The sequence below is a fragment of the Artibeus jamaicensis genome, unplaced genomic scaffold (assembly GCF_021234435.1).
Source record: "Artibeus jamaicensis isolate MK-2021 breed Jamaican fruit bat unplaced genomic scaffold, CSHL_Jam_final contig_465, whole genome shotgun sequence".
NCBI classification, from domain to species: Eukaryota; Metazoa; Chordata; class Mammalia; order Chiroptera; family Phyllostomidae; genus Artibeus; species Artibeus jamaicensis.
Genome location: NW_026521843.1, coordinates 26789822 through 26915162, shown reverse-complemented (window position 1 = coordinate 26915162; position 125341 = coordinate 26789822). Strand labels below are relative to the sequence as shown.

Sequence of the window (125341 nt, the reverse complement as noted above, 5' to 3'; positions counted from 1 at the left end):
CATAAACAGGACTGTGCCCTAGGATCTGCCCAATCACTCTGCAGCAATTTCCCAGCCATTTAAACTCTTTAATGTGCTAGTGATACTGTTGTCTCAGGTCACTCTGGGAAAAAGCCAAATTCACAATGCTCTTGCCAGGATCAGATCCCTATCTCTCTCTTAGGTTTGAACCTAGAAAATCCTAACAAGACTATACGGTATCAAAGAAAAATTTGAGAAACAGGCTAAAATTGGGCCTCAAAGAAAGTTGAAGTTGAATTGGCCCCAGATGAAGGAAGTTCTATTAAATCCCTTTAATGTAAAAAGTCTACTGTGAGGAAACTGTTGAACTCTTCTTTTTTTTTTAAAATTTTTTTTTTTCGAGAGAGAGGGGAAGGGAAGGAGAAAGAGTGGGAGAGAAATATCAATGTATGGTTGCCTCTCGTGTGTCCCCTGCCGGGAACTGGCCTGCAACCCAGGCATGTGCCCTGACTGGGGAATCGAACCACGATACTCTAGTTCGCAGGCCCGTGCTCAATCCACTGAGCTATGCCAGCCAGGGCTGAACTCTTCTTTGACATCCTATTGAAACAAACAAGGTAGAAGCAGGAAGGACTTTGACTAGGACTTACTCAAGTTCACTGAAACCTTTAGAGAGGTCAGAATACTATGCATTTATGTGTGTACTTTACTGTTTTCTTTTTAGGGTAGCTTTTAAAATATTTTGTTTTATGACTATGTGATGTATTTATAGGACTTCAAAGTCAAATCTACAAAACAGTACTCGTTCAGAGAAGTCTAACTATCTCTGGTCCTCTCATTCTATTCCCTTCCTCTCCTATATGAAGCATTTTTATGTTTTTACTTTGTTTTGGCTTACATTCCTTTTAAAAATCTTTCTTCCTTTTTACTCTCTATTTCTCTTCAGTCATTCATTTATCTATTGTGCTTTTCCCTTTTGTGTTTTCCTAATGTAGTCTTCATTTCTGAAATAAATCTGTCCCTTTATTTCTAATTCTTTCCTGGATATATCACCTCATTTGACAGTGACCAGAGGGGAGAGGGGAGGGAATTTCAGAGGAAAAGGGGGAGGGTCTACAGGAACAAGTATAAAAGACACATGGACAACAACTAGGGAGTGGGGTGGAAATGGGAGTGAGGTAGGGAGGGCTGGGCAGGTTGGCTGGGGTGGGAGTAAAATACAGAAAACTGTACTTGAACAACAATTAAAATAAATAAAAATAATAAAAAATCTAAGTTGTCATTCTTTTACACCTTCTACTATTTTCTCAATTTTTTAGCTTGCTTGAAGTATTAGGATACAGTTTTTGTCTATTTTGTGAGCCTATCTTCTCCCTGGTTTTAATGGGGGGAGGGGTGAACACCTTTCCCTGGGGTCCCAGCTTCACTGACCCTCATCTTTGCTCCTCTCTGTGCACCTGCACCCATGACCACGATTAGGAACTGATCGTCTGATTCGCCCCCTTCACTCCTCCAGCAGTTTGCTCTGCTGATTGCTGTCTCTTCTTTTCTCTGTACTTTGAACCTCCCCCCTCTACTGGAACTTTTCCTTCAGCCTGCAAACATGTTTGTATCTATTCCAACTTTAAACATTAAGACAAACCACACCCCTCCCCATTTTATGTCCCCCTTTCACCTCTAATTTTTTTCTCAGCTAAGTTTTGTGAGGTCTGTCTCCGATATTTCACTTCCCATTCCCTTGTCAATCCATGCCATGCAGCCTGTGCCACATACCTTTGCTGAAATGCTCTTGCTAAGGTCCCCACTAAATTTCCTGTTGTTAATAAACCCAATGGCTATTTTCAATTTTCACCCGTGTGACTTTCTCCTCTGGGGCACCATTGAGCACTTCCTCTTTTTGAAATGTTCTCCTTTGCTAGTTTTCTTTCTCCAGTTTTCCCCTCCTCAGCCAGCCACATAAATTTGCTGTTCTTGGGCTTCCATCCTTGGCCCTTGTCTCTTCCCATGTTGCCCACTTTCCCTGGGTGATCTCAATTACTGCTTCAACTTCCATTACTAACAATTGTCTGTTTACTTAATTATTTATTTATACCTCACCTTATTAAAAAACAAACTTTAGAAATCTCACTAAAATATACATTAAAAATTTGAGAAAATCTATACCAAATTGGGGAGAGGGGATACAAATAAGGTAGAACACATAATTTGGTTCTACGAGTTCTTAATTTTCAGCTCTGGCTGGTGTGGCTCAGTGGATTGTGTGCTGGACTGTGAACCAGGGGGTCACCAGTTCCATTCCAAGTCAGTGCACATGCCTGGGTTGTGTGGGCCAGGTCCCAGGTCGGGGACGCATGAGAGGCAGCCACACATTGATGTTTTTCTCCCTGTCCTTCTCCCTCCATTTCCCTCTCTAAAAATACATAAAATCTCTAGAAAAAAATTTAAAGAGCGTTCTTAGTTTTCAAACTCTCTTTAACATCAGACTTCTTTGTTAAAAATGAAATCTCATCTGGCATCCCAACGCTTAAACTGATCCAGTTGAAACAGCTCTGGTTGAAAGGGGAAGAGCCCTCTTCTCCCACCTCCTGTCTATCCCCACCTGCCTAGCAGCCTCTGAGATTCAACAGAACAACTCTGGGGAGCCACTGTCCTAACGTAGATTCAAGGGTATATTCAGAGAATAAAGTCTTGAATGAAGTGCTTTAGATAATTCTTCATAAAAATTAGGGGCATAGGGAAACAGTTTTTCAACAATACACTAAGCAAATTAGTACAACTATTTTGGAAGACACTTTGGTAATATGTATAAATATAAGGACTGGACTTTAATTTCTCCTGCTTGTTCAATAACTATTTGTTGAATGAATTAAAGAGTGAATTCCCTCCCATGACACCTAAGGAAACAGAGCAAATAAATATTTAGCCTACTCTACACAGAAGTCTTTTGGTAGAATTCCCAAAGCAGGACATTTCTAAATAGAAAGATTTCTAGGAGGAATTCCCATAACAATCTGTGAGAATCAGAAGAACCAACTTTGACTTTACCTTTTCTCTATTCTTCCAGTCCCTGCCTCTCTCTACCCTTTAATATCATAGAAATATCCCAGGCAAATTTAATGTAAAGATAAGAAACATGAAAATACACTGGAAATATCTAAAAACAAATTGAATTTCAAGAAGAATGGGGTTTGGGGGAAAAGAGAAGACCAAGTGTGAGAAATGTCCTCTACCTTAAGGCAGACCTGTGAGGAGTGAGCCCTTCCCTCCTCAACCCTGGACCTACCAGGTACAAACTTCTCAGAATTAGGAAGAGTGAGGGGGCAGTAAACCTGGGTCTTCAAAGGCTGAGGTAAAACCAGAGGAAAGAAAGTAAGACTGAATCCTGGGGAGAGGATCAGAGAGCCTCCAGTTCTCTGAGGATCCACCACTAGTCTAGGTCAGCAGGTAACAGGAAGCCAGACATCCTGGCTGGGAAGTATCTCAAGTTCCCTTTGTTTTCATCACCTTGTGAGTGATAAACTCTCCAAGTGACTCCTGTTCCCAAGAGCTACTGGGTCACTCGTGTTCAGGTGTGATAACCAATCCACAGGATGGCTCCCGGGGAACCCTAAGCAGTACCGCAGCTGTGACCATCAGAGTTGCTCCAGGAAGGTAAAATGTGATATAATATGAATACCCAGTGTTGATACAAGTGTTCAGGTGAATAACCGAGTCTGCTTTCCTGCAGAGAAACACAGTAGTCCACACACATAATGGCTACATTGATTAAAATGTTATGTTTTGAGGCACAAAAAGATTCCCTACATAATAGTCAGACTGAGAACTTGCATGTCAGGCTGAAGGTTAAAATAAATTAAACAGATGAGTAACAAACCCTTCTGGAGAGGAGCTTATAGTGGAAACACTGACGGGATATAATTATGATCTGGATTTTGATCGCTACATTCTATTGAAGATACCTCCAGTGTACAGTAGTTATGTAAAATACCTGTACAGTGTTGTCAAGTGGCATTTTAGAAAAGCATTAGGGTAATTTTTAAGAGCTTCAAAACCACAGTGATGGTTAAATGTGAAGACCAACACTGCGTTCTCTTTCCTACAAAAGAATTCAAGACAGGCGAGGGAAGAGGAGTGACTGGTGGCAATCCACTCAGGTCCCCTGTTTTCCTTCACTTCTAACTGGTTCATAGTCTATGTTGAAGGTCTTCTTTAAGGATTGGTACACAAGTTTAGCATGATAGACAGAATTTTCCTACCTAATTAAACTCAGCAAAAGCTCATGAAATGTCCTGTGACACATACAACATAAGTCACGATTTACTGCTGTCAAGAAATTTACAATCTATTGGAAGAGAGATAACCCAAATGCACAAAGTACCAATATGCAAAGCTATGCACTGTAGATAATACCAGGTCTTAAGGCTCCTTATATAGTTGTGGGATTAGGGAAAACCTATGAAAACAAAGGGCTTAAAAGATGGGTAGCCCCAGCTGGTGTGGCTCAGTTGGTTGGGCATCATCCTGCAAACCAAAAGGTTGTGGGTTCAATTTCTGGTCAGGGAACATGCCTGAGTTGTGGATTTGGTCTGGGTTGGTGCACTTATGGAAGGCGACTGATAGATGTGTGTCTCTCGCATCAATGGTTCTCTCCCTCTCTTTCTCCCTTCATCCCCCTCTCTCTAAATCAAAGATAAAATTTTTAAAAAAATTTAAAAGATGGGTAAAATATTCAGGAAGAGACAGCATGGGGCCGCAGTACTGCTGTCCATGGTGCTGACACGGCAGTGTGGGCTAAGAGGACGTGGTTGTCTCTCTCAAGTCCCAGACACTGGTGAATTGAAAGGCCCTCATGAGCTCGTGCCAAAATGCTCAGAGGTGTATGCACTTTATTTTCTATTTTTGGATGTCAATACCTTTTCATGGTTCACACTTTGTTTTTGTTTTTTTTCCCCCTTAGGGATTCATAACAATTAAAAACACATGAAACTTAATATGAGTTTAAATACATTGGACAATTACAAAAACCTAAATAAGACAAGTCCATAAATTATGATTCTTTCTGTGGGGACAGAACCTTCCACTCCACTAAGCACAGAGAACTACACTGACCTATTTTTCTAATTACAGAGACTGGCATACTTGGAGACAAAACAAATGAAAACAAACAAGCTCAACTAGGTCAATTGCCTCAACCCCTTCCCCTGTTTCCTTTTCTCATCCCCATCATAGAACCAGATGGGGTGAGGGCATGAGGCGGAGGCGGAGGCAGAGCTCTGTGGGTCAGGGTTAGGGGCTCTGCTGACGGGATACCTAGCAGACACATACGTTTCCTGAGGTGACCAATAAAGGTACTTGGAGTCAACTGCTTGGTGTTGTAGTTGAGAAATACGAGCCGAGGGGAAGCGATAAAAAAGGAGCTACAAGGACTTCTGGGGGGGAGCTGATATCCACAGCACATGTTTAAAATTCCCAACTTACATAGTGAGAAGATGGCCTCAATATAATCCTTAGTGAGTACATTCACATAGACACAAAACTGTAGAGTTATTACCTGTTTGTAATAACATATATTGGAATGCCAACAAAGTATAAACATTTCTGACCAAATCCCACCTCGGCCGAAATCCTACCACATACATTCATTCCTTCAACAGAAGTCAAAGCCACTTGGTTCTTAAACAAAACCCCTTCACATCCACTTGTGTTCAATAATAACTTAACTTCTTCCTTTAAAGAGCAATGATCACAAGAGTCAAGTTATAAATATGGAAAGATCTATTTTCCTATAAATGTAGTGCTTAGGAAAGGATAGATATATGTATAACACACATGAAAAGTAAAGGCATGATATTTTGTTCTTAGCTTAAAGCTAAGGCTACCAAAAATGTTTTAAACAAGTGTTAAGTATTTCTGCTCACTTAAATCAGCATGCAGTAAACTAAGGGCATTTATTGTTTTCCCCCATTTAAGGTCCACATCTGCCCCCAAAATGAATAATGGTAGAAATCATAATAAACTACAAGTTCCATGCAGTGGATTATTATCTCAAATAATCTGGCCAAGCAGCTAGTTTCTTTCCTAAACAAAAGTAAAATAATAATAGTAATGTGATATAGCACACAGGGGCAAATTTTGCCAGAGTCAGTGGTAAATTTGCTTGCTTTGAACATGTATCTTGTTAAGGGAGACCCAGCTGAACAGGTCAGCCAAGAAGAATAGTGCATTTGAGCCCCAGGGTAGTTCTCGTTCATGGGACAAGCCTATTAGCCTCCAAGGGAGCCCAATCTTGCCTTCCAAGCAAGAAGCAAACTTACCTGCACACTCGAGACATGAACCTGCTTTCAGATAAAAATTGACAGCTAAGTTTTAAAAATTTATAGTATCACTAACACCTTCTTATTATATTTGGCTGACTTCTTAGCAGCTGTCAATTCTCTCAAGCCCCTCCAATACTGATGAGGTGATAGTCATAGGATTCAGAAAGATCCCTGGAACTCATCTAAAATTTAAAAAAAATTTTATTGACTTGAGAGAGAGAGATTGAAAGATTTGTTGTTCCACTTATGCATTCATTGGTTGATTCTTGTATGAGCCCTGCCTGACTGGGGATAGAATAGGTAACCTTGGTGTATTGGGTGGGACAAAGCTCTAATCAACTAAGCTACCCAGCCAGAGCCAGAGCCTTTAATTTTTAGAGGTTTTGAAGTCTGCCCTCCTGATAAGCCTCCAGGGTTGGAACATGGCCATGTATTTGGAAACACAATGGGTACATCAATTTCCAAGATGAGTTCTGACAATGCTCCCTTGAGGCCCATCCCATCCTTTGAACACAAACTCTAGGACACCAGGCTCTTCTTTAGAAGTCTCACCACGTTATGCTCCCACGCAATGCGAAACCAAACTATATTTTATTTTCTGGATGAAGAGGAACTTTAATTTTTACTGTATTGCAGAACTAAATTATGATTTATATATCCCAATGTATGTAGAGAATTTGCATACACTGAGAGTTCTATCAGGTTTCAGTTAACTACAAGATTTCCCCCTCTGGAAAGTGCATGAACTATCCACTCTTCCCCATCTCTCTTACTTATAACTTGACCAGGCTTTGAAAACACTCTACGAGTTTGTCATAATGCCTGCGTTGCCCTATCTTCTACTTTCAGCACACACTCTTAGCAACAGTGAGAGCAATCACCTCTTCACCTCTCACAGACCACTGTCATTGCCCTCTATTTTTAGCTCATTCCGGTTCCCAGACTGCAACTCCCCAAACCTCGTGTGGCTCCCTTTCTGCTCATAAAAAGCCCAACCAGAATCCAAGGCCCAGCACCAACCCTGCCTCTACCCAGCCTCTATCCTCCTCTCTTGATAATCCAAGTATTTTGGTTCTTCCTCTTCTCTTAGTTCCTTCAGAATTTATTATTTGGTATTTCATCTTGGACTGTAGCATATTTGGATGGGAATCTCAACTTTAATTCTGTGCCAACATAGTACAACAAACAGGGTACACATTTTAGCATTAAACAGTTCTTGATTTCAATTCTAGCTCCCCCATTTCCTAGTTTGAGTAAGGTGTTTAACCTTTTAGTGTCTCACTTCTCTAACCATGAAAAATTATATTAACCTATATGTTATGAAATTATAAACTCAGTACAAATTACTCGGCACACCACAGTGTCTCAGTAAGCTTTTGCTCTCTTCTCTTGCTCACTGGAACGTTCCAACCACACAGCACAATGCTGAACACATGGGGTCTGTGGCTTTCCTGAAATGCATCCACAGTCCAGCTTGTCCACTCAACCTTTCCATGTGACCCACTTGCAAGAAACTGGACATATCTGATCAAGCACATTCTGCGGAGAGAAGTTTCCACAAAACCTGAGGGAACAAACATTAGACCATTTGGAGAAAAAGTTGGCTCTTGAAGTGCTTACTGTGATGGTTAATTTTATGTGTCAACTTGAATGGGCTAAGGGATGTCCAGAAAGCTGGTAAAACATTATTTCCGGGTGTATCTATGAGGATGTTTCCTGAAGAGCTTAGCATTCGAATAGGTAGACTAAGTAAAGAAGATCGAGCTCACCAACATGGGCTTCATCCAATCTTCTGAGGGTCTGAACAAAACAAAAAGGTGAAGGGAGAATGTCCTCTCCACCTCAGCCAACACATCCATCTTCTCCTGCCCTTGGACATCATGGAGCTCCTGGTTCTCAAGCCTTTGGATTCAGACCAGGATGTTTTTACACCATTAATCCCCTAGTCCCAGCCCCAGCCCCAATTCTTGGGTCTTTGGATTTGGACTAGGGCTCCTCCCCACATATTGCAGCTCTTCAGAGTTGGACTAAATTATACCACCAGTTTTTCTGGTTCTCCATCTTGTAGACAGCGGTTTGTGGTACTTCTTGACTTCCATAGCCCTGTGAACTAATTCCTATAATGAATCTCCTCATCTATCTAATTCTCTATAAAACCCTGACTAATACAGTCATATTCTCAGTCAAGGTCTGAGTGCAAATACTCTAAAGGCATTTGTGGACGAGGGCATTGACCAAAACACAACGTGGATGTAGAAATCCGACTCCGAGAAACCTGTGTCCCAAAATCTTTAAAATGCAAAGCAGCATTGGAGGAAATTTCCACTTGCTACAGCATGCCAAATTTGGACATTTTTCCCCTGACATTTTTTATTTTCTATTATCAGACAGGGCAGAATTTCTTCTGAAAAAGAGAAGAGAAAGAGATACACAGAATATCGGTTTTAAGTGTTATTTTTGTTCTTGAAAAGGCTTCTCATAGACTTTAAAAGAAAGCTTTTTTATTTCCTTCAGAGATTTATTTTGATAGAATTATCCAAGCCTTGTCAGGGGGAACAAAATTTTGTGAGCCTACCATACCAGTAAAATGCCAAATTATAGGCTGTAAGTTTTTTGTTTTATTATCTCTGGGCCCAAAGAGAGAAAAGAGTTTGAATCCAGAACTATTAGCATTTGGAGACAAAAGGGAGCCTTCACTGCAGCCTCCCCCCAGCTTCGCTTCCCCAGCTCTACGGGCTCCATCACTCAGGTGGGAAGATGCTGTACCCACCCTCCCCACAGCTGTGCCCCTGACGTACACTTCTTTGGTGGAGATTCAAGGAGTTTACTAATAGGATTAATAGGATTAATTTCCTCAGTAACCTCTTTCAAAACCTTCAAGCCAGCTTCATAATAAGCACTAGGACACCAGCACTTTCTCTTTCTCTCTCATGAAACCAAAAAAAAAAAAAAAAAGGAAAAGAAGTAGTAGTAGCAATTCATTTTACTGAGGGCATTATGTCTGCACTGGTCTGTGCTGGTCACAAAGAAGCAGCATAATGCAGTGGAGAAAGTTTAGACTTTAATAGCAGACACACGTGGATGTGAATCGCAGCTCTATTGCTGTCTGGCTCTGCACTTGGGGCAAATTACCTAACTTCTCCGAGCCTTTGTTTCTTTATTTATAAAGAGGAGATAATAAGATCTATGTTGAGGGGTCCTGGTTAGGACGAAGAATATATGTAAAATGCCTAATGTAGACTTGCCTGCAGTAGCTCAATAAATGCTATGCTGTTACTGTACGTGAAACCTGGGACTATGAAATCTGAGAGACAAACTTCAGGTTTTGGAGATACCACAGAAAGGCTACTGTGGGTGGAAAGAGGTACCAAGAGGGAGCAAGCGAGTAGAGCTAAAGAAATGGGCAGCGATCACATCATATAGGATCTCGCACAAACACTGGAAGACCTTCGGACTTCTGAGTGTGATGGAAAAGGTGTAAGTTTTGACTAGGAGAATAAGTGATTAGATTTAAGTGTTAAAATATGACTTGGGTTGCTCTGTGGAAAACAGACTGTAGGTGAGCAGTGAGGAGGCTGATCCAGGTGTCCAGGTTAAGGGCCGACAGTGGTGGGAGGTGATGGTGCAGGTGGCAAGAAGTGCTATGAAGTGCAACAGGTCTTGATGGTGGAGCTGACGGGACTTGCTGATGGACTGGATGCATCATGTGAGACAGAAAAGAGGAATAAACATGATCTTCAGGTTTTTGCGCTGAGGGATTCAGAGAATGAATGAGTTATTGAGAGGGAAGACTGTTAGAGAAGCAGTTTGGGTCACAGATATTTATTAAATATCCAGGTAGGAACTGGAGGCTGGACCTCAGAGGACAAGTAAGATGGGAATTTGGGCGCCATCATCATAGAAATGGTATATAAAAAGCCACAAGACTAGAAGAGTTTGCCAAAGTAGACAGAGAGGAAATCCAAACACCGCAGCCCAGGGCACTGCAATGCTGAGAGGTTGGAGAAAAGAGAAAATCCAGAAAAACAGACACAGGAGGAATTTCTCCTCTGGATTTGGCAACACAAAGGAATTGGTAAGTGAAATGGCGGGGACGAAAGCTTGATCTGAGTAAGTTCAAGAGTGAATAAAAACTGATGAAGCAGGGGAAAACAGCACAGACAACTCTTTTTAGGAATTTTATTGTAAAAGAAAAAGTAGGGGTGGCTTCTGGAAGGAGAAGTAGAGTCTAGAGGTTTTTCCTTTTTTTTTTTTAAAGATGAAATGCAGCCCTGACTGGTGTAGCTCAGTGGATTGAGCGTGGGCCTGTGAACCAAAGGATCGCAGTTCGATTCCCAGTCAGGGCACATGCCTGGGTTGCAGGCCAGGTCCCAGTAGGGGACCCACGATAGGCAACCATACATTGATGTTTCTCTCCTTCTCTCCTTCCCTTTCCCTTTAAAGATAAATAAATAAAATCTTTTTTAAAAAGATGAAATGCATACTCATTTAAGCCGACAGAGGAACTTGACGGTGCAGGAGAAAGAAGAGAGAATTTCATGAGTGGAGTCCTCAAGCAGGAAAGAGGAGATGAGATCTGAAATGAGTGGGAAGACTGGCCAGAGACACAATGGGTTGTTAAGAGGAAAGAAGGCCATGTTTATGGGCACAGATGCAGGAAGCTGGTAGAATAACTGTCTTGCATATTCCAGAACAGGGCCTGGTCCAGGGCAAATTATTGGAGAGCACTCTATTTTGGGAGAAGGTGCATTCTACCAGTATGAGATTTTGCAGCACAATATAGGGAAAGTTAATTTTATCCCCCCCCCCCCCCCCCCCGTTTCCCTCTCACCGACTCCTCCCGCAGTCTCTGCAGCCTTTACCCAGACTCCAGCATGGACACTGCATGCTAATGAGGCGACACTTGGTCTAATCCCAGGCACTTGTTTCTGAATAATTAATCTGGCACTTTACCAGCACCTACAAGCCATGGGTTTTCTGATGATTAAATAAAAGGCCAAGGCTCTTAACAACCATCAACTAGGTTTTCAGTATGGTTTGGCTCCACGTCTTAGGAACACACTGGGAAGTCTGGACGGATCTGATGAAAAGAGAACACCTTCCCGGCCCCCCCACCCCTTGGCTCTCCACCAAACCATAGCTCAGACAGCAGGGGATTCAGCTCAGTCATTCAGGAAGATGAAGGAAGATAGGATGTCCTGACAGTTCTGACCCTTCACACCTATTTCAAGCATCACCTGAAGCCTCTAGCTTTCCTGAGTCGTCCCCAGCCGTTCAAGTGTCTTGTTTGTGTTGCTTCCCAGAAATTCTCTCACCTCCCTCTTCCAGTCTCATATGTCTCCTGAACACGATCAACATCAGCTTAAGTTCCCCAGACCGCATGACTCTAGCCCTAAATTCAAAATAAAAGCAAGCCTCCTTTCTACTGAGAATTAAAAAAACAAAAACATAACCCAGGTTGCTCTCAGCTCAAATTTGAAAATGCCGAACAGAAGGCCCACCTTTTAAACAAGCTTTGAGACTTTCTTTAAAGATGACTGAAAGAGAGAGAGGATGGCTTAGTGACCAGTTTTGAGAAGTCCTGCCGGCACCGCGGAGAGCTTGCTGAATTCACAAGGGTCATCAGAAGCACTGACATGGCAGAGATCGCTGTGGCAGTAACAACTGGAAAATGTCCTGAGACTGAAAGGCAGACAGATTAGCATCACCCCGTGGACACTGGTGACTTGCACTTTGAAATGCCAGAGGCTCATACTGTCAGTTGAGACAAGGAAAAAAAACAACAACACATTTCTAGTCTCTGAAGACTTTAGATCTTCCCAAACTCTGCAGGCAAAGGCAGCCATCATGAGTTTCTGTCACTGGGCAGCCCCTCTAGGTGCCACTAGGGGAATCGTTGCCAGAGTTGCTGTGGGCAGTGCGGGCAGTAAAGCTGAATCAAACAATTGCGAAAGCCTCTGAGAGGCTGTTAGTAATGATTCAACTTATAATTCAATGCAATCAAGCCTACAGCATTTCCAAATACTGACCTTATTTTAGCAGTACTTAGTAAACCACTCTTTACTCTGAGCATTTTTACAAGCTCAACAAATGGGTTTCCAAACAAGTTTTATGATTCGACATCGACAGATAATTAGAAAGACTTTCAATCACCGGCATCTGGATAAAGTAATTTTGTCTCAGCGTGGCATGTGTAGGAAGTAAACAAAAGCCAAGGAGGACAGGCTTGCTGGATGCTTTCTCAAAAGGAAAATCCTTCAAGAAGGGAGTGTTCCCACACAAATTTGATTAGCGAAATAAGCTCAGGCTTTGTGCAGTGCAGAGCAACAAAAGAAGGATATCTGATGTGACGGGAGGAAGGAGTATCTGGTTAAGCATCTGAAAGTGCAAAGGGGTAGGAACCGATACAATGTAATGATGAGCTCATGAATTCAGTCCTTGAATGAATCTAAATTCCCACCTAACAGGTTTCTAAAGTCAATTCAGCACTTTCAAATTTGGTCAACAAATAGCAGTGCAGTGCACCAGGTTCTACATGCAGGGGGGAGGTAAACCAAACGTGACTTCTCAGTTCATTTCTGATAAAGTTGAGAAGACTAACAGAATCAAAGGGGCTGTCATTCAATGTCAAATTGTGTGATTCTGATTTTAAGTTAATACAGGAAGTTCAAAAATGAGAGAAATTAGTGTTGGTGTGTTACAGAATAGGGCCAAGGGGGTACAATATACTATTACCAAGAGGACCCCCCACTAGGTTTGCTTGTCCCCACTAGATAGGACAGATGTCTCTCAATGCCAGAGATTTCTGAAAAGGAAGGGAAATGTTTATTTGAAGCTATACAGACTTAAAGCAGTGACCTAATGTCTTCATTAAAATACCAAAGTCCTTTAGGACACCCACAGCCGCGCACACAGTCCTTCCTTCTCCCCCTGCCCTAATTTGGGGTACTGTATCTCAGTAAAAGAAGTAGATTCAGGTTCCCAACACATCAGCTGTGTCGTCGGCCAGGATCAAGCTGCCTGGTTCTCCACTGCAAAGCTGTGGGGGCCTGCACTCTGGCAAAACCACGTGATTCTCCTTAGCAAAGCTGCAAGGGGGTCTCCATTCTGCCCAGAGCACATGGTTCTCCCCAACGGCTGCCATGTCTAGGTTTAAATCCCCGAGCCAACCTTCCTCTGCCGCCAGATTTCCAACTCCTCCCACAATCAGCTATAGTTGCCAGCACTCCCATATCCTTCCAGCTTTACTGGGCTGCCATAATGGGTCTGGGCAGGCACGGCCTCATAGCGTGGAGCCAATCATCTCCAAGTTCTCATGCAGGCACTGTAACCAGGGGAAGTTGCCTCCCAGTTACATCTTGGGTGGAAGTCACTTCCATCCCCCTGGCCCAAAGCAAGGCCACAGCTATTTAATATATCTACGCAAGATATGTTAAATGATTATGTCAGAGGTTAGCTGCAAAGCTGTTGCTATGCAAAACAGCTCTCAATGGCTCTGCTCCGTGTATTCCTTCCCCCAACTCACAACTGTGGGGGGAAGGGGTGAGCACATCCTATATATCTTTCTAACATATCTTGGAGGCCTTGAGTTCTGGACCCCATTCCAAATCCCTATTTGAGGCCCCCCTCTTGGCTGCACCCTGTTACAGGCTGGGGTGGAAGAGTTCCTGGGAGGAGGAAAAGATCCCAAATAAACCTAAATATGTCTTCTACTGACCTGCCTGCAATGGTCATCTTCGTTACTGTGCCTTTGCATCAAGGCTGTTATTTTAAAACACGACCGGGTAGTGGTTAAATACCCTGGCTCTGGAACCAGCCTGTCTGGGTTTCAAACCTGGCTCCACACTTACTGGCTGTGTGTTCTTGATCAACTTAGCCTTTCTATGCCCAAGTTTCTTCATTTATAAAATGTAGTTAGCAACAGAATCCACCTCACAGAACCATTGTGAGAGTTAAATGAGTTAATTTATGTAATTCACTCAGTAAGTTTATCCTTAGGTGTGAATCAGAATAACCTGGGAATCTGCACAAGTTGAAGGAACGAAGCCCCCTAGAGCAGCGGATGACATTGGGGAGACCGGGGGAGTGCGCAGCGCAGCCCCGGATTTCCAGGTGGTTTTCATCCCTCCCAGTCAGGCCCGGAAAGCTAGATGGGTGGCCGAGAACAGCCACCACCAGGGTCTTTGCAACTTAATGGAATGGAAAATTCATGTATTCTTTCCTAAGCCCAAGGAAAGTCTATTAGTCTTCCTCTCAAAATTAAACTGAAATTATCAAAAGGTAAGTTATATAAAAGTTTTCAACTTTTATATAAGGGTTGAAAAGACAAATTTTCAACCCTTAGAGAGACACAAGCTAAAACTGAAACCCACATTATCTATTGCTCGGAGACATTAAATATATTTTCTAGTTCCTTAAAAAAAAAACAACCAAAAAAATCAACCAGGAAATTTAAGAGATTTGTGTCACATTTTAGGAATTAACAATGACTATTAATAACACTTCCTAAAGTTTATGTTCAGCTATTACAAGAATTATAACTATTTTCTGCCTTGAAAGGACTCAGTTGTATAGTACATTGAAATGCCAATTATGTTTGACTACTATTCTATATTGATTTATTTTGACACTATCTGCCCTGTGGGAAACACATAAACTTCCAGCCTTCGCACATGGTAACACTGGGAAAATATCAGCAACAGCCCCTCGTTGCCAGTGCTGGTTACTTTCTTACAGTAAATGACCCTGCATCTGTCTTCCTGGTTTGTGTGCTTATGAAAGAATTATTGTTTGACAGAGTGTTGCTGAAGGGTGTAACCATAACAAATTGGACCTGCACTTATAATGAGAATCTTGGCACTGTGTGCAAATAAAGGTCTAAGCGGGATACTTTTTTGAATAATTGGGAATTACATACATGAATAAATTTGGATATGAAAGATGTAGTCACAGATGGAAGAAGTCCTTGATGCATGACAAGTTGCCTTAAGAGAAAATACAATCATAGCTAAACATTAAATCTTCTGCTTAAAATGTTAAGACTTTAGCAATATAGGCTTTTAAACTCAAGGCAATCACGTGGTTCTTTTGCTCACACTATTTTGAATGTATTTGTGTGAAAATTGGAGGAGATTCCAAAGGGGCTGATAGACAATTGTGAGTGATCAGCTATTTTTCTAATCCTTTCTGATTCATTGTAAACTGTTATGATGACCAAAAAAAAAAAAGGTTAATTAGCCAAAGTGAAGTGAAATTAATGTCCACTGCCTGGCAAATTTCCCATTCAAGGTGTTGAGTGCCATAATTTCAGCTCAGGATTTTGAAGATATAATACTTGCAATGTCTGACTATTTAGTCAGGGTCACCAACTCTTTTCCCTTAGATCGTCAAATAAAAAAACAACAACACCCAACACAACAATAGCTGCCTGGTGTGAGTGAATCCAAATTATACCTATTCTTGTCAGATTGGAAAAAAATATAATTTCTGGTGGGCCACAGATTTTTAGTAATTAGTTACTGTGTGTTATGAGATGAAAAAGGTTGAAAATCACTCTCTTAGGCTGTAATGGCTACAAGCACAGACATTTTATGTTTTATGTAAGATGATTTAGCAACAACAGTAAGTTTTGATGTTTGGGCAACTATTTGCCTGAGACGTGAACCAGCCATGTTGTTCCCATGAACAGGCCCGCAGCTCTCACAGGTACGGACTGGTATGTCTGTCTGCCTGGTGGGCATGTTTGAGTACAGTGTTTTTCAAACTCCAAGTCATGCTGTATTAATGAGTAGTAAAATCAAAGTACAACCAGCAATTAAGACTGTTTCTTTATAAACATTCAAAAATATACACTAAGTGGAGGGAAGAGTAAAGTGAATTCCTACACAGCCATCAGCCCAATTCAATGATTATCAAGATATTGTCACAGTTGCCTCTCCCCTCCCCCACCCAGAGCCACAGAGCTGGCAGGAGTGTGCCTTCGCTGAGATTCTATTAAACTGGCTCACACTGTTTGCCCCACCCTGGTGATTCCTGGAGGCTCTGCCCCACCAAACTTTTGGGCCCACCAAGCTGTTTCCAGCGGTTTTTCCATACAAATGGTTTGTCTTGGCCCATGCTTCAGATTTTCTTAAATTCTCTCACATAAACAGCATCTGACTTCAGCGAGCCCCATACCTCTTGATTAGTAGTCCAAGCCCGGCATTAGCAGCAGCTGGCCTTGGTTCACAGCTTGGCCTCGTTTGGGCACCTCCAAGCCCAGGACAAGTAACAGCCATTTGCAGATCCCTTTGCAGCTTATGCTGTGTGATCCTGGACAGGACACAGATGGTGACTGACCTTGAACATGCTAACATCAGTCAAGGCTCAACTACAACTGGAGGGTGTACATAGTCCACACAGTGGGCACATCTTGAGCACCCAGCTTGGGTAATAGAGGAGCCTGTACCACTAGACCCTACAGGACACCTACTATGTCAGGCCACTTTACCACCCCTGGGAGACACAGCAGCTCTATCTAATACACAGAAACAAACACAGGGAGGCCACCAAAATGAGGAAACAAACAAACAAACAAACAAACAAAACATGGCCCAAAGGAAAGAACAGAACAAAACCCCAGGAAAAACACTAAAAAAAAAATGGAGACAAGCAATCTACTAGAGGTAGAGTTCAAAACATTGGTTACAAGGATGCTCAATGAACTTAGTGAGAACCTCAACAGCTTAAAAATGATCCAGACAGAAATGAAGGTAACACTAATTGAAATAAAGAACAGTTTATAGGGTATCAACAATAGAGTGGCTGAAACCAAGAATCAAACCAGTGATTTGCAATATAAGGAAGCAAAAAACAACCAATCAGAACAAGAAGATAAAAGAATCCAAAAAATGTGGATAGTCTACGGAACCTCCGGGACAACTCCAAGTGTACCAACATTTGCATCATGGTGGTGCTGGAAAGAGGAGAGAGAACAAGAAATTGAACACCTAATTGAAAAAAATGACAGAAAATTTCCCTAACTTGGTGAAGGAAATACACATACAAGTCCAGGAAGCACAAAGAGTCCCAAACAAGATGAACCCAAAGAGGCCCCCATTAAGACACACCATAATTAAAATGCCAAAGGTTAAATACAAAGAGAGAATCTTAAAAGCAACAAGAAAAAACTACCTACAAAAAAAGTTATGTACAAGGGAGCTCCCATAAGAATGTCAGCCGATTTCTCGGCTTCACAGGCTAAAACGGATTGACAAGAAATATTCAGTGATGAAAAACAAGAACCAACAGCCAGGATTATTCTACCCAGCAAAGCTATCATTTGGAATTGGAGGACAGATAAAGAGCTTCCCAGACAAAAAAAAAAAGCTGAAAGAGTTCATCACCACCAAACCACTATTACATGAAATGTTAAAGGGTCTTCTTTAAGATAAAAAATATGAACAATAAAATGAAAATAAATATGTGTCTATAAACAATTGAGTCTAAAAAACAAAAAAACAGACAAGCAGAAAAGAAATAGAATCATAGATACAGAGAATGTTTTCATGGTTGCCTGATGGAACGGGGGTTGGGGAGGTGGGCAAAAAGTGAAGGATTAAGAAGAGCAAATAGGTAGTTACAGAATAGCCATGAGGGTGTAAAGTACAGTGGAGGGAACAAAGTACCCAAAGAATATATATGCATGACCCATGGACATGGACAATGGTGTGGAGATTGCCTGAGGGAATAGGGGTGGGTGGGTGAAGGGGGCTAAAGGGAAAAAAATGGGACAATTGTAATAGCCTAAACAAAAAATATAATTTAAGAAAATAAAAAACATTTTTTTGATCATTTAAAAAAAACCCTAATATTCCCCCAAAAATCCTAGGAGGAAAGGCTAGGTATTGCTTTACATATATGGAAATCAAGCCATTAAGTTCTTTTGCAAAATTTAGCTCCTAAACTGTCCTTCTAAGATTTTGTTCAGAAGTGGTACCATTCACTGGGACAGGCAGATCTTAGTTTCCTAGCCAATGTTTGGATCCATTTCATAATCAGAATAAGCTAAGGGAAAAAACAAGGATGATCAGCTTAAACTTCTCTTCCACTTTGTCACAGCTTCTGCATTTTAAAGAGATCTGAGAACTTGTGAAGTCTGCACTGAAAAACAAGCAAACACCACTTTTTCTCTTACACACACATGTGAAACATACAGACACATATGCGCCTTGCATGTGCTAACAACTATTCATCCTTCTAATTCCAACCTAAGGATCCTTTCTCTGGGAACCTTTTGGCTCCCAGATGAGGCATATTCTCATGGAAACATGTTTCTTTTTCAGACCTGTTTCAATGTATACTTCATTTAGTGTGATTGACTAACATCTGCCTTGCCCTCTGGAATGTAAACTCCGTAATGGTAAGGATTGCTCCTGCTTTTGCCCATAATATTTTTTCTAGCACTTAACTTTCTGCTTGAAATATCTCCTACTTCTCTGGCTATTCCCTCTTAGTGTCTAGTGCTGGATTTTCATTTTCACATCCTCTAACTATTGAAATATGACAAGCCAAGCCTCAGTCCTTGGATCTCATCTTGTGTCTATTTATATTTTCTTTCTAGATGTTCCACAGCTTCATTATTAGGTATAGTATCTCTAACTCTGAACTCCAGAGTTTTATGTCATTTAGTCAATTCCCTACTCAAACTTGACCTCTGGATGTCTATCAGGTACCTCAAGCTTAATATCCCAGATCACTTTTGATTTCAACTTTTACATGTTTTCCCTCAGTCTTCCCAATTTTAATTAGTGCCATCTCCCTCGTTCTCAGGCCAAATATTTTGGAGTCATTCTTGATTTACATCCCACAGCCAGTGCACCAGTAAATCCAGGTTCTACTACTTAAATAAGAATGAAAACTGACCCGGACTTCCGCCAAGATGGAGGCATAGGTGGAGATGCTGTGCCTTCTCTCACAACCAAGTTTAGAGACAACTAAATATTAGCAACAGAAAACACAGCCAGAACACAGAAAATTGAACTTTTCGGAAGTCTGATAACAACAAATTCTTCAGTCTGACCGGTAAGAGGGGCGAAACCAGCAGCTGTCGGAGCGGGGTTGCACAGAAAAACTCGGTCAGACCAACTCGGGCGCACGGAACCCAGGCGCAGGGTTGGACCTAGTAAGCGACTCAGCAAGCAATCGTGGGGAAACAGCCAGGGAGCAGGGCTGCAGGTTGACTGTGGTCGCACTTTCCTGCGCAGACAAGCGAGGGAGTGGGCGGTGAGACTACAGGATTGAGCAGGCCCCACAGCAAGCGGTAGCACAGGGCACCGCCATTTCCCCGCTCTGACCCCGCCTCCACATGCAGCATCATAACTCAGCGACCTGAGTGGCCCCACCCTGGTGAACCACCTAAGGCTCTGCTTCTCACCCAGAGGCGTGAAACAGCAGAGGAGGTCGCCATTTCCCCGCTCTGACCACGCCCCCACATATAGCGTCACAACCCAGCGACCTGAGAGTCCAAGGCTCCGCTCCTCATACTTAACTGGTGAGAACAGACCAAAAATGGCTCAAGAAAACCTCAAAGCCCCAGAGACTAGAAATCTAAGCGATAAAGAAATAGCAAAACTCTCAGACGCACAGTTTAAAACACTGGTGATCAGGATCCTCACAGAACTGGTTGATTAAAGCCACAAATTAGACAAACATATGAAGGCAAAACTAATTGAAATGAATGGAATTGCACAGGAAACCAATAGCGATGAAAAGGAAACTGGGACTCAAATCAATGGAGTGGACCAGAAGAAAGCAAATAATGGCCAAACAGAAAAGAGTCAAGAAGCAAGAATTCAAAAAAATGAGGAGAGTCTTAGGATCCTCCAGGACATCTTTAAATGCTCCAACATCCAAATTATAGGGGTACCAGAAGGGAAAAAGGAACAGCCACCAGTGGAAAACTTATTTGAACAAATAATAAAGGAGAATTTCCCCAATCTGGCAAAGGAGATAGACTTCCAGGAAATCCAGGAAGCTCAGAGAGTCCCAAAGAAGTTAGACCCAAGAAGAAACACACCAAGGCACATCATCATTACATTAGCCAAGATTAAAATGAAGGAGAGAATCCTAGAAGCAGCAAGAGATAAGGGGACAGTCACCTACAAAGGAGTCCCCATCAGACTGTCAGCAGATTTCTCAAAAGGGAAATTCTTGCCGCTTCTTACAGGCAAGAAGGAACTGGCAAGATGTATTCCAAGTCATGAAATCCAAAGACCTACAACCAAGATTGCTCTATCCAGCAAAACTTTCATTTAAAATGGAAGGACAGATAAGGTGCTTCTCAGATAAGATCAAATTCAAGGAGTTCATCATCACCAAGCCCTTATTATATGAAATGTTAAAGGGACTTATCTAAGAAAAAGAAGTTAAAAAAATATGAACAGTGAAAGGACAGCAAACTCACAGTTATTAACAACCACAACTAAAACAAAAGCAAACTAAAAGGACAGCTAGATCAGGAGCGGAAACCTAGAAATGAAGATCTCAAGGAACGTTAGCAATAGGGGAGTGGGAGGAGGAGAAGGGGAAAGAAGGTGCAGAAAATAAATAGCATAGACAGTAGATAGAAAATTGATGGGGGGGGCAAGAATAGTATGGGAAATATAGAACCTAAAGAACTTGAGACACATGGTTATAAACTAAAGGGGGGGGGTAATGGTGGGGCCGGGGTAGGGTGGAGGGGAATGGAGGGGGGAATAGAACAACTGTAATGGCATAGTCAATTAAAAAAAAAAAAAAAAAAAAGAATGAAAACTGACCCTTTCTCATTATCTCACCCCCCCACAGCCCAACTGGGCAGGGGCCGTCCAAGTTATTTTCATCTGTGTCGTTTGTTGCAAGGGCTTCCTCACTGATCTCTCTTTTATGTATGTTTATTCCCTTAAGTGATCCTTTAAAACTACAAGTGGATTTATATCATGACTACACACCAAATTTTACAATGGTTTCGTATCTTGTTCTGAATGAAAGTCAGAGTTTTTGCAGCGGTGTATTAACACCCTGCATGGTCTGGCCTCCAACTATGCTCACCATCCCTCTCCTCCCTGCCTTGCTCTTTTCTCACATCCACCCTGTCCTCCTTTCTCCTCTTCGAAGGGGTCACACATGTCCTCTTCAATTCCTACACGCTGATTTACCTTACAACACAGTTCTTATTTCTTCCCCCAAATAAACTTCGGAATGCTTAATCAGAGACCAGACTTGGTCTGTGTTGGTCTCTGCTGTATCCCTATCTCAAGTAGAGCCCGGGACTGAGTATGTGTTCCACTCTCAAAAGTGTTGAGTGAATGAATAAATTATATTCCTAATGCTTAATAGCATATTCCAGAGTGAACCACTGAACCTTTTTTTGGATCTCATTTTCCTCATCTTTCAAAGGAGGGACGAGCTAGATAATCTCAAAATACACTTATTCAGTAAACAATGCAAGACTGGGCCGGGCACTAAGTATGTGATTGGGCTACAAGAAAAGGTCACACAGTCTTTGCTCTCTAAGAGCTGTCCGGAATGATAAACAGTCAAATGGGCAATTACGGTGGAGGGCTTCCAGAGGAAACTTCTGAGCGCTCACCCGCCAATGGGTAGGATACAGCTAGGTAAAGAGGGAGTGGAAGCCTGCTCCGGACTTCCCACGTGTGCAGAGGGAACACTTCCAGACTGTACACCATGGGAAAGCAAGAGCCTCCTGTTTAATCCCCAGATTTGGCTCCAGACTCTTAATCATACTGCTCTTACCTCTGATGCTGGTGCATTTACTGACGGAAGGAGCAGGGTGGGATTTGGGGAAGATAATGAGTTTAGTTCCAGGTTTAAAACTATATGATCTTTGTCAGACTCCGTCTATTTTTTAAAGCGACGCAGTGCTTAAGGACCTCCCTTGGGTGCACCAGTGTATTCCTTTACACCGCTCCCCTGGCCCTGATGATACTAATCACGTTACAGGTAACTTTGGAGGCCCCTAGCACAGTGCAAAGGTCCTTAACGATTTTTCTCCCCCACATTTCTGAAAGCGCATGGAACGCTCCCGTGAGTTAGTGCGGCAATATCAGCGCGCAGCAGCAACCACTGAATGCCAGCAGGAACACCAGCCTCCGTAGAGAACCGCTCCACTCCCAGGGATCTTCCCAGTCGGCTGTTTCTGAGAGTTCTCGAGCTTTCGGTTAGTTGGCCCCGCGCAAGCCACTGCGCTAACCTGGGAGGAGTCGACCTCTTCCGACTCTACCAACTGAATAGCGTAGGGGTGGAGCGACTGCACAGGCTAAGATGATAAACAGAAGGCCAAGAGAGAAACTCCATTAAATAACAGATCAAGCCACATTGTCATTTAAGTGTAGCACGGGGCTCATATCTCCTTGGAGACTTAGGTGTTTACATCTTCTGAGCTAAAGCGACACTTGCCTCCCCATACGTCTAGCACGCTCGGCCTTTGGTCTCTACCGCGCCAGGCGACCCTGAGGTCACGTGCTTCCCCTGTCCTTCCAGCAGAACGTGCAACCTACGGGGGACAGCTGAGCCATGGCAGCCCTTCTGAGACCCGCATGCTGGCTTCTCCGTGCCGGAGTGGCTCCGCGCCTCCCGCTGTCCATGCGCCTCCTCGCAGGCTGCCCCGGCCGGCCGCACGCCGCCGTGTGTCAGCCCGCAGCTCGCGCCGCGCCTGCCGCCCGGTGAGTGCCTCTGTCCACCTGCAGCTCAGACGTTTCCTGGGGTCGTTGATGCTGGCTGGGGACGGGGGGCTCCGGTGTTCTCTACGTGCCCTTTTCTCCGCTCCAGGGATAAGCATCCCGGGGCCTCAGACCGTGCTCCCCACCAGGGATTTTCGGGTGATTGGGTTGGTCGCCTTAGAAGGTCATGGCCGCGGGCAAGGCTTCTTTCCTGCTTTGAGCCTGTTCTTCGGCTACCTTCTGCTCTTGCAGTTGAGAGGGGCTTCGAAGGGCCGCTGCGAGGGTTGGGTGCTACTCCTTTGCTTAGGGTTGACCAGCTTGTGATCTCTCTCATGTGCAAGCATTATTGGTGACCAGTAGTAAGCAGCGGGGACTCAGTTTTCGAGTGTTACTTATTTCACTTTTGTGGTAGGGGGAGAATAGGTTGGGAATTTGGGGTGAGCTAGGAATAGCTTAGAAATAGATGTTTAGTAATGATCATTTTGGGCTTTTGCCTGACTCTTCTTGGAGTTTCCTTTCAGTACTTACGAGGGTGTAATTTGGATTGGGAATTGTCACTGTAGGCTCAGTAAGTGGCAATGAATGAATAAATGAACACATGCAAGACACTTCTTGGGGGGCCTGGGGAATGCAAAGGCAAGTTAAATTCTCAGTGAGTGTCACAAGTTTGAGTAAATTGCCCTCATGGGCTGAGGTTTATTAGGAGATAGATATGATAATAAACTTTTTGGGTGTGGGGTGGGGAACAGGAAGCTTGAGTAGTATTCTGACCAGTTGAGAAGGGAAGCTGGGCACTAAGATTTTAGGTTTGGGGGAAAGCTGATTTTGGAATGACTGGTGTTTAAAGTAAAGGTATTTTGGGAGACAGCATAAGGTTTAAGAGCTAAGGAGCTGGAATAGGGCAGGGCGGGACTGCTGACCTCTCATTTTATTTGCATAATGCCATTGGACAAGTTACTTAACATCTCCAGGCCTATTCTTTAGTTATAAGGTGGGAGTAGTAATAGTGTTGGTAGAACTTTGTGTAAAGCACTTAACATGGGACCTGGTACCTGGTACCTAATAATTGCTTTATTAGTTACTATAATAATAACTGTGAATACATGGATCTTTGTGGACCATCCTAGAAACCTACTCTCTGTAAAATTATATGGAGGAAATGTTTTATGACTTCTTAACAACTTAGTTACAAATTTTGGAATGTAGCCTACTTGTAACATGGAGTCTGCCTAGATTTCCTCATTAGGCCTCAATAGTTAATCTTCATGCCTCTGCTTTTGCGGATCTACATCTGTGGCTTTCAAAGAGTTTCTTTTGACAAAGAAGGCATTGCCATTTACTCTTATTGTTATTGTTCATTTTCTCTGTTGCCTGTGAGGGAATCCAGTCTAGTAGGAAGGGTATTCTGAAAGGTCTGGGTGTTCATCAGACCCAGATTCCTTTAACTTGCTGCAAAATCTTTTATCTTCAGTTTCATTATCTGTAAAGTAAAGGTAACAGGCCTGCTTCTATGTAAAGTTGATTTCTTATCTTTTAGGACTGAAATGCCCTCCCATCCCTCCCTGCCCCCCATACAAGGACATGCTTGCTGATTTTACAGAGAGGGGAAGGGAGGGAGAGAATCATCAATGTGAGAGAGAGAGACACTGACAGATTGCCTCTAGCATGCACCCAAACCCGGGGGGGGGGGGGGTGCCCTGACTAGGAATCAACCCTCAGCCTTTTGGTTTATGGGGCAATGCTCCAAGCCACTGAGCTACACTGGCCAGGGAATATGCTCTTTCTCCAGGCAAGCCTTATCTCAACACTCACTCTAAAAAACTACCTTCTTTTAATTTTATCAAGGTGTGTCTGATTTGTCTGATACTCATCTTTTCTCTGTTTTCTTAGTAGAAAATGAGTTGCATGAGAGCAGAACTTTGACTCATTCACCCCTGTGATGCTCAGCTCATCAGCTCATAGCAAGTAAAGAAGTGTTCCCTTTTTCCCCTGGGCACTGAAAACTTTTTCTGTGCAATCTTTTATCCCTCAGCCTCTAATCACGCCTAGATCTTTCCCACTTGAAAGACAGAACCTTTCCTGGGAATCTCGACTTACTCTAGATGCTTCCCAGTCTCTCTTCCCTATCTACTACTCCCATCCTTCATTAGATTCTTATTCACTCTTCTACCTATTGCAGTCACCACTGCAAAAGCCATCGTCTTGTTTATTAATGTTTATTGCATATTTTTAAATTATAAGACTCATGTGCCTTGAGAAACAATTGCAAAATACAAGGGGAAAGCAATGAACTGAAAATCACCCTTAAGTCTATCATTGATAATATAACTTCTTTTAATCACTTATATATGTGTGAGATGATCCACGTTCAAGGCCTTGATCTCTGGTGTATTACTCTGTCTCCCATTCCCCCTTCATGAGACCCTTTTCTTGGCATCAGTGACACCAGTCTTTCTTGATTTTCTTCTCTTTAGGATTTTTCTCACTCATTTTGCTGCATCCCTTTTCCTCTGTTTATCTCTTGGGTGCTGGTGTGGGGCGTTTTCCTTAGTCACTTTTTTTACTTTTAATCCTTCCATTTTTAGGGTGTAAGTTCCTACCTACCTCTCTATGATGGCATTATTTCTCCTCCTGTACACAGACTGTCTGTTAGACATGAGTTGAACTACAGGTACTTCAGACCCATTGCATCTCACATTGGACTCACCTTTCCTCCCCAAACTGTTGCTCATGTGTTTCCTTTTTCATGAGTATTGCTGTTTCTGTAGCTTTGAGATTTCTCATTCATACATTATTGACACCTTCCCCCCATTTTTTAAAAAAGATTTTCTTTATTTATCTTTAGAGGGGAAGGGAAGGAGAGAGGGAAAGAAATATTAACGTATGGTTGCCTCTCATGCGTCCCCTGCTGGGAACTGGCCTGCAACCCAGGCATGTGCCCTGACTGGGAATCCAACTGTGGTTTTTTGGTTCGCAGGCCCGTGCTCAGTCCACTGAGCTACACCAGCCAGGGCACCCCCCCATGTGTTGATTGCACAACTGATTAAGTCCCGTTATGTCTTCTTTATCCAGAATGAATCCCTTCTTTCTCCAGCCCCCACATTAATCCCTGGTCTCCCTGATAATTTGATTGTGTCATTTCCTTACAGTCAGATACTGGTGGCTTCCATTAAGTTCAGTATCTGGAGGTGCTTCATGATCGGGAGAGGCCTCTGGAGCCTCACCTCTTGAGAGTTTTTTCCATGGCATTCTATTGGGCCAGCCAAAAAGTCTGTTCAATTTTTTTTCCATAAAATAAAAGACACATTTTTCATTTTCACCAATAACTGTTGATTTGGATATTTTGAGTATGTCAGCTGTCTCCCATGTGGTACAACATTGATTGTTCTCAGTGTGTCGATCACTGTCAATTTCAGTGGTTTACCTGACTGTAGACCGTCGTCCAGTGAGAAATCTCCAGCATAAATCTTCGCGAACTACTTTTGACACGTTCAGTCATCCCCAGCACCTCCTCCATACACTGCACAAGTTTTTTTTGTGTTTCAGTTGTTTTTACCTTTCTTGAGCTAATAAAGCATAATATACCAAAAATGTTACATATTTTCTCCCATTTTCTATATTAAAATAGTCACACAAAAATTCACCAATATTGATCAGTTTTTTTTTATTACATGCCAGTATGACAGCTGTCATAATACAATCCACCAAAATTGTTTCGATTGAGGTTAAAAACAACTAAGTGCTACTAGAGCCAGCTTACGGAAAAAGCCAAATGAACTTGCTGGTCAACCCAGTATATTCTGGTCATACCAAATTACTGTTTTGGGTCAGCAGGGCTTCTGAAACTGTAATGAGCATTAGAATTCCCCGGGGATCTTATTTAGAAACGTGTGTTCTGATCATGTAGGTCTAGGCAGGGGACTGAGATTCTGCATGTCTAACAAGCCCCCAGATGATAAGGTGCTGCTGGCGTGTGGACTAGCAAGGCTCCGGTGGCCTGTGCTGGGGACCTGCTTGCCTTTGAACGTAATGCTCACTTTTGGAGTTCGTCTCCCCGTCCTTCTGCTCAAGTTAAATCTGTCTTGACTGCTTCTCTCATTCGACTGCTCCTCTCGTGCTTTCTTTCACAGCCTGAGTCACTAAAGCATCTGTTAACATGATTACACGTGTACCCACCAGCACCCCGGACCTGGCTGTAAGCTCCTTGAAGGCAGGAACTTGGTCTTGTTCTTTTTGCCTTGAGTTGACTATATCAGTGAAAACCCTAGACCCTGAGGAAGGAATATTGTGAAATGCAAAGACGTTTGAAGGGGTACTTAACCCATTCTTGTAGTGTGGCCGATTTCCCCACGCTCACCCTGAGCTTTATTTCCAGGAATGTGCTGTCTGAGAAGGAAAGATGAGTGTTACAATGTTAAGGGAAATTGGAACTTATTGATCTTTTTTCAAAATTGGAGCATCAAAAAATATGTATTTTTATATTCTTTAGTCTTACTCCTCATTTTTCTATCTCAGCACTTTCTCTCTCTTTTTTTTTTAAACAAATGTTTTTTTAAAAAAACCAGCTCTTACCCTATCCCCTGTGGGGAGGTGGAGGAGCAACATTTTTTTTTCACTTCTCACCTGAGGATGATAAAAATCAATGTTTATTGGTTTTTAGAGAGAGGAAAGGGGGAGGGGGGAAAGAGAAACATTGATCAGTTGCACTCACCTATGTGCACCCCCACTGGGAATCGAACACACAACCTAGATATGTGCCCTGACTGGGGATTGAACCCCCAACTTTTGGGTGTACAGGATGATGTTCCAACCCACTGAGCCACCCAGCCAGAGTGCGGATCAATACATCTGTTTTCTCACACTCTTTTTTTTTCCCCCCCTCACACTTCTGGATCAGAAGCTTCTCATATATTTCTTGTGAGAGTTTTTAGAATAGTACTTGTGTGTTTCAGAGGAAAAGATTAGCTTCGAGATAAATCAGTTTGCAAGTCAGTCCAGATCGATGGTTGGCTCAAAGGTGAAGACTACATGTTGCCTAGGACAGAATTATGTAAATTATTCTAACAGTGGAAGGAGAAAAAACTTTCCCTAGTTTACCTCTCATCAAAAAAGATCTCAACAAATATTAAGAGGATGTCTGGATCCTTCGGGTTGGTGGTCCAGCCCCTGCTCCTTGTGTGTGTAAGTTTATCACTTGCAGAGGGCTGTGATAGGCACAGCACAACTGTTACGTATGTGCTAACCGTAGGAGGCGAGTTCACTGTGGCATTTCAGAGAGAAGAGCAATTTACTGTGTTATTTCAGAAGAGCAGTCACATTTGTTCGTGGTAGAGGATCACTTGAGTTTGAGAGAGTGCATGGTAATAACTAGACAGTGTCGCAGCGGAAGAGAAGAGCGTGAAGGCACTGTGTGGTGGAAGTTGGTATGGCAGAGGCCATTTGATTCCTTGAAGCTACCAAGATTGATCAGAAAGTCAGTCATTGGATGGTTGGAAGCCTTTGGATGGTTTTGAGAGATGTAAGTGTTGACAAAGTTTACATAGACTGATGGAGACAGAGAGGCAGGAGATGGGCAGACCAGCAGGGAACAACATTGGTACTACAGGTCAGGGCTGATAGGGCATCAACTAGTGGGTGCAGAACTGAGGAAAGATACTTCCTTCCTTCTTGAGAGACCGAGAACAAGAGATTAGTAAGGATGTTAGCAGAATTAGGAAGACCAAAGTTGGAGATTAATACGAACAGTAGTACCTTTAGTTTGGATCTTTACCATTTCAAAGTGTATTTGTATGACTATGTCTATGTTTTGTAAGTTGGTATTAAACAGTGGGAGATTGAGACTTAGAAGTGTGAACTGATTTATCCAGTGTCTCTGGTTGGGGTCCAGCTACTGTGATTCCCAGCTCTGAAGTGTCTTTGAGTATGTTGTAGTTTAGGTGCTTGAATGTATTTAAGGACAAAAATATTTTTAAAAAAAGACAGTATGGGATATAGTATACATTTAGGAATTACAGACTGTCACAGGTAAGGAAGCACATGATAAGATTGCAGAATGTGAACTCAGGAAGGGAACTTCAGGACAGTCTACTTCATCCCACTCTCACTTTGCAGACTCAGAAGAGTATCCACATCCATTACAGGCCCCAGCCTGGTTAACGGACTCACCACTTCCTGTCATAGCTGAGACATCTCTAGGAACTGGAGGAGGCTGAGGTGGACGGGACATCTGGATGGCGGGAGGAACGCATTGGTGTTTCAAGCCAGGAGACTGTTATCAAAGTGTGGAAGTGCTGCACACCTTTTTTAGGCTGAAATTCTGTGATTTACCATAAAGCCTAAAGCTGTGTTTGCAGGACAGCTAAACTGAGCCAGGTGTCTTGCAAAATAATTTAGGGAGAAAGTTGATTGTGACAGCTCTACAAAAGATTGGGGAAAAGGCTGATCGACACATGTGTTGTGAGTATCTCCTGTAGTAAGAGCTTTACTGAGCGCTGTTTTGTTGGGACACAAATATATATTTGTTTTGAATGTGATCCTTACAAGTCAGTGTTTTTTCTCAAAGAAACTAAGGCTTAGACCAAATACCTTTTCCAGAGCCATGTGGTTGTTAAATAGTATAGCTTAGATTTAAATAGGCCTTTAAAATAAATCTTATGCTTTCTGCTAATACATTTTAAAAGGAAGAACATGCTGTAGTAAGTATTTCGTTAATATTACACTTACCTTGCCAGGTTCTTTATATACTCTTTTCCAGTGTTGCCCAAACTTTGGGCATTTATGGTACTGCCAAATCTGAGAACTACCTAAACTATTATCATTTATATTTAACATTTTTCTTGACATTGGTTTTAGGGTTAAACTGACATTTTTATAACTTAATTTTGTCTTAAGGGAGAATGCTAGTAAAATAAAGAGCTTGCTGTGATAGTTATTTTAAAGTATTTATTAAAATAAATGAACTACTACAGTGGAAAAGCCTTGTCTGTGTGCAATCTAAAACCATCTTCTCTAGCAGAAGTGTGATGTTTGGGAAATACCACATGTCTCAGCCATCTTTGTGATATTCTTGTGAGGCAGATTCTGTTATTTCTCAGATGATAACAAGCTTAGGGAGAGTTGTAGTAACTTGGCCAAAGTCACACATTTTGTGAGTGGCAGAGCTTGAACTCAGGCTGGGCTGTAGGGTTGAGCGGACACTATTAAAGCTCATGTATTTCCACCAGGCCGTAGAGCCTGCTCCAAGATTCTGCTTATCAAGTGTTTATGAAAATCATACATAAGGGATAAGATATATACAGAGGATTAAGTAAGCACTTCTAGGTGAAATTTTCATCGCCACGTGCAAGTGACAAACCGTGTGCTGTGATTTGTTGCCTGGAACTCGTGGTTTAATCAGGCGGTGGCTTTGGTGAGATGTGTTGCTTCCCTGTCTACAGTGCCCACTGTGGTCTAAGCTTCCGTCAGTCTCTCACCTGGGCTGCACTGCAGCAGCTTCCTGAACGGCATCTCGCTCTTCATTCTCGCTGCCCTCCAGTTCTCCACCCACTGCTCCACCTTGCTTGGAAGGGTTTGGCACATGGGGTGCGAAGGGTGAGAGGGATTGAGCAATGAAATAATTATCCTAAGATTTTGAGCTTCAGAGAACAATGTGGTGGTGGTCGAGTGGGTGGCAACATGAACTATGAAAGGAGTACCAACCACTTTTAGGAGGAATCATTATTGGATATATTATTTAACATATTAGGACTTAAATGAAATCAGTGAGTGTGTGTGTGTGTGTGTGTGTGTGTGTGTATATATATATATATATATATATATATATAAAACGTATATAAAAAGAATTATATACAGTGACCAAGTTGGGTCTATTCCATGTATGCAAGGCTGGCTCAACACTTGAAAACAAGTTGATATAATCAGTCATATCAACAGGCTAAAGAAAATGTGAGTGGGATAGTTAAGGGATTGGTAAGAATCTAAGTGATATTTGAGGTCCCCATGACCTACAGAATGGAACTACGAGATTCGCTGAGAGAGCCGATTTATAAGCATATCATATAACCCAAATCGCTTATCAGCCGCTGGAGGCTTTCCATTATCTAGACTCACCTTCCCTGTCCAGGCTTAATTTTTGCCCCTTTCCAGTGTGAAACCCTTTTGCAGCCAGATCAGTTTCTTTAATGCCCTTCCACTGTGTTTAATTCATTTCAGAATGAGACTACACGAGTCCAAATTTTGGCCCTGTCAACCTGTCATTAACTAGCTTTTACTGTGACTTTGGGTAAAGTGCTTCAGTTTTCCCATCTGTAAAAGCAGGATTATAGTCATAATTTACCTGGAGGTATAATGAAATGCCTATCCTATCATATTTGCATCCTTCTTTAAACTCTGATAGCTTAAAAGTGATGCCGAATTGACTGATAACAGCAGTGAGGATGAGGAGAAGAGGGAAGCAAGAACGGGTGTGATTAGCTTGGTGGAGATTCCAAGTTAAAAAGGAATGAAGAAGACTTTAATAAAAAGTTCACTTGAAAAGATAAACACTGAGACTAAAATGTACAAAAACTCTTAAAACTCAACAGTGGAACATACAGAAGGTAAATACGCATATGAAAAGCTCAACATCATATGTCATTAGGGAATTGCAAATTAAAACAATTGAATAACCACTACATACCTGTTAGAATGGCTAAAATCCGAAACATCTGTGGCCCAAAATGCTGGGGGTGTAGGGCAGTCCGGATCTGTCTTTCGTTCCTGCTGGGAATGCGGAACGGTACAGTCATTTGGAAGATAGTTTGGCAGTTTCTCATAAAGCAAAATAAATCTGAGCATACATTATGATCCAGCCCAGATATTTACCCAAAAGAGGTGAAAATTTATATCCACACAAAAACCTGAACACATGTTTCTAGTAGCTTTATTTATAATTGCCCAGAATTGGGAGTAACCAATGACTTCGGTAGGTGAACAGATAAACAAATTGTGGTACTTCCATACAATGGAATGTTACCGAGCACTAATCAAGAAATGAGCTATGGAGCCACAAAAAGACATGGAGGAAACTTAAATGCATGCTCAATGAAAGAAGCCCCAGTCTGAAAAAGGCTACATACTGCATAGGCCAACTCTAATATTCCGGAAAAGGCAGAACTATAGAGACAAGTAAAAAGTTTTTGCAGGGGTTGAGGTAGAGGGGATAAGAGGTGAGTAGGTGGAACACGGCATTTCTAGGACAGGGGAACTGTTTTGTGTGGTATTTATGCATTGTAATGCATCTCCTATATTTATCAAAACCTATAGATGTGTACACATACACACACGCACGCTCACACACACACACACACACACACGAGTGAACTCTATTGTATAACTGTAGACCTTAGTTAATAATGTGTCAATATTGGTCACTGGTAACAAACTTTATCACACTAATACTAGATGCTAATAGAGGAAACTGGGTGTAGGAGGAAGAGGGTATAGGGGAACTCCTACATTCTGGACAATTTTTTGTAAACCTAAACCTAAACCTAAACCTAAACATGCCTTGAAAAGCAAAGCATTCATTTTTAAAAAGCAGAACCTTTTGACATTGGAGATCTGCTTATAATAATCTGGTTCTTATACCTTTTTGAAATACACTCAACTACAAAATTATTATTATTTTTGTACTAGTCAAAATCAGAATCACCATCATCGATTTAAAAAGAATGAGAAATATACCTTTAGAAATGCCATGTTTTGCCAGAGAAAATTTGTGGGTGACCTGAATATTAGGGGTGTGTGCCGGAGTCTTAGGAGGGAACTCTTGAGCCATTTAAGGTGGAGTTACATCAATTTTGGTCATTGGCATTTGAAGGCAATGCATTCTAGCTTGTACCAGCCAGTGGGTAGGTGCCACTTGCATGGACCTGCTGTAACCCCTGAACTTGTTTCTTTCTATCACAACATATCTGTTGCTCCAGGCTATGAAGTTCTTGTTTGCTTCGGAATGTGTTCAGTGAATTTGAAAATAATTTCTGGGCCCAATAATAAATGCGGAAAGCACTGCCATTGGGGAAGTGCTGGAGAACCCTTTTGAAGACTGAGGAGTCATTTGCTTTAAAATATCTAATCCTTCTACCCCAGTTTATTTTGTAGCAGGTTCATACTTCAAGTAATGAAAGCCAAGCTAATCTTTACACACTTATGTTTAATGGCTGCATTAAAGGTTTATAAGAAGAATTAGCGTTCGAATGTTCAGAATGCTGTATTGATTTAGTAATATCTCTGTCTTCTGCCTGAATTTTGTTTTGCGTTTGATGGTAACATGTTAAAACCTCATTTTAGCAAAGTTTTATTTTTATTTTGTATATATTTTACTCTCACAGTTTATCAGATTTGCATTGTATAAAAAACTCTGGCAAATATACTTCATTTCAATTTTGAAATCTTTGTATTAATCAGCTTTTGTTGCTACTGTGCACTCACTTGAACTTGACACATTATTCTGGGTGATTTAAAATAATGTCATTTTGTGTTTGCTTGACTAACAAAGGCGGCATAGGTTAGTAACAGCTGACCTAGTTAGTAGCCAGATAAATGGGCAGAGAAACCCTTTGAAAAATAAGGAATAAATATATGTAGGAATGTGTCTTCTGTGGTTTGTAGGTAATAATCTAGTATTTAGTTAATGTTGCTCATTTAACAGACTGTAATCAACTAAATGTGACATTGTCTTAGTGTCCTGAGTTTCTCCACTTTATTTTCATTTCATTCTATGTATTTACGTGGGTGGAATCCTTGATGGCCAGAGTGGTTGCGATGTGCCCCAGACAACAGTGATAGCATTTCCAGTCTCGTATCAGTTACTGTCTCTGCATTTTATATCACCTTGTGGTGAAACTACTGGTATAGCTTTTCTTTATTGTAACATCACATATTTAATCATTTAATTTATGATCAGCTTTCCAGGGTAATGACATAAGGTAAAAATTCAACAGTTTTGTTATTAAAATTATTATTGTATAAATATTTACTTTGATAATTGTGGTAAAAAATGTATACATTCCAGAACACGTGTTTATAATTCAGAAAGCATTCTTGGATTAATAAGTAGAGTATCTTTACATCATACTTAGTTCATATGTACTTAAATGTATATTATTAGTTTATACTTACTGACTGCTATTGGAAAGTTTAAAATATTTTGGAATAAATATATAAATGTCTGAACTAGAAATTTTATGTTAATGATGTTCAAACGTAGAGGAAGAGTTTAGATTCAATTGAAAGATTTACGATGGTTTCTTTCACACATAGGATTATTTTTAAGTTTGATATTTGCAAATCAGGGACAGCTTATATTTCTACAGAATGGACTACCTCTGATTTCATGTTTCAGAGCATTTGGCTGACATGTTAGACATGTACTATCAAGATACTGGGTGGTTTAAAGGTTGTTTATTCTTAATAAACACACATGTACTAGTCTGACCTTTCCTAACTTACGCACATTTTTCCCTTTTTGATTTCCCAATGTTAAATGTTAAACCAGAAATCTAGTTTTCTTTTTGATGGCTGCAGTAGTCAAAAAATGAGAAAAGGATACAATGACCATTTTGACAGATGGAATGCAGGTTTAAATTGAGAGATGAAATAGTATCACTAGATACATGGGAATTCTTTTTTCCTGCATGATCTTTTTTAAAAATAACATAATTCTAATTTGGACATTGGTCTTCTTTTAATAAGCTTAACCTTGAAAGCATTTGAAGGTGGTTATATTTTAGATCCCTTTTCTCCTTTGTACGGGTGAGAAGGGCACTGTAGCATAAACTGCTTCATCTCTCCTTTATTAAACTGCTTTTGGTTAAGGGGGATTAAAAAAAACACTTAAACCATATTATTGTCTTAGTTTTAAATGATTCCATAGGAAAGGTTTTCAGTGCACTGTCAAATAATTATTCAGGAGCTTTACTTTGCATACAGTTGGTGTGTGTGCCTGTGATTTTATTTAAAGCAGCAGTCCAAATTCTTTCCTACCAGTTTATACTTCTCTGAGCAAAATGCGGGTACACTATGAATGTTGGTATTTAGTAACTAATAAAAAAGGTTTGTATAGATATTGCTCAAAAAGATGACCTATATGGATAGTAGTTCACATGGTTTAATATTCATTGTGTTTCATTTTATAGAGGGCCACCGAGCCAGGCCAGGCTGTATGCCATTGCTGCTGAGAAAAAGAATTACCTTGCAGAGGAGTCCACTTCTTCCCCGAGAAGGAATGCCAGTCAGTTTGATTGGGCTCTGATGAGACTGGATAATTCTGTCCGCAGAACTGGCCGCATCCCAAAGACTCTCCTGCAGAAAGTCTTTGATAACGCCTGCCACTCAGGTACCTCAAACTTCTCTGGTCAATAGTTTGAACTTTTACTAAGTAGTCATTTGGGGCAGGCTCTTTGATACTTTCAGTGTTGTCTAGTGATCATGATTCAATGTTATGATTGTAATATTTCCATCTCATCAGGGCAAAGTTTTGAGTAAGATATTTTGTCTCGGATATTTATTTCAAAACCAAACAAAAATTGCCTTTTTACTTTGCACAGTTCATAAAGGAGTCACTTTCAGTGGTAGATTTTCTTGGAAGATACTAGTTTTTCTTATTTGCCCTTATAATGTCAGCTTTCCCTAAGATCACAAATGCCAGATTTCCAGAAACATCGATAATCATTTCCCTTTTACTTTCACTAAGCTATTAAAATATATCCATTCAACCTGGATAATTCGATGGAAGCTTAGAGCCCTCTGCTCCCCGACCCCTCCCACACCCATAAGCCCACAGGCAAACCCGTATGGTTGCATCTAGTCTCAGAGCCGTCACCAGCTTCCTGAAGCCCTTGCATGGATTTCAGTCTCATTAAGGAGCTGTTGAGTCTGATGAGGGATACCAAAAAAGTGTCAGTTATAACTAATGTACATTAAAATAATGCTTTTCATTTTCTCTGTGTGATTTATTCACAGTTGTCCAACTATTACCACAATCCATTTCAGAGCCTTTTCACCCTGAAAAGAAACCTCCATATTCCCAACAGCCCCAAAACCCTTCCCCCCCCTTCCCGCCCTAGGCAACCACTAGTGTACCTACTATTCATATAGATATGTTCATTCTGGATACTTGATGAAATGGAATCACACAGTCAGTGGTTTATTTTTGTTTTTGTTTTAAAGTCAGCTTTCAGGGACATTTTGATAAAGGACTTGGCTAAGGAAAAATATTTTTAAAATATTTAAAAAATAAGGAAAAATATAAGGACGCTTATATTATTTTGTAATTTTTTATAGACCTAAAATTGATATTGATGGCTTTTAATACTACTACTTTGTGTCATTTCATGAGACAGTGAGAAGTGGCCACTGAATTGCAGTAAGCACTGCTTACAAGTTAGGGTCTGTGTATTTTTATAGTGTGTAGTCTTGCAAATTATACACATTCATAACCTTAGCTGCCTTAAGAAATCAGACTAATTTTTTAAAACTTAGAACATTTTGTAACATTGTAAATTATACTTGTGGATTAGGATAGAATTTCTCCAGTTTATAGGTAGTATCTTAATAATATCTTTAAGGAATCAAAAGATTTTTGAATATTTACACATTTCAGTTTAAAATTTGATACATAATGTGATATTGTACTGTGCCAGATTTTGTACTATGTGATATTTTATTATAATGTGATATTGTACTATGTTAAACGTTACCATTAATCTTTTTTCATAGGTTGCCCAGGTGGTAATCATGCCTTGCTTCTGTTGCGCAGCTGTGGTTCTCTCTTACCTGAACTCAAGTTCTCCGAGAGGACAGAATTGGCTCACAGGATATGGGACAAGCTTCAGAAATTGGGTATGATTATTTGAATATGAGATGTGTATAAAGGGTGTAGATTTTTTTCCTTCAGTTAAAAAATATATACATAAATGCTATAATCTTATGGAAGGACTACTTAATTCATAATTTTTTTTGAAATATGATTTATTTGGTGAGTTATAGCGACCTCTAGGGGCATTAAGAATAAAATAATTTTTCATAAAAGTATTACTTTTTTGGTAAAAGCAAAAGAAACTGAAAGGCGTTTGGTCTGTCAAAGTTAAAAATGCACATACCATTAGACTAAGCAGTTCCATTTGTTGAAATTTAGATGCAGATATTTTCACATTTGCAAAAGGATATTCTTCATTGTAGCTTTTTTGTAATAGTAAGAAATTGGAACCAGTTTTAATGTCCCTCACTAGGGGATTGGTTAAATAAATTATGGAGTGTCCATAAAATGGAATATTGTGCAACTATTAAAAAATTGAAGGAGTGCTTAAGATACTAATACGGAGTATTCTACAAAATATAAATAAAAATTAAGGTACAGAACAGTGTGTATAATATGCTGTTATTTTGAAGAAAAATGTTTATAAGTTTATGTGCATACAATATTAAAATATTTCTGGAAGACTGATCAACGCTAGATGCAATTTTAGTGTATACCTTTTTATACTTTCATTTTTAAAAAAGATTTTATTATTTTTAGAGAGAGGGGAAGGGAGGTTGAAAGAGGGAGAGAAACATCAGTATGTAGTTGCCCCTCACAGCCCCCCACTGGGGACCTGGCCTGATACCCAGGCATGTGCCCTGACTGGGAATCAAACCCGTTACCCTTTGATTTGCAGGCTGGCACTCAATCCACTGAGCCACACCAACCAGGGGCTTTTTTATACTTTTTCAATTCTGAACTATAAACATAGTACCTACTTCAAAAAATAAAGTAGCTCAAAAGACCATTTGATAAGATTCAATGTTCATTACTGAGTTTAAAAAATTTAAAAGAATAGATGGATGCTTCTTTCACATGTTAAAACCTAAAGCCAACATCTAATAAATACTATGTATAATAACAATAAAATATTGAAGAGGGAAAAAATAATAGAAATTATTATTTTTAGGTGATGTGCTTGTTTACTTGTAAAATTCTGTAAAATTAATCTACAATAAAGTAGTTGGAAATATTAAATGGTTAAGAAGCCATAATTTTTTTCTACTTAGAAACTTAAGTGGATAAAAATATTCAAATGTAGTCACATATATAAAATATCTAGGAATATCTTTCAAGAAATATGTAGCACTTACATAGAAAAAGAAAAGCTTATAGAATAAAGACAGAACCTCACCTCAGAGTTTTGAGTTCATTTAGAATTATGTTGACAAGTCCTGGCCGGTGTGGCTCAGTGATTGAGTTCCAGCCTGAGAATCAGAGGGTCGCTGGTTCAATTCTCAGTTAGGGCCCATGCCTGGGTTGCAGGCCAGGTCCCCAGTAAGAGGCACACAAGAGGTAACCAGACATTGATGTTTCTTTAGCTCTCTTTCTCCCTTCCGCTTACTAAAAAAATAAAATCTTTAAAAAAAATTACATTGACAAGTTCAATTTTTAAAAGTTTAAAAAACAATGAGATAAATGTATTTTGTAATGGGAAAGGGTTTTCTAAATATAAAGGCAATAGAATAGTAAAGGTAAAGAATTGACTATAAATACTAGGAATGTCTATCAGTAAGTCGCATAATTTTTAACAATCATTGAACTAAGAGAAATATTTGTGAAAAAAGTTACGTTCTAAAATATAAAAAAGCCCTTACACAGCAGTCATACTGCTAACACATCACCAGAAAGGTGGACACATTACTCTGTAATTGTTCACAAAGGTGTCTCTCCTCCATATCCTGTTTGAGTGGAATCTGTAACATCTTTGTTTTCCTCTTTGCCATGATGCTTGCTTCTTACGCTTCACACTTAATAAATACTTGTGGGGTCAGTATTGCTAGAAGCCTGGTAGATTGCCAGCGTGACTTGCCCACAGACTTGTGAAGCTGCAGTTAGGGCTGGCTTAGCTTGGGTGACGTGTCCAAAGTTACAGGATGAGCTACTGACGGGTCTGACACTGGGACTGAGGTTTCCAAACTAAAGGGGATTCTGGAGAAAACACTGGAAGTGAGAGAGGCTCATTTCAGGGTTTCCATAAGCTCAATTTTTAAAAATAGAATTACTTCTGGTGTACCTCTTTGGCCATGCCATGACACTAATGTAAGTTTCCTCTTTTGTTCAAGTTGTGTTTTCTGGAATGGTCTTTAATTTTTTACTCCTTAAGTCAATCCATTTTTCAAACTGAGGTTTAAATCCCTTCATTCTAGAGTTTTCTCTCCAGCAGAATTAGAAATGACCCACGAAATTAGCCAGGTAGAATAGCAGGCATGGGGATACAAATTTTACCAAGTTCTCAGAAGCATTTTTGTCATCTAGAACACTATGCCAGTGCATGAGAAATAAGGAAATGAAACTCAGTAAAGTTACATTGAGTAATAATCTTGACTAAAACCTATATGAAAAGCTAGAATAGATGTTCATCTGGATTTTGGGCACGTTTCCCCAGCTTCTCCAATAAACTAAATACCTTTACAAAATTATAGAACATAATTTTCTTCAGCCGTAGAGTTGTAGCCAGCCATTATGAGAGTTCTTCCGCTTGACTTCCTGGCTTTTTAGAGGTTTTTAGGCACCGTGTGGTACATGGTCAGACTGCAGATGCTGAATGGCACGTGGTTCTCTGTCAGGCCCTGTATAAAGTGTGAGGTGGATAAGCGATTGGGATCTCCAGACACACCACACTAGCCATGTGGCCTTAGCCAAGTAAAAGTCAGTTTTCTTCATCTCTGAGGTGGAGATGATAATAGTGCTCGCCTCGGAGCTGTTGTGAAGAGTAGCCTCTGTGTGCCGAGCACTTGGCACAGTGCCTGAAACATAGTCAGTACTGTACATGACTGCTAAGGTAAAGAACATGCACTGATGTAATGGAACAGGCCTCTGCTGCCTTGACTATCAAACTGATGCTAGATAACTGGCCACAGGTATGTGAATAAAGATAGGAAAATTCATGAAAATTTAGTAAAGCATGTTAGCGCCAGATTGATAAGATGACCATGATGTCATGAGTGGGCACAGGAAGGCTGAGTGGCAGCCCTAACCGATGTGGCCTTAGGCGCGACGGATGCAGGGAGAAAACGAAGGGTGTTGGAGTGCAGGTGGTGACAGTAGTGTACTGGAAACATGTTCAGCAACTAACTGAGAGTGGAGTGGAAGTGGAACCTACAAAGACCGGGAGTGGCCTGGTTAGTAAATAAGCAGACCTGCCAGCACGGCCCTGCCTGTGTAAAATAGCTCCCAACACCGTTCGTCCCTCTCAGTGTGCCTGGCACGTGGCAAGCTCTGCTTTAGGTGGGAAACTCTTGCGGTCACTCTAACTACAGAGGTAATGTCAGCCTTTTCTAACAGGAGGGGATCCTGTGCTTCATGAGTAAGAGACTTCTTTGTGTCTGAAGAGGCGGTTACTTACAGCTGGACGTAGTTCAGAGGTGGCGCCCTGCACGTGTAGCCTGCGGTCTGCCCTGACAGGATGCGTGTCTGCAGGTCTGAGTTTGGGTGGGCTGCTGCAGTGCCCGTGTCACTCTTGTGTTTGTTAGGTTTAGGTACACATGTTCTGGTTGTGGTAAAGAATATGATTTTAAGTGCTTTTCTAAACATGTGATTTAAATTTTATCTGTAGGTACTGTGTACGATGTAAGTCACTATAATGCTTTACTTAAAGTCTACCTTCAAAACGAACATAAATTTTCACCAACCGACTTCTTGGCAAAAATGGAAGAAGCAAACATTCAGCCAAATCGAGTAGGTAGCTGCTATTGAAATGTTTGGTGGTCACTGAATTTCACTATTTTTTATTTTTTACCCAGAAATATTAAAGATACATTAACTGGCCCATTTCATTGACAGGTAACTTACCAAAGGTTGATTGCTGCTTACTGTAATATGGGAGATATTGAAGGTGCCAGGTAGGGAACTCCATAAAAGTATGTACAAGCAAACATATATGTCCTGTAATCCTAGATAAGTTCGTTCTCTCTATTATTGAGTCTCTGCTTAGTAAGGGAAATTATTTCAGAAGTATTTTAATCTAGCATATTTGGTAATATGACTTACGTACAACATAAAGTTTTGTAAGAGGTGACAGATAAGTAAAACTTGGTATTTTAATGAAAAAATCTGATTTATTGAAGCAGAGGTTTAAAATTGTTGAGATATAAAGCTGGCTTTATTTTATTTAAATTAATACTTTTTAGAGGAAATGTTCTTAGCCATTTAAACTGCATTCATTTATAACATTGGCTCATACAAAATCGGTTGTGACATTTCTCTGCTTGTGTAAAATTTATTATTCCTTTTGGTTAGGGGGTTTAGGAAATAAGGTGTAAATGGAAATGTATAATCTCATTTTTAACTCAGTGAATCTTATTAAATTTTGTGCTTTTTAAAGGTTAATTTAGTGGTGTAGAAGAAACAGTCAGACTTTAAAAAATTACATACTATTTTTAACAAGAATACTTCAGGAGTACTGATACAATTTCAAGGAATGGGGGTTTGTGTGTACATGGTATAGAGAGTGTCTTTGATATTAATTCCAAGGAGTATTTTTGTTTCTTTTTTATTGTAGCAAGATTCTTGGATTTATGAAAACTAAGGACCTTCCCGTCACAGAGGCAGTTTTCAATGCCCTTGTCACAGGGCACGCGAGAGCTGGGTAATGTTCACCCAAGGTGTTGTTCTCAAACGAGGTTTAAATTACAGAAAAATACTGTAGAATATTCTTAAACCATGTTTACCTGCCCCCTTGAAAAAATCTTGAGCATGTGAGATAGAGCCTGCATGTTTTAAAATACCATATTCTTAAATTTATCAGTTTCATAAAACTTTTATTTGAAAATGTTTAGTTTTGAAAATTGGGCCTGATAAAAAGTAACTGACTGTAAAATTTATATGAACTGATCTCCTGGTGCCCTGAAAAATATTTTTTGTTTTGAAGAATAACTTACTAAATGTTATTCTTCACTAAAAAGGTAAATTTCAGTCATAACATACCTAGTGAAAGAATGCACACTATTTAACGTGTATGTAATTATGCTACGATTTGGTTTCTCTTTTGGAAAAGTTACCTGTAAAAATTTGAGATGTTTGTGATTTTTATTTCAGAAATCTACAACCAGTTTAATAATATTTTTTTCCTTTCTGATATTACCATATTTCTAAATGGTACTTAAGAATTTTTCATTTTAATAAGCATAGGTAATAACAGTTTAGATCGAATGGTAATGTTACACTTGACAGTGTTATAGCAACCTGTTTTATTTTCCTTGAATTAACTTGCAGGGATATGGAGAATGCAGAGAACATTCTCACGGTGATGAGGGAGGCTGGGATCGAGCCTGGTGCAGACACGTATCTAGCCTTACTGAACGCGTATGCCGAGAAGGGTGACATTGACCATGTGAAACAGGTGTGACTCGTGTTGTAGAAACATACTTTAAAATCATTTGTGTAAGCGTGGGTTACGTTTTTCAAGAAGCAGAAGAATATAGTTTATATCTGTTTTTAAAGATATCTCTTACAGACAATAGTTATTGCTAAGAGAATTCTTAGAGTTTGGTACCTTGATTGTTAATGTAACAGCATTGAAGTAGAATATTCCTGTTTTATAAAAGATGTCGCAGCCCTGGTTGGTGTAGCTCAGTGGACTGAGCACAGGCTGTGAACCAAAGGGTCACTTGTTCGATTCCCAGTCAGGGCACATGCCTGGGTTGCAAGCCAGGTCCCCAGTTGGGGACATGTGACAGGCACCCACACACTGATGTTTCTTCCCTCTCTTTCTCCCTCCCTTTCCCTCTCTCTAAAAATAAATAATTAAAATATTTTTTAAAAAAGCAGTAGTCCCAAATCTTTAGATGATATATGTTCCTAAGTTTTAAAACAGAATCTTGGTGTTTTAATACTGGTTTCTAACTTGTATTTCTAATTTCTGAAATTGTCTATAGACCCTGGAGAAGGTGGAGAAGTCTGATCTTTACCTTATGGATCGGGATTTATTGCAAGTTATCTTCAGCTTCAGTAAAGCTGGGTATCCTCAGTATGTCTCGGAAATTTTGGACAAAGTTGCATATGAAAGGAGATATATTCCAGGTAGTTTGAAATTTTTTACTTTAATGATTTTTCTGATAAGCTGAATTACTATTTTTACATGATGAATACGGCATTCTCTAATAATAGGGGTTGTGAACATAAGACTCTTAAACGCAGCTCAGTAAACTGAAAAACTTGTGTTAATGAATACATTGGAATGTTTTGATTTGGAAGTGCTTCACTATTATCCAGAATATTATTATATCCTTTTTGTGTTTGTAGTTCATACATTTGTCTTTCATATTGGTTGTAATGTAAAAATATTACTCAGTTCAGTAACAGAAGACATCTTTGTTTTCTTTCCAGATGCAATGAACCTTATTTTGCTTTTAGTCACTGAAAAATTGGAAGATACAGCGTTTCAAGTTTTATTAGCATGTCCCGTATCTAAGGAAGACGGTCTGAGTGACTTTGGCAGTTTCTTTTTACGGCACTGCGTGACTATGAATACGGTATCTGTCCGTTTCTACATTGTAGACAGTGGAATAGGTGGTGAAATAAGATCCTCTTTTTAATCCTCACCTGATGGCCAGTATGTTACTGATGTTAGAGAAGAAGGGAGGGGAGGCGAGGAGGCAGAGACAGAAAGACAGATAGACTTTCATGTGAAAGTGAAACATCAATCGGTTGACTCTAGTAGGTGCCCCAACCAAGACTCAAACTCAAACCTACAGCCTGGGTATGTGCCCCAACTAGGAATCGAACCTGCAGCCTTTTGGTACATGGGATGATGTTCCAACCAACTTGAGTGATCCAGCCAGTGCAAAAAATTTTTTTAAGTATAAGAACCTATTAATGAGATTAGAGCAATTATAATGAAAACTTTTGTTTTTGTGTTGTAAGGTGATTGGGCAGAGGAGGGTGGGAAGTTCAGATTTTTTAACTCAACAGTATTAGAATATTTGCTGAAGATGAAAGGGTGGGGTCGTTGTAGATCCAGCTGACGTGTCCTTTGCGTCCCCTCCCTAGCCTGCAGAGCGGCTGAAAGACTACTGTAAGAAGTTGAAGGAAGCCAAGCTGCATACATCTCCTTTGCAGTTCACACTCCAGTGTGCTTTAGCAGCCAGTAAAACCGGTACTACATTCTCAGATTAAAAGCAACATAAATAAGTGTTTTGTGAGGTAGCTTTGTAATGTTTCATGATAACTCTTTCAGATTTGGCAAAAGCTCTGATGAAGGCTCTGAAGGAAGAAGGTTTTCCTATCAGAACTCATTATTTCTGGCCCTTGCTAGCTGCACATCAGAAGCAGAAAAATGTTCAAGGTGAGGTTTTTGCCTTCTACTGATTTGTGATGGTTCGGAGATCTGGTAGAACAGTTTCTACACACATCTAATTGAATTCTTTGGGAAACTATACTTACTCATGAGTATCCCATCTTCTGAGAAAATAAGAGTTGGTTTAAATTAAAGTATTCCGTAAGTGTTTTAAAAATGTAAGTGTAATAGAGTTCTTTCATCTTAATTACATTAATTTTATTAATTCACCTCTGATCTTGATACTCAAACTTGTGAATGTAGTTTTAAATAGTTCATTGTTTTTATGGTTTCCTAGAACTCTGTAGGTTAAGATTTTACATACAGTACTTGAAATTAGTTAGCCTAGTCTTATGAAAAGTAAAGTGATACATAATCTGGCCATTTTCCTGGTGGACCAGTCTGTTTCTTCTTAACTGAGCCGACTTACAGCAACAGGAAAGACAGAGAAACTTTGACTGTGGAACGAGTGTTCACGACCTGACAGCCCGCTGATTGAAGGACAGAAATGCTCAGTCTTTCAGGTTCTTAAGTACGTTTAAGCATTTAGCATACTTTTCCCTTGTACACATGGGATGTCTATAGGATATGAATAAGAATTGAACAAATATTAAATTTTAGAGTACAGTATCTAATTCTTTGGTTTGCATTATTGGTAATTCAGAAAGAGTAGTATCATAAAAAGATGCTTTTAACAGAAGTACTTCCCCCTTGGGGAAACGAAAAATGGTCTTTTTCATTTTATGTCGAAGTATAATGTGCTTTAGAATGAGATGCAGAGTTGTTAGTGTGACATTGGGTGACAAACAGAATGCACAAACAACAAAAAAAGTGCTTTTAGCAGACTTTCATATTGCAATTTTGTTTTAAATATATAGCTGTCTTCTGGCTTAAAGAAAATAGTGAAAGAAGTATTCCCTAATTGTTTCTGGCTATAAAAGTCGTTAAATCCTTTTTAGAGAAATCTTCGGAAAACAATGTGCCCGTTGATTAACTCTTTACGTACCCTCCAGTTCTGAGAGCTTGAAGACATAACCTTTAAACTATATTTTTGAGCCCCAGAAAGTTTACCTAATTCTGTGAACATACTTGGGTATGTAATGTCCACCTTTACACAGATACAAATATACTTTTGGGGACCCCTGTTTACATGTTTGCTTCTTTATTAGGTAAATTTGCTTTCCTCAACCTTAGCACTATATCTAGACTGGAATTGGTTACCCCATTTTATCCACACAAAAGAATTCAGGTAATTTATTTCTATAGTTGTAGCTCAAACTGGTAGAAAAGTGGGCTGTATCTTGAATCTGTCTTTTCTTAGAATGTTAGAATTCAGATTTGGGAGATGCCTTATTGCAAGCTCACAGTATATTGATGAAGGAACTTAGAGCTGCAGCGATTCAGTGACCGACTTGAAAGTCCACATCTGGCCATCAGTATTGGAGGGACTGGATGTGAGGATCTCCGTCCTCCTTTAAATACTGTTTGTTAATATCATAACACCCCCGTACTAGACATTTGTAAGTATTATGCTGAATTTTTTGTATGAAAAAATTTTAGCTGTTTGTTAAAAATTAGGTACTGATTTTTGCATTAGGGACATTTTTGAAAGTGTTACCAATTTTTTTAATCGATGAAGTTTTTAAAAATAACTTATCTTTCAACTACAGTTGACATGCAATATTATATTAGTTTCAGGTGTACAACATAGCATTTGGACATTAATGTATCTTAAGAAGCGATTGTATCACTAAGTCCAGTACCCACCTGACTCCATGTGTATTGATTACAATGTTACTGACTGTGTTCCTTGTGCTGTACTTTACCTCCTGTGACTATTTTTATATCTGCAATTTGTACTTCTTAATCCCATTCACCTTTTTCACCCATTCCCCCATCTTTCCCCCAGAATCAATGAAGGTTTTATTTGGAAAAATAGAAAAGCTGAGAAAGCTAGCTTGAGAGTATATTGTTGATTGTTTTACAGTTTTGAAAAACTAGTCTTCTTTGCAGGAGGTCCAGAAATACAGCAAAGTAATAATCTACAGTCTTCCTTCATGTAACAGGGAAATGTCTGTATGTATTTTATATAGTTTCTTTAGTGTAAGATAAGCAAGTAACATTTTTATTAATGCAATGAACTCGTTCTTTGTCTAGGAAAAGTCACACATAAACTGGTAGAGATAACAAAATAAAATAGTGGCTGAGGTGATAAAAGGAGTGCTGGAGTGTTTCCTATAGAATAAATAAAACTTTTCAGGATATTAAAGAAGGATAGTTAGTGGTTAGATCAAACTGAACTGATAAGAGTTTTCAACAATAGGCTCATCAAATTTTTATTGAATCCTAGAATTTTTCTGGCTACAAATTTAGCCATCACTGACTGATGAGAAAGATTCTTACAATGACTTTCTCTTGGCTTACCTTACTAGTTTATTTCTCTGGGGCACAAAGGGAAAAGTCACCACTTATTTTAGCAAGTTGGCCTGAATGAGAGGAAATTACCCAGAATGACTGAGAATCTGTCTACATCTCTGGAGTATTCAGACCACATAAAAATAAGAATATAGGAAGGGTCAATGTGAAAGCCTAAATGGTAGTTGAATGAAGTGTTTGAATAGAGAACACTTTTTGAAAAGTAAGAAATTGGCTTCTAATGAAGTGAGTGCTATGATTAGAGTCTAAAATGATGCAGCCTAAATGCTCATAGTTGGTGAAAGTTGCTCAGTTAAAACCATATATCTTTCCCAAAAGTTTTAACTATAACATTTTTGAATGGATACTTTCCTGTAGATTCAAAAAGCTGCTTATGACTGCATTTGAAATATTTTTATTAGGTTATTTAAGTCTTAGTTTAGAGTTTCTGAGTTCACAGAGATTTGGGATCCCTGTATATTTAAGTTAATATATGATTATTTAAATTCTTTTTTAAATATGAATTTTCTTTTTTAGGAGGATGTATGTAGATGTGTCGTATCAGTCACCTTCTTAATGAAAAGTGTTTCTTATCTGCTATATAATTACTTTGTAAAGATTTTTAAAATTTTATTTTTATTTTTTTAAATTTATTTTTGTTATTCAAGTATAGTTCTCTGCCTTTTTTCCCCACCCCAGCCTAACACCCCAGCCCTCACCACCACCCTATCTCCCTCCCCTGTTTCCACCCCTCCTTCTTATTGTCCGTGTGTCCTTTATACTTGTTCCTGTAACCCTGCCCCCTTTCCCCTGAAATTCCCTCCCCTCTCCCCTCTGGTCACTGTCAGCCTGTTCTCAATTTCAATGTCTTTGGTTATATTTGCTTGCTTGCTTGTTTTGTTGTTTAGCTTCTTGTTAAAGGTGAGATCATATGGTATTTGTCTTTTACCACCTGGCTTATTTCACTCAGCATAATGCTTTTCAGTTCTATCCATGCTGTTGCAAAGGGTAGGAGCTCCTTTCTTTCTGCGGCATAGAATTCCATTGTGCAGATGTACCTTAGTTTTTTGATCCATTCATTTACTGATGGGCACTTAGGTTGCTTCCAGCACTTGGAAGCAACTACTACAAATTGTGCTGCTATAAACATTGGGGTAAATAGGTTCTTTTGGATTGGTGTTTAAAATTTATTTTTAGAGAGAGGGAAAGGGCGGGAGAGAGGGTGAGAAACATGAATGTGAGAGAGAAACATCGATTGGTTGCCTTGTATGTGCCCCGACTGGGGACTGAACTTGCAACCCAGGCATGTGCCCTGACTGGGAATTGAATCAGTGACTTTTTGCTTTGCGGGTTGATGCCCAACCTACTGACCCACGCCGATCAGGGCCCATTTGACTATATTTGTGAGGTAAATGTCTTTGGTATGATCCCTCAGAATGGCTGAGCGAGTGACCGAACTTATCTGAGGGAAGGTGTGAACCAGATTTTCTTAAATGTGCTTTAGTTTCAGTTAAAAAAAAAAAGGTTGTAAATGCTAGTAATACAGGTCATCTAAGTAAGCAGAATATACTCCTCCCCTGATAAACATTGTTGGAAAAATGAAGAATTAAGAGAATAAAAAGCATTTAATGCATATGTGATTGGGTGAAGTGTTTTGTACAAAAGTGAGAATTATCAATTTGTTGGTCATTTTCAGACATCAGAAAATTGATATAGTTACCTTATGCTGTGTTTATTCTACGCATTTAAGGAAAAATTTTTAATTGTTAGAGTATTTTAAGACAGGAAAAAAATAATCATTATGGTTACTATTAACATTTATTTAATAGTTTTAGGGTTTCACCCATATTTTGTTCTTTAATTTTTATGACCGCCCTGAGAGGTAAGTAAGGAGGTTTATTATCATCGTTTCTATATTACAGAATTTTTCTTATTTCCCAGTTCTGTTGCTTTATTACTTTTTTAGACAAAATGCTGAGTACTCTTTCTTCATTATGATTCAGAAAGCAAATGAACTAAACTTTCTGATTTTTTTGTTAATTTATTCCAAATTTTTCATCTCCATGCCTTTAAATTTTATCTTACAGGTATAGTGGAAGTCCTCAAGGGAATGCAGGAAATGGGAGTCAGCCCTAACCAGGAGACGTACGTAAATTACGTGTTTCCATCCTTTGATAGTGTGAAGTCAGTTCGTGCTGTTTTGCAGGTGAGTACAAATAGGTTTTAATTTCATACTTGAAGAGAATATCTTTCCTCCCTAATGTTTTGTGTAACTAAAAAGAAAAGAAAAAGTCCTTAAGCTGAGCACTAAAGATGGTTATGTTTGTGTACAATTTTCTAAAGTTCTGTAAAAATACTGGTTAGTATAACATCTGTAGTGGCTAAACTTCAAAAAACCTTGAAAGTAAAGCAGCATTTTTGTGTGTTAAAAGACAGCATGCTAATATCAGAATATTAAATAAGACAGTATTAGCTCCTTATTTCCACTCTACAGTGCAGCTGTAATTCTCACTTTTTGAATATTGCGTTCCACTTCTATGTGAATTTTCGTAATACACTCAAGTGTATTTACTGTTGTGTTTTTTTAGTCTTTTTTTTTTTACTTTTTACTCTAAAGCATTACTTTTCTATCCCATACTTCCTGTCCCCATGAGGATGGGGATGGCGTTTGTGAAGGTACATAGGAGGAAATTGACTTAGTACAAAGTACATTGGATCAGCAAGGGTTGCACTTCCTGCTTTCCCCATTTTCAGAACTGTGCTGTATGCAGTTAGGAGTGACATGACGGCACCGGATACTTTAATGAGAAATATTTTGTTCAAAATACCTGTTTTTTACACGCTTAGTCTTAGTCACATAATGCCTTGACTTTTCTATGAGATTGTTTTCTTTTTTTGACATAATTACATAATTAGAGCCCTCTGAAATGTAGAATTTATGCCTTGAGTGTTTTTATCTCTCTTCCCTGAGTACCATAGTCTGCCGTGTATAATGCACACTTTTTTGCCCAAAATTTTTGAGGGAAAAATAAGGGTGAGCATTATACATGGGTACAAGGATTACATAATTTCCTGTAAGGCACACAAAAACGTGGGTGTACATTACACACAGCACATTGTACACGGCAAAATATGGTACTTAGAGTATTTGAGCCTGTGCTATACATAATTTACTGTTAAAAAAATTATTGAAAGGTAATTTCCCACATATTCTTATCTCTCTCAATCTTTTTTTCACATGGCACTTTTCCATTACAGTCATTCCAGCATGTAACTCCAATTATTTTTTAATGCTTGCAGGCTGTTTTATTGTCTGGATATACCAGAATTTATTTTTATTTATGACTTATTATTGACTGAGTAGTTAATTAATATTGTGCTGTTATACAGTGACCCAGTAAATGTGTTTGAGCTCATTTTTGGCTCATGTAATTAAATTTTTGAACAGATGATGCTGTTGGGAATAGTAATTAACCATTTGGAGAGAAACTAAACTTGACTTTTACCTTGCAGTATGCCCCGCAGTGTCATTTTAGATCAGTGCATTCGTTTTTATTTTGTTTTAGAGAATTGTTCTAGTTCATCAGTAGTAAATTCTTTCTAGAAGGAAGACACTATAAGGGTAATAAATTATCTGAATTTGAAGATAAGCATTTAATTTGAAATGTTGGAGCCCATGCTAAAGTTCAGTTATTCAGTTTACATATTGTTCTAGAAAATGAAGGATTATCAGAATATGGTAATATAAAGAAATGGGAAAACAGGAAATTTGAATAGCATATTGGCATGTTTTTAGCTGAGGCATGTTATTGAAATGTGCTTTACCCTCAGGAAAATGGATGTCTACTTGAAAGTAATGTGTTTTCTCAAGCTGAATTGAAAAATGAAGCGGTAAATGGGAACTTGGACTATGTTTTATCATTTTGTAAGTATGTGGCACTAGCAGTGAACTTGATAGGGCTGATTTCAGTTACTATTGAAAGCATACAGGGTAGTCATGGCCTCATTGCCTACATCAGTGTGTAGTGTAAGGTAATTTCCTTGAAAGCAAGGAAGTTTTTAAATGTCTTATTTAAGTCAGACTGATAAGATAGTTTATGATTTGATCTTGTGGATAATTTGGATGTAGTTTGAAAGTTTAAAGGACCTTGAAGATAACATGGTGATAGGTAAGACTGGGGACCCAGAAAACTTGGGTTTTGTTTACAATTAAGCCACTGATTATTGGATAGTATCTATTTATTTACCTTGTGGAAGTTGTGAAAATCATGAGATACTGTTTCTGAAAGTTTTCTAAACTCACTCCTGCTTTAGCTATAAGTTACATAAAGCCAGTGCTTATTAGCAAAAACACAGCAAATTTTTACTAAATACTTTTAAATGCAAAGGTACTTCACAGTGTTCATCACTTGTTGATAAAATTGCCCCCATTGATAGATGAAGAAAGGCATAGTAAAGTTACATGATTTGCCCAAAGTTAGTGATTTAGCTAGAGCCAAGACTTTCTAATTGTAACTTCATGCTTTTCACTATACTATGTTTGGATGAATAGGACATTTCTTAAGATCTTCATGTTGGGGCATTTTTATGATCAGATCATGTAGAAAAGAAAACATTTAAAAACAAAACACAAAGTTCAATTTCTAACCCCTGAAATATTAAAAGTCAAGTTCTAATTAGTGTGTATTCAATTTTATAGGTGGAAGTTTTATAAAATCCAGATTATTGGTATTTATTACCTGTGTATTTGTTATTTAAAACAGTTCATCGTATTATAAGGAAAAGGTAAAATGCCAGTGTGAAGAATGGGGACTGTTGGAGGTGTAGTTATTTGAGTTGAACGTTGTGTATGAATGCTGGCTGCTGAGTGTATTGATTTTCCCTTCCACTCTGTACAGTATATAGATTTTCCATTCTGACCCGATGAACACAGAAGCAGAGGGGTCTGGGCACACAGCGTGCACACGCACGAGCGCTGCTATTCCTCGTTATCATACCGCCCTTTCCACTGCATTGTCAGCCTCTTGGTTCTTCAGACTTGTTTGTTGCTAAGGAAACTAGATGTTTTTTGTCAGCAGCCTTCAACTTGCTGAGATGTTTCTGGTCGCTTTTTTAATGAATAAAACTGTGACAATATTCTGTAAAATACTAATTTGAATAGCATAAAAATAAATTTTCAAGAGATTGCTTATGAAATTTGAAAAGACAATTTCAGGAACTTTAAGCCTAGAGTGTTTCAGTTTGCTCCGTCAGTGCCTCCCCTCCCCTTTTGACGTAGAGGTTTTTGGGGAGCAGTTGGTTCTGTAATTGCCGGTATTCACTGTAGGTAGCTCCAAGGTGTGTGCTTTTTGGTCACCACATCACAGGGAATGGTAGGTGGTAGAGAGTTTGTGGAGTAGCAGGGAATATTTCCTCATTTGTGTTTGGAGGCATGGACAATTAATTTGATCAGGTAAATTAAAGGTTGTTCAAAGACATTTACTTTAATTCCTTGAGTGACGAAATACAGGTCATTTTTTACATGGTTTAGATTTTCAGATGCGGTATAGACTGAGACTTAGGCTACCTGTTCGAGGATGTAACAGGCGATCCAAAACAATTCTCCTTATGTGTGGGCTACATTTTTATTCATATTTAGGGGAGATGGGCAAATAATGTTAAAGTCTAATGTGACTTTTCCCATGAGCTTTTTCTTTTTAGTCAACCTACTATATTAATGTTCATCTAAACTATATTTATTGTATTCAGAATTTGCTTCCATTTATGAGTTCCTTTATAATTCAACCCATCTTACATTATTCAGTAGCCAAATTGCATGTATACAGAAAAGATTAAATTAATTACTTAATAACATGGCACCATTTTTATACAGTGACAGGGAAAATACAGGGTCAGAGAAAATAGATTCCAGAGGTGCTTACTGTGATTCCAAACCTTGCTAATTAAGGTCTGATTCTAAGGCTAAGACTGGTCAGACTTACGGTGTCAGTGCTGAAATACACAAGGAGGTAAACCATTCAATGACAAAATAATAGTAGAGTAAACAGATGCTCAGAAAAGTGAAATACCAGTATAAGTCAGTTACATAAGAGAAGTAAAGATCTGTTTTATTATGACTTTAGGTTGTCACTTGTATATGAATGCTTGTCATTGATCATAGTGGAAAACAGAATGAGAAAGTGTGAATGGTTTTAACAGAACCCAACCCAGTCCCCAGAAAAGAATGTTTCCTCATCTTTAAAGGCAGAGGCACCAGAGCACAGTCACAGGCTCTCCTTTGGTAGGGCGTGTGTGCCAGGCGGACGCTGAGCATGCTGGTAGGTTAGTTAGGGTCATTTATGTGGAAGAGTATCTATAATTCATTAGTTGTATATATTCATGAAAACAAAGTGTTTTCAGGGGATAGTTTACACTGCAAATATGTATTACCACATTATCTAGTTATTTTATATGAAAGCATTTCCATTTTAATAACATTTCTAGAATGAGAATGAAAAGGTATTGGTGTAAATGTGTTTCCAAATAAGATGATAATTTAAGTTTCTGTTTTGAGGCTGAGATTTAACAATGACTGTTTTCTTTTGCAGTGGAATCAAATACATTGCCTTTCTCCTTTGCTTCTTGGCGAGGCAGTCTAATTCTAGGCTTTAGGAGGTAAGATGATCACCTTATGTAAGGTTCTCTACCTGGATTTCTCATGGTCTGATTTCTCCTGTCTTTGTTGTCTACTGTATGAGGATAAACGGGCAGATACTCTTCCAGATTTTCCAGTGTGCTAGCTACCTGAAGTAATCTTAATCTGTTTTTATTCTTCCTGCTAAGTAGTTTGAGTCCAAGCAACCTTTTATATCATCTTTTCCAAGAAATACACACAGTTTGGGATGGTCTTGTTTTAAAGAAGAAAGGACTGTTAGAAAATGGAGAGTTGGGAGTTATAGGTGAATTGACATGTGTGTTTCACTTATACTTTGAATATTTAATTAATTACAAGGTGACCTTTATTCAATATAATACTACTCTCCTCTGTGCACTAAGAGAATGTTAATGACCTTTCCCTTTTGGTTATTTTGAAAACATTTAAACATAAAGAAAAGTTGAAAGAATAATAAAGAAACATCCACATACCTTTTATATACATTTACCATTTGTTGATATTTTGCAACATTTACTTGCTTTCTTATGTACCCTTTTTCTACCATATAGTTCTGTATAGGTATGTATAGATACATGTATGCACATACAGTGTAGGGCAAAAGTAGGTTTACAGTTATTCATATGGAAAACAGTACAGGGTTTTTTTGTATTTTTTTGCTAAACCACTTGAAGTTGTAGACATCATGATATTGATGATGCCAGATCCTTCAGCTTGTGTCTCCTGAGAATAAGGCTCTATGTGTAATCACAATAGCAGTATCACTCCTAAAAAGTTAATAATACTGTATCACCATATTTAAATTGCCTCAGTTCTAAAAAGTTATTTTATAGCTGTTTTACTTTCTGATTGAGGATTCAATTAGGATCATGCATTGCATTTGATTGCTGTCTTTATATTCTCTGAAGTCAAGAGCGGTTCCTTTAACTGTTTTGTCTTTTATGACACTGGCTTTTGTTTGAAGGGTCCAGGGTACTTTATCTGCAGAATGTCCCTCTCCCTTCTACATTTTTATTTGTCTGATTTCTTTTCTTGTGAACATTTTAGCAAGAATACTTTGTAGGTGATACTTAGAAATACTTTGCAGTATTTCTTACTGCATTGAGAGATACTGGTGTCAGGTGTCAAGTTTCGGTGCCATCAGCTAAGTTTGGTCACTTGGTTGTGGTGGTGGTTCCCGTGTCTCCCCCGCAGAGTAACCTTACTTACCAGCTTTGTAGTTAATAGGATGTCTATGGGGTGAGACAGTGCGTCTGTCCTGGTTCCTGGTGTCTTTCACTCAGGGTTTTTGCTGAGACTGGGAATGCTTGTAGAATCGACTGTTGACAGGGGTGTTTGTGAAGCAGTGAGTTTCTAATTTTATCATTCTTCTGCATTTACAATGGTAATGACTTTGACTGCTGATGTCAACTCGGTGATTTTTAGTCTGCTGATTGGTTGGAGGGCTAGAGTTTTCTGTAGACCTGTTGTAATCACCGTTGCAGACGAGAAGAGGTAGGACGAGTAGGGGGGTCCTGTGTTGCTGCCCTTTCTTTAGCCAGTGCAGTTCTGCTCTTTTCAGTGATGGTTTTAAGTAAATTGAAAACAAACACACACAACCAAGGATCTTTGTCTTTAAAAATAGAGTTTGGAGCCCTGGCTGGTGTGACTCAGTGGATTGAGCACGGGTCTGCGAATCAAAGGATCTTGGTTCAATTCCCAGTCAGGGCACATGCCTGGGTTGCAGGCCAGTGCCCAGCAGGAGACACACAAGAGGCAGCCATACGTTGTTTCTCTCCCTCCCTTCCCCTCTAAAGATTAAAAAAAAGTTTAAAAAAATAATAAAGTTTGGAAAATACAGAATATATAATCAAGTGGCTAGACATACTAGTAGAGCCAGATTTAAAAAAAAACCCAGACTGCATTATGAAGTAAAATATAGTAACATTTTCCTATAGTTATTTTATAACTGTTTTTTGTATAAACTTCCAGGTGGTAGGTATTTCCCTCTTTATTTTCACTAGTGTTATATTTTCTTAGTTTGAATGTCAGTTATATTTCACAACACCTAGCCTTAGACAAAGTATGTGGACTGTGAAGTTGATCCAGTATGGTGGAAAAAACCAAATTGTACGTTCCGACATATACACAAGTCAGTCGTTAAGCTTTTAGCGGCTTCATTCATTAAAGTATACAGAGCTGCCTGCTCCTCTAATATATGTGTCTGGTTGCTGTGTTACCTCTGTTACTGCTTTTTACTTTTGTGCCCTCATCTTTGCTGTCAAATTTTTTTGCTATTACTCTTAACTTTCAGTATGTTTATCTTAAGCAACCTACACACGCCTAAATAATCTGTTTATTTTTTTAAAGATTTTATTTATTTTTAGGCAGAGGGGAAGGGAGGGAGAAAGAGAGGGAGAGAAACATCAATGCGTGGTTGTCCCCCATGCACCCCCTCCACTGGGGACCCGGCCTGCAACCCAGGCATGGGCCTCCACTGGGAATAGAACCAGTGACCACCTGCGTTGCAGTCCGGCACTCAGTCCACTCGGCCACACCAGCCATGGTTAATTTGCTGTTTCTGACTTATTGCAGGCTGGCAGATTAGGTGACTGAAGTCATGTTTGTTTGATTCATTGCACTGTCTTCAGTGTGTAGATTAATACCTGGAACATGACCAATACTATTGGATTAATTATTGAGGCCTTATTTTCTACCTCTGTTTTTAGGCATGCTCTTTAACTCAGCAAGTATTTATTGTTGGGACTAGATAGGTATGTGGGTTGGGATCAGATTGTGAAATATTTTAAATACCATAGAAGAACTTGTTCTTTATTCGAAGAAAGTAGATTTGTGCAATATGGAGGCTTGGCTGAGACAAAGATACCTTTGGAATGTATTTTAATTTCAGACATTATATTTTTCATTTCTAGAAATTCAACTTGGATTTTTGGAAATATCTTCTATGTCTCCTTAACATGCTCATGATTTTTTCTACCTTCTCAACTCTATGAAGATACTGATGATAGATGTTTTGATGTCTTTGTTTCGTATTCCATCATCAGTGTTGTTTCTGGGTCTGCTTATAGTTCATTTTTTTCCTCACTGTGTGTCATATGTTTCCGTTTCTTTGTAATTTCTGTTTGGATGCCAGGCATGGATTTTATGCTGGTGGATCTGAATTTTTTTGGTGTTTCTTTAAATATTTTTGAGCTTTGTTCTGAGACAGTCTTGAGTTAAGTTACTTGGAACAGTTTTCTTAGTGCTTGTTTTTACGCTGTGCTAGGCAGGACTGGAGCAGCCTCGAGTGTGTGGTTGTTTGCATTAAATTTTGAGCTCAGCCTGGTACTGAGGCTGCGTTCTCTGCCTGCCAGCTCCCAGGCGTTCGGACATTGTTGGGAATGTGAACGGTTCCAATCCCTGCGGGAGTTCTAGGAATTGTCTTTCTCAGAGCCTCTGAAAAGATCTCAGGTGGTTTCCTCGGCTTCAGCTTGTTTTCTCCATCACGCGTGCTTTTCGGTGGTCAGCTAAAGACCGAGGGCAACTCTCAGAAGCTCCCCGAGCTCCCTTTGTTAAGCTTCTCCTCTGGTACTCTGCCCTGTAAAAATCAGTTTTAACTAGTCTGTTCCAAAAAAGTATTTTAAATCTGTAGGTTCCAAAACTAGATTATACTGATGACTTTTTTAAATTGTAGATTTAGAAATGTTTCAGTCTGTGGTAATTTGCCATTATTCATAAAAAATGTGCATAATTAAAAAACATTTGTCACTACTGGTGATTTCTTTCTTTTCCTCTCTCCCCCAAAACTACCAGAAATACAAAACATAATCTATGTCATTATTATAATCCATTATCTTGGCGTTAATGTAGCCTCCTTCTGTTTCATCTGATGCCGAATCAAGTAACTTTGTTAGTACAGTCAGCACAGCTGCTGAAACAGTCACCTGTCGTGCGCTTCTCAGGGTGCTGTTGTAACTCCAGTACCTTTGAACTTGACCGAGTGGAGAGGAGAAAACAGTATTTAATGACAGTCCCAGGAGTGTCTGAATTAACTACCTGCAACTGCTTGTAAGGGTTATTGTGTAGGAGGTTGATTTAATTACTCCTTACCAAAAATAATTATTCATAGTTGTCAGAAATGTTAGAAGTTTTAGAATATTAAATGAAATGTTATAGTCCCTGGAACTAATCTAAGGGAAACTTGGGTATGCATTTCAATATTGGGATGCAATTTTTGGAATACTTAGTTACCTTTAGTATATTCTGCCACCTAGTGGTAGGTCCAGGGTGTATGAGACAGTAGTTCTTGGCGTATGTTCTAGAACCTGTTTTAGCTAAGATTAATTTTTATGCTATCCTAAAATATTTTTTAAAAAACCAACAATGGTCTTCTAGTCAGGATGGAAGCTTATGTAAACATGCCTTGCCTCCTGTCACAACTACAGAAAAAAATTACAACTAGACTACGCAACAAATACCACCCAGATACATCAGAAAGTTGAGCTGTATGGAAGTCGGACAGCCAAGGATTTAAGGAAGCCACGTTCAACTAGATGGGCGGGAGGGGCGGAGCTGCACGGGAGCGGTGTGGAGCAGAGAGGCACGAAGATGGAGATGCGGGACGGGTTGGCCCACACCCACGTGCGGTGGGTGGAAATTGGGAGGGATACCTTGGGAGCACAAATTGGTAGCTACAGAATAGACAGGAGAGTGTTAAGAACAGTACAGGAGATGGAGAAGCCAAAGAACTTATGTGCATGATATGCATGACCCATGGACGTGAACTAAAGGGAGGATTGCTGGAGGGGATGGGGCTACCAGCTGGAAGGGGCAGAGGAGAAAAACTGGGACAACTCTAACAGCATAATTGATAAGATATATATTTTTTAAAAAAACGTTTCTTTCATATCTTTTGAAAGTAATATATAAGTGGCAAGTTAGTATTTCTGTAAGTCAATAAGCTCAGGAAATGGTCATTGATTACCAAGCAGGTATAATGTCTTCCTCAACTTCCGGTTTATACATTGTCTGACATATGTAGGCAAAGTAACCTGTAGAAAACTGTTTAACATTAATACTGCTTAGATAAGGTGAGATTATTCAAGATTATTAGGGAACTTTTCTTTACACTGTTTTTAAAAGGCTATTTTGAGAGTATATTTTAAAGGGCATTTTGCTCCAACTGATAAAGTCAGTAAATTCTTATGTCAAATCTAGGGCAAGATGATGTTTAGTATGAATAAGACTTTCTTTCCTTTCAACAGTAATACTAGCTGCACAAAGTTGAAATGAGAAATAAGATAGTGTCCATTGTATGTTTTACTGAACACTCCTCCCCCAGAAATACTGAGTCACTTCTAAGAGACACTGTGTCACTGAAGCTAGTTCACAACTTGACAGGGAGTGTAACCCATCAAAAGAGAAATGTTTCAGAATTTCTGTGGAGCAGTTGGAGTCCTCGTAGTGTGCAGAGAAAGAGTTCTGTGGTCTGAGAGGTAACTTCTGACCCAGCGCAGGGGGGCCTGCCCAGCTGGAGTGCTGCGGCTCTTCGCACGCGGGAAGAATCAAGTTTCTGTTGCTGGTCCTATGGATGTCACCAAGTTAAATGCCAGCTATTAAGGTTTTCTTTATAGACAGCCAGTGATGTTCCTTTGTGACAGTTTTACAGGGGGAAGAGAAGCACTTAACGAATTTGCGAGTGCTCAGAAAATATTATTAACTCTTTAGTTTGTGCTGTGGGCTGGGACTGTGTGATAAGTAATTCAAGGATGAGGAGGAAACTTCTTGCCCCCTCATCGTTGTTCATGGTTGGAGACCAGAGAGTAAGAAAGCAACTGCACACTAGTCTGGATAATCAGGAGTGTCGAGAGGAGAAGAGATCTCTCAGTTCAAGATGTGCAGAGACGGTGCTGAGCTGAGTATTGAAGGGTGAGTGAGGTTTCTGCAGGGAAGGAAGGGCATTCCAGGCAAAGTCTGGAGGCTGGGGGAACACTGCGTCTGGGGACCTGAAGGTCGATTGATAAATGGTAGCCCAGGAAACCATGGAAGAGTGGCAAGAAATAAAGCCAAAATGGTAGCATGAGGCTCTCTTCATGAATGATCTTACTCTTAAGTTACTAGCTTTGGACCTTGAGTCATGGCTTTGACATTGGAAGTCTGCACAATGAAGACAACTGAGGGTGGTGGGTATTTGAAGGCTGGAGAAGGGGGTGCAGGTAAGAGATGGGAGAACAGGACACCAGGAAGAGATGATCAGCGATTTGTGAGATCTTTTGAGGAGCCTGTAGGACTGAAGGTGAAGACAAGTAGTCTTTCTAAGTCTGTTTTCTCTTCTGTGAAACAAGAAATTTAAATACCTGCATGCAGTATTGCCTTAAAAATAACAAAACAGTGCCCTTGGGACCTAGTACAGAGGGTTACTTTGAAGGAGCAGCTAGGGAAAGAGAATTGCTGAAAGAGATTGAGTAGCATCACTGGGAAATTGGCAGATAATGATCAACGACAGCACATCTCAAAATGTGGTCCAAGAGGATGGAGGAGTGTGAGGTGAGTTTCTGAGCATAGATTGGTGGTTATTTTAGCAAGAGTGCTTTCCGTGCAGGCTTGTGGCTGAGAGCCAGATTGCATTGATTAGGGAGTGAACATGCAGTAAGGAGATGATAACCACCTTTTTTTTTATTTTTTAAAGCTTAGTTTTAAAAGATTCTGTTTGTATGGTTTTTTTTTTAAATTTGTCCCACTTATCATAAAGCTGGATATGCAAGGTAGTGCTTTCAATCACTTCCAGTTGTTTAGATAGCTGTACGGTTTTGGAAGTTTATCTCCGTGCCTTTCCTAGTCACTTCATGCCCCGTTTGAGTACAGTTTAATATCTTAGCAATATTTTTACTCCACTGAGTTAATATTTTGATCAAAGAGATGATTAAAATAGTTTTTCTTAAGAAGGAAGCCCAGTTTACTAATGTTGAAAGTTGGAATCGAGATGCATAATTTAGACCAGAGTTGGTATGTGTTTATTTTTTTATTCTCTTAAGAGTTTTCAGACATTTGCAAAAGTGAAACTCCCAAGTCCCAATCAGTCCAGCTTCATCAGTTACGATGTTGGCAAAGTCGTTTCATTTATTCCTTTTGCAACCCCCTCCCGCCCCTCCCTGTTTTCCTGAACCGTTTAAATGATAGACCTCTTGTCATTCCACCCATATGCTTTAATGTACCTCTCAGAATTTGTTTTAAATAAAATAACCACTGTAGTATTATCACATGACAAAATTAACAGTAATTGAGAAGAATTCATCAGATTCCCAAAGGAGTATGTGATACGGAAAAGGTGAAAAACTGCAAGTCATGCCACTTACATATTGTGCACTTTTGGACATTGGCCTCTCATATACTCGAAAACTGCTATTTCTACTCCCCCCAACCCTCACCATTCCTTAAATGTGATGGGCAACTACAGACTAAGAGTCCTTGGAATTAAGGCTCTTCCTAACCTAACCAAAAATGATGCCTAATTTTTTATCACTGCAGATTTTTACTGTATCTTACTCTTCACTGCCCAGTGTTTTATCTTCATATCTTGAGTTCTCACTCTTCTTACATTTACTATTTGGGAAGAAAATCTTGGGGTTTTTGGCTTATGAAAATGTCAGGTAGTCAGAGGAGGCTTGCTCTGTGATCAGTGGACAGGTGAGATGAAAATTAAAACTCTCTTGGATTAAGTGAGAGGTGGTTTCCTGCTGCAGCCTGGAGTTTTCCTTACGTATTCCTTATGTAACTGCATTCCTTACATTACTACAGTACATCATCAAAACAAGGAATCTTGTTAGTGCAGTGTTCATGTACAGTTCTCACGTTTTATCACTGGTAGATTCGTGTAACCATCACTGCAGTGAAGATACACAACTATTCCATCACCACGAACACCCCCACACTAACTCACTGTGCTCATTCCTCTTCCTCTGCCCCACCATCTCCAACCCATGGTGACTAACCATTAATTTGTTCTCAAGTTCTATAGTTTGTTATTTTGCAGTGGTTATGTAAATGGGCTCATAAAGTATGTTTTAAGATTGTTCTTTTTCATTTAGCATTAATGCCCCTGAAATCCATTCAAGTTGTATATATCAGTTCATTCTGAACATGTTCTAAAGTATAACTACGAGCCCTACTAACTCACTGTACCAAAACGCAGTCCATCCAGAGCTGCCCGACCTCAAGTTTAACTATTTCGTGGGTATTTTTTACATGTGGGTATTTTTACACTGTATATAATATGTAATTGCAATGAATATATAAATTATAATATATTGCCCTGGCTGATGTAGCTCAGTGGATTGAGTGCGGGCCTGCGAACCAAGGGATTGTGGTTCAGTTCCCAGTCAGGGCACATGCCTGGGTTGCAGGCCAGTTCCCAGCAGGGGGCGCATGAGAGGCAACCATACATTGATGTTTCTCTCCTTCTCTCCTTCCCGTCCCCTCTAAAAAAAGATGAATAAATAAAATCTTTAAAAAAAATTATAATATATTTATGTTGTAAAATTACCATTAAGACAGTCTTAAAGTACATTGTGTATTTGAGTTACATAGACAAAAAAGCTTATAGACATTAAGTTCACAAAGCTTAAAAGTAGTATGAGAGCACTGTTCATTGGTTATCCTGTTTTGCAATTTGGGTGAGCTGTTCCTTTTGTTTTTTTTGAAATAATTTCAAGTTTACATAGTTAACGAGAATTATATTGAACATTGCGTACGCCATTTACTAACTTTCAGCATTTTGCCACATTAGCATCATTCATTCCCTCCATCTGTACATACATACACATACATATACATACATACATAGAAATATATAAAATTTATTTTTGGGGAACTGTTTGGGCTTAGGTTGCATCCGTCATGACATGACCCTTTACCCATAAGCATGTCGGTATATAGTTGTGCAGAGGAAGGTTATTCTGTTACACAGCCACAGCACAGTTAGCATATTCAGGAAATTTAACATCGATTATTTGTGTCTAATATACTTTATGTTTCAGTGTCATCAGGTGTGTGTGTGTGTGTGTGTGTGTGTGTGTGTGTTTTCATATTTCCCTGTTCCTGTACAGAATCCAGTTCAGGAATGAATATTAGTTGTCTTTTTTTTTTTAATTTTATCTAAGCTGAAACAGTTCTTCAGCCTTTGTCTTATATGACATTAACATTTTTGGAGTATATAAGTCAGTTATTTTATAGAATGTTCCTCATGAGGGTTCTTTGTGGCTGAATTATCCCAGGAATGCTGTTTTTCTTGGGGAATAAAATCTAAAAACACGATGTCCATCAGCATCTTGTTGGTGTTGTCAATTTTGATCACCACGTGAATGTCACTCAGTTTCTCCATTTTACGGTTACTGTCTTTACCACTACAAGTAATAAGCATTCTATGGGCAGATACCTGTGAGACCATGGAAATAATTTGCTCCATCAGACTCCCTAAGGTTTAGGGTTGGTTCTTAATGATTCTTGCCCAAACTAACCTTTATTTTAAGAGTTCGAAGTCAGTGGGAGCCAGCCTTTTTAAATTACCTTCTCCTGAAAATTCGTCTTGCTTTGGGAGCGTTTATTTACTTATTCGTTTTACGGCTTTAATCTGTATGCACTGCATATAATAATTGCTAGTTCACTTTAACTTAAAATGGTGTTTAAACCTGAGTTCATTTTTAATCCTTTGCTGCCCTCTACAGGTCTATGAATATAGATCTTTGGAGCAAGGTAAGTACTAATAATGTGAATCCTAAGGTGATGGGTAAGCTATTAGGAGCAAATGTTATAGTAGGTGCACACATTAATGATATATGTTATTTTAAGTTAGTGAGTTTAGAATCTTGAAGTTGATAATTTTAAAACTGCTTTCCTGGAGCATGAAATTTATTATCGAAGCAATCATTGCCTTCCTAGTCCTAAATTATTCTTAAGGTTTTTAACTTTTCCAGAGGACAACTGTCAACCTTGTTGCCTTGATATTTGACCATTAGTTTTGTTTTTTTTTAATGATATGTGCCAGGCACTGTGCCAAGCATTTTTTTAAATTTATTTATTTTTATTGATTATTAGGTTTAATAGTTAATTTTTTAAATACATGCGTTCTGATATATTTGTATATGTATATCTGTGTATGAATGACATGCTGACCAGTTTGAAACTGCTGCCTTTTTAAGAAGTTAACTGCTTTTGTATAGGAAGTGCAGTTATCCTTCTGTTGAATTGTTGGACATATTTGTAACTAAATGAAATCAGAATGTGCATCATTGCTTGGAATTTCCAATGTAAATATTTTTTAAATTCTAAATTTTATTCAAGTTTGTTTTACGTATTACGCTACTATTCATATTATATAGTCAATTATAATATATGGTGGGGATAGTTATATTTGGAAGTAATTTTTCAACTAGAAGGTTTTTTATTGGTTTCTTCATTAAATATGTCTTTGTTCAAAATTGGTATGAAATGTGACTGACTTAATGTGTGGCTACAACTTCTGATAGAGTTTATTGTCTATTTTCCGTACCTGTCTATGTTGGTTAAAGAACACTTTGTAGGTGACGATTGTTTTACTTTGTTTTTGAAGAGTTTCTACCCCAGCCGTCCTTTGAATTGCCATGATCTTCACGGTAGAAGGAAGTGGGATATGGTTAATTTTGTCTAATTTTTTATATTAGCAAATAAATAGCAGTAGTAGTAACTGCAGTTTGAGTTATTAACACTTATAATATGTGCCAGGTGCTATTTTAAGAACAGATTTAGTAGTAGAGTATACATGATGTAGTTCATGATTCTGACACTTTGGTAAACAACTTTGTTTTCGTTCTTATTTTCTTTTGCCCAAGGATATGTAGTCGAATGTTGTGTTCAAAAGTTACAAGTCAGTGCTATAGAGTTTGTAATCATTTTTATCATAAAATACATATTTGGATTTTTTAAAATTAACACTTTGCCAGCAGAGTTAACGTTGAGTGAGTGTCGTGTTCATCTTTCAGTGTCTCTGCATTCAGTTGATGAAAAGTGAGAGCAAACACTGAACTTTTGGCCCCTTTTGTCTTAATGCCATTAAGATGACCGGGAAAAGGTGGTTGAAAAACTAAAAAATAAGTAGTCCAGGATATTTTACTGTGTTATTTCTGTAATACTTCATTTAAAAGGAGGCAACTGGTTCGGTTTCCACAAGACCAAAAACAATATGAAAAATGACATTTGTTGATAATTCCTATAAGCTCTTTCCTATTTATAACAATTCACTTAAAACAATATACATAAGCCAGTCAGTTTAGAGGTTTTCTTAGTGACATTTTATAAAATATTGCAGTTTTCCTTCAACATGGGTTTGTTTCGGTTTTGTTTTTAAAAGACCAACCTATTATTTAAAAACAAAACAGTCTCTTTGGCAGGTGGGGGTGAATTACTGTGATATAGAATAATACTTTACTGGGGAGAAGCTTTATTATTTCAAGAATCCAATTTCAGATTGTGTTTGTTCTTGTTTGCCTCTCTCGCTGCAACGCACGAATTTCCTGCCTTTCCAGATAACGGAACTGTTGTACAAGGACGGACGTTATTGCCAGGAGCCCCCGGGACCGATGGGTAGCGTTTCCATTTCGATGACTGTAACTTACCCACAAATTCATTCTTCTGTGTAACGATGGGCTGGAAAGATTACAGCAGTAAACAGTCTCTTTTTGAAAGTGAAATTTGAAAACATTTGGTTATCAGTCTTTATGTTGATAACACAACATTTTGAGATCTATGAGGTGTTTGGTTTTTATCATAATTATTTTCTTAAAGTACAGTTTTGGAAAGCTTTTTCTTTTTAGGAATTGAGAAAATGCTTCTTGTAGCAGCTATGAACGTAGCCTTAAAAATCAGTAATCCTTACTGTTTATGTGATTTTAATGTTTTGCAGGTGTAATTTTAAACATGTAAAGTTAAAGTAGTAAAGAGGTTTTGTAGATTTTTTTACACTTAAATATAAACTATTGCATTGTTTGATGTTTAATCATTTTCATTTTTTTATATAATGAGGACTTGAATATATGGTTTTCTATAAGAAGGTACCTTTCTTGAAAGTTCAAATTTTTTATACTAGGTATTAACACATGGCCCTATACATTTTATGCTTGAATGAATAGAAAAATTACTGCTGTTACAAAACATCTTTGTTAATCTTGGTTTTTCATTGGCTAATAGGCAGCTCTCCACAGCATTACTGTATCTGCTTATTAAAATTATTTAACTTTCTACACACAACATTTAACCATCCTTTCTAATTTTATATGTTTCCCTAAATATTGCCCATGAAAAGTTAGGGCAGAAATGTGTACAGGCATTTATTTATTCTCAGTGCTGTGATTTGGACAGGAAAGGGGTAAGGCCTTTGGGCAGGACCACTTCTGTCACAGAGTGGTATAAAAAAATAAATTGAAGTAAGATTCAGTACTGAAAAGCTGTCACTCGGTCTGAAAATAATTAATATTCCCTTCACTCACCAGTTAGATATGTGCTCCCAAACCACATAATCTCTATGCCTCAGTGATCATTGTTGCCATTTCAGAGCCTCTCATCAGCGTGACATCTCACACCAAAATGATTTCTTATAAATTAATCTTGATAACATGACAGTCTCAGTAATTTTAGTGGAATGCTTTCTCTTGTTTTTTTCCACAGAAGCTGTTGGCTATTTTCTTTATAACTTGATTGACAGCATGAGTGACTCAGAGGTACAGGCCAAGGAGGAGCGTTTGAGACAATACTTCCATCAGCTGAAGGAGATGGTACCATTTCATTTTTTGCTATATAATGCCTGTCCTGCCTGACATGTATCTATTAGATTTGAAATTGCTGCTTTTAAGTACAACCAGACCACTTCTCAATGACATACACGAGTTGGAGACTTAAATTATGTCTGAGATAATTTCTGTTAGACAAATTTCAGTTCGCTTGTCTAAAACTGAGGGGTTTTTTTTTTTCCTCCCTTTCCTTGGCACAGAATGTAAAAATTCCTGAAAATATCTACAGAGGCATTCGTAATCTACTGGATAGCTACCACGTTCCTGAATTGATTAAGGTGTGTGAGAATTAGCAATTGACTTTTCAATATAATGCTTAATTAATATTTAAAATCATGTTAAAATTTTATTTAAATATGGTGCTTAGTCCAAAAAAAGTTTATGTAAATGACAGCAATTAAAACAAAGTTTTTTAAATTGATTGTTGGTAAATACTGTTCGTATATTGAAGAATACATTTAAAACATTTGTTTCAGTGGTTAATAAAGTATGAACAGAATTCTGGAAAACTTTGGAAAGATGGGAAAATAGCAGTAAAATGAGGCGAGACTTTCAAAATTTGCTTTTGACAGTTGCTAATATATTTTTCCATGTGTTATCTAATTCTAATTTAAATCCCAATTTAGGATGTTAATGTGTTGGTTGAAAGAGAGAAGACAGACTCTCGAAAAGTAAGTAAGATCTTGAGTAGATTCTACATACTATAGTAATGACATTTAATGAAAATTCTAGACTGTCTTTATAAAGTCAGTGGTTCCTATCATTTTGCCATCAGTATACCTCTAAGAAGTTGGTAAAAACTATTCCCCAACTCAGAAAAATTAGCATATCTAAGAAAATCCCATATAATCTCAGGAGCTTCATAATCCCCTAGAATCCATTCACAGATCCCCAGATTGATGTCCTTGATAGCATTTATGACATTTAGGAAAGGTCAGTTTAAAGGGAACAGTGGCAAGGGATACATTTTCTTTTTGAAGTAAATTTCTTTCCTCTTTTTTTCCATTTCTGTGGACTACTCAGCTTTCATCATCTGATTTGGAGCTTACACTTGAAAAACTAAAAGCTGAAAATCAACCTATAGGAGATGTCCTGAAGCAACTAATATTAATGCTTTGTTCAGAAGAGGTAACATTTGTTTCAATATTTCAAATATGCTATTATGGTAAAAAATTCTTTATAGATAAAAGTAAGCCAAGCCAAATACAATATTTATGATTTTTATAATTGATTATTATACATCATGCTTGTGAAGAATGCAATTAAATGAAAGGTTAACTAATTTCAGCTACACCTTGAATGGCATGTTTTCGGGTTGCCGTAGTTTGTTTACAATAATCTGCAAAGTGAATGATAGAAACAGCCGTGATAGGTTTATCATACATGCCAAATGTCCTTTCAAGCCATGGCTCCGGTCTCTTATATCTAGATTGTCAAGCAACTGATACATGCAGTCGTCATTTGCAAGTCAAATATTAGTAGGTTGTTAATGCAGGGATTGAAATTCCATTTTCCTCCTGGAAAAAAGCTCTTTCTGAGATAAAGGGTCTCTTGCCTTTTTCCAGCAGGCACACAGCTGTACTTGGTGTTTATTTTAGTGTGTGTCTGCAATTTGTGGCATGTCACTAGACTTTTTCAGTTTGTAGTTCAGTATGATTTGGTCGTATGCCTGTGATTTTCAGGAACAAATATAACTGAGTTTAAGATTATAGCATGGTACTGTTAAATTCCAGACTATTTCTTTACATTGCCAGGATAGTAAACTAGACTGTGAGTAACTCTGCAATGATACATATTCTGTGTAAGGAAATTGTACTGTGACTAGGAGGTGACTTGGCACATATTTAATCTGGAAGTCTTTTTTATAATGCACTACTACAGCCAAAACATCACATTTGGCATAATGGCCCATTTTGCATCACAGATAACAAATTTAAAAACCCTTCATATATATCTTGCCTGCTTTTGAAAAGGTGAATGAAAATATCAAGGAGCGAGGTGAAGTAAATAACATGAATCCATTTATTTTAAAAGTACTTAACTTTTTCTACAGTTGGAACATAAAACTAGAAATTTTACATTTTCTTTTATATTTATTTCTTTTGTTTACTTCTGTCCTTTATTTTAGAACATGCAGAAAGCTCTCGAATTGAAAGCAAAGTATGAATCCGACATGGCTGTTGGTGGCTATGCAGCTTTGATCAGTCTGTGCTGTCGACACGATAATGCGGCTGAGGCACTGAACCTGAAACAGGAGTTGTGAGTAGTGCCTGGCGCGGAAACATGCCGGGGCGCGGTCCTGGATGAGTTGTGAAGATGGAGCATTGCTCACTTTCACAATGTGATTTTTTAAATGGCTTTTTAAATCAGTGTTTTTTGCATAATATGAGACTCTGATTAATTATGGCTTGTTTTCAGCAAGAGTCTTTGTTTGAGTATAAGACATTCTATTCCTTTAAAGCCAAGGTTTTTTTCTCCACTTTTACAACTGCTTATCACCACCACGCTGATGGTAGCTATTTATAAGACTTGTTAAACAGCCCCCTCTCTATACTGTAGTGTAAACAGTTTTCTGTTCAGTTTTTTAGATATCTTTGGTTTCCCACTTTTGATAGATTTATCAAATAAAAGTATGTCTTTGGGTATTTCAGTGTTCCTTACAAAGTTAGAATCACCTGAAGTGCCACAAAGCAAAAGAATTCCTACATTCCTATCATCTGAAGGTGGAGTGATGCAATTTATACATAAGTTAGTTTTATTTTTATACGTTAGTTTTTTTATTTTTGTTACTTCAAATATAGTAACGTGTGAATTTGTTATTCACATGTTATTATATTTGAATTTGTTATTTGGTTATATGCCAAAAATAAATCTTCACTGAAATGTAGAGGCAAATGTTTAATAGCAATTCAGACCATCTGATGAGTTTTTGAAAGTGATAACGTGGATAATGCAGTTATTTCTGTAGTAATCGACTTTCAACATAATAAATGTGGCTTTAATTTTTAGTGACCGTTTAGATCCATCTGCTGTCCTTGACACCAACAAGTATGTAGGCCTTGTAAGAGTGTTGGGAAAACATGGCAAACTCCAAGGTAAGCCTGGGCATATAAAGGAAATATGTGATGCAAGTATCTTGCCACTGGAATAATATGTGAATTGATATTAATGGTATATCATGTCCTGCAAAGTGCTTGAACACTTTGCATACAAATTTGCATGTGAATCCAACCAGAGCTGCATGGACAGTGTAGGCCATTAGTTTTAATGGATTGGCAAGCTTGTCATTTACATTTGCACAGCTCAGTGCTTTTTGCATTTCTGCAGCTAGTTTTTATTAGCATTGCTGTTTGGATTGAGTTTGAAGATCATGACTTATGGCACGATTTGCTTATGTGCCTGCACTAATGGCTTTGTTTTTGCCTAAGAACATCTGAAGGCTGAACCTAAAGCCTCTAAACATAACTTTTATTAAAGAATGTGAATTTTGAAGTAGTCTTTGCCTTACCTTTTGATAACATTAACAAAATATACTTTAACAAGTTTTTATTTAGAAGTTTGTAGGGAAAGCCTAGATGATTATATAGTTGATATCCATGCTCTAATTTTCTCATTGTTAGATAATGCTAAGCCTAATATAATTAATTATATTTGATGTATATTCTTACTATTTGTTTCTTAACTTTCTCATTAGGTTTTGTTTCGAAACTTCCTTTTTCATCTTCCCCTCTTCCTTTCCTTTCCAGAGAAGATTTAAAAACATTTTTTTTAATAGTGAAAACTGTATGGATAGAATATTTGATTTGAAAATTGATTTTCCCCCCCTAGGAAGCCTTTCTAACACAGAAAACTCTTTATAAGGATTAGCCTGCTTTTTTAAAATCACATTTTGTAAAGTGGTCAAAACATTTTGCCTGTGCAATAATTAAGAACAACATTATAAAAATGCACTTATTCCATATCCTAAAATGTTTGTTTCTGCCTTCCTAATGAAGCTTAATGAATCTAATGTATTAACATGCAGTCTTTTGGAAAGCTTTCATTGGCTCTGCTTGGCTAATTAGTATCGACATAGCAAACAGGCCCTATCGGTATCAGACCATTAGTCTGGCTGTATATACAGTGTAAACACATCTTTATTATCTGGCTTCCTGACAAGCCATCTGCTGAAGAAACAATGGTGTGATTTAGCAGATGTTAGCTCTGAACGATAAAAGCATCCATTTAGGAGGATCTTGCAGCTATAGGGCAGACTGTACAGGGTTATGTGGTGCAGAGTGGGCACACAGTCCCTATCTGTAATTTGTAGTCAAAGTTGCAGGGAAATGATAAAACCATGCTATTGTGGATTTATAATTGTAGTCTCGTTTAGAAATGCAAGTAGTAATTAACTTGAAATCGGCATTATACACTAGAATTTACATTCCTGCTGGGCTTGAAATGCTGTTTTAATAGCAGTTTGTTTTCCCTACATGAAATTACCTAAGGGTCTTTTGTGTTCTTTCATTGTAGATGCTATTAACATTCTAAAGGAGATGAAAGAGAAGGATGTTCTTATCAAAGACGCAACAGTCTTGTCCTTTTTTCACATCCTAAATGGAGCAGCTTTGAGAGGTGAAACTGAAACAGTAAAACAGTTACACGAAGCCATCATGACTCTAGGGTTAACGAAACCATCCACCACCTTAAGTTCCCCATTGGTTACTCTGTATCTGGAAAAGTAAGTTAATTGAATTTTGAATTTTAAATGTTAGCATTAAAAGAATGAGTGTAATAATCATTTGGGGATTATACTCTAAATATTCTGTGGTGCTATGGAGGCCTTGAAGGTTGTATGCCAAGAACAAGAGGAATTACAGGGACTAAGAGACCTTTAAAATCACCAGCAGCTCTGGGTCCTATGGATTACTTCTCCATGGCGTGATCTCTGCTGAAATTTTGTGGGGCGTGTGATGATATTACATGAAATCGAATTTAATTTTTCTAGTTTTGAGCCTGATAAGTGTTAATTATTAATAAGTATAAGAAAGAAGGATTCCCTGGGGCTTTTGATTATGCATCATGACTGTTAATCAGGCAGCATTGTAGCAGCATCTCTTCAGTGCCCCTTTTCTCCACATCGGATTTTATTTTAATTGCATGTATTGATACGTAGTTTTTCTAGCTTTGATAAATATTATGGAACACATCTCTGTGCTTTATGAGAAGATGAATTCTGTTTGTAGGGCAAGATTTACTCAATTTAAAATTGTTCTATTTGAAATGCTCATGTTGGTGTCCAATTTAATGTATTATTTGCAATGCAAATCATGAAATTAACCTACTCTCCTGAGTGAAACATTTTAGTAAGACGATTAAGTACCCTTTATTGTCTTCTTTTCCTTTAGTGTTTGTTTGTTTTTTAATTTCCTAGATCTTAACTCTTTGTCATCTTTTCCATGCTTAATGCAGTGTATAATCTGCTTATTTCCTGATTGGGATTTTCTGATTTTAGTATGGATGTAGTCCTATCAATGCCAGGGGGAGTATAAAAACTATGTCTTAGCGGTTCTTAATATTTTCCCCAAATTTCTGGTAATTTTTTCTTGTTTATTAGAGGATATAATTAATCAAATATAGTGAATGGTTTGGTTGAATTTAAAATGTAGAAGAAAAAACCTCTTAACTTGCTCTATGTTAGGAAATGTGTATGTAAATACATACCCACACAAATATATGCACATATAGGTTTTATGAAATAATTCCTTTGCCATCCAATCAAAAAACAGTTTATCAAGTTAGATGATTGGCCACAACCTAACCTTCACAATCTCCGCATTACAATCCTTTTAAAGAAATAGTGATTCAAACAATTACTGTGTTACTGAGTTCTCATGTTCACAGCCAACTTTATATAGAAATCCTATAATTAATATGCTTTCTACTAGAATTTTTTGATTGTTTAAAAAAGACCCATCTCTGCAAATTGCATGTGGAGCTTTGCATAGGGATTTGAAAGAATGGGCCCAGTGCCCAGAAGAATTAGGCCCTCCTTCACTACTGGGCAAAAATAAAATAATTAACAATGAAAATGAGGCCATGTAGAAAAGTATCTTACAAACAGTAACACTTTGAAGACTGAGGAGGCACAAAAGTCTTCCAAAACAGGTCTGCAGATGGGGCTCATGAACCAGGAGAGCTTATTTGCCCACGGGAACACGGAAATACCATGGGCTTCAGGCTCCACCTGGAGCTTGCTCTGTGCTTGTGATTTTGTAGTCCAGTCAGAGATTTGTGTGTCTCAGTAAAATCTGGCTGTCCCTGTTATTTGGAGCAGAGAAATCTAAATTTGCATCTTTCCTTTTATGACTTCTTCACTCCTTTCACATGCATAGAGAAATTGTTAGTACCTTTTATTTTTATTTGCTTAGGGTTTTGGGGGTGTTTTTTTTCTTCTGTCTTTGCCAGAGGCAAGTCTCCAGGACAAGATCTTTCAAATTTATCTGTCGTCATATAAAGTTTTGTGGACTGTTTTAGAGTTTGAGAATAATAAAAAGGAGACAAAGGAAATTTCATGTTTATAAATTTCAGAAAAGAGTATTAGCACTCTTAGTTGGGGATAAGTTGAAGGGGAAAAAATTGACTTTAAACTCTTTTCCAATTGTGTTTTCCCCAGCTGATAGAAGGTAGCTAATTAATTCAGAACCTTGACAAATGCAGTTCTAGGATTAAACTACACTAGTTTGCCAAAAAGTCCAGATGTATTTGATTTGATTAAATGCTTAATCTTCAATTGTATAATGTAATTGACCTCAGCAGGTATGAACTCAACTGGGGAATGAGTCTTAATTATTCAAACGAGATAAAATTATGAAAAGCATTCCAGAACATTGTACAGAATCTTCCATCTTTTCGAGAGCACCTTTTTGGAATGTCATAGCAGAGACTTTGAAGAGGCTGTTACCTACACATTGTAGTTCTGGAGAAATGCATGAGCTGGAGTTCCATAGGAAAATGATATCTAAGATTCAGTAGATTTTAATTTTGAACTGACTTTTCCAGCATTAGAAAAAACACAGGAGAAATTAACACTGTCAGTTTGTTACTTGGATTATGTATAAAAAGTTTTTGAATATGGAAAATAATACATTTTGTTTTTGTTTTGTTCACCAAAATAGCAACAGGTTTGCCCACTGATAAACAAGTTTGTAAACTAATCTGCTTCTCTGTTATCAAAATGATAATACTCGAATTGAGCAGAATTTTCATGTGTTCTGTTTACATTAGGGTTGTTGTGTAAACCATGTGTGCACAACACATGTCATCCAAGTGTTATTTCAAACATTTTCTTTTGTGGCTGTTTAAATTTTATTTTTTAAGTGAAATCATGCCTCATTCTGGGAAATGACCTGAATCCTCCATATTAAGGAAGGAAGAAATGCTGTAAAATAGGTTAGAACAGCTTTTGATTCGTCTTTATACAACATTAAAGGAAATGAAATTAATAAAATCTGGGTCATTAGGTTTAAAGGCATAAGAATTTGTATGATTTAGTTTCGGATTCACTTGTTTTATAGCTTATCTGCTTTGGTTTCATTACATACAAAAAAATATCTCAGGCTGTTTAACTGGATTATTTAGTACAACTGATCAAGGAAGCTTTAATTTTTGTTTTCCAATAAGGATTTTTCTGTACTGATTTGTGCTATAATCTGTATATGCCCACATACATTTCATGTAAGTAAATCATGGACTTTATATATAATCCTTTCACAACTCTTGCTAAATTAATCTTGAGTTCTTCATAAAGGTCATAATTTCTGTTAGATAACAATGTCAGTTTTAAAACTCACTGTAACACTTTAATATATTACATAAGTGGAAAATATACTTTATTAAATGCTGGTTATTCTGTCATATACACGCCCCTTCAATTTTAGCATCTTCATTTGCACTGGATACTTTTATTATTTATGGGAATGCCTGCCTTCTAGACTAAAACTCTTTATGTGCTGAAAGGAAATTAAGGAGGTTTGCCTCTTTTACTCCATTATTGCAATTAAGAATTTAGCATCATCAGTGCCAAAGGACAAAAGTGTGTCATTTGCCCTAGGGGGACAGGACAGTGATAAGATGATTTTTCGTCAAGGATCATTGGGTCGTAATTAAGTTACATTCATGGCTACTGCTTTTTGAAGGATGATTGGTAAATGACAGGCTTCTTGTGCTTAGTGCGGACAGTGTTCAGGAGGGTTTTTTCTCCCTCTGTCAGAAAATCCTGTTGAGTCTGATCATGTAAATGTGGCATTTTATTCTGAACAAAAGAGCAGGGAAATGAGCTATCTTGTCTAATCATTCAGTTGTTTAACACTGACTTCCAGTTTAGACTCAATTGGCTGGAAAGCACTTGACATGTGAAGTTAGTTAGTGCTGTTCCGAACGCATGTTTGAGTAAATCTTAAAGTAAGTGACAGCTAAATTGTACCTAGGGAAATTACAAAGCCTTCAACACAGTTAATTTTTTGGGGAGGATTAGTTGTAATTGCAACACCAGTCTCCTTGAAGATTCCTCATTTATCGATGATGAACAGGAAAAAAAACATTTAGCTCTTTCAAGAGCTGGTTCTTTTAACAGAGTAATTTTTGTGAAGATGATGGTTTCTCCTGAATTGATTGCTCTCCAAACAGAACATCTGCTTAAAATTTACAGAGTAGTCTGTTTTTTAGAATGTTGGGGTGTTTTTCCCCCTTTTAAAAAAACTTTTTTCTCCCTGCAAAGCTCTTCTTTTCTCCAGTGATTTCAGATTTTGAGAGCTTTTTAGTCAATAAGCTCTCGCTCTTCTCTAAGTAAATTGCCACTTCTCTAACACTTTATGCATAATGTTGAAGCACTTTATTCCAATTAAAAATCAATATTTGTCATTTTTTGGTTGTTAAAGTTAAGTATACTCTCTGGATTGGAAAGTTACTTACCGCAGTTAGGGCGTCCAGGTCTGAAGCTACGAATAGTTGAATGGATGGTTGTGGTTGTTCGTGTCTGACAATCCAAGATCACATAAAACACGTGTGATTTTTTTTTTTACAGTTACATGTAGTGGGGAATTGGGGTCAGGAGTGCTTTGCTTCCTGGGACCTTTAAGTAGGTATTTTTATAATCAGTGAACACTGTATGTGAATGTATGTCCAGTGTTGGTTTTTCTGTCATGGACATTATAGCACATTTTAATTTCATAATAAGGACTAAAACAAAAGGTGACAGCTGAAGGTTTGCCTTTTTGGATGTTCCTCTGCATAATAATGAAAAGTTAAGTTCATAGTAGTTTTATCTATGGTCACATTTCCTTAGAAAAGTGAACTAGAGATTTCTAAAATGAATTTTAATATGAGCCAGGTGAGCCCATTTATGTTAATAAAATTCTTTTTTAAGTGTTTTAATTAAGTATTGTATTCAGACTATTTTATATATGTGTTCTTAAAATTTAGAATTATATAGAAACTTTCCGCTGTTCTGCCTTTATTTCATAAACTTACAGAATTTTAATAAAGCTTATGTGAAGTTAATTTGGATCAATCAAAATAGTTTTAAGTGAGTGTCTACTTTTTATCAGCACTTAGTTTTATTCATGGAAGTTGTGTATTTCACTGTGTTTTTGGAGGTAGTCTAGTCATTGAGCTATCACAGTGGGGTTTTTTAGAAATAATAATGTGTTGTAGACTTGATTTTCTTTTAGTATTATTTGAAGTTTGTGAAAGCAGAGGCTAAATTTTTATTAGGCACAAACTTTTTACAATTTTTGACCCATCTGTATATAAAACTACAGGAATGACTCATACAGGGGTATAAAACAAAGTAGTACAATGATGAATAATAATACAAGAATAAACTTTTGCGTACTCACTACTGTAAACGTACTTTTGCCCATCCCTGTATATACTGCAATAAGCAGGGAATCAAAGTTTTGAATTCAAAATTAATGTTACCAACAAGATTACTTAAAAGGATTGTTTGTTATTTTAGGGTAGGGTTTTAAATCAGCTCTAGTGTTTTAAAGTATACAAAGGAAATGACAGAACCAATCTGGGTCACAGAAACTGCAAGTGCACTGATGGGTAGTAGTGTGTCCACATTTGGGGTTTAAAGTGTAGTTAGCACATTTTCCTTTAGATATTTTGCTGTTCTTAATTCCTTTATCTATTTTGCCTAACAAAAGCAGTATTTTCACAAGATGACTTTCTCTGCTGGTGTGAAGTGAAACGTTTGAGTCGATGAACCTAACAGGCCCAAATTCATAGAACCTCGCATTAGAATATTCCACCTGGGAGGGAACCCAACAGTCCTTCATTTCAGCCGTTATGAGAATCTGCTTGTCATCGCCACTTCTAGAAATGGATCACATTGCTGCAGCTGAACTGCGAGTCGGGCTGAAATTCATGTCTCATGAGTATACAGCTATTTCCATTGCAGTATGAATTTTAGATACTTCTTCATGTTTATTTCCATCGCCAAAGTTTCCAAGCTTTAATAGGAAAGATTAATGATGACATAAAGTTATATAAGGAATGAACCCTTTTATCTCTTTTTAAAGGACAGGAGCCAACCACAAATCAGAATGTAGATAGCAGGGATTGAAAAGAAATGGACTAGTTGTTAGTTCATTTCTATCATCAGTACAGTTGATTTGAGATGTTTCATTATAGATTCCTAATTCCTTTTGTTGGCAACCTGAGGGCAATAACATCAGTACTTAAATTTCTAACAAATATATGAATTATTTCCATTTTGCTATTCTTGTCTTTTCTGTTGTTGTTCTGAGCGGGTATAATCTTTAGAAGCATATATTTGGAGACCAAAGACTATTAACATGTCTCTTTGATTGACAGAACAATTATTCATTCATTTATTGATAGCTTTGACCTAAAGCAGGAGAAATGCAATTGAGACATTACTATTCTAGTTTGGGAATTGATCTGAAAAAGCAAATCATACCACTTTTAAAAAGCAGTGTGTGTTAGCTTTTCTCTTAAAAATATTTTAGTAGTTTTCCATTAAATGGCATTGTAGGAAGGTAATAACTGAACTTGTGTCTGAAGCAAGGGAAAATACTGATTATATAAAGCTTTATATCATATGTGTAGCTACCGTAGCATTTCTCTTGTATGACAGTAATCTAGCCTGCAACATCTACTTGCAGTTTTGAAATTAACCTGTAATTTAGTCTTCACCCCAAATGACAAAAATTCAAATGACTCTGTGGGGTGCTGGAAGATGCACTGTAAACAGGGCTCAGCGAGGGGGTGAGGTGGCGCCCCATCAGGACGGGCCCCTTGTCACTGCGTCAGTAGTCTTGCCGTGAAATTAGCGCTTCTCTGTGGCATTTTACTTTTTTAGTGTGGCTCAAAATCTTAATCTAGATAAAATAGTAATTCAGTCTAGGGCAACATAACATTTGTATAATGGACCAAAATGTTAGGGCTTCAAGAGAAAATTTAAAGAGCATTTTTTTTGAGAACTGTTGAGTCCAAGAAAGGAATGTGTTTTCTCCACTAATGTTGATGCTGCTATTAGAACTTTGGTCCATGTCTCTAACCATGCCTCTTTAAAAAAAAAAAACAAACAAAAAACCATTTCACACTCTTCTTAAAAATCTTTGATATCTTATTTCAAATTGCATTGACTTACTAGGTTAAACAAACAACAGTGCTTTTAATGGAGCCTAATCCAGAATTACACATACTCAGGGAAGTGGGAAGTCCAGGGACCTGATGATGGCTGCACCTTTCTTCCTCTGTTCACCTGGCAGCAGTCAGTCTCCAAGGTGCTTTAATTTCCTTATCTATTTAAAAGTGAAGTATGGCGGCAGGTAGAATTGGATCAGGTAATCTACAGTTTTTCCAAGGAATTACTTATTTCTCATACTGTCATTTCCTTTTAAAGGAAAAAGTAGTTTGTGAGGATTCACAAGAATGTATTTCCCCGTCCTTGTGTAAGAAACTCTGACTTAATGAAAATATTTATTTTATTTTAATTTATTACCACATCAGAGAAGTCTTGACTTTATAATTTGAAATAATTTTAAAAGCTTACCCTCTAATGAAAAGCCTTTTAAGAGTTCTAGAATTCGCTGAATTCATAAGAATATCCTAGTTTTAGCAACAATACATCTCTCTGTGTATGATTTCCAGTCATTTTCTCCTCATCTGGAGAGGGGGCAGTATAAAAAATAAGATAAAGGTGGAAGTGCTTGAAAATTTCTTGATAGCTGTCGACAGATATTTAATCAAGTTTCCCAAATTTGGAGTTACTGAGAACTATAAACACATAAGTAGTTAGAAAGAAAAATATTTGATAGTAGTCATTGTTTTTAGAAACAATGCATTCTTAGAGTAATCTTGGAGAATATGGAACCTTCATCTATTTTGACTTTTTTTTTAGTGCCATTCAGTAAGTAAAATCGTAAAAGATGAAGCAGGGAACGGCTGATGATATCTGTACTCTGAACACTTAATTATACATAAGGATTGTTTCTCTTACTGTTTTTTCATTTTGTCTTCATGGTTTTTCTGCCTCAGATAAAGCATAGCCGTGTACATTTTTAACTGCTCATTGTACATGTCTCTAAACTAAGATACATTTTTTCATTGTTAATGTTTTTATGTTGTCAAGGGATGACTTACCTGCTGCTCTTGAAGCCACCATTGGATGCTATGAAAAGTATAAAGTGTTGCCGAGGATTCATGACGTCTTGTGTAAATTGATAGAGAAAGGCGAGACTGATCTAATTCAGAAAGGTTAGTCACCTTTTAATATCCTGGTGTGTGTACTCAGAGTTGCTGCCGACCCTCCCCCGCCCCTTGCACTCCTCGCTTATTTAATCTTAATGCATTGCCATGAAAAGAAAATTGAACACTAAGGCAAAGCACATCCAGAGACAATGTTACACTTCTAAATTAAAAAGAAAAATATCAGGTAGATATTCAGTATTGTAAATGCCCTTGATTGTAATAACTGCTCATTTTGAAAAGTTGCCCCTCTATTTTGTATTCTTGGTGATGTGGCTTTATGAGGACTTTTTACCCTCTTAGTCACCAGTTCTCTTGGGAGCTGGTTGTAGGTACTGAATGTCATAAACGGGTGCTGTTAAATAAAGACTGTGCCAGGAAGTTGGTTGTCATAGCTGTAATCTTTAAGATGTTCTAAATATATGTTTTAATGTTTCCTTGTATTTTCTGAACTTCAGCTGATGGTGTTTCTCTACATTTTTTTCTTCTAATATATTTTCTTCTTTCCTCTCTAGCAATGGACTTTGTGAGCCAAGAACAAGGTGAAATGACGATGCTCTATGATCTCTTCTTTGCCTTCCTACAAACGGGAAATTACAAAGAGGCCAAAAAGATCATTGAGGTGCGATTTTAACCACAGTATTCTAATTGTACAGCCTTTTAGACTCTTAATTAGAATATGTTTTAAAATTTTAACCTTTAATTACATTTGTTCTGATTCATGTTAATATAATTCAATCCCAGTAATGGGGTGGGGGTTGGCAGAAACTCGGCCAGCTTCTTTATTGTATATAATTACAGTTCAAAAAAGGCAGCCTGGTTGTATATTGAATTTGTTTCCTCACTTTGTTAAATTCGCTGTTATATATCAAACTGATATTTGCATAAATCTTGGATTGTGGAACAATTAAATTAAACTGGCATTCCTGGGTGTAAAGTTACTAATCCTCTTTGCCAAGGAATTCTTTGTTCTTGAAAGCAGTGGGATTTAATTTGTTGCAGTTCATGCTCAGATTTATTTGTAATGCTTGTCTACAAGTTAATCAGCCAAACAAGTGCTGTCTGCAACTGTTTGGCATTTAATTTAGAATTTCTTCTTTTCTCTCTCTCTCTTTTTTAACTGTGGTAAGCAGCTTATGGGAGTAGTAGGTGACAAACCTGGCCTATTTAGGATTTAGTACATTTTATCTAAGCATGATTGAAATTTTGCTTACTGAAATTAATAGGTCAAAGGGCACCTATAGAGTCTGTCCTAATTGTGATTAGTTTCACTGTTAAACAATTCTGTGTCCCCTAAAAAGCAAACCGTTCCCAAAAGATGAAAGATGGAACCATAACCTTAAAAAAATATTTAATATGATTAAATAAATTTGTAAACACATCAGCAATCATGTTTCTCTCAGATCATACTTTGCCATTACTTTATTTCTTTTTCCAAAGTGCCCCTGGTAGACAGCACACAGGCATGGTGTTTGGCCTTCTTGATTGTATATTGATGACTGCTTATCATCAAATTGAAAATGTAGGCACACAACCCATAAAATTTCTAGTTTCTATTGATGTTTTTTTAAGAAAAGTCTAGTATGGAAAAGGAAGACTGAAATTAATTCAGGACTGTCTTCCCTTTTTGTCTTATAATTCAATTGATCCTTCTGCCAGCGGAGAGTAGGGAAATGCCTTCCTGGACAGGTGTTTCTGTAGCTCAGATAGTTCATTTGTATTATGTAGAAATGGCATATAAATTTTTTTCATTGTAAGTGCATGGTGCGTCTGTCTGAAATTGGGAGGGGAGCTGCCTGCCTGCTGAGTTCTGTTGCTCTTTATGTATGGTGTCAGTACTAGCAGGGCGGTGATCAGGGTAGAAATGAAGCTCAGCTGCTCAGATAATGGTGATGAAAGGTTCTATAGCAGGCGGTCATGTGCCTCTGTGTGTACTAAGCAAGACACAATAGGAAGAGCTAAAGGCGTAAGACTGAGTTCTTCTTTTGCCACATACTAGCTAGCGTGATAATGGACAAGATACTAAGCCATTTTACACTTTCTTACCTATATACAAGGGAATACAGGGTGGGGCAAAACTAGGTTTATAGTTCCTGTGGAAAATAATACAATAATTAATAATTACAAGAATAAACTGTTTCATGTACTCAGAACTATAAACCCACTTTTGTCCTACTGTGTGTAGTATCTTTTTTAAATACTCAATCACATAATGTGTGCAAAGCAGCTTTCCTGCTTCCTGGATTATGGCAGTAATAAATAATATTAATTCTCTTTGCTCCTTAAAGGTAGGGATTATATTTTCTTCTTTATGCCACATAATTCATCATAAGATGCTTAGCAGAAGGTATATGTTTGTCACATGAATGGGTAAGAGAAGACTGCCTCTTAATTGCTCTGAAGCTTTGCCAGTGTACATCATCACTCAGTGTAATCACTTAGGAATGGCTGTTTACTGATTATACAGTTTTCTTAGTGGATATGTGTAAAGTTGCTTAAAGGATAAAGAATAGCTGTATAGAATCCTTGCAGTCCCCTTGAGTAGTTCAGCAAGGTGTGTAGTATGAGAATACAGTGAAGCGCATTTCAGTGGTTTTCTTAATGGTTGGTTGGCATTGAGTTAAAGCTGGGAACTTGCTTTTTTTCACTATGGAAATTTAAGACCTGGAGCTTTTCTTGTGGTTTTCTAAGGATTATTGAAAATATAAAAAGTAATGAAAATTAATAAGCTGGGACTGTATCAGCATATGAAGGAATGTTATAAAATACTGAGCAACATTTTTGTCATTCCCCAAAATGCAGTAGAGTCTTATCAATGAATCAGTTCATTAGGGTTGAATTTCCAAAGCAAAGTATACAATGAAGCTTCTTGGCTTTGAAGCGTGTTGGGAAATAAACCAGTGATTAAAATGAACGTAGTTGCCCTGGCTGGTGTGGCTGAGTAGATTGAGCATCGGCCTGCAAACCAGAGGGTCGCTGATTTCATTCCCAGTCCAGGCCACATGCCTGGGTTGCAGGCCAGGACCCTAGTAACGGGTACATCAACCACACATTGATGTTTCTCTTTCTCTCTTCTTCCTTTCCCCTCTAAAAATAAATAAATAAAATCTTAAAAAATTAAAAATGAAATAAAGTGAACATAGTCTTATGTTTTATTTCTATACATGGATTATTGCAGGAGGGTGTAATTATAGCTGGTATTTTGCTTTATACTTTTCTGTATTTTCTGAATTTTCAGAGCACACAAGGTTTGTCCAAAAGGTATCCATCCATATAATATGGAAAACAGAGACATTTATTGAAGAAGATACAAGATACAGGAAACATTGTGCATAGGACAAGGACACCTCAGTCCCCTTGAAACTAGGCACCTTGGGACCTAACATAGTTCTCCCAATCTCCGTCAGTCTCTCAATCTCCTCTCATATTTTCCCAAATCTCATCAACTGTCTGAAAATCATTTTCCTTTCAAAGGTGACTTTAGTTTTGGGCAAAGCCAGAAGTCACAGGGTGCCAAGTCTGAGCTGTAGGGGCTGAGTCACCTGGATGATTTGATGCTTCTCCAAAACAACTCCGAATGAGACATGATGCATGAGTGGGCACTTTGTAGTGATGAAGCTGCCAATCACCAGTTGCCCATAGTTGCAGCCTTCCGAACTATCTGAATAGTTTCTGAGGAGGAATGTTCAAGCTTCACACAAAATTCTAATGTATATTTATTGCTCTACTCAGTCATTTTGAATGCGATATCCACACAGTACACATGCTCACTTCTGCCACCCCCACTGACTAGTACAGTGAAGTTGTCACTGTTCACACACATATTCCGGTTCATTCTCCTTGGCTGCCAGGTTACATCGATCTCGTGCAAACCATTCTTGTTCTATTAACAATGGCTGGACTTTATCTGGACAGACCGTGTGTGTGTGTGTGTGTGTGTGTGTGTGTGTGTGTGTGTGTGTGTGTGTAATCTTTATTTTTTTCCGTTACCATTTAGTCCCCCTTCCCTCAGCAGTCACCACTCTGTTGTCCACGTCCACGAGTCCTTTTTCTGTTTTGCTCAATCCCTCCACCCCCTAATTTCCCCTGACACTAGCTGTCATCTGTTCTCCATCTATGAGTCTGTCTCTGTTTTGCTTGTTAGTTCAGTTTGTTCATTAGATTCCACATATGAGTGAAATTGTAAGCTATTTGTCTTTTCTGACAGGCTTATTTCACTTAGCATACTGTTCTCCAAGTCCATACATCCTGTTGCAAAGGGTAACATTTCCTTCTTTTTTATGAGTAGAATTGCATTGTATAAATGTCTTATAGTTGTTTTATCTACTCATTTATTGGACACTTGGGCTACTTTCATATCTTGGCAGTTGTAGATAACGCTGCAGTGAACATAGGAGTGCTCATGTCATTTTAAATTAGTGTTTCAGGCTTCTTTGAATATATTCCCAGAAGTGAAATTGCTGGGTCAGAAATCTCTCCACACTGCTTTCCACAGAGGCTGCACCAGTCTGCATTCCCACCATTGGTGCAGAAGGGTTCCCCTTTTTCCACATCCTTGCCAGCACTTGGTTTTTGATTTATTGATAATAGTCATTCTGACAGGTGTGAGGTGGTATCTCATTGTGGTTTTAATTTGCATTTCTCTGATGATTAGTGACATTGAGTATCTTTTCATATGTCTATTGGCCATCTGTATGTCCTCTTTGGACAAGTGTCTGTGCAGGTCCTTTGCCCATTTTTTCATTGGGTTGTTTGTTTTTTTTGGTGTTGAGTTTTGTTAACTATTCTATAAATTTTGGATGTTAACCCCTTATCAGATGTATCAGCGAATATTTCCTCCCGTTTCACACATATTCTTATAGTCAGAAAAAGTGTTATTTCCTTCCAAAAAGAGTAGGAAAGAAAAGCAAATCAGACTAAGATCAACCCTCAGGGAGCTAATATGAAGCTCTTTGAATGTGAAATTAAAACATGAAGAGAACTGCTATATAAGACTGAGAAGTGTTAACTGCTGTAAGTATAAATAGTCCTACAAGTTTAAGAGTAGAACTTATTCCTAAATAGGAAATTAGGCAAGACTTCCTGGAGGAAGTAGGGTATGAGGAGGACGCTGATGAGTGTGGTAGTACTTAACATTGGGGAGTTTGAGGATTTGGAACGTGTATTTTTGAAGTATTAGAGCAAAGAAGTAGAAAAGGGGAAATCACTAAATATCTCTCCTCCCGGCTGTGTTGAGACATACAGATAATCGACATGTAGTGTTGTGTAAGTTTAAGGTATACAGGGTGCTGGTTTGATGTATTTATATATTGCAGAATGATTACCATGGCAGCATTAGTTCACACCTCTATCACTTCACGTAACTGTCATTCTTTTTTGTGGTGAGAACATTTAAAATCTCTCTTAGAAACTTTCATGTAAATAATACAATATTGTTAACTATAATCACCATTCTGTATATTAGACCCCTAGAATCTGTTCATCTTGTAACTGGAAGTTTGTACCTTTGGCCAACATTTCCCCCACCCCTGAGCCCTTAGCAACCACCATTCTACTTTCTGTTTCTAAGAGTTGTAATTTTTAAGATTCCACATATAAGTGGTATCATACAGTATCTGTCTTTCTCTTGTCTGACTTATTTCACTTAGCATAATATCCTGAGGGTATGTCTGTGTTGTTGCAAGTAGCAGGATTTCTTTCTTTCTTGTGGCTGAATAATATTCCCTTGTATGTAATATGTTCCACATCTTCTTTATCCATAGACAGACACTTAGGTGGTTTCCGTGTCTTGACTATTGTGAATAATACTGCAATGCATATGGAGTACAGATATCTCTTGGAGATTTCATTTCCTTAGGCTATATGTCCACAAGTGGAATTGCTGGGTCCTGGGGTTGTTCTATTTTCAATCTTTTGAGGAACCTCTGTACTGTTTTCTATCATGGCTGAACCAGTTGACATTTGCACCAACAATGCACAAGGGTCCCCTTTTCTCCACATCCTTGCCAACACTCATCTCTTGTCTTTTCGATGACAGCCAGTCTAACAAATGCGAGATGATAGCTCATTGCAGTTTTGATTTGCGTTTCCCAGATGACCAGTGATGTTGAGCATCTTTTCATTGTACTTGGTCCTTTGTATATCTTCTTTGGAAATATGCTTATTCAGCTCCTCTGTTCATTTTTTAACTGGATTGTTTGGGTTTTTGCTTTTGAGTTATATGAATCCCTTAAAGAGTTTGTGGATTATTAACCCCTTATCAGAGATATGCCTTGAAGGTTTTTCTGCCATTCTGTAGGCTGCCTTTTCATTTTGTTGATCGTTTCTTACACTGCGCAGAAGCATTTTAGTTTGAAGTAGTCCCACTTGTTTATTTTTGTTTTTATTATTTGTGTTTTTGATGTCTTATCCAAAAACTCATTGCTAAGACCAATACCAAGAAGCTTTTTTCTGTTTTCTTCTAGGAGTTTTATGGTTTCAGGTCTTATATTGAAGTCTTAAATCCACTGTGAATTATTTTTTGTGACTGGCATTAAGATAGTCCAATTTTATTCTTTAGCATTTGATTATCCAGTTTTCCCAATGCCGTTTATTACAGAGACTATCTTGGCTCTCTTGTCAAATATTTACTGGCCATATATGCAAGGGTTTATTTCTGGCCTCTTGATTCTATTCTGTTGGCGTATGGGTCTGTTTTTATACAGTACCACACTGTTTTGATAACTGTAGCTTTGTACAGTAGTATAGTTTGAAATCAGGACATATGATACCTTCAGCTTTGTTTTCTTTTTTTTTCCCCCCAAGACTGCTTTGTCTCTTCAGGATCTTTTGTGATTTCATATGAATTTCAGATTATTTTTTCTAGTTCTGAAAAATGCCATTTGGCGTTTTCCTAGGGATTACATTAAACCTATACATGCCTTTGTTTGGATAGTATGGACATTTTAATAATATTAATTCTTCTGATTCATGAAGGGGGGATATTGCCTTTTTTGTGTGTGTGTCTTCAGTTTCTTTTATCAAAGTCTTACAATTATCAGTGTACAGATCTTTCACATCCTTGGTTTAATTATTCCTAAGTATTTTACTGTTTTTGATACTGTCGTGAATGGTGTTATTTCTTTTTCAGATCTTTTGTTGTTTTTGTATAGAAGTGAAACTGCTATTTTTGTGTATTGATTTTGTATCCTGCAACTTTACTGAATTCATTGATTAGTTCTATAGTTTTTTGGTGGAGTCATTAGGGTTTTCTATGTATAAGATTATATCTGCAGCCCTGCCTGGTGTGGCTCAGTTGGTTGGGCATTACCCCACAAAGTGAAAGGTTGCCAGTTTGATTCCCTGTCAGGACATGTGCTTGGGTTCAGTCCCCAGGTGGGGTGCATACAAGAGGCAACTGATGGATGTTTCTCTCACATCTCTTTTTCCCTCCCTTCCCCTTCTCTGATAATAAATAAGTAAAATCCCCTTAAAAAGATTATGTCTGCAAACAGAGACAGTTTTACTTCCTTTCTAGTTTTTTAAGTAATTCTTTCATCCTGTGGCATAGGATTTGCGAGAAATATTTTGTAAGGGTAAAGTGTTCCCAGAGACCCTTTATTATCTGAATATGCAGATTGGAGTTCAGTCAGAAAACAGTGTTAAAAGAAAACCGTGTGAGCAGTGTTAACAAAGAAATTTATATTAGCAGAAGGATGTGTGGTAGATTAAAGGGGGGTTGAGGCAGGCAGTGAGATTAATAGGATCTGAATTTAGGATAGTGGTTGTGGGAATTTTTAAGACATTTTAGTTATTGCAAGTGATATTTAATGATTGAAGGATAGTGACCTCAGCAGAAGACAGGGTGAATTAACAGAGGCATGAGATCATTTAATCTCTGACTGAGATCTGATAAAGCAGTTGTCACCATAAACCCTTAAAGTTGGCACTGACATTCTTTTCTGAAGCTTCCTGAATACAGTCCTTTAACAAAAGGTGGTTGATAACATCGGTGTTTGCAATTTGACCAGTTTCCCCTCCCTCCCCCCTGCCGCCCATCTTCCTTTTCTCTCTTTCTTTAACAAGTACTGATTGATGACATCTTACAGTCTAGTCCTAGAGATAGACGTTAGAAAGCTGAATCTATAAAATACAATAATTGCTGTAAGAAAAACTGCTGTTGAAAGGAACTATTTCAGATGAAAGTTGTCTGAGGAAGTGATGTTTGGAATAAGAATCGAAGGATGAATTGAAAACCAGCCACATTGGGAGTGAAGGCAGAAGCATCTCCCGGAGGCAGGAGGTGCTTCCATCCGTTATCCTCATTCTGTCTTTTAGGACCCAAATATCTAGAATGCTTGGTACATCATCAAACACTTGATTGTCAGATTTATTCCATTCCTTCCACATGTATTCTTTCAAGCTGGGTTGAAGTCATTCCTTTGGTCTCTCTGTAGTCTCATCCTCTGCAAGCCAGTTGTCCCTGGTTCCTTCCTCTGTTCTTCTGGCTCGTTCCAGAATGAACTATGCCATGAGGAAATGTTCACACGTTATTGTTACAAACTTACATAGTAATGAAATAGTGATTTCAGGTAAACATATTTTGTGAATTGTATCTCTCTTACCAGTGATGGTGATCAGTCAGATTTTTCCCCTGTGTGTAGAGACTCAGGTAAAACTTACACATGTTATTGTTTGAAATACACCAAGTATAACAACTATTAATCCCGTTATTCATCTAGTTATGTTTGTGGGTTTTCTGTCCATTATTCAATGCATATTTCTTTTATATGTAATTGAAATAAATGGAATCATATAGCTTAATTTTTTCTTCACCCTACTTAGTGTCTCTGCATTTCCCTGCATGTAATTAAGAAGTCTTCTAAACATTATTTTTAATGGCCACATCATTCTACTATAAAAGTGAACTAAGGTTTATTTGACCATTTTTCCTTTGATAAAAATTTTCACTGTTAGTAGTCATCTTAATTCAAGTCTACCTACAGACATATTTGGTTTTCAGATATTTATTAGGATCATTTCTTAGAAGTGGATGAAATGTCATTACCATTTTTAAGGGCTCTGATACTGAAAGACAATTTTTTGTTGTGTCTTTGTAGGTGATAGCTCTTTTATCGTTCATAATGACAGAGATTTGGACTAAAACTCAGGCTGTCTGAGCTCTAGTTCCACATTCCTTTTGCTAGAAATTATGATAAAATAGATGGACTTTTTTGTTTAAAAAAACTTCATTCTTTTAGTCAAGTATCTTTTTAGGTACTTCTGTCACCTCCCAGGAAGGAACTGTTACAGTCATTTAAATAAATTAACACTGTTAGAGAATTCATTTTGTGTTTTAAGACTGGACATTAAGTCCAGAGAGAGATGATTCATACAAGTATAAAAAGCTAAATTATGGTATGAAATGTTGAATAACCTTATTAGAAGTTTCTAGGGACTTCCGGCCAAGATGGAGGCATAGATAGACACACTGTGCCTCCACACACAACCAAAAGAAAGACAACAGCAAATTTAAAAACAAAAAACAACCAGAACTGACAGAAAGTCGAACCGTATGGAAGTCCGAGAACTAAGGAGTTAAAGAAGAAACACTCACCCAGACCCGTAGGAGGGGCGGAGACGGGCATCCTGGCGGAGAGGACTCAGGGCAAGGCAGTGGCTAGAGGAGCGGGTGGTCCCACATTCATGTGCGAATAAACTGGGAGGAACAACTGGGGAGTGAGACAGACCGCACATCCCAGGACTCCTGCAGGGGGAAACAAAGCCTCAAACCTCTGACTGGAAACATCTGTGGGGGTTGAGGTGGCAGCAGGAGAAACTCCCAGCCTCACAGGAGAGTTCGTTGGAGAGACCCACAGGGTCCTAGAACATACACAAGCCCACCCACCTGGGAACCAGCACCAGAAGGGCCCAATTTGCTTATGGGTAGCAGGGGAGGTGACTGAAATGTGGCAGTGAGCAGAGCAAGCATCACTTGTTCCCTCTCTGACCCCACCCCTACATACAGCGTCACAACACAGTGACCTGGGTCACCCCGCTCTGGTGAACACGTAAGGCTCCATCCCTCACTATGTAACAGGCATGTCAAGACAAAAAAAAAGGCCCAAATGAAAGAACAGATCAAAGTTCCAGAAAAAATACAACTAAGTGATGAAGAGATAGCCAACCTGTCAGATGCACAGTTCAAAACACTGGTAATTAGGATGCTCACAGAAATGGTTGAATATGGTCACAAAATAGAGGAAAAAGTGAAGGCTACGCTAAGTGGAATAAAGGAAAATATACAGGGAACCAACAGTGACAGGAAGGAGACCAAGACTCAAATCAACACTTTGGAGCAGAAGGAAGGAAGAAACATAAAACCAGAACAGAATGAGGAAACAAGAATTCAATAAAATGAGGAGAGGCTTAGGAACCTCCAGAACATCTTTAAACATTCCAACATCTGAATCACAGGGATGCCAGAAGAAGAGGAAAAGCAGACATTAAAAACTTACTTGAACAAATAACGAAGGAGAACTTCCCTAATCTGGCAAAGGAAATAGACTTCCAGGAAGTCCAGTTAGCTTAGAGAGTCCCAAAGAAGTTGGACCCAAGGAGGAACACACCAAGGCACATCATAATTATATTACCCAAGATTAAAGATAAGGAGAATCTTAAAAGCAAGAGAAAAGGAGATGGTCATGTACGAAGGAGTACCCATAGGACTATCAGCTGATTTCTTAAACCTTACAAGCAAGAAGGAGGTAGAACGAATTATTTGAAGTTATGAAAGGCAAGAACCTACATCCAAGATGACTCTATTCAGCAAAGCTATCACTTAAAATGGAAGGGCAGGTAAAGTGCCTCCCAGATAAGTTCCAAGTTAAAGGAATTCTTCATCACCCAGCCCTTATTATATGAAATATTAAAGGGACTTATCTAAGAAAAAGAAGATAAAAAATATGAACAGTAAAATGACAGCAAACTCACAGTTACTAACGACCACACCTAAAACAGAAAAGCAAACTAAGCAAACAACTAGAACAGGAAAAGAATCACAGAAATGGAGATTACATGGAGAGTTAGCAACAGGGGAGTGGAAGGAGGAGAAGGGGGGAGAAGGTACAGAGAATAAGTAGCATAGATGGTAGGTACAAAATGGACAGGGGGAGGTTAAGAATAGTATAAGAGATGAAGAAGCCAAAGAATGATCCACGGACATGAAGTAAAGGGGGCAGTTCGGGTGGGAGGAATGTGCAGGGCAGAGGGAAATAAAGGGGGCAAATGGGACAGCTGTAATAGCATAATCAGTAAAATATATTTTTTAAAGTTTCTATAAAGAATATATTATTTAGTTTTATTCTTAGCCCTTTTAGCAGTTCAGTAACCACTTACTGAGTGCCTGTTGTGTGCCAGGTGCTGCTAACTTCCCAGAATACAAACACAAAGGTGAGTAAGAACCTGCTTTAACTTACTTATTCTCAGTTCTTCCCTTGAAGTTCAAACAGGCTACGCAGTATTGCTAATAATATTAGCAACACTTCTACACTTCTCAAATGATTTTCATGTGCATCTTCATATAAACCTCACAAAACAACTAAGAAGTTATTAGGACAAAGAAACTAGCATGTGAATTAGAGCTTGTTTAGTTGGTAGTAGTCATGGAATTTGAGATTGGGTCCTGATTTCACGTTTTCTTTTGGTTCCCTTATACCATTTCTGAGTTTAAGGTATACAGTGTGTTGATTTGATACATTTATATATTGCAATATGACTCCATTATCGCTAGACCCTTCAGTCTCCAAACCCCTAGGACAACTTACTTTCTCCACAAATGCTCCTCCCTGACTTTCTTCCTCTCTCCTTATCTGCTGCTGTGCTCTCATAACTGCAGTGAGAGTATATTTGCTGTCTTCTGGGGTGAAACTTTCTTCTTATGGTCTTGTGTTTTGGATCAAAAGTTTGGGTAACAACAATCTCCCAATTTTTGTTACTCATGCTTTTTGTTCTTGACTAGATCAAATTTGGAGTTTCACCTTAATTTGCCTTCCCTGATAAGTCAGGGTGGATCTTACATATATAGAAGAGATTTTAGAGCTAGTTTTTTTCCCTCTGACCTCCCAAATTTTAAGAGATGTTAGTTCTCATGCCAGTTCCTGCCCCCCTGCCATGAGTCTGTTTACTTGGCATCTCCTTTAACTGCTGGTTGGTTTACGGTAGTTGGACTGTTGGTTTGACTTGCTCAGCGCTGCGTATTTCCTCCTTACCAGACATGGTCTGTAAGTTTATCTCTGAAGATTTTGGATAAAAGGGCAAACACGGAAAGGCTTAATAAGTTCCACGGTACCCTTTTCCCTTCCTTGCTCTCCTGGCTGTGGGGATAAATAGTTGGGTTCTCGTTGTTTTTCTTTGTGCAGTTCCCCGCACGCACTGGGCTTTCCTCCTGATACTGTGGCTCAGCGATGGGAGGCCAGGGGTAGATGTTTGCTTTCCATTTCTAGCAGTAATAGCAAGAAGAGTTAGGTAAAAAATTCTGCCTCAGTCAGATTTAAGATTGTTTTTCTTGAGATAGAGTTTGAAGTAAAATAATATTTTCACTTTAAAGGTAGTAATTTATCTGTTTTTGTTAGTATACATAAAAGCCTATTTTAATAAATTTATATCAGTAACATAATGAAATCAAAGTAATGAAATTATTTTTGATTTCGGATTGCTTTTTGATCTTATACAAGTGAACCTAGTACTAAGTCAGAACTTCATAAAGTGTTTTGAAGCACAGTAACTGAGGTGGAAACAGCCGCACCATTTTTTAAATTATAATGATTGTTTTATTCTCACTGTTCATTAAGTAGATTGTATATAGCAAAGACAAAAAACTAGAAGTGAGTCCATTGTTTTAATTAAGATTTAACTGTTTTTTGATAAGTTATAGTCAACATCCCTATTAGAATTCTATTCTCCGTGTTTTTATTTTTTCTATTTCTGCTTTCAACTTGCAGTGTTTAAAATTCAATAAGACGTTAAGAGAAAAGCCAGCAATGTAGACCGTGACAGAAGCCTAGGAGATTTAGTTAATCTGACCTAGATGTTCTTTTGATGATTGAGATTTATGCTAAAGCAGTTCTCAATTTCAAAATGAAACATAGGACTGTCTGCCATATAAGTCAGTTGTCCTGCCAGGGACAGAGGGATTAATCAGTCACAAAGAGGAAGAGTTTGACATAAAGTTGTGCCATTTAGATTGTTGGCATTTGGATCAGCAGTAATATTGAAAGTTGTAAGTTAATGTAACCCTTGCATTATGCCATGTTTGAAAGAGGATTATCCAGTATTTTTTCAAGGACTTTTTGTATGAAGTGAGTGTTGGTGTCATTTTCAGTGTAATGCATCTGAAACAAAACAGATAATGTGAGAAAATCCTTGCATGTAAAGGCTTTGTAAAAATGTGAATATTAATGATACTTGAAAATATATTTCAAAAATTAATTTATTCAACATTCATTTCTTGTATCACAAAGTGTGGATGCTTGCACTGTTAGAATGAGCCACACTTGTACAACACTGCTGTACCAGTTTCTGTCATTGTGCCAAAGCTCCGAGATGCTAGCTTCTACTTCATTTGTTAATTTAACATTGTACAATATTATTCTAAGAAATAAAAAAGAAATGAGGACTTATAAGAAATCAGATTGGGGGGAATACTTGGCTTAGTCAACAAAGCTGAATGGAGAAAGCAAGTAAAGGTACCTCCTCTAGACTAGAGCAGCCAGGGCTAATGAGTATGTAGTTTTCTTACCATAATGCTGTGATTGAAATGTAGTATTTAATGGTGAAGCCCTCTTACAGATGATGAAAATACTATAGTTGCAGTGGCAGATCCATGGAATTATATGTGAAATGGTTTGTCTTTTATCCCAGTATCCAAAATTGTAAAATAATTGCTTTGAAACAAGAGTTGTGAACTAAACCTCAGTAATTTCTGATTGAGGATATATGTGTCAATTATTGAAATAATCAAGGCTCTGAACTAATTTTAAGAACTCAGCTTGATTTAAGTACTGAGCTCTTTTTTTAAAGTATATTTTATTGATTTTGCTATTATAGTTGTCTCATTTTTTTCCTTCCCTATATTCCCCTCACCCTGCACCCCCTCTCCGCCCAGCACCCCCCCGTTAATTCATGTCCATGGGTCATATAAGTTCTTTGGCTTCTCCATTTCCTGTACTATTCTTAACCTCTCCCTGTCTATTTTGATAATAAGGTTAACAATAACCCACAACCCTTGGACCAACTTCCCTTTGTCTATTTTGTACCTACCAGTTATGCTTCTTATTCCCTCTACCTTTTCCCCCAATCCCCCCACTCTGCCCCTTCCCTGCAGATAACCCTCCATCTGATCTCCATTTCTGTGATTCTGTTCCCATTCTAGTTGTTTGCTTAGTTTGTTTTTTGTTTTTATTTTTTAGGTTCAGTTGTTGATAGTTGTGAGTTGTCATTTTACTGTTCGTTGTTTTGCTCTAAGTATTTAGCTCTTTAGACATTTAGTTTAAGATACTAGGCAAGCATTTGCAGTAGTCAATAGGACTTATCACTAAAATTTTACAAAGCAGCTTTTAAAAGCCATTGGTTTATTGTTGTGACAATTGGTAATAAGTCTGTATAGCATTAACAATTTTTGTCTCCTGATTCTATTGGCATCTCTGAGGAGGGGAGGTAGGGCACGAGGCGGGATGCGTTTTAATTTGACGTATTTTGGAGTTCATTTAGTTCATTATTTCAAGGTTTCTATTTGAACTAAAGAAAGCTTAGCCGTTTTAATAACTAAAGATTTATGGAATGAAATTGATCTGCAAAGCGGCATTTTGAAATCACCTGAATCTCTTAGATGCAGGTTAACTATAGGTCTCGTGTTATGCTCTCTTCTGATCCTAAATGTCTTTGATAACTGTGGGTTTAAAGTATAGGTTTCTTTAATAATATATGTTCTAAAAAGAGGCAGCAAATCCATTAAAGGAAAACTATTTGTCTTTGAGGGAAAATCGACATTTAACTAAAGCTTTACCTTATGTGCTGTGCGATTATTTTATTTTACAGACTCCAGGCATTAGAGCTCGGCCTGCAAGGCTCCAGTGGTTTTGTGAAAGATGCATTTCGAGTAACCAGGTTTGTGTTTAACTTGTGGTCTGAAGCACCTAAAACTGTGAGTAGAAAGCAAGCGTCCTCCTTGTCACATAAGCCTTTGGGGATTTCAGGAGATAGAGCATTATTAATGGAAGTAGTGCCGTCTTAGCTGTTTTCCAAATGAGCTATAGCTTAACTCTTGTTCCTGTGGCGTGGTAGTTCCGGAAAGTTCTGACTTGAGCCCTGAAGATTTTAGCTTGCTTTCTCTGACTTGTTTTGAGCAGGCTAACCTTATTTTTCCTTGTCACTTAAAATCTGCTTCAGTCCTTGGTGAGCAGAGGAGTCTCTGGATGAGAGCCCAGTGGAAATTCTGCTTTACCTCTTTTACCTTCTCCTGCAGATGAGATACCTGTTTACATCCTGCCAAGTAAAAGCCACCGGGGACAGTGGTGTAGCATTTGGGTGGAAGAGTATTATGAGTAAATAAATACAGGATATATTCACTGAGCCCTCCACCCCAACTATCTTTGAATTCTCTAGAATACACCTGGCGGAGGTTCTCTCAACTAGATGATTGGACATGTTGTGTTCTTGACTTGAAGGAGTCCTTGAACCCTTTAACTTAATTTTTTTAAATGTTAAATAGTGATAAAATACATGTCACATAAAAATTCTCATTTTAATAATTTTAAGTTGTACAGTTTAGTGGCATTAAATACATTCACATCATTGTCCTCAGCCCTCTAACTTTTGAAGTAAAGTTAATTTTCCTTTTGGGTAAAGCTGATTTCAAGGATTATTCAACTGAGATTTGTCAACTGTAAAACATATCTTTTGTACAGACTAGATCCATCTGTCATTCTTATTTTTAAGGTTGAAACTCTAGAAAAATTGGTGGAGCTGACACAGAAGCTATTTGAATGTGACAGAGACCAGCTATACTACAATCTGCTGAAACTGTATAGTAAGTAATCTGTCCCTCGTGTTTCCATTCTGATGCATTTCTGTATCCCATTCAAGGCAGTGGGCAGGAAAGGGGCCTCAGGCTTCGAGGACGCTCCAGGGATTGTCCGATGAGGAATATTCAGAAGAGGCTCCAGCAGAGGCCAGATTGAACTTTATCACAAAATGTCATATGTATCATTAGACATTATAATTTCTGATAGTCTTGCCACAGTAATGAGAAGATGAGAAGAATCTTTATCAGAATAGCATGATTTAATAGGACTTTTGAGGATAGATATCCTTTTTCTTCTTTATATGTACTCTCTAGATCAGCTATTTTCAACCCTTTTCATCTTGTGGCACACATAAACTAATCACTAAAATTCTGCAGCACCAAAAAATATGTTTTTTGCCAATGCAACAAAAACATTGGTGTAATTAATTGATTCATTCATACCATTTGGCTATTGTTGTGTTGGCTGTTGTCATTGTTTTGTTTGACAGTCTAAGGGGAAAAAAGTCATGGGCCCCAACTAAAAATCAGTCAGGTGTTGAATGTTTTAAAAACTCTTGCGACACACCAGTTGAAAATTGTCTGTCTAGATGTATCACTTGTTTCTGTACCGGGGTGACCCTCGCAACAGTGTTCCTGAGTGTAGGTCTTTTCCAGAAAAGTGCATGTTGATATACAGACTAATTGCTTAGCAGTTTCTTTTTAAAATGTCATCATATTATAATACAGGTTTTGACTCCATTCTGCATTACAAACATTTCCCTACATTTATTACCTATAAATGACTGCACTGAAGTAGAATTTAATCAATATCCTATGGCTAGACATGTGAATAGATTTCAGTTTTTCGTATTATAAACTAATATCGCATTAGTTATCTTTGTACCTTAATCTTTGTTAAGACTCTTCATTGTTTTGGGGGGCGGCATTTGTATTTGTTAAAGGTTAACAGTGATCGCCGTGTCTGGAACTTTCGGTGTCTGTCACCCAGCAGTGCTCTAATACATTTTTACCATCCGGGAACCTGGCAGTCTCTCTGGCGTGTTTGGGTAGAAGGAACGACATTGGGACAGTCCACTGAGTTTTCTCTTTTTCCTTCAGAGACAGTTGATCCAGACTTCCTGTCCTCTTTTTCTAACGGGAAACTTGCCTTCACTGAACGTAGACAGCGTGAATAAGTTGCTTCATTTGTCTTTTTGAACTTGTATTTCTTGTCATTGGGAGCTTTATCTTACATCTTGATGGTACAAGTGAAAGAAGACACTGTAAAATTTACATTTCAATGTTGGTTGCTTTGAGGTACCCACTTTACGGACATTCTAACAGTTCTTACTTCACCTTGTTTTGTCAGTCTTAACATTTTGGCTTGAGGATCAAATCGTGGCTCACAATAGTGAGGTTGTTATTGAGTACACAGAATGTTAAAAGTTATGCTTTAGTCATTTAATCCTTAATTTGTGGGTTATAACCTGTAATGAATACTCATTCTCCCTCTTCCCCCACATTTTCTCCCTTTTGAAGAACTAACTATTCCATGTTTAAGTTCTACTTTTATGCAAACCTCAGAAAAATACTGAATCTATCCAGATGGGTCTCAGCAATTACAATAGTCCCTGTAGAAAACTGTATAAACTTTCATTCAGAAGAAAATTGTCTCTGAAGCTGTTACCGTGCTAGCCAATGCGGTGGGCACTGTAGGTACAAGGGTAGTGCGTCCTGCGGGAGGAGGTGGGCCTGTCCCCCGGACCAAGAGCACGGGAGGAAGTGGCAGCTGCGGGAATGTTGGAGGCTCAGTGGTGGCCCGGGGAAGGGGGAGAGGCCGCCCGCCTCACAAAATTCTTTTTCTTATGCACATGGCCTTTTGCTGTTGATTCTTAGAAAGAAAAGAAACAATTCTTAAAGTTCATCTTAGAATTTCTTTTAGGGATAAGCAGTCTTGGGTGTTTGCTGCCATTTTCTCCTCCTTACTCCCCACTATCCATTCTGCTGGCCGCCTTCCGCCAGCTTCTCTCTCCGCATTGGAGCCAAGAGTCTGAGGAGCGCTGTGACCTCGAGTGGGGCTCGAGGCCAGGGGAGCCTGTAGAGAGGTGCGCCTTTTGACTCAATTTGTGTCCTTCCCGCCTTCGAAGGTGTTGTAAATAGAATGGGGTGTGGTAGCCCTAATTCTTCTTTCTCTGGGGGAAAAAGCAAGTTACCTCCTTCTGTGGCCCCTTCTCTCCATTTCGTCCTCAACCCGGACCACTAGTTCAGTCTGCGAAATGAATTATAAGGCACTGTGGACTCAGTGTATTTGAAAGGGAACATGTGGTATGGCGTGGTATATGAAATGTAGTCCTACTATACTTGAAAACTCGGTATTTGGGGCTGTAAATTTTGGTGGGTGGGCTAATAATCTAGGAATATCTCATTTGTTTCACTAAATATTTGGGTCTATTTGAGAAACAGATTGTGTTTTCTGGAACATTTGTACCTTGAAACAAACCCCATCCCCTCGAGCTGACTGTGCACAGTTGACATATCCCATCTTCATATTTACAAATTAAAAAATCACATTTAAAACAGTATTTTTAATTTTTTTCTGTCAATTCACAAGTATTGATTGAGCATCTGCTGTGCACCAGGGGCACACGGGTCACCTCGGCACAGGAGAGACCTCATGTGGCAGGCGACGTCCGGAGGGCCATGCAGAGGAGCCCTTGTCCTGGCCACACGGCCTCCCCTTCCGTGCTGGTGGGACCCCCAACTCCTCAAAGCTTTTCTAGGTCCTCCCCCAGCTCTGTTCCCATTGTCCCAGAGGACATACTTGTCCTAGGCCATAGGACATCTTCTTGTGTTCAGGTCCAGGGAACAAGGGACGCAGGGGTCCTGCTGAACCCTGGGAGCAGCAGTGTCCAGGTTTACAGATGAGGAAACAGGCCGGTGGCTGGACAGGGCATAGATTCGAATGGGGACCCAAGGACTTTCTGCAAAACACCTGCCCTCAACTCCATGCCCTGATCCAAGCTGGCAGCTTGGTTTTACCTCCTCTCCTGGCCCCTGGGCTGCAGTTCGACCCCATTCCCCAAAACCCTCGGCAAACCAGGCCTCCAGGTATATGGGGCAGGGGGGGACAACTCCCCAAGTCTCGTGCCTTCCCCTGTCCTCAGACCCCGGTAGCCTCCTGGACACTGTCTGCTGTGCATCCATCCTGTTCCTCTACCCCTTGTGGTTCCAGAATGAGAGTCCAGAGCAGTATCTCTTTGTGTTTAGTAGTCCTTTAGAGCTTAATGTGTCCCACGACATTTTTCATATTCTGCTGTAGGTTTTCACAAGCAGAAGTTTGTTGAATGATTTGATCTTTTCTCTTGTGAAAACCCATTAGGATGTTTAAAAGTAAAGTTCTTCTTTTGGTTTTAGTAGATTTAATTGAATTTATTGGGGCGACATTGGTTAATAAAGTTATATAGGTTAAAGTCTTGATTTTTAAATTTTTGTTACTCGTGAAGACTAGCTTACCACATAGAAGGATCTAGATTTTTCAACATGGAGGAATCTGCCTACTTCCTTCCAGTAAACTTCCTGTCCTTGTAATACTTCCTTTGTCTGGTGGCATTGTCTGTTGAGATGAGAAGTTATCACACACTGTCCTAGGTATTTTTCAAGTCAGCCGAAGAGACAGAATTCTCCTTACTCAGCTTGTAGAAAAGCTTGTTGATTAGTCACTTTTAAAGAAAACCGTCCAGCTGCACACTTGCAAACCTTTCAGACCCCATATGTGCAGCTCTTATCCTCCCGAAGACTGAATAATGCCTGCCTCCGAGTGTGATTTCAGTGGCGTGCAGTTTCTCGGTTACCTTAAAAAGACAAACTTTTTATCAACGTGATTTCTAAGGTGTTTTAACAAAGTGTGGGGGTGGAGGAGTTTGTTTTGTTTTTTTAATAGGTAAGGGATTTCTGTGGTTTAAAATTCAAAAGGTGTGCAGAGAAGAATCCATTTTACCTTCGGTCCGCAATCACCCCGTCCCTTTGCCCGGAGGCCGCATGTAGCAGGTGCTTCCTTCCACACCGAAGCAGAAAAGTCCCAAGTATTTTCATGAATTCTACTTCGTATGTTCAATAATTTCCTTTTCATCAAATCTTATAGAAACAAATGGTGACTGGCAAAGAGCTGATGCTGTCTGGAATAAAATGCAAGAAGAAAATATCATTCCTCGTGGGAAGACATTGAGGTTATTAGCAGAAATCCTTAGAAACAATAATCAGGAGGTTCCGTTCGATGTACCCGAGGTAATTTGTTTTTAACTGTAAGCGAAATGGATTTTGTTGTCAGTGTACCCTTAGGTCATAGATTAGCCCAGTTTTATACTGAGAAGATCATTGTATTTACCACTTTTTTTAACTGAATAATTTTGTTTTTAAGTTGTGGTATGAGGATGAAGAACACTCCCTGGATTCCTCAGCACCCTCAGTTGGAGAGACTAATTTCCAGAAAGATCTACTGAACGCCTGCCAAAAGAGGAGAAGCAAAGGTGAGCATGGGGGTGGGGGCGGCGCAGGGGGGGGGGTCTCGCTCCTGACAGCAACGTGGAATCTCAGCCCAACAAATTCAAAGTGTTCTCAGACATAGGTGAAACTTAAAACGTGTATAATCTATTTTATTTTTTAAAGTAACAAAGACATGTTAGGAATATTGGGAAAATTTAAATATTGACTGAATGGTAGGTAATATTAAGGAATTGCTCTTATTTTTTTAAAAAACGTTTTTTATTTATTTTTTGAGGGAGGGGAAAGGAGGGAGAAAGAGAGGGAGAGAAGAAACATCAGTGTGTGGCTGCCTGTCACGTGCCACCTACCAGGGACCTGACCTGCAGCCCAGGCATGTGCCCTTCCTGTGAATCAGACTGGTGAACCTTTGCTTCGCAGTTGGTTCTCAGTCCACTGAGCTGTACCACCCAGGGATGCTCTCGTTTATTAGATATTATAATGATATTATGGCTTATAGAAAAATGTCCTTCAATTTGGGAGTCTGTCGTGAAATACTGAGAGATAAATCTAGATTTCTAGAAATTATTTTAAAATATTCAAGCAATAAAGAACAAAGATCAAGCATATCTGACAAAATGTTAATAATAATTGGTAAAGGTAGGTGACAGGTGTATGGGGGGGTTCATTACACTATTCTGATTTTTTTGTACACTTGAACTTTTTCATAATGAAAATTAAAAGAGGTGTACACTTTTTTCAGAAATTACACTTTGAGCCCTGGCTGGTGGAGCTCGGTTGGTTGGAGCATCATCCCCCGTAGGTCGCGGGTGTGACCCTTGGTCAGGGCACGTGTTGTGGGTTTGGCCCCGGGTGGAACAAGAGGCACCTGACCAGTGTTTCTCCCTGCGCCCCCCTCTCTAAAATCAATAACCATGTCCTCGGGTGAGAATTTAAAAAAATTATACTTTGAAAATAGCATTATCATGAATGTTTTTTGATAAATGAATTTATTATATAGCTTGCTTTTATTTGAAAGCACAAAATGATTAGGGTATTAACCGCTCTAAGCGCAGTGTGTATTGGAAATAGGGAAACGATACAGTAATGAAGGTTACAACACAGTAAAGTGACAAAAGAACTTGACCCATGGGGATGCGTTCACAGACCTCCAGTGGGCAACTGAAACCACAGTAGCTCCTGTGTTTGTTTCCTGTCTACACGTACCAATGATAACGTTTAATCTGTAAATTAGGCACAGTGAGAGATTAACAGCAATAACTAATAATAAAATAGAACAATACACTGTAATAAAAGTTGTGTGAATGGGACACTATCAGTAAAATAAGGGGCACCTGAACATAAGCACAGCAGAAAGGAAAGAGCTGATCTGATGACTGAGCCTGGTGACTGAGGGGCGGGCTCTATGGGCAGCATGGACCCACTGGGCTCAGGGCGGAGTCGCGTCCTGAGCGGATGGTGTGAGGTTTCAGTGTGCAACCCAGAACACTGTGCGATTTCTCACTTACAGATTTTCTTTATTTCTGGAATTTTCCATTTAATATTTTTGGTCTGCAGTTAACCAAGAAACCTTAGAAAAAGGAGGGATTACTGTATCTTAAGGTTGGAGGCAGGACATGAGCTTTTTTCTGGATTGTCTTCCCTTTCTGTAGTGGGGAACAGTCCTGAAGGCGTGCCTACTTCTATTACGAGCGCTTTGAAAGTACTCATCTTGAACCCTCTCTGATGCCCAAGTTTGCTGATTGCATCCTAGCTATTTTCGCTTGGACTTTGTCATACTCTCCCAAAATCAGATACTATTACTGTTTCCTATATTTTTGTTAATTTTTCTCCATGGAATGGTACCATTATCTTTTAAGTCCCTCAGTTTTCATGTGGATTTTCAAGTATGCTTTATCATAGTTAACTATGCAACAGTTGTTAGGGGTTTTTTTTTCCACTTTAGTATTGACAGTTTTGAGCTCTGGTCAGTGGAAAGAAATCAATTTAGAAGTTTATTGAACCTCTTAATTTCTTAACTAGAAATTTTGTGACACCAGTGGAAAACACATGAAATAAAAATAAGCCATAGGCTCCTGTGCTTTGTCAGTCATACAGAGAAGCTTTATTCTTTCTTAATCAGTTTTCACTGCTGCATATTCAGCCTATACCTTCTTGAGTCACCAAGCAACGGTTAAACCTAAATATAGAATTGATTGTCATTATCAGTGCTTTTTAAATATTCTAATGGTGTTTTGATTTGACTGAGATGAACATAAGGTTAATGTGTAGTTTCTGGTCAGAGATTCCATAACTCCTTCATGTATTATTGCCTTTTTTTAAAAAAATTGCTGTTTTATTGAAGTAAAAAAAATTAACCAATTAACTAAGTAAATACAGTGTGGTATTTATTATAAATGTAGAGCTACATTCCGATTCTAATTTTAATATGCAGTTTACACTTACCTAATTAGTTTCATCCTGTTAATTTTTTCAGAGCTTTTAGTCCCTTTTGCGTATATCTAGGATTTGAATGCTTAGCAAAATATGAATATGTTGAGAAGTGAGGGCTTGCACTGAGTACTTGGGAAGTGAATGCGTGTGTTATAACGCACTTGGTCAGTGGCTGATAGTTAAGTATATTTAAGGGGACAAATGCGACTTTCCCACCAGAAATAAACCTGTGGTGCGTGACTTTGGTACATTACAATGATAGTTAAAAAAAAAAACGCTAGAAAATAACGAACACAGTCGTACCAATTCGTATGAAAACAGTTTTAAGAAACAGCTAGTAAGATTTTAAAATTATTTTATTGATCTTAAATATTCAAATTGTACTTATTCAGCAAACTAGTGAACTGTTATATATGTTTATTGGGAAGTAGACATTATTGTATTACATTTTAACTTCTTAGCTCCCTTAAAAGGAAAATATATGTGTTGTGTACTGAATGACAGATTCTCTCTGTTCTCTTTAGTTAAGATACAAATATTCATGTCATACCTTTTCTTTCTTGTTTTCTGTGAATGTACCTTGAAAGGATGATTTTTTGATATGTCACTTCATTTTAAGATGCTAATGCAAACTCTTCTAATTATAAATGCAAGCGTGGTTTCTGCTTGTTCAGAAACCTCTAAAATAACTCATAATGTTCTTCTGAGCGTTAATACCGTGTTCATTCCTAGCTGTGTGGTCTGTCTGTCTGTATGTCGAGCTTGGTATCCGTAGAAGGTTGTACATGATATATAGTCCAGTTATGCCCAGTCTTGACTGTGGTTTGTTTGTGCTGAGAGTGGACTGAAGTTTTTTCAGTTGGATGTTTATAGCCAGGCAGTTTTATTTCAGAAAAGTAAGCGACTGAAAAGTGTAGTTACTTCTCTTTTGGTAACATCTTTTCATTCACTGACAGTTATTGTGAACGAGTGAAATAAAACTGTTAATCAGTCAAACAAATGTTGCTTAGTTTACTTGTTAGATATCTGTATATTCGAAAATTGTATGTTTTTGCATAAGTCCTGTCGTAGCCAAATAATTTGATCTCCTAATTTTAGAATTATAGGCTATATTCACTTTAATGCTATTGTGTGGAAAAGTTAACCATTGTAACCACCCACCTATAGATTTCTGATAGCTTTAAAACGAGTCTTTTGCTCCCCTCAATCTAAATTATACCTCTGGTTTATTTGGACTTTAAGACACACTTTGCCGTTCATTTCGAAACTGGTATCTTTTGACAAACAAATTCAGAAGAGCTCTTTCTCGTTTTTATTGTCATGAAAATAATTTATTGACTTTAGAAAGCGAATTTGGAAAAAAAAAAAAACTTTAAAAGGAGTCCCTTTCAGCTACCAACCATTTGCATTAAGTAGTTTGCAAAACTCACTTTACATTTTAAAGCTCAGAAGAACGGCAGCATCTGAGCATCTGCTTGCCGGGGCGGGGGGGGGGGGGGCGTGTCTCTGCGGAGGGGCCTGGTGGGCGAGTTTTAGGAGAAACAAACTCTGTGGGTGTAGAGCTTTGTTCCAGGGTTTCTTCCTTCCTCTTTTCCGTTTCAGAGTTAGGTCATCCCATTTTTTGTTTTATTTTCTTTGTAGATGCATATAATATTTTCCTGAAAGCACAAAAGCAAGATGTTGAGTTCGACAGTGGAACTTACAACAGACTTATACAAGTACTGTTGGCGAAGGATGGCTTTACGGAGGCAATGCAAGTGAAAGATTGGTAAGTATGAGTCTGTTTATTAAACCCTCACACAAATGCCACCTGTTACTAAGGGTTTTTCTAATGATGTGTTGTAGTAGCCGTTGCTTAATTATCCTCAACTACCCACAAAAGTTATATTTCTAATTTTATGGATCTTTTAAATCTGTAAAATATATAGCTTTTACTGACCCTACATGGTATAATATCTTTTATTTACTCGAGAAAATATAGATACTCAACACATTTTAAATACCTCTCCCAGATTCTGTGTATTAAGTTAGTTTGGTGGTGTTGGTATTGGTGGTGGTCTCTCTGGCTAGTTCTCTAGAGTAAAATACTTTGTTAATCAGAACAAGAGTAAAGTTTTCATACCTGATGTGTCAGTTAACTCAGGGGTCCCCCAACCCCTGGGCTGTAAGCAAAGCTCTCCTGAGTTCTGACTCCTGCACACCGCCCACCACCCCCATCCCCCGTCTTCCAGGGAAGCAGGCCCTGGTGCCAAAAAGGTTGGGGACCACTGATTAACTAACTCTGTTGTCTTACTCCCCAAGGAATTATCTTGAAAAGTTGCATAATCAGAAAGAGCCCTAGAGAGGAGTAGATCGAAGTCTGCTCTGGACCGTAGGCCCGTCCTGTTGATGAGTCCACAGCTTTATTTTCAGGGGCAAAGGTCACCCTTTTCTTAGTATATTGGGAGTTCTGAAATCATCTCTCTTGGCTAATTTTTGGCCTTTAAATTTCCCCCCATTTTTTATTTCGAAAAATCTAGAATCTACAGAAAAGTTGCAAGATTCTTATAATTAACACCCATAAACCCTTTTAATTCACCACATGTTAACGTTTGGCTACAATTGCTTCACATTCTCACACACATATTTGAGCCTTCAAATTTTTTGTCTCAGCCTTTTTGAAATATTGGAATCTTGAGAAAAAATGGATGCTTGCCATTCTTGCAGTTTGCTGGAAAACCGATGTAAATACTAGTGGTTGTGTTAAAGTTAAGCACCAGATGGCCATATTTACTGCTGTTTTTCTGTACATTTTGAAAACTGTTGTGTAGGACTGTACTTGTCTGTGGAAATACATATTCCCATAAACGCATGTTTACAGTGTGTATGGATATATACAGTACTGTGTATGGGTGTACGTGTATTCACATACACCATGTATAACTATGCTCTCGAAGCATCATCCACATCATTGTATCGATACTGGGCAGCCACACTAAGACTTTTACATTCAGGAATACTCACTGCATCCCCAATTAGTGACTCAGAATTTGACTGTGAACAGCATCCTGTTATCTGCAATCACTGAAGTCATCAAGGGGGTGTGGGTTTTTTTCTAAAATTACTTTTCTTGGGAAATTATCATCTAAACTCTCTCTTCCAACACTACCGATTATAACCAAATGTGTTCTGAAGCAACAGTGATTTGGAAGGAAGAGAAGGCAGGAAAAAGAGAGGGGCATTTTGTGTTGAGAATTGGGTATGAATAAGTGAGGGGATAGAAGCAAAGAAGGAAACTTTAAAAAAAAAAAAACCTTTTGCCCTGGCCAGTGTGGCTCAGTGGATTGAGCGCTGGCCTGTGAACCAAAGTGTCGCCAGTTCAACTCTCAGTCAGGGCACAGGCCTGGGTTGTGGGCCAGTTCCCCAGTTAGGGGGCACTTGAGAGGCAACCACACACTGATGTTTCTCTCCATCTTTCTCCCTCCCTTGCCCTCTTGAAAAATGAGTAAATAAAGAAATGTTTAATTCTGAGGTTGGTTTCAAAGACCTCTATAATACTTCCCAAAAGCACAGGTCATAATTCTATTATTTTAACTGGGCTTGTTCTAGAATGGTGAGTCTCACATTCTGGTAGCATAAAAGGATTTCCTACAGCCAAATGTTCTGATTCAGCTGATCAGGAATCTGCATTTTACTACAACACCCAGGTGATTGAAGAATCCTGTCAAACATTTTGATCACATGCCACTAATAGTGAATTGTAATAATGTCTCACATGTGAGTATATTATAAAACATACTCAAAACATAAAAATGTTTCAGAGATACTCAAAAAATAAAAATGTTTCAGAGGGTAAGATTTAAACAGAAGCCTAAACATTTCCTCGCCTCACCCTAGGACATTCACACAGTGTGCATGCCTTTCGTTGAAGAGGGCTTATCTTGAGTAGTTTTTCAAACTGCAGTTATAACCAGTTATTGGGTCATAGAGTCAGTTTAGTGGGACAGTTTCTTAGTTAAATAGAATAGAAAATATCAAAGCACTTTACGTACTAGAAGTATTTTGTGAAAGTTTTATTTCAATTATATGTGCATTTACATACCTGTGCACTGGTATGTAGTATAGAAACATCATTTCTTACTGTGTTTGGCTGTGAGTCATGATCAGACAAGTGTGTAAGTTGCCCACCTAAAAAGTGGTTGTAAGCACAGCCCTTCTGCTTCCCCTAGGTCCACGACCTGTGAGAGGATCTGCTTTCCTTCCCTCCCTCTCTTGATCTGTGGGAAGCCTTACAGTTCTCTGGAGGTCACTGTTACCTTAACTGTCTTATTCTCCCAGTAATTATGCCGCTGCCTTCTCCGGGTAGCTGTGTGGGCCCAAGAGAATCCTCGATGCAAAGCCATCAAGTGTCCAGGGGCACCTGACCTGGGGGTTGGACGCACATCCTTTCCCTCAAACCAGTAAAATGTTGTATTTGACTGTGAAGAATTGTGTATGGGTCACATCTACATCGAGCACTTTTTTAAAAAAAGATTTTATTTATTTATCTTTAGAGGGGAAGGGAAGAAGAGAGGAAGAGAAACAATGTATGGCTGCCTCTTGTGCATCCCCTGCTGGGAACTGGCCTGTGCCCTGGCTGGAAATTGAACCCTGATCCTCTGGTTTGCAGGCCCAACACTCAATCCACTGAGCTACACCAGCCAGGGCAGCATCGAGCTGCTTTTGAAAGTAACTCTAGACTGGGAATTCAGAAGTGGAAGTTGTAGTTCCAGTTTTCCAACTAGTTAACTGTGCTACTGAAGGAACATCATGTAATTTTTCTGGATTCATTTCCTGGCTTATTGCCAACATGAGGCCAGGTTAGCTCTTCCCCTTCTAGCTCTGTATCCATGATCAGAGTAGAGAACATGTTGCTTTGTTGTAACATGGTGTAACCAAATAAGCCACTGCAGCAAGGGGCAGTATTTTTGGGTATTATTCTGCTGCTGTTACTCAGCAAGTAGCAGTCTGTTGTCCAAGTTACCTCCATGATACCACTCATTCCATCTTAAGAGCAATGGCCTTTTCTGTGAACTAAAAAGTGCAGTCTTTGTTTTTTTTATAAGGCCTTTGCTATCACTAATGTGTTGCAGAGTCACCTGACCTCTAAAAATTTTCTTCAATTTTACTAATAAGTCATTTAACCTTCCCACCTTGTAATAGAACCTCAAAAGTAACAGTAAGAGCTGCCTTTAAAACTTTTTGAAGAAACCAACTTTTTTCACTTTTAGTTAGAATTACAACATTTCTTCATGTTTTGAAATAAAACTTTAGGTATAGTGAAATATTTCAAGGGAGTGGAACTGCTTATTCAAAGAAGAGAAAGGGATATAAATTACTGTTTAAAATTGCTGATAACATTCAACTGTATTCTTAGGAAATTTGAGAATCATGCAGCAATAACATTACCTTATCTTTTGAGAATAGTGCTTTGTTTTCTCTCATCCCTGCCAGCTTCTTACTTCATTCTATCTCGAAATAATGCCAAATCAGGCACTGTTGGGTTTCACTGGATTGGCCAGTTTTTCTTATCCAAAGTAAGGTAAATTATAATCACTAACATGTTCTGTGTACTTGTTATGTAAGTAACTTACACCCACAGACCAGTCATTGCTCTGAAATCTTCGAGGTGAAACTCTCCCTATAACACTATCTTCTCTGGTTAAGACAGATTAATTTTTGCACTTGATCGTAAGTTAAAAAATTGATACCTTTTATTCTTTGAAGTTATTGTTTTGGCAGTTCTAAAAATGGAAAGAAAATGTCTAGAAATCTGTGTTGTTCAATCCAGTAGCCATTGTATATGTGCTTGTTTAAATTTCGATTAATTAAACACAGTTATTTCCATTCCTTTATCACATATGGCTAGCCACATGTGGCTACTGCCCATTGGACAGCTCGGATAAAGAATAATCTCATTGCTACAGGAAGTTTGATTTGACAGCCTGGACTAGATTTTTTTCCAAAAGGAAAGATCAAAATTATGGGTCAGAGGAAAACTCACTGTATGGTATTGTATGAGCAAGTCCTATGCAAAGATCTCTACCAGTAACTTTTTGTTGTTGCTTTTCCTTTTGCCAGTTTGGAGCGCACTTTGGAGGCAATTGATCAGTTCTGCATATGTAAAATTTAAATGTTCAGTATATAATAAAGTTTTTGTCTTCCTATTATTTCACTTTTATATTTGTATTGAGTAGGCAGCTTCTTAAGGTGGGAAAGAAAATGTTTTACATTTTGAGGTCTTTGAAAGGTTCATAATTCACACTTGATGTCAGTTAAAAGAGAAGCGTGTTACCTTGTGGTTTTAATAAATTTTATGTAATATTTTTGAGTAGATACAGTATAATACATGTAATATCGCCATAAGAAGTGAGTTTAATTTTAATAGAATCTCCTGTTTCCTTAATCACGCTAAAGACTGAGAAAGTAAATCCTCTATTTCAGGCAGTTTATAGTCTCATGCAGGGCTTGTGGACCCGAGAGCTTTGACAGATGGCACAAAGGAAAGAAGTCCGACCGAGCAGTGGGTGCTCTGTGGGATTAGAGGGCCGGCCGGGGGGGCAAGAAAACCCTGTGCCCGGGACCACAGGGTGACCCTCAGGCTGGAAGTGGCAGAGGATGGGCATGTCACCGTGTCTTTGGGGGGTTTTCTTGGGATTGACGAGAATTATTTAGCAGTGACCCAGCTATTCTCAAAATCTGCCCGGCTTGGGTGTTCATGTCGGCAGCCGAGGTTGTTGGCAGCAAGATGGTCACTGAGCTTGAGGAGGCAAATGGCAGCACTTGTTTTTGCTCCCTTTGACCTTTGGAGATTTCCCGATTTCTCCGGGGGGCGTTACAGACCCTGACCTCTCATCACAGGAGATGTGCCCACGGTGTGGCACACGGAAATGGTCTCTGACTCGTTTTTTGTTTTTTTTTTAATCATGTAGGTTTTAGCCATGAGTAAAGCAGTATTTTGCTCTTGAGTTTTAAAAAGTTCCAGGCATGGGGGGGGGGGGGGTTCATTTTAAATTAAAGGCCAGGACAGGATTGTTGTGTGAAATTTTAAATGTTAAGGTAGCAGTGGTTTTAGTTGTGCAGTATGTTCACCTTTAAAAACTGCGTGTATCTAGGCAGAGAAATTCGAAAATTAATCAACCAAATGATACGGGGTTAGTTAGTAATATGCTTTAGTTTATACTTAAAATGTACAGTGCTGAAAATAAGTGTTCATTTTTGTTGCCGAAAGAACAGTTTTACATTTTATAATTATGGTGAATATAGAAAAAAGAGGAAAAAGGATCTAGCTTAGGATACAGCAGAACAATGCAGGGCATGCAGTTATTTTAGTCATCTCATATGTCAGCATTCAAGAATCTGAACCGATTGTTTAAAAAAAATCTTGTACTTTGTTTCTTTTGTTGCTCATTTCCAACTTTGTCATCTGTCAGAATGCAAAAAAAAATTATCCTTCTATAACCATTGACAGGATAACACAAAAGCTGTCTCCAGGTCGATATTTTGCAGCAATATTTTTAACATACGAACAGTAGTTTTTATAATTTCACCTTGGTGCTCAACCATTTATTATCGTATCAGAAGCATGTCAGTAATTCCTTTCTAAATGTCTGCTTCTTTTAGCGCTGAGACCCACATCAAGGGCTTCACACTGAACGATGCTGCCAACAGCCTCCTCATCATAACGCAAGTTAGGCGGGATTATTTGAAAGGTATGTCACAATGCTTGACCTTTACGTCACATTAATGCCTCTGCAGATTTTTCTTGTAACGCCCTTCGAATACTTGGATAAAGGAGTCCATTTAGCAAATTACCTGCTTATCAAGAGCCTTTTGTGGTAGCTGAGAGACGTAAATTACTGTACATGCATTTATAATACAGCTTGAATATGAATGTACTTGTCATTTGACCACTTAGTCCAGTTTCCATTCCATTTAACACAAGATGGGTTTTCTTAAGATGAATCACAGCTCTTCAGACATGCAAAATTTGTGTTCCAGGACGAGAGAAAGTACAGGCTTTCAAGTGCGTTAAAATTCACAGCACAAGTCACTTTGCTTTGGAAATTAACATACTTTGGAGCATCTGAAACAGTTCCCAGCAGTCGTTTCTTGCATATTGTGTTGGTTGTGTGTGAGAGAGCAAATGAGTTAAATTGAGTGTTAAATGTGTGGGATTGTGCACCAAATGATTATAATATTGATTTTTAAAACTTAATCTAATACTTTTTTAATAGTTCATAATACCAACAGCAATAAAATACGGTGTTTGTTTGGAGTTTGGAATTTAGAGTGTTTAAATTAATTTTAAGATAATACCGGAAGATGACTTTGGGAAGGATTGGGAGGGGGCCGATTGTTCGGTGGAAGCTCTTTGTGGGTTTGCGGAGAAGTGGGTTTGGATCTGGAGGTCTCGCGAATGAGCTCCCAAGGCGGGAAAGGATGGATCTTAAATTTCAGTAAGCATCTTTTCACGTTTAGGTTTACATTTGAATTTTAGTTGATACAGTAACACCACAGTTTCCCCAGTAGAACAAAACCCACTTAGGAGATCTTTTGAGAAGGTTGGAAAAGCTCTTTAACTGTTCAATATGTTACCTGTCTATTCTTCAGTCTCTAACAATGGTGTTATTCCTCACTTGTGTGTTTATTAAATAATTTCACATCCCTCAGAGAAAGTTGCTATCTGGTTGTTCAGCTTTAGTGTTGCCTGCAGTACCCAAATGTGCTTGTTTTGGGATTTCTCCCTAGTTTATTAGTACAGACTTGATGATTTTTCCCTTTTGCAAAATTTTTGCCTCACCATTCCGCAGGGAGGGCCAGCTTCTATAGAGAGTGTTTTTGGTCAGCCTTAAGTCATAACTGAGTGATGGAGGGCTTGTTATTAAAATCTTTAATGCTTTCATTTTCTTTTCAAAAAAGGCTTTCTGTCAAATTGATATTTTAGTCTGTGTGTGTATGTATATGTCTCACACACACACACACACACACACACACACACACACTTAGACGAGAAGATAAGAGTAAAACACTTTTTCAGATTTAAGGGGTTAATTTTTGAGCTGAATTTGAACTGAATTAGTTTAACTTGACTGCTACCCTTTACGTCCACGTTAGGGGCCCTGGGAAAACTACAAGCAACTTCGTGATGCAATTTCCACATCTTCCCAGCTATTCAGTTCAGTTGGAGGTTGGCCGAGAGCCGGAGCCCTGAACCCCTGTCCCCCACTGCCACCTCCACCCCCACATGCCGCCTCCTGTGCCTCACCACAGACTTGACCTGTCATTAAAATGACCACTGGCCAGGATGGGGTGGTGTCGGCACTGTCCCCGTGTCTTCATTTTGCTCCATGGCTGAGCCTCTAATTTTTTTAATCCCCTTCCCTTTTTCAGGTTCCTTTTTCTCAGTCCCATCTAAAGCAGGGGAAAAATAAAGCCAGTTTAATTTAAAACCTAATTTTATAAACTGAGGCTGTTCTGGAATATTAACAGCTGATACGTGTCACCTTTGTGATACAATCACCAGGACCATTAGATCAGGTGAGAGTAAGAAACGGATCTGGGGGAGGGTGTGGGTAGGCACCCGTCTTTGTTGTCACTTAGGTCATAACCTGTAGCGAGGGCAGGCCCTGGGGTTCTGACTCAGGCTCTAAGGCTCCGAGCTCCGTTTGGACAGACATCCGTCCCCTCTGGGGATCTCCTCTCCGTCCCCTGCGGTCCCACACATGTGCACCCCTGGACGCAGGCTGTGGGAGGTCAGATTCTGGGTTCATGTGTAGCAATATGATCTCATCCAGATTATTTAAACTGTGTGCCTCTGTTTCTCACCTGTAAATTAGTACTTGGGATAGTTGTCATTCTTGGCTATTAATGTGTCCAGCATTTAGTAAATGTTGAACAAATGTAGTTAAAGCTCAATAAATGCTAGTTATTACCATCAGCATCATTATCTTATTTTTGTTATTATTTTGATTGATGGAAAAATCCTTCCCAGCTGACAATATTCCTGGTTAATAAGACTGTTCTGAAGTTGATTATATATGACCACCAGTTAAGATCTTATCAAACTTATTTCTATAAATTATATTACTAACATTTTTGGTTCCTACATGTATGTATTTATAAAATTTAATTGAATGTCTTTTAAACTACCTATTTCCTCTTTTTCCCATTTGAGAATCACTGGTTTTGTTTATAGATTTGGAGTCATTCCACTTTGTTTATTCAGTAGTAAACACTGAATTCATTGTGTCTTTTACTTTATCCCGTTTAGCAGACTGTTTAATTATTACCTTCCCCCCATTCTTCTGTAAAAGACAGGCTCTCCGTACTCAGAAAGCTGCTTTGAGAGTCTTACTTTTGCCTGGGTTGCGTGGCTTTAATCACTGTAAAGCCATGAAGTTTTCCTTTTTTGCTAAGTGTTGCACTTTGTGACACTGTACTTAATATAATGATTTCACCACACTGGCACATGAGTCTGTAAATGAAAAGGAACTCCCAAATTTATCCATAATCAGGTACTGGTAAGTATGGTACTTAAAAACAAACAACCACCACTCTCCTGTGGCTCTGTCCATGGAAATCTGATGGGCTGTATTTCCTTTGAAAAATGAGTGTGAGAAAATACCTTGTAGGTATTAATTTAATCATGTGAACTGAGTTCGTGTGAAAGTTGAGTGTCCAGTTCAGCTGCTCTGTGCAGTCCATCCAGGTGGACTCGAGAAAGACACTGCTTCCAAGAAAGAGTCTTGGAATATCAGGAGATTTTGATAATCACATAGTCTTTGAGTGTAATAAAACCTGGAAAAGTATGAATTTGGGTAGAAATTCCATAATTTTGGGAACTTTAATTTTTAAAATTTCTATTTATGTACCTTGGAATTTGTCAGTTTCCTTGAAATTAGTCACTAATGTCACCCCAGAGTGATAGCCACATTCTTTCGATAGCATTTGTTATTTTGTCTGTGACTTAGAGGATATTTCTCTGGTCTCTGATATCTTATAGGTAGTCAAATAAATTATTATTTTTATAAAATATTAATATTTTCTGTAACTTAGAATAAATTATTCATAGCTTTTTGTTGATAGCCACTTGGTGCTCATATTTGAAAGCTGGTTTTCAAAGTGCATTAAAGTCGGAGTGGTTCATAAAAGAAAAACTCCGCGGCCTGTTCCTCTGTCGTAGAGGCTCTCGCAACACTAAAAATGGCCTTGGATCTGAAGCAGACCCCTTCGCGGATGGCAGTCACCCGCCTGATTCAGGCGTGTGCTTTGAAGGGGGATTTAGCAGGCGTACAAGCAATTCAGAAGATGGTAAATGGACTTGAAGATTCGATTGGACTTTCAAATATGGTTTTCATCAATAACATTGCTTTGGCACAAATAAAGAAGTGAGTATTTTGAAGCTTTCTTTTTCTCCATCGGATACTGGAAAGAGCATTATCTCTAATACCAGCTGTTAAAACTTTCTAAAGCTATCAGAAACCATACCATTAGGGAATAATTTTTTATTACATGCTACAAAATGTGTGTTAGCTTTAAACTAAATCTTAGAACAAAGAACATTTATCAGATTTTTCAAGTTCATAAAACGGGTTCCACACTTGGTAAATGTTCTCATTCATACAGTCCCGGGTTGTGGAAACACTCTGTTACAGAAGTGGAAGGTGAGTTCACTGGTTGCCAGCAACACTGAACTGAGGGTGACCCTCTGCTGGAGCGTTGTGACAGAGGCCCGGGAAGCGTGTCAGAAACAGGAAGTTCTGTTCTCCCACCCTCCTGCACCTCTGCCCGTCATCACACAGCCTCAGAAAGGGAGTTGCTCAGAGGTGATTCTCCTACCGCCATGTCTAGGTTCCTTGTCCAGCATCACCACTGTAAGGCGGAAAGAAGAATTTGATTTTTACTAACTTTGCTCAAGTTAAAGACTCATGGGGATACTTATGGAGTTGACCCTCTTCAGGCCTTTAGAAAAAAATGTTCTTTAGTAGTTAACCTTACATAAATTTAGTGGGTTGTGATACCAAAATGGAATGTTTGTGTTTTTTGTCTATATTTCCTTGGACAGAGAAGAAGTAGTGTTTTGTTTTTTCTTTTAAAACTATTTCCCCAAATAGAACTTCACACTTTCTTTTTAGTGAGAAAATGTGATTATATTGAGTGGGAAGAACAAGGAAATTACCCACGTAAAAGCCGGATGGATTTTTAAATGTTACCATGTAAACACGGTTTTGTAAGATGTGGAGGATGTGTTTGTATTCACTAGTAAATGATTTTTCCAACTAAAACCCATAAGAAGAATTTATTGTAATGGAGTATTCATGTGTAGTTAGAGAATTCTTATGTTTTAGGTAATAATTTCAACATAAAACTGGCTGTTTGGATTTGGAGAGCCGTAACCTGTAGAGTAGCAGCTACAGAGTACATTAACCAGAAAGTCATAATGATCATTTTTATTTTAACTTCTTAGAAAAGGCTGTGTGATTGGCTTTTTAATGCAAAGTGTGAAGATACTTCTTTCTGAGTTTAGTATAAATTGAACATTTTTCAGATGCTTTCTATAGTACCTGACAGAGTAAAATTGTTTTGTCCATGGTTTGAGAGACTTGAAAATGCCTTTTAAAGACATCCTCAGCATCTTTAGGAATCCTGAGATGGTACATAGTCTCTTTTACATCATGCAGTAGTGACCATTGTAGATTATAAAGCCAAAGTTGTAGTACTTACATAAGTTTTTGTTTTACATGTAAAGAGCTGAAAAATGAAATTAAATACTTAAGATGCAATTTTTTTAAGTTATCGTCAATAATACTTCTGTATATAGGTGTTTGATCTTACCTGTAGAGCAGTGTTTTCAAATAAACAACTGCCTCACTTATTGTAGTGTAAGCTGTTGCTACCTAATTGTGATCCAGTTCAGCTGGCACAGTGTTTTTTTTATCTAGTTAATTGTGAGCATAGCTCCCTTTTTTCCTAAAGCATTTGCTTGTGTGAGTCCCAAAGTACGTTCTCGTAGGAAAACTGCCTGCACTATTACTACAAGAGCAAATGTTTCTTTATAATTTATTTTACAGCAATAACATAGATGTTGCGATAGAAAACATTGAAAATATGCTTACTTCGGGGAGTCAGGCCATGGAAGCCCAGTACTTCGGCCTGGCGTACTTATTCCGAAAAGTGATAGAGGAGCAGCTGGAGCCCGCCCTGGAAAAGAGTAAGTTCGCTGTTCTTGCTACAATAAACAGAAGCACATTTTCTCTCTGGTGAGACTGGATCAAATTTCTTTGGTAGGTGATTTAAACGAAAGATTTTTGTTTCCTTTCATTTTTTTTTTTTTTTTCCAGTAAGCATCATGGCAGAGAGGTTGGCCAATCAGTTTGCAGTGTACAAACCAGTCACCGACCTTTTCCTTCAGCTTGTGGATTCAGGCAAGGGGGATGATGCCAGGGCTCTCCTGCAGGTAACGAATGGCCCACCGCACTCGGAGGAGTAGGGCTGGTGGCTTGTAGCAGCAGGTGGAGAAATTACGTAGTGTGTGGTGGAATATCAGGAAGTGCGGTGCTGCTCGCACATTTAAGTTCATTGCACATCGAGGCTGCATGAAAAGGACTGGATTGCAAATGTGGGTCGCTGGTTTTAATCATGCCAGATCAGACTAGAAATGCCCTTAGGTTTGACGGGAGGGGAGAGAGAGAAGACTTGTTTTGCCAGAATGATTTAAAAACAAATGTTTCTGTGCAGATAGGTAATGCAAAACAATTCCTTTGATTTCCTACTTTAATTCTCTAATGCTGTATATACTGTACGTTGCCATGGCAACACAGTTTGCAAACAAAAAGTAGGAAATGTTTGCTTTTCAAGTACAGCTTCTCACTTGAATACTCAAACATTCTCAGTGCCTTATTCAAGGTTTATTAAGAGTTGAATTTGCTTGCTATTCACTTGTGTGTCACCGACACATTAAATGACAAATGCAGGTCTCTGTGGCCCGCACTCTCAGTTAAATTAGCAATCTTCAGGGAGGGAGACAGCCGCATTCATGCTATTCTAACAGCATTAAATATAAAGCTACTCCAAGTGCCGAACCGGTGGGTGATCTGAGCTGCCACTGGCAGTGTACACAAACAGGCGCCACCGGGGAGCCCCTTCCCAGCAGGTGGCAGTCAAACAGTCACCGTGAGCCTGCCAGCGGCTGTGTTTGTGTAGACTCCCCGTGTCAAATTGCGGTCTGGGACTGGTTTCTGATGGTAAATAGTGTTATAGTCACTTACATTTTTATGAGCTGCGACACATTGTGTGTAGTAGATAGGAATGATAAAACTGTACCCATTTGCCCCAGCTCTAGTTTTGATCCTTAAAGTTCATCCAGGTTGACAGCAGAATCCAAGCCATTTTTTAAAGGCATGCCTGAGAAATATCTCTCTGTTAACAGTTTTATAAAAAAGGATAAATTGGCACTGCCTCTGAAGCTTTTGTTCTTTTATTTCTGGACAGAAAATTTTTAAATAATTGGAAATTTTATTGTTTTGTTGGGTTTTTTTTTTTTTTTCCTTAAGAAAACCTTAACTAGAAGGCAGTTTATGATAGCTAGGGATTTCAGCAATTTTTTTTATCTTGCTGCCTTTGGTGTTTCACGTTCTATCTTGAATTAAACTCTAATGCTTTATCTTTTTGTGTACATGTCCAAGTGTACCTACTAGGGTTATAGGTCTATCTGATCACACATGTGGTGGTATTCATTCCATCTTAACACATTACTCTGATGGTTCTTTAGAAAGGCAGCACTTGACCCTGCCTCTCCCGGCTTGTTCTGCGCTGGAATCTTTCAAGGCTCCTCCTCGGGAGCCCAGCCAACAGCAGCCTGGGCTGGGAGACCACGGGGGTGTGGCCTGCTGCCCTGGGGCTGCAGGGGGCTGCACTCGGCAAAGCCACTCCACCTGTCTGGGGCTCTTGAGGGCAGCTGAGTGTTGACACAACAGCAGCAGTCTTTTTGGTTTTGAGCCTTCAATAAACTGAGGTTTCAAATGATAAACCTTTACCCATCCTCTGCCTGCCTGTCAGACAGTAAAAGGTTATTCTCCCTGTGCTGAAGAACACTTTAGTCACAGATGTTGAAAACATCAGTTTATAATGTAAATGTTCTGTGTCCCCAAAAGTTCTTTTTGTAGTATTCATTTTAGTATTGACAGCGCTTTAAAGCTTTGAAAGAGGATTGTGCTTTTTAGAAACTTAAGGCATGACATCCACAAAGAATGTAAACTAAAATATTGTCTTGCCATATTTGATTTTACTATAGCACCTAAGATTGAATAGACACTTGATTTATCTGGTCTGTCATACAAACTTTTTTTTTTTTTTGAGTTTAACTTTTGTCTCTTTCCCGAGCACTGGCTGTCTGTTGCAATGAAAGCCTTTTATAAAATAGGGAGATTGAAATCAGTCCTTTTGTATGCGTAAGTGTAGGTAATTATACTTTAAAGAGAACGTGCTTTGTACATTTTAATTTTTATAAAGAAACGAGCAGTTATCTCCCTGACACCTTATTAAATGTATAATTAACCTTATGATCCCCAGCTCACTTGTGAATGCTTGGCAGTATAATTGGAGAGGAATAGTGTTTCTTTTTTTCCTCTTTCTTTGCAGTCCTAAACCTTATTCTGGGGTTGTTGAAGTACTAGTTTAATTTTTCCCTTGTCTCTTTAAACAAACTTTATACTTGAAATGCCAAGGACAATATTCACAAAAGCTTGACATAGCCTGCCAAGGCTATGCCTTAAAAAAAAGTTGGTCAACTCCTAGGCCCTCCTATTAGTAATAATACATGACTCTAATATTGTGAACTTTCATAATTGGAAACATTCCCCTTTATGTGCTTGTTTATCAGAAACCTTCACTTACTGAATAATGATTTAATTTTTAGAGATGTGGAGCAATCGCTGAACAAACCCCAATCTTCTTGGTGTTCTGTGTGAGGAATTCCCGGAAACCAGGGAAGGTACTGTGCATAGTGAGCCGACAAATCACTGACACTCTCAGCCAAAGGTGGGAGTGTCCCATACAAGCTTGCTGGTTGGGGCCTGTCCGGAAACACTGGAGATCAGAGACTTGACTTGTCTAGACTCGACTTCACTTGTCTGTACTTGACAGAAGGTCCGTGCTGGCTCCCCCGTTGTACTGGAGGTGCAGGACAGGTTCGCGCAGTGAATTCTCCATGCGCGCAGTTATGCTTTAAGAGCCCGAGAAAGAGCCCTGAGAAATGGAAGGTGGAGATCCTGTTGCTTAGGTCACTTGGTACAGGTAACAGTGCGGAAGGACTGCTCCCGTTAGGTGGCTGTTTTTGACCTTTTATCAGGTGTAAACTCTCAGGGAGGTTAACCATTTGGGCTCAAGACCGGAATGTGCCAGAATTAATGTTCTCAGTTTGTACACTTATATACACTAAAAGGTGCGTGTGTGCTGTGTAAAACAGAACCACGTCCTGTTTTTGATGTTCAAAAAAATAAAAGCATATTTCCGAAAACAGTTATTTAGGTCTAGTTTTACTGGTTAAGCACCAGGAACCCCATTCTTAGTTTATTTGGGCACGTTATGAAGTTTCAAGCTGAGCACCAATTTTAATGTTTGTTTTATTGTGAAACATGGAGGTTGTTTCCAGCTTGGGAAGTCTTAAGTTTTCCCTAATTTCTGTATATTTCCCGCACACATAAACACACTTAGAAAATTGTTTTTTCACCTAACTGCAAATTTTATTTCTGGCTCATGTATTTTTTACAACAAAAAAACTTTTTGAAAATATTTAGTTGCCCTTTTATTCCTTTCAAAGAGACTAGTTTTTAAAAAATTGTGATTAAAAAGTATAAGAAATCTGAAAAGCTCTTGTCACGTCACAAATGGGGCTACGCCAAGTAAAGCGCCTCCTTACCTTGCTAGTAAGATGGGACAGGAAATGTACAGCAATGGATCTGCTTAGAACACGCCTCCCCGGAGACTTGAACTTGCAGCAAGTTCTTGAAAGGTGCAGGTCCAGGTGTTGGTCAACCAAATAAGCTAAAAAGTGATTTTGGAATTTAAAAAATTCCAGTTACAGTGCCTGCCCATTTGACAGTAATTAGGCCAGATTTAGCTTCCTTTGGTGAGATGGAAACAGGGCATGAAGCTCTATCAAACCCATCTTTGTTTATTCCAGCAATGTTGCCGTGTTTGGGAGTTCTCGGGGGTCACTCACTTGGGTGTGGCGCTTGTATTCCCCTCAGGAGCTAAACACTGAAATCAGTCAGTAAGAATTCCTGTGAGACCTGTAAATGTTCTGCTTATACACCAAGTAGGGAAAACTTCAGAATGTGTGGCTGAATTCATCACATTTTACCTAAAAATTTTGGTACCAAAAGATAGTAATTATCTCTTCTACTCTTTGGGATCTCATAACCTCCTGCTGACCAGCTAACAAAAGCAGTCTTTATAATATTTTAGAAAAATATTCCTGGAAATATAAATGGAAGTGCATTAACTTGAAAAATACTTGTTCATTTTGCCTGTAAATTGTTAAATTAACAACAAATACTGAGATGTAGGCATACCTCATTTTATTGCATTTTGCTTAATTGATGCTTCACAGATGGGGTTTTTTTGTTTGTTTGTTTGTTTTACAAATTGAAGGCAAGACCCTCCACCAGCAAAAAAAATATATATATATGTATATATATCTTACTTTATTACATTACTTGTCTGGAGCAGAATCTATAGTATCTTTGAGGTATGCCTGTATACAAAAGGGGAAATAGTCCATTAAACTGAGTAGGCAGTTTTATTACAATTATTGTCAAGATTTTGTGATACAATATCTATATATTAGTGTTACATTTCATAGTCTTTTCACCTGTGTTTTAATTCCTTAGGCACAAACATTGAAGTCTTTGTTAGAATTGATTCCTGAATTAACTGAAAAGGAAGAAGCATACAGTTCTGTCATGAAAAGCTATGGTAATAAATTTAACCTGATTCTATCATTTAAGTGATTTAAATATTTGCAGTATAGTTAACTAAGTCTTTAGCTCAAAGGCAGTAATCCTAAATATTACATAGTTATTATGTAAATAATGTATTTATCTTTAGAATATGTTTAAAAACTGTAAGAAAAATATGAATTGTCCATGTAACTTGGACATAAAACCAGTATCACTGAGCATTTTCAGAGGGGCCCTGGTGTGGGGAGCAGCACCCCGGGCTCCTGGACGGAGTTGGAAGTCCGCCTGAGTGTGCGTGTGGGGCCCAGTGCAGTCTCCTCCACCCGAAACATGGCCTGCTTGACCTGTCGTCTTGCTCCTTCAGTACCCTCCCTGCCTACCTAGGCCTCTGAAATAACAGGCCCTTAACTAAAAAGTGGGCTCCGGAGTTTTACCTTAAGTCACAGTTGAAGTTCCCGTCCTTTAAACAGTTTGTTCCCTGATTGCCGCCCATCACACGTGAAAGGGAACCAGAGTCTAAAACGTCCTCAGTAATCAAGGTAAATGTTAGCGTTTCTAAGTTTTGATCACCTGTCCATCGGCCACCCACTGAGTTGCTCACCTCAGGCAAGGGGTAAATAAAGAATTGCTTTTTTGGTTTTATTGTTGGCAGGACAACAGATTGCAATCAGAATTAATTAGTAAGTCGGTTTTCCCATTTTCCACCCTTGTCTGGGGAACGTGATGCACGCGGTCTGTCCAGAAGGAATCCAGCCATGTGATATGAAAAAGAGACAGTTATTGAAGAAGATACAATATGCAAGAGACACTGTACATAGGACAGTGATGCCTCAGTCCCCTTCAAAGTAGGCCCTTTGGGACCTTACACAGTTCTCCTGGTTGCCATCAGCTGCCCTGTCGTATTTTCCTGAATCTCATTAATGGTCTGAAATCACTTCCCTTTCAAAGGTGATTTTAGTCTGGGAAAAAGCCAAAAGTTGCAGGGCACCAAATCTGAGCTGTAGGGGGGCTGAGTCACCTGGTGATTTGATGTTTCTCCAAAAAAAACCTCTGCATGAAACATGCTGTGTGAGCAGGCACCTTGTTGTGATGAAGCTGCCAGTCACCAGCTGCCCATAGCTGCAGCCTCTGAATCATCTGAATAGTTTCTGCAGAGGAACGTTCAAGCTTAACGCAAAATTTAGTGCAGATTTCATTGCTCTACACGCTCAGTCATTTGAATGCAGGAGCCACACAGTGCACATGCTCACTTAATGTTTCTACTGCCCCCACTGACTAGTACAGTGAAGTCGTCCATGTTCACACATGCGCATTCCAGTCCCCTTGCCTTGGCTGCCAGGGTACAGGGATATTGCTCAAACTGTTCTCATTATAGTAACCGTGGCTGGACTTTTTCCAGACAGTCCTCATTGTATTTCAGAATAGAGGTATAATCATAAACCTCAAAGTTCCATTTGGGGAATTAACAGATATTAAATAGTAACACGGAATGGGGTCAAACAGCAAAAAACCACTAACTTGCGTAAATCCACTGGGGAATTGGGAGGGAGAGGAGCAGGGCCATCAGAAGTGGTGAAAGGGGAGATGGAGAGTGTCCTGAGCAGCATCCTGGGAGATGGTAGCGGCTGAGCTGAGCCCTTGACAGTGTCAGGGGAAGAATTGAGACAGGACATTGAATTCACCCAGCCAGCCCGCATGATCTGCTCAACCCCAGAGGCATCCACCCTCACTCCCTCTGGAAATCTCGGATTGATTCCTCAGCTTCTCCACCCTGGAGGCTCTTCCTGGTGCTGCTAGAGTTGGGGTTGGTCTTGGAAATCAGTGTAGGGTAAAGGGGTTGTTAGGGGCTTAGATGTTAACACTTACCAACAAGTTGGTAGCAGAGCCCCTATAATCTTAGCAGTAAACCTAATAAGAAACCTGCAGATCAGCCTAAGGGGAAAGCCAGCTAAACCTGGCTCCTAGAGCACTCCACCCGTTTACGTGAAACATCCCTCACATCTGCTTATTTTATAATAGAAGAATGTATTGAAAGTCTTGGTGGTGCTATGTGGCTGATGATCTTGATATTGATGTAGATAAAGCCTTCTGCATAATTTACGTGCCCCTCACCACAACAGTTGCTGAATTAACTTGATTCCAAAGTGTGATTTTAGGTAGAAGGGAGTTGAAATGGTGAGTGCTTACTCACTCTGTGGTTGAGGAGTTACTTTGTGGTCACTTTTACAATCACGGATCTTCTAAAATAGTTGCATTTGTTATTTTCCTTCTTTCATACTGATTAATGCTGAACAAGAGGCTTGGGGAAGGAGCGAGGGAGCTTATAGATCCTGAGTGTGGCTTTTTGCTAAAGGTAGTGAAGTATTCATTCGCCTTGGGATGAAGGGGTCCAGGAGTCCTGAAGGGCTGAGTGTTTTGGGAGGAGGGGGAGATAGGTCATCTTTATCTGTGATTAATATCTTTTTCCTCAGTGTTGGACAGTGATGTCTCGTCTGCTAAAGCTCTGTATGAAAGTTTGACGGCAAAGAATGTAAAATTGGATAATCTGTTCCTAAAACGTTATGCAGTTTTGCTGAAGAAGGCTGGAGAGTCTGTCCCTTTTGCTGAACCCCCTGTGAGTATTTCTTAATTAAGGGGGAAAAAATTACTTCTACAGGCTTATGTATGCTTTGCAATAATATGTAAAAAAAATTGAGTACTTAATTACATGAGGATTAGATCTCTATGAAGGACCCTCAGGGGAGGGTTTCAGGCACTGAACCCTCAGCCCCTGGCTGTGGGCGGAGCAGGGCATAGCTCTCTGGGACTGGGGTTTAAAGTACAAGGTCAGTTTCCAGCCTTCACCGATAGGTAGGAATTTAGCAAATGTCTTTGGGGCGGTTTTCTCATCACTTCAACTGGAAATAGGTTTAATAACCTATTTTTCAGTAGCCAAATGTATTATGGAACTGTTAATTGCTTACTCATTTTAAATAAGTTTTTATTTCTTCATCTAGGAAAATTTTTTATTGAAGTATAATGGACATAATAGTTTCAGGTGTACAGTGTAATGATTTGATACTTATCGGTACTACAAAATAATACCACAATAAGTCCAATAGTATTCATTACCTTACCTAGAAACAAATTTCTGGTCTCATGATGAAAACTTTTCACAACCGCTCTGCGAGCTGCTTTCAAACGTGCAGTACAGCATCACTACCTAACACGCACCGTGCTGCCTATTCCCCCCACGACTCACTGCTTTTATAAAGGAAGTCTGTTCCTTGTGGCCCCATTTCACCCACCGTCCTCCTCAGGCGACCACCAGCCCGTTCTCTGTGTCTGTGAGCTCGGTTCTGTGTTTTGTTTCTTAGATTCCACATTTAAGTGAGATTATCTAGTATTTATCTTTTTCTAAGTTACTATCATAATGCCCTCAAGGTCCATTGGTGTTGTCACAAATGGCAAGATTTCCTGTTTTATAATAGAATAATGTTCCCATTTGTGTGCGTGTGTGTGTGTATATATACGTATCTTTTTACCCATCCATCTATTGATGGGCATTTAAGTTGTTTCCCTGTCTTGGCTGTTGTAAGTGATGCTGCAGTGAACACGAAATTGCATATATCTTCTGAATTAGTGTTTTTGTTTTCTTTGGATAAATACCCAGAAGCAGAATTTCTGGATCATATGGTAGTTCTGTTTTTAATTTTTTGAGGAACCTGCATATACTGTTTTGCGTGACAGTTCCACCTGTTTGCACTCCTAGAACAGTGCACGAGGTTCCTGTTTCCGTACAGCCTCACCGGTGCTTCTTGTTTCTTGTCTTTTACAACTGCTGTTCTCACAGGCGTGAGCCGGCATGTCATCTGGCTTTGGTATGCATTTCCCCGACGACGGGTGACAATGCGCGCCTTTCCTTGTACCTGTCGGTATCTGTGTGTCTTTGTTGGAAAAATGTCTATTTGGATCTTGTGACCATTTTTTAGGATTTTTTTTTGGGGGGGGGCGCTGTTGATTTGTATGGGCTCCTTTATATTTTAGATATCAACCCCTTCTTAGGGCTATGATTTGCAGATATTTCCTACCATTCATTCAGTAGGTTGCCTTGGAAGTTTTGTTTACTCTTTCTATTTAATGGGAGGAATCACATGCAGAACTTCTTTTCACTGTGTCATTGAACTGTACATCACCACACCATGCTTATTTAAGGCACTTCAGCCTTTCGTACCAGTGATAAACACCTGCACACACGCGCACATACACACACCCCTGTGCCAGCGTTGACTCTGAACGCGGGGCCCTGGAACGGGAGGTTCCAGGAAACACCACGGAGAATTGAAGCCGAGGGCACATGGCTGCCCTGGGCCCACCGGCCTTTGCTGCCTGTTTGCAGTGTTTCATGATTTCTAAGTTTGTGCCATCAGCTCTTGCTAGTAGTTTTATCTTACCTTCCCTCCCTTTATGTCTCCTAAACAGGAAAGCTTTGAATTTTATGCAAAGCAGCTAAAGGAATTACGGGAAAACCCTTTGTGAAACAAGCAAGCACTACTTTATTTTGTGTGTACTTATGATTCTGTGTCTAAAATGTTATTTTTTAAATATTTTTGAAAGGACAAAAATGAATAAATGAAAAGTTACTCTGTTTATTGCTTATATTTATTTGTAATAGGGGATATGATATACTCAACATCTTATTGACAATAACTGTGTGCACTTGGTCACCAGAGTTTCGGGGCTTTGCCTACAATATTAATCTGTGGCATTTCTCTGGCATTCTGGAGCTCCTTGTGTGTGAAGCCATGATTTTTCAGAGCCTTCTCCCAACTGACTCTGTAAGTCCTGTACTTAATTTGTTATTTTCATAAAAGGGTATTTCTTTATTTAAGACTTGTTAATACTGTTTATCTAGAAAGTTTTGGAGTTGGACAAAATGATGTTCAGTGAGCTTTCTAATGCTTAGTGCTCTAGGCCCTATCAGTTCTTTACATGTGGGAAGCCATGTGTGATTTTCCGGTTTTGTAAAGTGTTGGCACCAGAAGGCGCCTTCCCAGTCATCACATCAGTGCTCATCGTTGTCCAGAGAGAAGCAGAGACTTGAGGAGACGGACTGTCGCTCGCCCTGGTCGGGGTCTGTTTGCCAGCCGCTCCCCTGGCTTCACCTTCCACCACCGTGGCTTCGGGAGCCTCTGTGCACCGGAGTCTGAAACCGAGCCTCAGCCACGAGTCTGATCGTGAGGCAGAGCGAGGGGTGTCCTCCCATTTTGGTTTCACGTCTTTGTCGGCACAAAATACATCCAATGCTGGGCTTAGCCCTTTGTGCTCATATTCTCTAAATACCTGATTTAATACACAAAGGAGTGAAATCTTTGTTTGTGTTTAGCTTTTTCAAAGTTATCTCCAAACGGGCTTCCACACCTGTCACCACATTAAGTGGTAACTAGGAAAGAATTGAAGATGGCAG

The 125341-nt window shown here is 38.7% G+C and overlaps 1 protein-coding gene across 1 annotated transcript; it reads left to right on the top strand.

Annotated features, from left to right (window-relative positions):
• The first annotated feature begins 22776 nt into the window (after positions 1–22776).
• LRPPRC (leucine rich pentatricopeptide repeat containing) lies at positions 22777–124517 on the top strand. Its single transcript, XM_037162066.2, has 38 exons — positions 22777–22981; positions 35155–35354; positions 36737–36859; positions 40597–40718; positions 40824–40882; positions 41542–41628; positions 42255–42381; positions 42917–43061; positions 43368–43513; positions 44031–44136; positions 44218–44325; positions 48819–48937; positions 50563–50656; positions 53319–53385; positions 63085–63112; positions 64921–64978; positions 66059–66165; positions 66381–66458; positions 66807–66851; positions 67204–67308; positions 68309–68439; positions 69190–69275; positions 70693–70900; positions 78824–78948; positions 79455–79561; positions 94015–94083; positions 94915–95005; positions 99123–99265; positions 99399–99507; positions 103556–103682; positions 109556–109644; positions 113118–113322; positions 115006–115145; positions 115276–115391; positions 117852–117926; positions 119827–119911; positions 122367–122509; positions 124357–124517. The coding sequence occupies exons 1-38, from the start codon at positions 22833–22835 to the stop codon at positions 124411–124413; spliced, it is 4179 nt and encodes a 1392-aa protein (XP_037017961.2). The 5' UTR covers positions 22777–22832; the 3' UTR covers positions 124414–124517.
• Positions 124518–125341: the final 824 nt, after the last annotated feature.

Coding starts and splice junctions, on each gene's coding strand:
- LRPPRC (XM_037162066.2), top strand. CDS start 22,833: ATGGCAGCCCTTCTGAGACCCGCATGCTGGCTTCTCCGTGCCGGAGTG. Junction 42,382..42,916: donor ACATTGACCATGTGAAACAG/GTGTGACTCGTG, acceptor AATTGTCTATAG/ACCCTGGAGAAGGTGGAGAA. Junction 94,084..94,914: donor GATGCATTTCGAGTAACCAG/GTTTGTGTTTAA, acceptor CTTATTTTTAAG/GTTGAAACTCTAGAAAAATT.